The 112,191-nt window shown below is 43.6% G+C and overlaps 2 protein-coding genes and 1 pseudogene across 2 annotated transcripts; 2 read left to right on the top strand and 1 right to left on the bottom strand.

Annotated features, from left to right (window-relative positions):
• Window positions 1-3,931: 3,931 nt before the first annotated feature.
• Window positions 3,932-22,730, bottom strand: ANKRA2 (ankyrin repeat family A member 2). The gene is made up of 9 exons (XM_075591761.1): window positions 22,504-22,730; window positions 17,972-18,359; window positions 15,980-16,138; window positions 11,863-11,928; window positions 10,148-10,245; window positions 7,864-7,989; window positions 7,637-7,703; window positions 6,449-6,529; window positions 3,932-4,585 (listed from the first exon to the last, which is right to left on the bottom strand). The coding sequence occupies exons 2-9, from the start codon at window positions 18,255-18,257 to the stop codon at window positions 4,530-4,532; spliced, it is 939 nt and encodes a 312-aa protein (XP_075447876.1). The 5' UTR covers window positions 18,258-18,359; window positions 22,504-22,730; the 3' UTR covers window positions 3,932-4,529.
• Window positions 22,568-50,848, top strand: UTP15 (UTP15 small subunit processome component). Its single transcript, XM_075591748.1, has 13 exons — window positions 22,568-22,854; window positions 25,683-25,838; window positions 26,670-26,762; window positions 29,773-29,957; window positions 32,864-33,042; window positions 33,828-33,953; window positions 35,916-36,051; window positions 36,967-37,051; window positions 40,234-40,389; window positions 41,383-41,484; window positions 45,405-45,538; window positions 47,548-47,606; window positions 50,480-50,848. Exons 2-13 carry the CDS (start codon window positions 25,749-25,751, stop codon window positions 50,599-50,601), a joined length of 1,467 nt encoding a protein of 488 aa, XP_075447863.1. The 5' UTR covers window positions 22,568-22,854; window positions 25,683-25,748; the 3' UTR covers window positions 50,602-50,848.
• A 5,898-nt stretch (window positions 50,849-56,746) lies between these two features.
• On the top strand, window positions 56,747-56,922 carry LOC142473190 (U2 spliceosomal RNA; annotated as a pseudogene).
• The last annotated feature ends 55,269 nt before the right edge of the window (window positions 56,923-112,191 follow it).

Here is a 112,191-nt window from a genome sequence, read left to right as displayed (position 1 = left end):
GGGGTGGAATTTCTAGGACATATTAAGTACCAGAAAAACGATGTAAACAATTATGAGAAGCTGCTGATTGGTTCTGTTATTCAGGTGATAGGGGGAATATAATGTTCCTATATTGCAAATAGACACAAGGCTATGATAACAGTGGAAAATTATTCAATGTTCTTACTAATTAGTCCAAATAGAAAAAGTATTGCCTAATACTGAAGCAGTCATTTACTAATTAACAGCATTTTTGTTATATCTAGTGGCCTTTTCTGTGTGTTACCCCCCTTTCGAAGTGACTTGGAGATCAATGTGCAGTAATCTTCATATTTACAAAATATTTTACCAGGAAAAAAAAATACATTGAGAGTTAACGTCTAATTTCGAATATGTCCTGGGCACAAAATAAAGTTTACAAAATTACAAGTTATCGTTGCAAACATTGAGTACTCAATGTCGTTTTATATGATTCTGTTTCTTCAAGCAAGTTTATTTTACTTCATCTGTCTTTGAGACTGGTTGTCCCATTCATTTGTAGCACCGCTCTTATGGAACTTTGTTCTGTGGTCTTTGTCTGATAGTTACAAACATGTTTAAAGTAGGAAATAGACAAAATCTTGAAAGAACTTAGGAGGCGGATTCCAGAGACTGATAAATTGTTCCAGAAGTGGGATGTTCAGTAAGAGAAGTGCAACCTGATTCTTTATTGTACCTTGCAATAATAAGCAGGTTTCTGGCGGCGGATGTAAGGAGAGAAGTGCTGTGTACAGTAGGGGTGAGAAGCCTGTTCAGATAATTGGGTAACATGTCCAGAAAGTATTTGAAGGTGAAACAGGAAAAATGTACATTGCACCTCGACACAATGTACTATTCTTTACCAATAAAAAAGGTTCTGTAGTTCAGTAAGAAGAATGCTGGCTGCAGGTATATTTGAATGTGCTCCTTTGTGTCCAGATCAGCTGTCATGTACGGAACACTTAGATTGAAAAGGTTAAGGTGAAGACTTTACTGATGCTGTGTGTGCCACATCCAGCCCCAGTGGGAATTACTGTGTCCTCCAACAGGGTGGAGTAGACAAGAGGAAACCAGTAAGAACAATAAAGAGGTAGAGGGCAATATGCAAACTAGTGAAGAATAGAGAGAGGACATGAAAGGCAGGACAGGAACTGTAGATACGTATTCCCTTAGCTGCTAGAGGGGCCAGCAACACATTGCTTTTTGATGGCAGCGAAGGGGTTAATATTGTAGTTTACTCGCTCTGTATGTAAATAAGCTCCCCTCCCCCTACAGCGACACTGTGAATAACCCATTTGGCCCCATACTCCTCTGAGAAAAGTATCTCTGAGAGCAAGATTTGCTTCGCTTCAGATTTCTACATCGTAGATCACAGTTTGGGGGTCATTGGAGATTACTCTCAGGCTACACTCTTCTCCTCAGCTATCTTCCTCCCCCTCCATTTACCTCCTCCCCCTCCATTTTAATGTATTTGTAAATAACAATAGTTGTACATATTTTATTTCTAATTAATTAAATGTGAAGTTTTAATTTGTTCATATACACCTTATCATTGATTTATTACTATCATTACCTAATGTTCACACACTAACAGAGATATCTTTGGGACTCTCCCTCCTTTGCATACTGTATTGATGTCTCATATCCCCATTGTGTAGCACCTATTCTCACTTTTACTGGTTCTAGAGTCTGGAGCAGTCAATATTTCTATATCTCTCTTTGAAACGTAGCTCTAATGTTATCAACTTAGAAACGTTATACTGTTCCAAAACAGAAACATTAGAGCAGTCACAGTTGTCCCAGAGTTTTTCCCAATTCTTTTACCTTAATCCTCTTAGCTGCCCGACATACTGTACGTGCTGTGCAAAGCACTGCCACTCGATCACAGAAGGGGATGTATTCCCTGAATATACTATACTGGAGCAATATAATAGACTGAACCGTGCTCAAGCGGTGACTTGATGTGCTTTATTCAATCATAAGCTTTATTACATTTGTATTTATGTGTAATTTAAAGGTTTATTGAAAAGGTTCTATTATTATCTTTCACATTTTCCCTGCCACGCGGGCAAACCACATCAGTGTCAGTGAAAACGTTATCAGTCCATTTGTACGATGAAAAGGAAATGGATTTATATTCCTACCTTGGCCTTGGTGATAAATGAGATTCATAGGTTTAGAGGAGGGGTTATTGTTTTTTTTTTGTTTCTGCCTTATATATTCCTTAATATATTTTTTGATGTATATTTTTCAATATGTATTTAGAGATGAGATTTTAGTGACAATTCATATGGCAGGATTAATACAGCCCCTGATTCCTGTTTTTATATTCATATATTTCTTGTCCTTATATGTTATTACAAACAGGTATATGGGCTGAATGGTTGAAGTGTATTCTTTAAATATCTTAAATCCATGTTTTATATCCCTTTGACCTGGTTGTTGTTTTCAAAGTTACCTCTCTCCACCCTGTGACGCTCGGTACACACTCCCCCCTCTTTGATTAGCCAGATTGGAGATTGAATATTCAGCAGGTGGGAGTTACTGGGGGTGTGCCGAGTTACCATTGGTTAGAACGCGGGGTCCGATGGGTATTTTATGCCGATGTTTGTCTTGTGTTTATGTTCTCTTTGACAAAGCACGGTGTATCGTGCGAAACGCGTCAGAGTGGTTTTGGGGGCTGTTGGGTGTCAATAAAGTTAACACTTGAGTGTCATTACCCTGGTCTGTGTCCTTACCTGCGTGGGTGCTGCACCGCTTCGTTTTTTCTTGGAATCATTTGTACGATGAAAAGGAAATGCGATTTACTTCAAAGTGGGGCTGGGACATTGCAACTAAAAATAGTGAAATACCCCATGAGATATTAACCGTGATATTGTTATCAGCAAGTAATCCCCTTTTGTTAGAAATAACTGATTTATCCCCACTCATCATGAAATACTACAAATAGGAAAATCACCATAGAGGAGGAACACAAGAAACATTTATTTGTAACTTCATGCCCACTTGTAAACATGTATACCAGGTACACATTTTTGCATGTACACTATATACAAACTTTAGTAAAACGGTGATATTTACAGTTACTCATGTGACGCAACAAGAACTGGAAGCAACGAGAAATGTGAAAACGCCACCGATTCTGCTTTGCTGCATATTTACCTGTCTTGCTTAAAACTTGGTTACTATAGAAACAGGTCCATGCTACTGACAGTGCATGGCTATAGGTCACTCATTTGATTCACGTAATCCTAATGCTAGAACAAAATAAATATTGACAACCATTATTATTATTATTATTATTAACATTAAAATGTGACCTTAAAAAAATAAATATTCGCCCGGCATTGTAAGTGTGTGAAATAATCAAAACTCGTGAAATGAAGAGAATAATCATACGTGAATACCGGTATTACTTAAATATCAAGAGTGCAATGTGAAAATAACCAGTGGGGAAGAAAATATATAATATGAAATACGACCAGTTGCAGAAATACGAGGAGCGCAGGTAACCAGAAAAAAACTAAAAGCAAATATGGTGCAATACCATCTGATATAAGTGAAAAAAGTGGATCAACTCTCACGGAATGCACACTCACAATATAGAAGGGGTCATCGGGCAGCAAATCCCATAAGGACTTTTAACCAGTGTTTCTTTCAACCCGCAATACAATGCTCCTATATGTCAGTGCATAGGATGCAGTTTGGGGATCCCATGCAAAAAGAGAGAACAGCAGGATAGTGCAGATGGTAATGGTAATGTATTAAAAGCAAGTGAATACAAGCCAAATACAATCTCATATTTTAAACCATAAAAGAAACACTGGTTAAAAGTCCTTATGGGATTTGCTGCCCGATGACCCCTTCTATATTGTGAGTGTGCATTCCGTGAGAGTTGATCCACTGTTTACACTTATATCAGACGGTATTGCACCATATTTGCTCTTATTTTTTTCCCGGTTACCTGCGCTCCCCGTATTTCTGCAACTAACATTAAAATGTGACTTTAAAAGTAAGCAATTAGTTCGTTATAAAACAAGGGGGTGCACAGATGCAGCAAACTGTAGACCAAAAGTGTGTAATACTCCAGCTGTGCACTGGAGCCGTTTAAATATCTTAAACACATATACAATGGTCAGGTCTTATTGCACATGTGAGCACACTTAGATTATCAACTTGCTCCCATACTCTATCAATTAGGAGGGGGGATATAAGGCGGTCCATGTGGAATGTTTAGAAAGTAACCAATCAAATTGTGGGGCTTGTTCTTTGTCAGGCAATAGGCACCTCTAATGCACAGCAACAAATCAGAGAGCAGGGAGTGATAAGTGGTCTCATAAAATATATTTACAAAGTCTGAAGACCTACTCCAAACCCAGAGACCGCTTTGGAGAACACACACATGTAAAAAATATTAAAACGTCCTAAAACAGCAAATATCTTGACTGAGGTAAAACTCAAATACACAACCAACACATTATTGAATTATACAAACTATCCACATCTTCTGTTTTACTATATACAAGAGTCCATTATTCTTTGATACTTTGAAGAAGCTGCAACAGATGGGTTTCAATAACTTGCTGAACTGGAACAAAAACAGTGACAAAGTTTAGTCAACTGCCAAAATAAAGAGACAACAACACAATACAATGTAAGTGATGAAAGCAGCTTTATAACCCTGTAATCATGGGTAATCATTGTATATATGAGACCAAGTATGTGGTTACACTGAATACTGGTAATACTTGGTTATTGTTTATGCATTATACAATATTTTATTGTTCGGGCCAAATTATGCCTCATAAAAATATATCTGCCATTGGAATGAAAGCAAAGTAATTTTAATAATATTAATAATGATGCACTATATTTATTAGTTGCTGTAATTATCACAACATTATCTGCTCTAAATAGCTGCTCAAGAAGTGAGTCGAAACATGGTTTTCATGTTCATTAAGCAGAATACATGTCAGAGCTCACGCAAATGTATTATAGAATATATCTGTCTCCTGTTGTCTGAAATTAAAACACATAGATAAGGGCTGGCCAACTCCAGCCCTCAAGGGCCACCAACAGGTCAGGTTTTCAGGATATCCCTGCTTCAGCACAGGTGGCTCAGTCAAAGAGCCATCTGTGCTGCAGCTGGGATATCCTTTAAAACCTGCCCTTGAGGACTGGAGTTGGCCACCCCTGACGTAGATACCTTGTGGGCAGAGGGGGAATTTTTTACATTTATGGTGGTCATGTCCCAGAATAGCATCTTTTTGGTCATCTAAATATGCTTTGGTTCCCTGTCCCTCTGTCAGTTGTAGGTTTTCTCCGCAATTCTTGGAAGGATAAAGAAACAATTTGCAAAGATTTGTCAGCTTCTCCGCGCAGCTAGTAGTATTATTGCTCCCTATTGGACAAGAACCTTCTCTCTACCGCTGAAATGGTTAGATGAAGTAGTAAGAACAAGAGATGGATATTATGGGAAACCTCACCTATGGAATCAGAAATAATATTACTAAATGTTATTCAATGTGAATGCCTTTTTAACAATACATCAACAATTGGAACTTAGGAGTAATTCTCAATGTTTATACTTTGTGTGTCTATGTGAATGTATCCACTTTAGTTTTGATTATACTTCTGCATCTTCTCACTGTATATTGAATGGTATAGGGGACTAAAGTCCACCATACCCTAACTTAATATTTGTATACTGTAGCTGGCATAACATACATCGATCTAGGAGATCTGAAAGGTTATTAATTAAAAATTACTCTTTGTTTTCATTCCTTGCTGTCTCTTGTCCACTCTTCCCCTACCTTACCCTCTCCCCAATCATGCCCTACTCCTCTTTGCACTCTCCTCTCCTCCTTACTGTGTCTGCTCCTCTCTGTTCACACTACGCACTCCTCTCCTACTCACCTGTCTCCTCTCCTTGCTGTCTGTCTCTTTCCTACTCACCTTGCTGTCTCTCCTACCCTCTCTTTGTACTCAATCCTGCCCAATTTGCACACTGCTCTCCATTCCTTCCTCAACATCCATCTGTCTCATCATCTCCTTGCTGTCTTTCTCTGTCTCCTCCTCTCCCTGCTGTCTCTCTATCTTCTCCCCTCCCACCCGTTCCTCTCCTTAAGGAGGCATTAGTTGTTACTTAGCAGCCCTGTAACAGCTGAACCTTTTCACGAAAACATACCTACGCTAGAGATGAAGATATATATTTCTTTCTTTCTTCTATACCATATGAAATTGCTTTGTTATTATGTTTTGGCAGTAGCTATATTTTCTGATTGCCACGAAACTTGAAAAAGAATATAATAAAACAGCAGCAGACAGGAGGAGGTGATGTTGTGATTTATTACAGTGTGATTATAAGTGTTTCAGCAAATATGTCTTGTTATATACACATAAGGATAGTAAATACACATTAAACTGGAACAGAAATGTTTTCAGAACTCACCACTTCTGTGGCCAAGGGCTATGGACAAGTCCATGGAGTTGTATCCAGAGTCTGTCTCAATGGTTGGATCTGCACCATTGTCTGTCAAACACAGCAGTAAGAACAAGGCATTATAGGTGAAGTCCCACAAAGATCCACACTGTGATATGTTTAATAGGCCAATCTGAAGGATTGACGACTTTAGATAAAACATTTACGAAATAAAAATCATTGATGACAGGTTACCCTTACCTCTGACTTTCTACACCCTTAACCAACTGCTCAGATGGGAGGGGAGGATATACAGAGGTAGCTGTTCTTGCATCTGCTGGCACACTCCTTCGAGTAAAGTAGAAAAATGAAGGAAAGGAGGAGCACACAGGAGACTTGATTTGAGTTTTGAAAAACTTCAATAAAGGTGTTCACAGCATCAGAGCTTTAGTACAGATAACGTTTCAGGACTAATGTGTCCCTTCCTCAGACCCAACACGTGTCTCCTGTGTGCTCCTCCTTTCCTTCATTTTTGTGCCATTATCAGGTCCAGCCTTGAGACGCTGGGACCATTGGGAGGTAAGCACCAGAAGCAGAATTATACTTGCATGTCTTTATTAACAGTGGTGTGCCATTTATTTCTATGATTGCTCTTCGAGTAAAGTAGCACGGTAGCCCCACCCAACTTCCCGCACATGACTGATTCAAAATAATGGCCACTTCTCCCGCTAGTGCATTGTCTATGTCCTACTGCAATGCGACGGTGGGAGTCATAACGTTGGCTACATCTGTATCTTACCCTTGTGATGGAGGAAACAAGATTGACAAATCATCTCATTTGCACCATTCAGAGATCTGATTGTAAATTAAAAAATATGCAGGTTTCCATATTAGTAAAAAAGCAACAAGCACCCATCTTAACATATTTATATCACTAGTACAATGTGCTACTATGACAATACACATACAAGATGTTTCTGCAGTGCTATCCTCCTCAATTAGTATCATACGTTAAAAAAAAACAGAACGGACCTGTGTACCGGTGACATTTAAAACAAGTCCCCAATTCTGCTGCTTATATACACGAAAGTCTTTATTTAGCAGCATGAGATAACAATTGTACCTTCCCAACCTTCTGAGTGCCTTGTGCCATTCGCAGAACAGCATAAGAACCGGGGTCTTGTATTCCTAGAGCTCTAATAACGTGTTGTTTCTCACCTAAAAGGATTTTGACACATTTCACATGGTTTCCATGCACAGCATAAAGCAGGGGTGTCCCTCCATTCTGAAAACAGCAGAACATATACATATCTGTTAATAAATGATTACTGGTCAAGGTTTAACTCATTTACTGCTGGATGGCTCTATAAAGAACTGTACTGCAAGACCACCCAGCAGCAAATGTATTACCACATTCCAGCGACGAGCTTTAGTAGTGACCTCACCCAATCATATTCATTGACGTCAACTCCACACTCCACAAGCATTTTCACTATATCCGTGTATCCTTTGCTACACGCCAGCGATAGGGCACTTTCTCGACCTTTTCCCAGGACCTCAGGATCCGCACCCTTGGAGAAAAAGACATTTATTCTAGTTAAATAAAACTGCACTCCAAATCCAGTTGCATTTTGGGAATGAATATAGTTTAAAAAAACAACAACAAATCACCTTACAAGCTAAGCAGTGTAGTGGAAACAAGCAGAGGCAACTTTACACTTCAAGTGTAACACACGACAACAGGGGTGGCCAACTCCAGCCATCAAGGGTCAAAGGGTAAGGTTTTAAGGATATCCCTGCTTCAACACAGCTGTCTTAATCAGTGGTTCAGTCTTTGAGAGCTACCTGTGCTGAAGCAGGGATATTCTTAAAACCTGACCTGCTGGTGGCCCTTGAGGACAACAGTTGGCCACCCTTGCACTAAATGAAAGAAGAAAGACCTGTGAAGTGATGGGTGAATTCAATCCTAACCAGCAGGGGGATTTAGAGGAGGGCTGCAATACATCTAGGAGACACTAGGGTGGGAAGCAGAAAAGCTCATTCACATAGTAGATGAGGTTGAAAAAAGACACATACATGTCCATTGAGTTCAAACTATGCTAAATTTAGCGACAGATACTTATCCTATATTTGTATTTACAGTATTTTGATCCAGAGGACGGCAAACAAAAAAACATTGAAATATCACCTAATGATATCTCATAAGGGGAAAAATAAATTAATTCCCATGTTTACTTATTTGGTATATCTCTGTACACCTTTCCTTTCTAAAAAAAATATGTTAAACCTTTTTTTCAACATATCTATTATATCTGCCATCACAGTCTGCATGGGAATTGAATTCCACATTTTAACTGCCTTTACTGTAAAGAACACTTTCCTTTGTTGCTTGTGAAATTTCCTTTCCTCCAACCTTAAGGGATGACCCTGTGTTACATTTACATGTATCTGTATTAAACCTCATCTGCCATTTACCTGTCCAATTTTCTTGTTTACCCAAGTCCTTTTGCATACTGTAAAAATATACTGCTCTGATTTCACTACCTTACATAATTTAGGCTAATCAGCAAAGATGGAGACTTTACGCTCTATGCCAAGTGAAAAAGCAGGGGTCTCAGTTTTGATCCTCGAGGTAGTCTACTTACAACTTTGAGCCCAACCTGAAAAGGTTAATTTTATTACAATTCCTTGTTGTCTATCGTTCAACCAGTTTTCAATCCATATGCAAATATTTATACCCAGACCAATTTCCTTTATTTTGTACACTAAAAAAAATTTTTGGAAAATCTAAATAGACAACATTAACTGAATTGCCGTGGTTTAAATCCCTACTTATCTCCTCAAAAACAAACTAATAAGATTAGTTTGGCACGACCTATCCTTCATAAATCCATGCTGACTATTCCCCATCATTAATACGCTACAATAAACATCAGGAATTGTATGGGAAGAGTGCAAAACAAGTGTCAGCTTTCTTGGAGGGCAAGTTTGATTGTTATGGCAAAAAGGGCACGTGTATCTGGCATGGCACACAGATCAGGGGCTTGATCTCGTATGTAAAATGATAAAGGTGTAGAAGTGGATCAGTTTGATCAGTATTTCGCGGTACCGTGGGGTGCTGTGGGAGGATCAAAAGTGCCACAGAATTTTCCCATTCTCCAAGAGCAAGGAGAAAGCAGGACAGTTTACTCCATCCTAATTGTCTGCATTATTCCAATCAGGGGAAGGTGTAAGGAACATGTGCCTGAGTAGGGCAAGCAGAGAAGGAAGCAGCATGGACATGAGAGGTGAGTGTGCGTGTGTCTCTCCTTGGCCACAGAATATTATGAATAGGGGTTCCTTGAATGAAAAAGGTTTAAAACCACCAAGTTAAAGGAAGTCTTGAACTCAAGACCAGACCAGTGAGAGAACTATTTGCAACTCACAAATGTTACAAATAAAAAGGTTATTCAAGCCCCCCTCTCCCCACACCAGCAGAGCTAGTTTCTTATTGCTCTACTGAGATTTGTAGACCTCTATCACAAGAGGGGTACATTTCCAAAATGAATGGGATGCACAGGAAGAAACAAGACCAACGCAACGCACAAAACAGAGGAACACAGAGACACTTTGGTCCAGATTTTCTAAACCGCGTTAATCCTTAGCACAACGATGGCAAAAGAATGGAAAGATGTACTACTTTTTAGTCATTCTTGCATTTGCACTGACAACAATGTGTGTGCTGCTTACATTTTGAAGGAGAAACTCTACCACAGCTATCTGCCCGTGAGCTGCGGCCCACAACAGAGGCGTAAAACCTTCGTCATCGGTGAGGTTAATCACGCTTTCTGTTTAAAAAAAAAGCAAATTATTTGTATGGCAATGTAAAAAAACAATTTTTAAAAATGGAACTTTAGGTCAAGGACTTTGGCAACATTTGCTAACCACCTATTATTTTTCCATTTTGCTGGAACTATGCCATATAAAGAATATGTGACTCTCTATAGAGAGGTGATTGTTCTGGTTAGCACAGTGCCATTTTCCAAAATGGTCTCAGTTGCATCAATAGCAATAAGTAGGAATTGCAGCTTCCTACAGTACATGATTTATAGGTTAACATGAATATATCCCAAAACTACTTAATTTTAAATGATCAAGTTACAAGTGAAGGCGTGTGTTTTGCTATACAAATTCAAAATAAGTAGATATTAAAGCAGCAATACTACATTCCCATTTTTTTTAAATTATTTTTATACGTAAAGCATGTGACAATGCATCATTGTACATTCTTACTTACGCTGGCAATCACTTGGTGCTCCTGTTATAAAATCGGTTTAAATCCTGATTGTGTGCCTAACTAAATGGCTGCCTTTCAGTTCCAATCAATCCTTCAGTTAGTCTAACTCAGCAGCTAGAATGAATTATTATATTACTGAGGTACCATTACCTATAGTTACAGTTTACAGCTCAAACTGCTGGGAACTTTGGTAACACTATCCCAAACAGGAAAGTGTTACAAAGATCTTGCACTGCTGGGTAGGTGGGCTAAAACCTGCTATAGAAATCAAAGAAAAATGGCATGATGCAGAATTTAAAAAAAGTCAGTATTATCTAATACTACAGAACAGATTTTTTTTTTAAAACATACAAGATTTCATGTTTGAAACTTTAATGATATTAAAGTATTTCATGCTCAAAATCCACCACTGACACATCTACACCGACACATCTATGTAACTATGTATGTTACATAGTAGATGAGGTTGAAAAAAGATGTATGTCCATGAAGTTCAACCTGTTAAATTTAGACGACAGATACTTTATCCTATATTTGTACTTACAGTATATTCATGCAGAGGAAGGCAAACAAAAAACCCCAGTGAAACATCATCTAATGAGATCTCATAAGGGGAAAATGTAATTCCTTTCTGACTACAAATATTGGCAATCAGATAATTCCCTGGATCAACATCCTTCCCATGTTTTATTATGTGGTATATCTGCGTGTGTGTGTGTGCTGCTTTAAAAAATACATGAAGTTGCTGCAACCTTAGTACTGCAGTAACATTTTTCGTTTCAATGAAAGTAGTACAGGTAAAATACATTTTAGAAAGCATACCTGTGCCAAAATATCGTACTTAATTTGACTGAAGCTTTGATTACATAATTGGGTCCCTAAAAATGTAACACCTTCAGTGCTGGAGTGACCTGTAATGCAACGGGTCCCAAGTTGGTTCAGCGCTGAAGGCGTTAACATTGCCATGCATTTGTGAGAAACACTGCGATAAATAAGATGTAGAAATCTAAATGTATGGAATTTCAGAAGTGCAGTAGTCTGCATTTGTAATATTCACTTTAGTCTCAAAAGTGTGTGCTAATCAAAGAGTGCTAATCAACTACTGTGGTTTAGTGAATTATACCTGGAATCTGCTGTAAAGGTTTTGGGAAAAGACACTCTCTCTTACCTTGTTCCAGGCGGCTAGCCAAATAAACCATTTCCCCTTGAGCTGCCAGCTGGTGAACAGACAGTGCTGTGATAGGAGAATACTCATCAATTTACTGAGCCGTACTCCAAGACACTTTTTGAGAAAATAAAAGCAAGATCAAAGCATTCCTAAAAACATCACATATTCAGGTTGTCTTCCATACCTTCATTAGAAAGAAAATGTATATTTAAGTTACAAAAAAAAAAAAGTGAGTGTAGTCACAACAGCTCCATTTCCTACTGCTTATTTTATGTCAACTGTGAACCACTTTAAAAAAGGCCTCAAATCCTAGAAATTTGTGTTATCCTCCAGTTTCTGTCTGAGGTTCTACTGAAGAGCTGCTGAGTGTCTATATCTGACACAAATAAGAGAAATGTGTATATATTATTAATAATAATAATTATTATTGTATCTGACATAAATAAGAGAAATGTGTGTATATATTCTTACTTTCACTAAGGAACTTGTGCACTCACAATTTTCTTCCATAATTGTTAAGGGGATTTATTTCCGGCTTTTGCCAGTTTTTAGCTGCACTGAATCACAGTTATTGCTTAATGCTATATGCACAGCATTATGCTTCATTCATGTAACCTTTTAGGCACTTTCACATATTTCCCCAAGTTCAGTCCACAGGACAATAAGAAATACTATACATTCACTGTAGGTACCTGCTGAAATGGCGTTTACCTTGACAGGGTTAGCCGGCTTGAATCATTTTTTTAATCAAAAGTTGCAACTAAATGACTCCTTTGCTATTAGACTTAGGATCAAAATGTAGAATTTCACTAATACATTGCCAGCCAATTTGGGAGACACGCTGGGTTTGTGTACTCGTTATCCTCCAGTTTCTACAGCATAAAATGAAAGCAAAGAATCACTGTAAAAGCAAAAAAAAATCTTCTTAAGCAGCTGTATCATCAAAAAAATGTGTATTACGACTGTGGGTTGACTAGCACTGCCTGACAGTCCGACATGTAGCAGAATATTGGTTCACAAACATTGGCAGGGTCGTAGATGAAGCTGAAACCTAGTGAGCGTTTCAGTGATCCTATAATCACAGGCACTCACAGTGTCACTTACAGCATTCTATTATTAGCGACCAGACAGGGGCTCCCATACAGAACTCTTATTAAAGCAGCAATACTACATCCCCTCCCCCCCATTTTTTTCCTTCTTATTATTTATATATAAAGCATGTGACAATGTATAATTCTACATTCTTACCTCACCTGGCAATCGTTTGGTGCTCCTGTTATAAATCTGTCAAAATAATGATTGTGTGGATTGTGTGACTAACATAATGGCTGCTTCAGTCAGTGTAACCCATCAGCTACAATGTATCCTTATATTACTAAGGTAACATTATCTATTGTTAGAGTTTGCAGCTCAAATTGCTAGGAACATTGGCAACAAATGATCCCAAACAGGAAAGTGTTACAAATCTCTTGCACTGCTAAACCTGCTGTAGAAATCAAAAGGATGCTTTAAAACTCATTAAAATGGCATTAAGAGTTGAATAATAATAATTTAAAACATGCAGTAAGTATTATCTAATACTACAGAACTGATTTAAAAAATAAATAAATAAAAACACACAACATACGATGTTACGTCTCGCTGCTTTAAAGAGACAGTCCCTCCCAGGACCAACGTGTACTGATGCCATTGACATTTTCTACGATGGATACATCTGCCTGCATTACCCAAGTCTGATGCTCGTCATAAGTATTAAAACATTTTAAATCCTTCTTCGCCCCCTGCCCCCCCCCCCCCATCCTCATTATTTGCATTGGCTCTCTAAAAAGGGCAGGGCGGGCTACGGTTAGAGAACACCCTTCATTGACAAACGCTTCCCAATCCATATTTTTAAATAAGCCCCCCCTCCCCCCCAAAAAGACAAATCACAGCAGCCAATATTTTTTGTTATTACCATGGTTAGATTTATTTAGGGAAGCTAATGACACTCGTACATTCTTTGTAGAATTTGGTTTCTGGTGGGCTACGTGGGCTTGCCACTTGAAAGTCCACGTGAAGCTTGCACTACCACCGATTAGCTGCTGCAATATGTGATTGCAGCGATTTGCAAGTGAGACAGTAAATCCGCGTCTCACAACTGCGGCTTCAAAATGACAGAGGTTGAGAAAATTCTCATTGAAAAGTGACAGCAAAGGGAATATTGCTAATATCTTAGAAGGGTCACGGTTTGTTTCTTTTTACCCTCTATACGTGTTCATTTTGTTCTCCTCGCAGACTGTCGTTTTGAAAAGACCTTGTGCATATATTGGAGGTTCCTAGACATGGCAGGAGTTTCACTACTGCCAGACTAACCCACAATGATGATCACCACAGTTAATGCAGCAGTTACCTGAATCGGAGGGTCCCCTGAAGCTGATCTGTGGTTCTCCGACCTCCGGGGAACCCCCTGCTCCGAAGATATTTGTAGTTTTGTGCGCCGGTGGGTGTCTGACAGAAAATAACTACAAGTATGGCTGCGGGGGTCATCGATAGGAGGTCGCGGAGTCATCTCCAGATGACATTACAGCTCACCATTGGCCACCGCCACAAGCTCTGGCCCTGCAGCTATTTTGTGTCGGGGAGAGAAAAGATTCTTGGCCGGTATCGCAAGAACCGAGGCGTCCCAGGAAGTCGGGGGACCACTGACCAGCTCCGTTGGACTGCTGCTTTTAGCTATGACGGGGGAAAATGGAAACAGAAACCTACTCAAACAGGAGTTCTTTGTTTCATCAGAAAAGAAGTTACAAGCAGGAAATAATAGATGCAAATGTTACCACTTGGACTCAATGCCACACCCTGCACCTCCTCCTCCCCCTCCCCCCCCCCCCACGGTCAGATTTTCATGATATCCCAGCTTCAGTTGAACAAGTGACCACCAGGGGTCACTAAAAGCCCTATAAATTGCACTCAGAAGTTACAGTGTACAGATATGTACATTGTAGGAGATGGCAAATGTATAATTAATAGGACCAAAAGAGGGTCCACTGACCCTAAGACAACAGACTCAAAATGCAAATAAAACCAAAAATAATAAAATTTTAATAAATCTAATTATAGCAAAAAGACAAACCAACATATATAGGGAACATATATACACAGGATATTAAAATCCTCAGTAGAAGAGACGGCTATAGTATGGGGATGAGCTGGTATACATATACACTGCTCATATAGGAAACAATACCCTGTATGGATATAAGGTATATGGTGAAATAACAGTGTGTGTTTAAATAGTTGTTATAATTAGCAACACAAAAAAGTTGCTAGATAGGTATAATCACCATCAGAATAGGGCAAAATAAGACACATATCAAGATGATAGGTGAGCGACTAGTCACTATGTTTATGTATCCCAGCTTCAGCACAGGTGGCTCAATCAGTACCTGCTTCAGCACAGGTGGTTTACTCAGTTCCCACTTCAGCACAGGTGACGCAATCAGAGGCTCAGTCTGAAGCTGGGATATCCTGAAAACCTGACCTGTTGGGGGGGCTTTGACAGGAGTCGAGCACCCCTGACTTACAGCATTTTGAATACAAACAGAAGGGTGCGATCACTGCAGACGCCGTTTAGCACCCCCATCAGCATGATCATAGTTAAATGAATAACCTGCTGAAGCCTTTCCACCATACTATTCCCAGCCTAGAAAATATTTGAAGCAGCCATTATTTGAATTGTAGAGAGGAAAATGAAATGACTTCATTGTATGCCATACAGGGGTTTCAGCAAACCTTTCCTCAAACACCAAATTACAATGGGATATCACAATCCTATGCAAACGCGGTGACATTCTGCGCTGTAATGTGATAGCTTGTGTTATCCGCGGGTACATTGAAGTCTGCTGCATCTGCCCATTATGAACATACCTTCTGGTGTTTGCAATGATTCTTTCCTTTTAACCTTATGCTGTGTCACTTTGGAGATAATTGCTTTTTAATAGTAGGCTCCTGACTACTTGAAATGGCTGCAGCTGCAGGACCGGCACATTGAACCCCTTTGGCGCCCATGACCGTGCAGGGGTTAATATGCAGGAGCCGATGCAGAAACATTGAAGAGTGATTAAGGAAGAGAAGTGCTTACAATTCACCAGCAGAGGGGTTGTGGATACCTCGTTCCCCCTGTGTTTGTTTGTCAGTGTGGTGGACTGTTTGATAGGAGAGAAATGCTTGGTTGTTGATGGTGTGTAGACGTGTCTGACTTGGATTCCAGGAGACGGGGAGGTGTGGATACTGCATTCAGCTGGATGGAAGGAGAGCAGACCAAAGAGATGCTTAAAAAATGGCAAAGAAACATCAGTTCAGTTTCACACGTGTCACTGGGTTATGAACAGGTTCAATTCATTGGTAATTTATGGGTGCGCAAACTGGGGGACGCGAGATTTTTCAGAGGCGGGGGGCGGGGGTGGTTGCAGAGGCCCCGCGCTCTTCCCCAGGGCATTTCAATTAAATGCTAGGGGATCGCGTGAGATCTCTGTAACTTCACTTACCTTGTCTCCGGCGACACGTTGCCATGGCAACATGACGTCACGTGACCCCACTGTGTCATTTGACGCCGGAGACATGGTAATGAAGGGGATGCAAGTACGGGGGCAGTGCAGACAGGGGGGCAAGTTTGTGCACCCCTGACTTATGGAATGACACGATTTATTGCTGCAGCTCTGTTACGATTTACAAAAGTATAGTGTTGAAAACAAATCGCAAATGCTTAGAAGCCATTACAACATTGTGGGGAGTTGCCATGCAATGATAGTACCCTGACCGGCACTATTGGAGTTTAAAGAATAACCTCTTTAGAATGAAGTACAATCAATCCTGTGCAAACAAGAAGAAAAAAGCCAGTTCAGTGAATACATATCAAGACTGCATAGCAAATATTTGGCTTAGTGAAAACAACTAATGTAGACAAAATATGTAGCACATAAACTTTCTAAATAGAAGCAAACTACACACAGCGAAACTTGTCCCATACCCTTCAATTGTATAACTTTGTACAGTACTGTATTAAATATCAAGGATATCTAAAACTGTATTTGTTTTACTCTGTCATGATTACTTCTAGTCCTTGGATGCATGTACAAAAAAGGCAAAAATACCCAATGCTACATGCAATATGCAATATGACAAAAAATACATAGTTAAATACTTCAATGTTTGTCTTCTCATAAGTACGGGTCATTTAGTTAAACCCTTTGGCTAAAGCATTATAAGCCTGCAGCCACTTCATGGCATGACTACTATGCAGGTACTAACACTACTTTTATTCACAGGTACAGTAATGTTAGGACCTGCATATCTAGTCTTGTCTTTTTGTCAATATATATATATATATATATATATATATATATATATATATATATATATATATATATATATATATATAATAAAAAAAGAAAAAACACACTGCGCAATCCTATACAATTTAAACTCAATAAATACAATTAAACCACATATATCGGAAGGTAATAACCCTTACAATCTGACTTTCCCTATTCCAACCTGCTGCCTTTTAGGTCCACAGCTCCACAATAGCTGCAAATATGTAGATACCACAAGAATGACCTAGTGCAAAGAGAGAAAAGAGAAGAAAACATAGGGTAGTATGTAATGGTAATTGACACCTTAGCTAGCTAAGTAGCTAGCGCTACTGAAGCCAGAGCCGCCATCTTGGATAATGTTCTCGTGTTAACGGAGGAAGGGAGCAACATTGATTAAGAAAACCCTAGGGAGCGATTCATGTTTACCTGTGAGACGGAGGACAGGCCATTGGAATCCTGTAGCAGTTATATATAGTTGTCTGGATTAAGACGTCTCGTGAGGAGTGGGAGATCGTTATCCGGTCCAGATCCCAGGGTGGATAAAAGGCCCTTTATAAACTACTATTCTGTGAGTGCATATCTTACCAATTAAGGTGTCAATTACCATTACATACTACCCTATGTTTTCTTCTCTTTTCCCTCTTTGCGCCTAGGTCATTCTTGTGAGATATATATACACACACACAACAAATATATATATATATATATATATATATACACACACACACACACACACACACACACACAACAAAACACACCTTTAAATAAGACGGACGCCACTTCCAAGTCAGAGTTCACTTGGTCTTGAATATTTTTGCTGTCTTCCTCATTCAGGGACTTGACAAACCGAGAGCAAACGTTCATGTCAAATCTGTTTGGTAAGATGAATTTCATTCCCATTGCCACGCTCTGAGCTGGGCCTTCCTCGGGATTCGTGTCCATCACGTGCTCCACTTTGATATCAGGCATGCTGGCCAGGCAAAAACTGACACACTGCTCCCCTGCCAGCTCTGCGGGGCTTGCCAAACTTTTCAGAGTAGCCATGGTAGAGCTGCTGGTACTTACAGCATTTCGTCTCTGTGGGCAGCTCCTTTTAATTCTGCATTTAAGTATTTAAGAAACCACAAGACTTTACTTGGGCAGAACCTGAAAAGAAATAAATCTGTGGTTAGGGGAAAAGGAAGGAGGTTTTTATCAATGTATTTAACTCCTTGGCTGCCAGAAGGGCCAGCAACGTATTGCAGAGCAAAACGGATAACATCAATACATTTCTAACATGGTTATTGCCAGGGCCCAACATTCTAGGCAAAAACCCACTTGCCCCCCCCCCCCCAAAGTCAGTCGCGTCACTTGACGCCGCATGGCTATTTTAACTGGAGCTGCAGGGGGAAAAGATGAATTTGCAGAAGAAGACGGAGAAGACCGGGAGACGTCACCGCAGGTAAGCAGTCGACAGCGGCCAAAATGCAGTCACCCATGGGGACCGCATTTGTCGACCCCTGGTTATTGCAGAGAAATGTGTTGTTGGTCTTTCTGGCAGCCAATGTGTTAAACATCAGTGTTACTTTGACTATTAAGTAGCAAAAAGTACAGTGATACCCAAGCACTAGCCAACTTTCTTACGAGCACTTATTGCTGGACAGGTCTGTGCCAGTCTGCAGTCACTGCACTGATCCAGTAACTCTGCAGCATGGCATACTGGGAGTTGTAGTTCTGCTCTTGCCATAATACATAACAAATGGGGCACAAAACCCCAAATGTTTTAAGATTATAAGATATCCATGCCTTATTTTAATCTCTCTTTCCCATACCTATACCCGCAGAGCGCTCTAGTGGGTAATCTGGTTAAAGCGTATTATCCCATGCTGCATAGAGGTCATTACACTCTGCTCATATTACTTGACCTCTCTGCAGCATTTGATCCTGTGGACCAGTAGAGAGAATTGATAAAATGCTCCAATACCTAGCTTGTATTAAAAGGTAGTGAGTCGCATAGGTAGGTGTATACAATATACAGGTGAGTAGGTCCACAGCCAAATATAACCAGAGTTCTCTGAAAACTGAGAGTGAATGAGATGAACCCACCACTCACAATTTCATTGGGAATAATAAGGCAGTAAGGCAATAATAAAGGTTAAAACTCACGAACACCTCCTTGTAGGGAAGACGTGCTGCTGAAGTCATCCAGATTAAGGTAAGAAGAGTAGAGCACAGCCAAAAAACGGGAGTCAGGAGAGGATCCAAAATACAAAAATCTTTAATGGAGTAAATGCAAACACCAGGTGTTTTCCTATGTTGCATTTACTCCATTAAAGATTTTTGTATTTTGGATAGTGTGGACCACCCTCTTCTCCTTCACATTCTCCATACTCTTGGTATTCGTAACAAAGCTCTATCCTGGATCTCCTCTTACCTCTCCCATCGTTCTTTCAGTGTCTCATCTGCTAACACCACCTAGGGGTCACACTCGACTCCTCTCTCACATTCTTCTCTTACATTCAAAACGTATCTGAAACCTGTCACTTTTTCTTCCGCAATATTACAAAGATACGCCCTTTCCTCTGTTGCTCGACTTCTAAAACTCTGACACAGGCCCTCATTGTCTCCTGTCTCGATTACTGTAACCTCCTGCCTCTCAGCTGTCTCCCCCACCATCTATCCTAAACGCTGCTGCCAGAATCACTCTACTCTTTCCTAGATCTGTCTCAGCGTCTCCCCTGCTGAAATCACTCTCCTGGCTTCCTATCAAATCCTGCATCTCACACTCAATTCCCCTTCTCACTTTTAAAGCTTTACACTCTTCTGACCCTCCTTACATCTCAGCCCTAATTTCTCGCTAGGCACCATCCCGTCTTTTGCATTCTGCTCAAGGATGTCTTCTCTCTACCCCCTTTGTATCTAAAGCCCTCTCCCACCTTAAACCTTTCTCACTGAATGCCCCGCACCTCTGGAATGCCCTTCCCCTCAATACCCGACTAGCACCCTCGCTATCCACCTTTAAAACCCACTTGCTTAAAGAAGCATATGAGTACCACTGTGGATAATACTAGACACATGATACATAAAGCTGGGCCCATTTCAGACGCATTTAACAGAACACCCTCCTATTGTCTCTGTACGTTCTTCCTACCTTCCAATTAGATTGTAAGCTCTTCGGATCAGGGACTCCTTTTCCTAAATGTTACTTGTATGTCTGAAGCACTTCTTCCCATTGTGTTATTTATATTATTTGTTATTTATATGATTGTCGTGTGTATTACTACTGTGAAGTGCTATGTACATTAATGGTGCTATATAAATAAAGATATACATACTTTCTTTTTTTTTTCTTCTATCCCAATTAAACATGTCATTGTTCAGTCTAAAGTCAGTTATACTTATATTAGAGAAATAGAGCAGTGAAGGTATATTGTACAGGGACATTTAAAAATCGCTTAAATTATGGAGTAGATATGGACTGCTCAGGCCCAGATACACATAAGGGTACTAAGCTTTATTATGCCTTTACTCTCACTCACGTGCTCCCTCAAGTTATTACCATTGTCTGGATATCACTTTATGTGCATTATCTATGGCCACTTAAAGCAAACATTGCTTTAATATAAAATGCTTTAAACTAGAGTTGAGCAAAATACAGATATTAGAGTACCATTGTGATGATTCATTTTTTTTTTAACGATAAGTCAATATTGAATTGCTTTATTATGACGGCATTATTAGAAGTCAGCCATGGGAGTCAATGACATTTTAAGGACAGCCAGTGACTCTGGGTGAGATGCAGCCGCTTCTAAGGCTGCGGTTCTAATACTGGCAACGGTGACAGTACTTGAAGTCCGTCGCGGGTGCCCACTACACAAGCGACACAGCGATCAAAATCGCTGTAGTCCAGAGAATTTGAGATTTACAGCAGCGGAAGCGTGACGTCAGTGGCACGTGAGCGGTTCAGCCAATACAGGCGAACCGCTCACAGCCACGCCTCTGACAACCCCGTTGCCCTCCCGCACCAGAGTGCAGGAATCGCTATAGTGACGGCTGACGTCAGCGGTTGCGTCGCTATAGCCAGTACTATAAGCGCAGCCTAAGAAGACACAGCTGCCAGTGTAAACGGAATAGCAGAACCCGTCCCCACACGTGGAGAATCGCAGCACCTGTCCTTTCCCGGTGTTTCTGCCTAACCCCACTGCAACCGCATCCCTACTGTTACAGGATATGGGAAAGTACGGGTGTCTTACTGTTACGTGTGTATATCTTTATATATCTAGCACCCATGGTGTATACGCAGCGCTTTATAAAGAGACGAAACAATGCAATACAGGGAATACTAATACAATAAGTGCAACAAACAGACAATATGACAGGAAATCCCTACCTCGAAGAGCTTATAATCTAGATATCTTGTTATTTACTTACATACACATTCCGTTTGTAATAAATGTTAAAGTTAAATACCTTGCAAATTATTATTATTATTTTTTACAAAGTTTTCACATGAATTCAAGCAATGTTTTCCTAATGATGTCTTTTTCCTATTGAACAGATATTTATCAAGCTAAAAAGGGCTATCAAAATGAATTTCTTAATATAGTTGTCAAGTGAAATGTTTTCCTTATTGACCAAATCTACTTTATACACATTTCTTTGCAGACAATATTCACAATACAGTGTTTGTTTTTGGATTTAATTGCATTGGGCGACAACTGCGATTGCCCAGGAATGACAGATGGCCTATGTACAATAGAATACAGTACTTTGTACTAATGACAGTCACATGTTTAATCACTTTAAACCATTAGAATGGAATATCTTCCTTAAGCAAAGCCAAGCATATTATTGTAATGGGGTCTGTGTCGGCCCCTAATATAAGCACAAAGTACACACAGCACCTGTAGAGAATATATATATATATATATATATATATATATATATATATATATATACACATATACACACACCAGGTGCTGTGTACTTGCTTATATTATGGGCAGATACAGACCCCCATTACAATAAACATGCTTGGCTTTGCTTAAGGAAGCGCGCGTGTGTGTGTGTGTGTGTGTATGTATGTATGTATTTATGTATATATATATATATATATATATATATATATATATATATATATATATATACATACACACATACTATATAGTATAAATATAAAAACAACAATAGACAGTATATGTGTGTGTGTGTGTACACACGTACGTACACACACACACACACACACACAATAGAGATAGATATATACACACACAATATCTCCACCTCTTTATTCTTTCCATTTGTTACTCACCTCAGCTGCCTCCCTATTGTTATGTTATTACAGGGACGTCACATCCGGTCTAGATGTCACGCGGATGTACCAGCCCCCGGAACACGTGCACCTGGGCCCGGGACACTTCTCTGGTACCAGCCGCAGGTGTGACCGGCCCCGCTGCGGACGTTACCGCCTCTCCCTCGGCTCCACACACCAGCTATCCTGACAACCTGGGGCGCCGGGCGATGACGCATGATGGGAACGACACTCGCCGGAAGCGCGTCACGGAGCAAGATGGCGGCCTGCAGCAGTGACTCCGGCAACGTGACTCCCCGCGAGTGAGCAACGGAGTACACAACCCTCATTGTGCGGGGTGTGTACACCCAGGTATATAACAGGTATATGTGGGGTCTGGATGGATACACATGTATGTATGTATGTATGTATGTATGTATGTATGGATGTATGTATGGATGTATGTATGGATGTATGTATGGGATCTGGATGGATACACATGGTCTACATGGATATCACATGTATGTGTGGGGTGTATATACACATGTACAGACACCAAAATTATACATTGTAAGCTCATCTGGACAGAAACTGTGTCTGTAACAATCCTATGTGCTGTGTACCACGCACTATACTATAACGCAGCGGTGCGCAAACGGGGGGCGAGAGACTGGGGCGCACGGTTTACAGAGGCCACGCAGTTTACAGAGGCCGCGCGCGCTTCCCGAAGGCACTTAAATTGCAGCTGCAAGGCCTCTGTAAACCTTTACTTACCTTGGCTCCATACGTGTCGCTATTGCAACGCGGCATCAAATGATGCTATGGCAACGTGACGTCATGACGCCGGGGTGAGGGGGCCGCGGGGGTGAGCTGACCGCCGCAGGGGAGCGCAGGGAAAAAAGTTTGCGCCTCCTGCTACAACTATTAAGCGCTTTGAGTCCCATTGGGAGAAAAGTGCTATATGAAATAGTTATTATATCACGCATGTGCAGGGCACGTATATAACATCGGTATATAATACGTGTGTGCGGGGCACAGATACCACACGTAGCAGTTTGACTAATACACTGCAAAATGTTCAGATATGTCACAGGCATGGTTAAGATTGACATGCTGATGTTGCGGTTTTTACTGCTCATGATTTTTTTGTGATTCTGTAGTTTGAGAACTCGGCCGGTATTTACTCCAATCTTGATTATTGTAAACTAGTCTCTGCCTCACAGCTTTTTCTTGTACAAGTGGTTTTTAAACATTTTGTTGTTTGAATAATCTAATTTTCTTCAGCTAGATTCACTTCTTTCCTGCATATTACCACCTGCTGGTTTTCTATTAATGTATTAATTACACACACAAACTTTGCGCACGCTCTCTATGTGGGCGCTCTTTGTTTTTGCGCTTTCTCTTTTCGTATCTGTGCACGCAGTCTCTCTTTGTATCTGCGCTTGCGCTGTCACTCTCTTTGTCTCTGTGCTCTCTCTTTGTATCTGCGCTGTCTCTCTCTTTGTATCTGCGCTGTCTCTCTCTTTGTATCTGCGCTGTCTCTCTCTTTGTATCTGCGCTGTCTCTCTCTTTGTATCTGCGCTGCCTCTCTCTTTGTATCTGCGCTGCCTCTCTCTTTGTATCTGCGCTCTCTTTGTATCTGCGTTCTTTGGTTTCAGTGCATTTCTACCCTGTCTCACTACTGCTTTTTCTTGCCTCAGATCATTTTTTATTTACTATCCCCAGCCTCTGCGCAGACTATATATCTGTAAAGCAGCCTTTCGTTCATAAACTCTCACTACTGCAAACCTCTGTTTCAGCTTGTTCTTTGTATTCAGATAAACTGAGTGTGTGTGGTAATATTCTTTCTTATTTATGTAGTACATGGAAACCTGATTCAGGGTATTTCACTCGCATAGTTCTCCTTGTTTTTATTCGCATCTTCTTGTCACCTTAAATACATCAGGGATCCCAACCTCTCAGTGAAGCATTTTTATAGTGTTGAATCTTGGCTACACAGTTCTGCACAAACACACTTACCCAGCTGGCGTCTTGTCCAGGCTAACTACTTACATTTACCCCTACTTGTTCTGTTAGGCTGCGGTCACAGCCTGTGCGCACGGCGCGGCGTGCACTGTGCGTGTAAGCACCGCCCCTCAACGGGGCTGGGCCCAGTACGCACCGTCACACAGAAGGTGCAGCCGCGCCGTGCTGCAGGGTTTTTCCCAACTCAATCAAATTGAGTTTACTCCTAGCGACGGAGGCGTGGCCACGCCCCCACCGGCGGTTCACCCAATGAGGGCGAACCAGCCGCGTGACGTAATGGCCACGCCCCGCAAATCTCTGACCACGCCCCCTCCCGTCGCAAGATTCTCCTCTCCCTCAGAGACCGCAGATCGCGGTTAGCGCTGTGACACGCACCGCCCCCCCGCCGGGCGCGCGTGTCACAGACATTACTGGGACCGCAGCCTTAGTCTCTTGAAATATCTTAAAGGGGCAATTCCTCCTCATTGGACATTGTATTACATCTGGGTATTTTTTTTTTTTTTTTTACCCAAATCTGATACCTGTGAGCATTTTGATTCATATTTTTTAACGATTAATTTGTAAACATGGTGAGCTGACACTTTTGGAGGGTGGTGTTATCTCCTCTACCTTTTGTCTGTCCGTGTGTGTTCAGCAAGAGTTTGCATTGGCCAATTCCCCTCCCTCCCTGTTCTTTTATTGTTAATGGTTCTGTGACAGGGTGGGGATAAGGGTAAAGCTTGATTGACAACTGACTCCACCGCCCCCATTCCAGAGACCCAATTTGAAGTAATTTGTCATTAATTTCCAAAGAAACAAAAGTAGCCAAATATTGGCTTTTGGCACGGTTACATTTGTTTATGTATGCCAGTTACATTGTTATTCTTTACAAAAGGTTATCATTTGACTGGCAAAGTGGGATTACCCATTTTATATTCTAAGATACTTGGATCGGGGATTCCTTTCTCCAAATAGCTATTCCTATCTTCTGTTTAGCTATCCCACTATTCGAATTCTCTGTATCCTAATGTCTCTCTTTACAAAACATTGTGTGTCCACAATGCTGCATATCTCTGTGTATACATAGCCATATGAATATTGTATAGCAAGTACTATGTAAAGTGTTTTTTTCTGAGGGTTGTGAGAAAATAGGATGCGCTGTAAGTTTGCACACCTCCCCTGTGTGTATATTTCAGCTGAACTCCAGCGTATCGAGGAACTGAACTTGGCAGCTTTCGGAGACATCTCTTAAACCAAAGAAAATGGCAGGGTACAAGCCCGTAGCTATTCCTGCCTTCCCCAAGCTTTCCGAGAAAATAACACCAGATACACTGTACTGGAAGCGTTACAAGGTAATACAAAGCAATCCTACTGTTTGTTTCATGAAATACAGGCAGCTTTTTGCAAATTAGCTTCAATTTTCAGTCCATAAAATGAGTAAGACTGAGCTCATGGTTGTGGCTCGGACGCCCGCTCCTGCAGCCCCAGCTATGTGTGCGCTAGCTGCAGGAGATCAGTCGTGACGTTCGGGGGCGTGGTGAAAGCATCACGGACGCGTCACGGAGCATGTTTGCCCTCATTGGTTGAACCAGCTCACGTGACGCTGACGTCACGCCACTGCAGCCTGAAATGTCAATTTCAGTTGTGGCGGCAAAATGTAGCAGCGTCGACACGCACAGCGCCAAGGGCACTTGAGGAACTACCATAGGGAATCAAGTAAGAGTCCCGGAAGTGCGCGCTTACGTAGCGACGCCGCCACCATGAGCTCGGCCTAAGAAAGCAAAAAGTTGATGCCCCCTACTGCAACTTTTCAGAACAGCGTTGTAATTATAACCCGTGGGCTCGATTTACTGAAGTCTCCCGGGTTCAAAACTGCGACTAAATCCGTACAAGAAGCAGCACTATGTAAAGATATAGATCAGGACATCCCTTTGGGAGCCATGTTAATTCTTTGCTTTTGGTTTTCAGCAAGATACTTCAGTAACTTGATTCCATTATGTTTTCTGTTCATACTTTTTCTGTGAACTTGACTGCACATCTGTAAATCATGAAAACTATTCATACAAATATATGCAGGCACAATGCTTTCATTATTTAGGATGTTTACACGTTTCGGGGGGTGGGGGGTTCGGTGGAATTCCTGGGTGGTTGAATCTGACGTCATGCTCCATTTTGTTCTTTAGACTCCTGTGCAGATTAAGGAATTTGGTGCAGTAACTAAAATCGATTTCTCACCTGTTCAGCCTTGTAACTATGCAGTCACAGCTTCTACAAGGGTAAGTAAAAGACCAAACCATCTTGTGTTAACATGAGCTGCACATAGTCGATTAGGTTTAGTGAGAACAATTTCACCAGCATGAGCTGTTAAGAAGGGGGACTGATGGAGGAAATTACCATAGAGATGTGCAAATGTATTGAAATGTGTATTTGGGAAGACTGTTTAGGCTACCCCTGCATCAACTATCATTGCTTCACAGCACAACTCCAGTGGAACACCTGGCATCCACTATCACTGGTGAACCCACATTCACCCAGCTCACAGTCCATATCCCTGGTATATACAGGGACTGTGATTAAAGTACCTGGATATTGTTTAATTTTCCCTTTTCAATCATAACTGAGGGACTAAACTCCCCTTAAGTCATTACCCAATCTTACCTCTTGGGGATAGATGACAGACCTAGTAGTATACAGAAGACTCTATTTTCAGTTCACTTCATTAGAAACCAGAGTCAATATATATACTCTTGCCTCTGGTATTCTTTATAATTGCTAGTTATGTGGCTGTTATTCTTGTATACCTTGAGTGTATGTATGTGTACCACATGTGGATACTAATAACCTTATTCGGAGTGACAGGCTAAACTTGGCACACACCCGTTGCGCATGCTCTTTGGTACACAGAGGGTTAACTTAGGCAATCAAACTATCTTGGCTGTGCTATTTAAATCCCGACTGCTCCGATGGGAGGCCCCCTTCTTAGCCTTGACAAAGCGTTTTCACGCGAAACGCGTGCTTCGGCAATACGTGCATGCACAGCTGATCACGTGAACCGCACTTACTGACTCTCACGGAGAGAGGCTGCGGCGCCCTTCTCCTGCACTATACAGACTCCATGCAGTGACTATATTATATATTATATAAAAATCCTATTTTTGCTAGCCACTGGCGGCTCTATGGTACTATTACCAATTGCTAAATATTTTTCTGGGCTAATGATTTTTGCCCAGCTGTACAGATAACAGCACTTGATAACACTCTATTAAGGGCATTGTTCCCCCTTACATAAGAATTTTATACTACTCCAATCAGTGCTTGTTTGGTATCTAAACTACAGACCAAAGGTATTCACTTACCTGCCACCATGGCGTTTTACTACACCTTGGTCTCTGATCTCAATTCATGAGCAGTAGAGTCCATTTACTCCTTATGGTGCCTTATCCCAGCGGTGCGCAAACTTGGGGGCGGGAGATTTGTCTGGAGGAGCGCGGGCAGTTGCAGAGGCCCCGCGCTCGTCCCCAAGGCATTTAAATTTCAATGCTGGGGGATCGCGTGGAGTTCAGGCGCTTTGTGACGCGCCGTGTATTCTCGCCACCCAGGGTGAGCATGTAGGAGAAAAGCAACAACAAAGAAACAATCTAAGTGCAGACAATTCAGTTGAATGTGAATTATTGTGGTGAATAACTTGGCTCTTATGTGCAGCCTACTCACAAGATAGTAGTAGTGTATGGGCAACAACAGGTAACTTGGATCTGTGAAATCTTCTGTATATAGGCAAAGATGCACTCCCACTCTGAAGTCAAATCGGTTATGGCATGAAAGGATAAAGAAAAATATCCATGGTGCAGATCAATGGTACAAATTAAATGCTTTATAATGATGCTAAAAATTGCACACTAACAATGTAAAAATGATGAAACAGCATGTATCGCTCAAGGTGAATATGGTTAAGTTTGGATCGTGCCGAAGCTCTCCCCACTGTCTCCGTTGTGTGACCTGTCTGCACCGGGCCGTCTACTGTCTGGATCGCGCTGCAGCTTTTGGAGCTCCGCTCCGTCGCTGTCTCCGATGCGTCGCGTCACTTCTGTTGCAACGCAGCATCAAATTAAGCCACGGGCTCGTGAAGTCACGCGCATCGAATGACGCCACGGGTCACGTGACGTCACATGACCCCGCAGCATCATTTTACTCAGGTCTCAGGTAGGTAGGGAGGAGGGGGGGTGAGGCGGCACGAGCATCCAGGCAGGGAAGACTGGGGCGCAACAGCAAAAGGTTACGCTCCCCTGCTTTATCCTAACCCACTACGACTGGAGTATTCACATTGATAGAGCCACGGGCTCCTTGATGGTTATATCCAGTGTTCTATTTTAGCCACTGTGCCATTTGTATCACATATTGAGCTACATTGTTGCTGTCTCCTTCACTAGTGTCAGGAGTTCATAATTATGACACCTTCATTGTGCAGTTAGTGTATGCACTTATCTGTTTACACGCATTTGTACTGCAATCTATCTACTGATTTTAAGTTTTTTTTATCAAGGTAGCACACCTGGATTCTCTACCTACAGGACAGGTGCTCAGAGGGTTACACTTATCACTGACATTCTCCACAGTCCTTGGGTATACTCCATACTGTGGCCATTGTTTTACTTCCCCCTCCTGCTTCCCTTCTATGATACCCCTATCCACAAGGGGATCATCAGGGTTAGTTGGTTCATACAGTTTTATACCCTATCCCATACTATACAGATCCGGGGTCTCCCTTGTGATATTCCTCTGGGGATCTTTTGTGCGTCTGTTATTTTAATGCCCTATATTTTATTATTCACGTCCTAATAAATAGTAATAATATCACAAATCATCCAGCAGGGAGGACGAGTGCTCTAATTGGGTTCCTGTCTCTCATTCAGTTTATCATTGAAATGTGTATTGCAATTTTTTGGGGGGTGAATCTCAAATTCAGCATTTTTGCTCAATTATCACAAAAGGTTGGTTCTCAAAAACTTTGCGAGATTGTTACAAAAATGTCTGTACTGTATGTAATGGGTCGTGTGAGCTACACATTGACTTTCGATGCTTGGCACACTTCACCCAGTCTGAACTTTAGCGGAAACTATGCACAACATCTCTACGTATGAGCTCATTCTCTGACGTGTGCAGAAACCATAATTTAATTTGTACGTTGCCTGTTTATTCCTGTCTCCCAAATGCATAACCGTACATTTATCTGTATTATAGCTGCATCACTTCTGCATCACTTTCCAATGTGACATGTTCTTTTCTCAGATTCACATCTATGGACAGTACTCTCAGGAGCCTATAAAAACCTTCTCCCGCTTTAAGGACACTGCTTACTGTGGAACCTATCGAGATGATGGGAGGCTGCTCGCTGCTGGCTGTGAAGATAGCATTGTTCAGCTCTTTGATATCAGCGGAAAAGCGGCACTGAGACAGTTTCAAGGTCATAGCAAGTAAGGATGAACTGAAGATCCTGACATGTATACAACATTAGATTCTATCTTTTTATTTTAGAAGTAGAGTCCATGGGGGTCACAGCATTTGTTTGTTCAATAAAGCAATCTTCCCACCCCCACCTCCCACCCTCTTCTCATTGCCAAGACGCATGTTTGCTCCAGTTTTCCTCCACCTAAGTTCTTATAGCCACAAGTTTTCATAGTATTCGTCCACTGAAGCGGCATTAAGATCCGGTTTATTCAACTCCTGCTCCACATGCTTGGTAACGGATGCAGCGTGTGAAAAGGCACTGGCATCATTGTCTGTATTTAGAAGTATTAGGGAGTCCTGTTCCAATCTTCTTATAATAACCAGCGTAAGCCAATCTATTTTTAGGCCGTGCGTATAGTGCCCGCGACGCGTGACGTCACCCGTCGCTGCCAGCGAAAGTTGTATTTCGCTTTGCGGCGGTGTTGCGGGTGACCAGGGCATTGATTTGGTTCAGGGGCAGTCACATGAGGCGACAGCCCCTGAAAAATCAAATATTCCCGGCTTGCAAAAATCGCGTCGCCCCGTTGCTTTGTCGCCGTCGCGCTTACTATAAGCGCACGCGGTGGCGGCGACAATGCATTTGTTTTCGGGCGACGTCGTCGGCACTGTAAGCGCGGCCTTACAGTTTGTGGAAAAAGGTTCACAGTGGGCCACAAGCTGCCTATCATTGGAAGCACACTTCCCAGGTCTTCGCATCTCTCAAGCACTGCCTTTTGAGAAAACATGTACTGTTGGTGTATGAAGCTCAACCAAGATTGCAGTGTACTCCAATATTGTCATCCCTGCTTTACTCTGTGCATCCTATACACTCTTCAATTTATATTTGTGCCAACCCAAACAATTCCATCGCCCCATGCTTGGCCACATCCTGGGCATCTTAAAGGCTGTCGTGTAAGAAACCATGACGTTCTCTCATGGCAACCTATCCAATATGAAATCATTCCCAAGAAGTCCTGTTTTCTGGCCTGAGCGGCTCATCAGATTAGAAGGCTGCAACATTTGAAAACCAACTTGCCACACAGCCTGTTTGATTATGGTAAAAGAACGCAGCAATGACACTAATGAGGACACCCGAACAGTACACTTCGAAGCTTACCAACTGGGGGGAGTGGGAAGGGCTGTTGACTGAGATACGTAATGTTGCTGCAGACTTTTGAAATGTGCACAGTGACGCCGGAGACTCGGAGAGAAGAATAAAGAATTAACCACCACACTTTCAGAGATTGGTTTATATGCACATGAGGGAACACAGATGCAGGAAACGGACATGCACATAAAAATAATCATTATCGACTATAACTGATGAGCAGCGAAGAATTACATTTATTTTAAAGCAGTTCAAGTGGTTTAATTTTGTGGCTATATGAATTAATAATTATTTTTCTGTGTAAAGGACAGTTGCACTATGGATTTTTTTTTGTTCTTGTATGGTACACTTGCAGCTTTTGTATCCATACCTGGTGGAGGCACCAAAATACTTACAAGTGCTAACTGTCTGTATATAAGCTTTCCTACCTTAAAAGTGTGTGTCAGTGTGTGTCAGTGTGTGTCAGTGTGTGTCAGTGTGTGTCAGTGTGTGTCAGTGTGTGTCAGTGTGTGTCAGTGTGTGTCAGTGTGTGTCAGTGTGTGTCAGTGTGTCAGTGTGTCTATGGATTTTTTTTTGTTCTTGTATGGTACACTTGCAGCTTTTGTATCCATACCTGGTGGAGGCACCAAAATACTTACAAGTGCTAACTGTCTGTATATAAGCTTTCCTACCTTAAAAGTGTGTGTCAGTGTGTGTCAGTGTGTGTCAGTGTGTGTCAGTGTGTGTCAGTGTGTGTCAGTGTGTGTCAGTGTGTCTATGGATTTTTTTTTGTTCTTGTATGGTACACTTGCAGCTTTTGTATCCATACCTGGTGGAGGCACCAAAATACTTACAAGTGCTAACTGTCTGTATATAAGCTTTCCTACCTTAAAAGTGTGTGTCAGTGTGTGTCAGTGTGTGTCAGTGTGTGTCAGTGTGTGTCAGTGTGTGTCAGTGTGTGTCAGTGTGTCTATGGATTTTTTTTTGTTCTTGTATGGTACACTTGCAGCTTTTGTATCCATACCTGGTGGAGGCACCAAAATACTTACAAGTGCTAACTGTCTGTATATAAGCTTTCCTACCTTAAAAGTGTGTGTGTGTGTGTGTGTGTGTGTGTGTCAGTGTGTGTGTCAGTGTGTGTGTCAGTGTGTGTGTCAGTGTGTGTATCAGTGTGTGTGTCAGTGTGTGTGTCAGTGTGTGTGTCAGTGTGTGTGTCAGTGTGTGTGTCAGTGTGTGTGTCAGTGTGTGTGTCAGTGTGTGTGTCAGTGTGTGTGTCAGTGTGTGTGTCAGTGTGTCTGTCAGTGTGTCTGTCAGTGTGTCTGTCAGTGTGTCTGTCAGTGTGTCTGTCAGTGTGTCTGTCAGTGTGTCTGTCAGTGTGTCTGTCAGTGTGTCTGTCAGTGTGTCTGTCAGTGTGTCTGTCAGTGTGTCTGTCAGTGTGTCTGTCAGTGTGTCTGTCAGTGTGTCTGTCAGTGTGTCTGTCAGTGTGTCTGTCAGTGTGTCTGTCAGTGTGTCTGTCAGTGTGTCTGTCAGTGTGTCTGTCAGTGTGTCTGTCAGTGTGTCTGTCAGTGTGTCTGTCAGTGTGTCTGTCAGTGTGTCTGTCAGTGTGTCTGTCAGTCTGTCTGTCAGTCTGTCTGTCAGTCTGTCTGTCAGTCTGTCTGTCAGTCTGTCTGTCTGTCTGTCTGTCTGTCTGTCTGTCTGTCTGTCTGTCTGTCTGTCTGTCTGTCTGTCTGTCTGTCTGTCTGTCTGTCTGTCTGTCTGTCTGTCTGTCTGTCTGTCTCTCCCTGACTGTTTTCTATCCCTTTTCAGAGCAGTGCATTTTGTGGACTTCACTTCCGATAAGTATCGGATAGTCTCTGGTTCTGATGACTGTACATCCAAGGTATGGGACATTCCAAACGGCACTGAAATTGTGGCCTACAAAGAACATACAGACTACGTGAGGTGCGGCTGCACCAGCAAACTGAATGATAATCTGTTTGTAACAGGTATGTTCGCTCGTGTGAAATGACGGAATTGCTGAGCTTGCCAAACTGTACAAATTGCTGGCTAACACAGCTAGTGTTTTTACTTTTGCCACACTATGTATTTACCAGAGTGCCATTAAAGGAGGGGGAGTAAGAATTCAAGAGCAACACAACAACACCAACACGCCTTCCTAGCCTCGACGCTGCTGGAAACACTGCAGTTTTCCATCAATAACCTTTTATTATTTTATAGTTCATGTTAGGAAGAGCGGCTTAGTTGGCAAATATATTAAACACTGGGCTAAACCTGAACAGCCAAATACCAGTACGTAGTCTATGCATATTGTATGTATGTAAATAGAAGTATTTAATTTATTATCGATTGTAGTGGAGGTGCAAGACAGGAATTTTATAGCGATAAATTACAAATAAAAAAAATAACACAATAGGAATAAGTGCTTCAGACAAAATATTAAAAGGAGCCCTTGCCTGAAGAGCTTACTATCTATGTTGTACTATTAATATTAACCATTGCCATCTATTATGATCTGAATTAACCCTACGTTTCGTTATTTCCCTCTGCCTGGCTGTGTAGATTCAGGGAGTTTTAGTGGGAGGGTCATTCCGAACCCATCTTCTTTTATGATAAATTCGAGAAATAAAAAACCAGAGTGAGAAATATTGATTGTAGCTTGAAACACGCTCGGGGAAAATCAAAAATGTGTTAATGTGTCGCTTTCATGACTGTTTTCCTCATGCACGGTTTCTATTTTCAAGTGGCAAACTAATTTGTGTGCAATTTCCAGGTTCGTATGATCATACCGTGAAAGTATTCGATGCGCGGACAGAGAAGAGCGTCCTGAGCATGGAGCACGGACAGCCGGTGGAGAGTGTGCTTCTGTTCCCTTCCGGAGGGCTTCTCGTGTCTGCAGGTGGGAAGCAGTAGCCACGATGGAACACAATGTAACCTATTATGTTGATAGTTGAGCTGTTGTAGTACAGGCGTGGCCCACTCCAGTCTTCAATAAGGTGACCACATGTCCCGTTTTTAGCGCTTTGTCCCGACTTTTTGGGGGTGCTACCCCGATTTTTCAATCCCGTTGGCCGCGCATGCGCGATCGGCGGTTGCAGAAAAAGTTAAGCATGCATCAGGGGTGGCCAACTTCAGTCTTCAAGGCCTCCAACAAGTGAAGTTTTCAAAATTGCGTAGTGTTGCTTGCAGTTTAAAGTAGGTCCTGCTTGGGAGGTTTTTTTCTAACTGGAAAATTGAAATTAAAACCAGAGACATAACATAAAACACAGACAAAGCTCAGTTTTTAGCACATCTAGTGAGACTCATACACGGTACAGTGCCTAAATATATATGGATAAATATCTAATAAGTAAATGGTCTTTTAGTTTGACATTTTTGGCCAAAATTGTTGTAAGCCCCTGAGCCAACGCCAAGGCAGACCACATATCAGGGGTCCCTAACGCTAATATAAATTCTTAATAACCTGTTTAATAACAGGAAGAATGATTTATAGTAAATCTGTCAATATTAGCTGCAAAGCATTTAAATGGTTATGGGCTCACTCCATAGCATCTTCCACTCAGGGGAACTTGCCTGCTTGCAGTTTGGCTGTGACATCTCTACTACAGAGTGCTTTTCCTGGTAATGTACAGGTTAATAAAAGCTTCAGTCAGACAGAACTTTGCAGCTAATATTGACAGATTTACTATAAATCATTCTTCCTGTTATTAAACAGGTTATTAAGAATTTATATTAGCGTTAGGGACCCCTGATATGTGGTCTGCCTTGGCGTTGGCTCAGGGGCTTACAACAATTTTGGCCAAAAATGTCAAACTAAAAGACCATTTACTTATTAGATATTTATCCATATATATTTAGGCACTGTACCGTGTATGAGTCTCACTAGATGTGCTAAAAACTGAGCTTTGTCTGTGTTTTATGTTATGTCTCTGGTTTTAATGCATATTGCCATGCTCAGTAGCACTCCTCTGACACTCATATGCTTATATATATGTTGTGGGTATTTTGGGGGTTTAATAGGAGCTTGTTAGGTGTCCAGTATGTTTTGTAAAATTGAAATGCTATACCTAATAGATTTTTTTGCTACCATTCATACACTCTCCCCTCCCCCCCCCCTCCTGCCTCCATTATTATTTTTTTTCCCCCTTTCTCACTTTCACTCGTTCCTCCCTCTTGTCCCCTCCCTCGCCCCCTCTTCCCTCATTGTCTCTCTCCATGACGCATGCACACACACCTTTCTAGTACACATTCTTTCCTCCTCTGCTTGGCCCCGCCCCCAGGCTCCTTACACCTCCTCTTGATTGGCTGCATTAGCCAGCAGTTGCCAATCAGGATGGAGGAAACTGTCCAGCTCACTCCCTGCTCGGGGAAATCCCTGTGCAGTGTTAAAAATCTGCCACCCCCCAAATTCTACCGTGGCCTAATGGTTGAACCGGCCCTGTTTGGGAAGGTTTCACCCCCCCCCCCCCCCCCCCATTACTAGTTTACCGGTTTACTTGTACTTCCCTCAAAAAAGCAATTTGCCTGCCATTTTTGGACTGTCCAGCAGAGAGATGCAGATGACCTAAAGATCAATGTATCGGTCTGGTGTTAGTATGAAGTGTAATTGAGTATTTGGAGCCAGATGATAGGATTAGGTTTAGAACCGCTCTGAATAAAGATGCTGGGTTAGTTGCACTGAATATTATTAGCACAGCTGTTACTGAAATAATGTTGGTACTGAAAATGTGTTAACTAAGATTTATCACCTCTTCAATGTAAATCATGTTTAACTTTTTTGTAAAAAAAAAACCTGCAACATAAGCAGGTAATCTATAATGTTTAATCGCTGACTTTTCATTCCTTTCCCCCCATATATTAGGAGGTCGGTACGTTAAAGTCTGGGACATGCTAAAAGGAGGCCAGTTGCTGGTATCATTAAGAAATCATCACAAAACGGTCACCAGTCTGTGTCTAAGCAGCTCTGGTCAAAGGCTGCTGTCGGGGTCATTAGACAGGTGCGTCCAGCTGTTTCATGTCTGACCTTGAGCGTTCTCCTGTGAGGGAAATGCAAGAAACGGTTCAGATTTCCGGCAAATGGGTGTTTTTATAATAAAATAGGAATTGTAAAGACATACCCATAGGGACTTGAAGGCAGAGCAAGTACTAGTTTTGCATTTGGTTCAGAAACCTGTGCATTGACCTCACTGTCGTTCCTTGCTCAGCAATATAGGGGCCTTTTAACTTGAATGACCGTGACAGGATGGGTTGTTTTCCGTGGAAGTATCAGATGTTGCCGTGTGTGTGTATTTCATTAATGGAGCTCCTTGTCAGAACGCTGGGAGGGAACAATCCATTTCAAGTAGCAATACGGTTTTCACTTTTTTAAAAACCTTTGATTACAGGGTTGAAGCCGCTGGTCTTCGGAGCTGAACTGTGTTAATTTCAGCTTTGGGGACCCGATGCTTCCAGTGAGGCATACTTCCGTAGTAGTGCCTGCAGTCAGGAACTGTACGTCTAACGTATTGGCGGCATTTAAATGTGCTCCGTCACGCGGTCCAATAGGAGACTGTTGCGTCATTCGGCGCGGCTTCCAATTGGCCTGCGTGACGGGGACATTTAAACTGAAGAGATACCAATATCCCCTACAAAGGTAAGTATCTCTGGAAGCGGGGGTTTCCCCAGAGCTGAAATAAGTACCGTTCAGCCACGGAGACCCCCTACTTCAACCTTGCTGCTTTAATGGAATGCTTTCAAAAGTAGACCAAACACACTAAACATTTGGGTTCCAGCAAGTCTATGAAGCAGGCCACATGCCTTCACTTGATGACTCCTTTGCATTTAGTGTGTGATATCTAAAGTGTAGGTTTCCTGCTGTGCTGCTGAAATGCCGAATATCACATTTAACTTGTGTGTGTATATCTTTTTAACAGGCACGTGAAGGTGTACAGCACAATGAACTATAAAGTAGTTCACAGTTTTGACTATGCAGCCTCCATTCTAAGCCTGGCATTAGCGGTAAGTATAATAAACTTTAATAGGGTTTTGCGAGCCTGACCAGAAGAACAACTCCCCAAACCAGCACTCTTAGGAAGGTGTTAGAACCTTTTTGTTTGATTGTGAAATTTCAGCAGAACTTCAGTGGCTTTGGGGTGACTGATGGGTCCCCATTTGCTTTGTTTTCCCGAACCATTTCATGCTCAACTCCAATGTATTTTAGAGACAATGCATTAGGGACACGGACAAAGCTGCTGGTGCTGCTAAATCTACGCAGTTCATGCAGAGGGGGAAGGTGTCTGTAGTTCCCCATATAAATTACCGGAGATGGACAGTGACCGGTATATGTTCAAATTAAAGCTATTGTTCTTATGATTCAGCGTGTGTATGTATATACAATAGTTTTTTTTTAACTTTTTGCACTTAACTACCCTGAAAAGTTTAGTTAATAGCGATTCCGGCCAAAATGCAACACCCATTGGTTACAATTACAAAATGCATAGCAAAAATATGTATTGCCACTGTTGCTATTAACTTTTTATTTCTAACTATAAATATGAATGGCTGCTTGTTGAGTCATATGTAAAAGCAGTAAACCAGCATTTTGTTGTTACCCCCCCCCCCCTTGACATTAGTGACATGTATGTGGAAGCTGGTAGAGAAGTATTTTAATTGGTACTCTATAGGTGCAGCTTTAATCTTCTCTCCAATGATTTTTCCCAGCCTTGTTTCTTCTTAAGCTTCTCCAAAAAAGGCCAGGGGAGCGTGTCTCGTAGTCATAAAAAATAAATGAAAACATCACATAGTACAGTAATGTTAAAATACAGTGATTTTGTGTGCGAGGCTCAAACATGACTACTCACATGAAGGTAGCCAAAATCAAGCAGCCATCCAACTTAGGGGGTGGATGTACCCTGTGAATATGCAGCAGCCACCAACCTCCAAGGAAGAAAAGGAAAAAGACCATATAGTGTAGACAGTATTATATTCTGACAATAGGTATACAAATGAAGGCTTACACTCTGTATGATCAAGATAGGCGAAAAATGGATAGCGGGTAACAGGTACACAGGGAGTCGCGATCTCCTGGGTTCCTCGTTGTCCTCCGCTTCACCGGAACACTGTATCCACGCCGGGGCTCCCGTCACGTCACTTCCGGTGCGTCGAGAGAACCGCCGGACCTGATGGTAGGAGTGGATTCTCGGTGTTCCTCCTCTTAGGTATTGCTGGACTGAAACACTCTACGCGTTTTGCCGTTGTATGCTTGCGGCTTTGTCAGGAGTGTCAATTGGCTGCTAAATCCTACTTTAAATACCCTAAGGCCCTCCCCTATACTCACATCCTATTGGCTAATGAATACATCATTATAATTGTAAGTGAAGTGGGCAGGATAGAGTGGGCAGGTGTATCACACTTAGATTGCCCCTAAGACCTCCCTTATTTTAACATATTATAAGGTACAACATATGAGGTGGGCGGAAATAGAATGGACAAATGAGCACATATTAATAAAATTGCCCCACTGGGCATAAACAATTGTAAAACAAATTAAAACATATTGTAACATATTAAAAAATATTGAGCATATGACATAAGTTTAACTAAATAACATTCTAACTTTATTAACGGCGATTGATGTTTATCTCGGGAAAAAAGTCAGGAAAAACATAATTAGTATTCATAGAATATTACATAATACCAGAAATAACCGAAATGTTCTTATAATTCTAAGCAATTATTTAATACAAAATAGAATACAGTAATACCCCGCATTAACGTACGCAATGGGACCGGAGCATGTATGTAAAGTGAAAATGTACTTAAAGTGAAGCACTACCTTTTTCCACTTATTGATGCATGTACTGTACTGCAATCGTCATATACGTGCATAACTGATGTAAATAAAGCATGTGTAACAGGCTCTATAGTCTCCCTGCTTGGGCACAGCTTCGGTATAGGTAGGGAGCCGGTATTGCTGTTCAGGACGTGCTGACAGGCGCATGCGTGAGCTGCCGTTTGCCTATTGGGCGATATGTACTTACTCGCGAGTGTACTTAAAGTGAGTGTCCTTAAAGTGGGGTATGCCTCTATAAGGTGATTTCAAAGGAAGACTCCTAATTCTATATCAACATTTAATCCCCTAGGGGCCAAAGTTTTCATAGTGAAAATTCAGTATGTCTCCCTTTTGGTTAATAGAATATTTCGGTCCCCTCCCCTCCAATGAGGTAATACATGTTCCAAAACCGTGAATGTAAATCCTGTGGTATAGCTTTGATGGTAATTTATAAAATGTTCAGATTAGAAGATGGGTGGTTACCCCTCTTCTTATATTGCCCAAGTGTTCTAAAATTCTAACTCTTACATCTCTTGATGTTTTGCCAATGTATTGAAGTCCACACGGACAGGTAATCATGTAAATAACATGATCAGTTTTGCAGGTAACATGTTGTTTGATGGAATTGGTTACCAAAAATTAAAGGTTTTTTTGGGTGTACGGTATGCAAAGCCTGGAAATTTAAAACAACTGATAAATTTACATTTGTTTCACATGTAACAAAAGAACAATAGTCCATCAAACAACATGTTCAAGAAAATGATGCTCCTCAGATTGGGCAGTGGGCATTGATGGCGTGGTACATGACGGCTGTGTTTAGCGGCAGTGAAGGATCCTGCAAGACGTGTGTTCTTAGCTATGTGTTCTTGGCTGGTATTGAGTCAATGCGCCTCATAGAACCTGTTAAGTGAAGATGCAGACAGTCAATAAAAGGGTGGCAGCTCATTAGATGTAAGAAAATAAGCATCTAGTCACACAGGCCTCGTCCCTATTACTTATCCTTGGTGAAACCTTTTGGTGAACTAGAATACAATCGGGGGAAGTTGAAACTATCCATGTGGTCACGAGAGAGGGTTGGATCATTACAATTTTTTTTTTTTAAGATGCATTTTTTTACACTTTTAGGAATAAGTCCTTAACAAGCCCCATTCATACGAGTTGTTTTTAATGAGCAACACTAACGATTACATTTGAACCCACTAGCTTTGATGTAGGAAAACTGATTTGGGACCCACTGTCCGCATCTCCTGTGAGACCTTGGACAAATAACTTGCGTTCCGTGGTGAGAGCTGTTTGCGCAGATGATGCATTCAGCTATAACAATACAAACTTAGTATAGTTTGTGACATCTACCCTATATCTATTTTAGCCTGATGACGAGATGATTGTGGTCGGCATGACCAATGGCGTGCTGAACATTAAGCATCGGAAACACGAAGAGAAGAAGCTGATTCAGCCTGCTCCAAGGAAGAAACATCCACGATCCAGAGTGTTTGTGAGAGGCAAAGACTATATGCCAAAGCAGGTATGGGAATGAAAAGGAAGGACAGTAAAGTTGTCTTCTGGGTTGGTGCTCTTGTCGGATCAGCAACTACCTCAATCTTTATAGTTAATACTATCATACCGAGGGAGGAGCTGCTGCTGTATAATTAAGACATTGGAGTGGGGGGGGGGGGGGGGAGGAGGACCATTTTCCCAAATCCAGAGCTAGATCCATGGGTCTTTGAATGTGTCACTTCATTGATTTGTGCAATACGTAATTGCTTTCATGCACTCCTTGATTGGAAAAGTGGACAATTGCAGGTATAAAAAAATAAATGATATATAATTCATCTTGACCAAGTCGGGGATATATATATATAGCAGCAACATTTTTTCCAGAAGTGCAAAGATCTTGCTTTCTAGACACTTCGATATATTATATATATATATTTATATATATATATAATATATCTTAGAAAGCAATGGTTCCACTTGCGATAGTGCAGAGTAAATGAGTACTTCAGTATTAGGTGATACCTTGTGTATTAAGACTAACAATAGATATTACAAGACAAGCTTTCGAGAGTTCTCTCTCTTCCTCAGGTCAGCGATACTGATTTGCAAAGATTTCATAAGCTTAACACAGATCTTGTTTTAACACTTCACACAAACCAGATCCTGTTTTTCTGTTTTTACATCTGTGCTAAACTCCTGGAATCAGTGTAAATCAGTATTGCTGACCTGAGGAAAAGAGGAGAACTCTCGAAAGCTTGTCTTATAATATCTAATACTGATATACTCATCTACCAGTATAAGGTGAGCACAGACTTTTATATAGGGGGGATTTGATACCAGTTTTACTGTCATTTACCTGTGCCAAGGACACTAACATACTGCTTTATGCTAAGGACTCTTTATACCGGAGTTGTTTACTGTGGTATTACTTCTTGGAAATGCAGCAGATCTGCAAAGGAGATAGCTTTGCTTGCTTGTTTTCTATACTTCTGTCAACCATTGTACTGTTGTACAATTGTAGGATGATCTCCTGGTCAGTAAACCGGTACGGGAGCACTTGAAGAAATATGACAAGCTACTGAAGGGTTTCCAGGTGTCAAAGGCTCTTGATGCTGTGATGGAGGTAAGTGTTTATATGGAGGATCCAATATTGTGATTGTAAACCCATTTTGCTCTAGGGACATACTATGAGGATGAGTCCCTTCCTGCCTTGTGACATTTAAGGCAGGGGTGTGCAAACTTTTCCCCGTGCACACCCCTGTCTGCTCTACTCTGCGCTTAACACAACACCCTCCGCCCTGCTTCACCCCGGTGTCAAATGATGCGCGGGGTCATGTGAAGTCACGAGTCCCACCGGCATCATTTATTTATTTATAAAATATTTTACCAGGAAGTAATACATTGAGTTACCGCTCGTTTTCAAGTATGTCCTGGGCATAGGAGTCAAAGTGACAAATAGTACATGGTTACAAATACAGTTACATAAGTGAACAGGGTATACATTATATACAAGACATTGCATGCACAGTTAAAGATAATATATATTATAGGCGCATGTAACAGTTACAGACCAGATTAAAATGTGAGACAGCCTTAGTTTTGAAAGAACTTAAACTGGTGGTGGATGTGAGAGTCTCTGGTAGGTTGTTCCAGTTTTGGGGTGCACGGTAAGAGAAGGAGGAATGTCCGGATACTTTGTTGAGCCTTGGGACCATGAACAGTCTTTTGGAGTCAGATCTCAGATGATAGGTGCTGCATGTGGTAGGGGTGAGGAGCTTGTTCAGATAGCTGCGTAGCTTGCCCAGAAAGTATTTGAAGGCAAGACAGGAAAGGTGAACTTTGTGCCTAAACTCAAGTGATGACCAATCTAGTTCTTTGAGCATTTCACAGTGATGTGTGTTGTAGTTGCATTGGAGAACAAAACGGCATATTGAATTGTAGAGGGTGTCAAGTTTGCTAAGGTGGGTTTGAGGTGCCGAGCCATATACTATGTCTCCATAGTCAATAATTGGCATTAGCATCTGCTGTGCAATACGCTTTCTGACCAGCAGGCTTAGGGAGGATTTGTTCCTGTAAAGTACACCTAGTTTGGCATAGGTTTTGGATGCCAGGGTATCAATGTGCATCCCGAATGTTAAATGGGAGTCAAACCATATGCCCAGGTATTTAAAACTAGTGACAGGAGTTAGGGTGGTGTTAGCGTTGGTTCTGATCTGGAGCTCAGTCACTGGAATCTTTAAAAATTTAATCTTGGTCCCGAATTTCATTGTTACAGTCTTGTCAGTGTTTAAAAACAGTTTGTTTTGGGAAATCCAGTTTTCGAGTCTCAAAAAGTCAGACTGAAGTATGTGTTGAAGGTCGGAGAGGCTATGGCTGTGCATATAGGATTGGATCATCTGCATACATGTGTATTGAAGCTTCTTTACAAGCTGTGGGAAGATCATTGATGAACACTGAGAAGAGTAGGGGCCCCAAAACAGAGCCATGCGGGACACCACAGGTGATATCCAAGGGGTTGGAGTTAGAGCCTGAGATGGACACATGTTGGGATCTACCTGATAGGTAGGAATGAAACCAGTTTAAAGCATGCTTCCCTATTCCAGAGCTCTGGAGTTTGTTAAGCAGGATAGCATGATCAACAGTATCAAAAGCCTTTGCAAAATCTAGGAAAATTGCAAAAGTAAGTTGTCCCAGTTCCATTCCACACTGGATTTCATTGCAAACTTTTAGCAGGGTAGTTACGGTGGAGTGTTTGGGGCGAAAGCCAGATTGGAATTGGCTAGGGATATTTGTCTTGGTATAGTAATCGCTTAATTGGGAGTGAACACATTTTCCATGACTTTGGATAGTATTGGGAGAAGTGAGATTGGCCTGTAGTTTGAGACCGTGTTTCTGTCCCCACTTTTGAAGATTGGGACAACTCTGACAGTTTTCCAGGTCTTAGAGATATGGTCTACAGACAGGATAGAGTTGACTATGGAAGCAATTAATTTGGCAATGGCTGGGGCACCAAGTCTGAGGAACTTAGACTGTAGTAAGTCAGGTCCACATTGGCTTCTCAGGTTTAATTTGAGGAGCGCTTGTGTAATCTCCTCTTCGGATACTGGGCCAAATTGAAAATTGTAGGCAGTGTTGGGAGGGGGTGGGACTATAGGGGTACTCCCAGGATGAGATTCCTGTGTGTGGTTCGGGATGCGTTTCGCTAATAAGTTAGTAGCACACCCCACAAAGTAATCATTGAATGCATTTGAAATGTCAGTGGGGTTTGTCAGAGCAATATCCCCCTTAGTGATATTACTTGGTTGCTTATGGTTAGGAGGCTGGAATATATTTTTGATAATCTTCCAGAAGTTAGCTGGGTTTGATGTATTTTGGTGGAGATTGTCAGAGTAATATTGTGCTTTTGCATGCCTTGTTTGCCTTGTGCACATATTCCGCAGGCATCTGTAGTGATTGAGATCCTTGGTAGTGCCAGTTACTTTGTAGCTTTTCCACAAGGCATCCCTTTACAAGGGAAGGGAAGGCAAGTGTATTATAGATGCCTTGCGCCGTCCCCCGGCATTTAATTTAAATGCCTTGGGGGAGAGCGCGGGACCTCTATAACTGTTACGTCCCCGCCCCCCAGTTTGTGCACCGCCGGTTTAACTGCGGGGGGTGCGGGGTTTACAGAGGCCCCGCGCGCTTCCCAAAGGCACTTAAATTAAGTGCCGGGGAAGCGGCGAAGGCCTCTGTAAACCTCACTTACCGTGGTTCAGCCGACATCTGGCCGTGGTTCAGCCATGGCAACGCGGTGTCAAATGAAGCCGCGGGGTCGTGTGACATCGTGTTGCTATGGCAACGTGATGTCATGACGGCGGGAACCAAGGTAGGGAGGAGGACGGGGGCGCGTGGAGAGGAGGACAGCCGACAGGGTGGACCAGGGGAAAAATATTGCGCTCCCCTGGTTTAAGGTATAGTTGGTTCAATATAGGTGTCGTTGTTTGGGATTATCTGGATTTTGTAGTCTCGGTGCAAGAAGACAATATATGATGCTGCTTTGAGGCCGTTATATGTATATTTTTATAGCAGTCACCAGATACGCAGCATTTCCATTAAAAACATTTTTTTGTTTTAATTCTTTACAACCATTCTAATACAGGTAATATAATACAAATAGGATTAAGTGCATGACGGAGTGAATGTAACATTGGGAGAGAGGAGTCCCTGCCCAAAGAGTTTACAATCTAATATGGGGAGAGAAATAGTAGAAGTAAATTTGGAGTGCGTTGGTTAGTCTGTATACGAGCATGCTGCTGTTTAGCGAGTAGTGATCATTCAGGACTGTTTAAACGTTTTTGTTGAACGGGTGAAATTTCAGATGGGTTTTGAAGTTGGAGAGAGAAAATGCTTGGTGGGCATTGAGATGGAGGGTGTAGTGATAACTGGGCCGGTAGGGAGAAGACATGCCTGAGCGGAGCCTACAGAGGTGAGGAAGGGTATAGCGGGGCATTAAAGCTGGGATCTAAGGAGGCGCAGAGGTGTGGAAAGCCTTGAAAGTGAGAATAATATTTTCCCGTAAATGCACAGTTATTAGGAAGCCAGCGTTTTCAGGAGGAGAGAAGCAGTGGAAGTAAAAGATTCTCAGTTGTTTTTACAATTCTCCTATTCCACGGGTGCTCAAGTGTAATCCTTGAGGGACCAGGCCAGGTCCACAAGATTTCTCTAATATGTACTAAACCAATCAGCCTAGTCCAGATCATCACAAACAATATATGTAGTGCCATCAAAACCTGACCTGTGTATGGCCTTCGATGATTGAATTGAAGCATCCCTGCCCTACTCAATATGGTGAGAATCGAGATGATGCATTAATTGAATGGAAGGTGATGCATCGTTAACTGCTTTAGGTATCGAGCTTCTCACTACATGGACCAAGGCCGCTGTGTCTGGGTGTCTTCTTGTTTTGCAACACAGCCCGAAAGGCCAATGTAACCGTTTGCTGATGTTGGTATGCAGACTTCTTTCTTTTCTGTGAGGTGTCAATCTAATAATAATTTGTTTTAGCTCCACATAAGGATGCATAAACCTGAAATCACCGTGGCCGTGATGCATGAAATAAACCGCAGAGGAACTCTTAAAAACGCCCTAGCAGGGCGAGATGAAAAGCAGCTGAGTTTCCTACTGAGCTTTCTCATAAGGTATTTATTTGTACAGATCTTTCTGTACTATTCATTTTATTCACTAATTCATGGCCCTTGTCACTAATGGCTTCTATATAGTGCAGTGATTCCCAACCTTTTTTGTTTGGAGGAACCCTTGAAGTATTTCGAAAAATCTCGGGGAACCCCTATCTGTCTGACACATATTAGGCTGCGTTTATAGTGCTGGCAACGTCGCGTCAAAACAAATCTATTGACGCCGTCGCATGCGCTTATAGTTGGAGCTACAGGACGGCACAGCAGCTTGGTCGCGATCGCTGGAAGTCACTTCAATTTGATTTTTCTAGCAACCGCAGCCTGACGTCAGCGTCGCCGGCACTATAAGCGCGGCCTTAGGTTAATTTCACCCCTCACGAGCCCCCTCTATTTCCCACCGTCTACCCATGTATTTCTCTCTCCTCTGTCGCACCCACTCTCCTCCCCCCCGCCTCGCATGTATTTATCTCCCCTGCGTCTCACTCTTACTCCCTCTTTTCCTCACTCACTTCCCCCCCCTCTCCTCTTACTCGCTCCTGCCTTCCGTCAATTACCCCACTATCACTCAATCCCCCCCCCAAAATACATACCAAAAAACCTCACTCCTCTAAATACATGTAACCCCACCCCGCAATACATAATAAAAAATACCCCGCCCCCGCCAATACATTTTTAAAAGACCCCCAATACATATTTTTTATTTTTTTTTTAATCGGGACCCATGGGTAAAAAATCACCATCATATCACCCTCACCCCCCCCCCCATCTCCCTCACACCCCCCCCCCCCGCATCTCCCTCAGATCACCCCCACCCTGCATGTCCCTCACATCACCCCCCGCCCTGCATGTTCCATCTCCCTCACATCACCCCCCCCCTGCATGTCCCATTTCCATCACATCCCCCCCCCCCTGCATGTCCCATCTCCCTCACATCACCCCCCCCCCTGCATGTCCCATTTCCATCACATCCCCCCCCCCCCTGCATGTCCCATCTCCCTCACATCACCTCCCCCCCCCCCCCCCCCTGCATGTCCCGTCTCCCCCTCTTCCCCACCTCAAGCGGTTGCGGACGGGCAGGTTGCTGGCAGTAGGCGGTGTGCAGGTTGCGGGCGGCGGCACTCACATGCGTACACGCGCGCACGCCCTAGAGAGCGGCTGTGTGCGGGCTCGGTGGGGGGGAGTGGAAGAGCCGGGCGGCACGCGCACGCGCATGTGTACACACGCGCGCGCCCTAGAGAGCGGCTGTGTGCGGTCTGGGGGGAAGTGGAGGAGCCGGGGAGAGCCAGGAAACCGCTGGGGCAGCCAGGCAGAACCCCTGGGGCTGCTCCGCGGAGCCCCTGGGGCTGCTCCGCGGAGCCCCTGGGACTGCTCCGCGGAGCCCCTGGGACTGCTCTGCGGAGCCCCGGTTGGGAATCACTGATATAGTGAATAAACCATGATGTGTGTGTTCACCTGCGTTTAAATCTGGTTTTACGCCCCCCCCCCCCCCCCCCCCCCCAAATTGTCTGTGGCATGCGCTTCTTTTTTTGGGGTGACAACTCCTTATTCATCCATGTGAATTTTCTGTTTATTGCATTATTATGTATTGATGTGCTGTTTGGAATTGTTTTTAAACTGTAAGAGATGTAACAGTTATACAAATGTAGGCCTTAAACCTGTCGTCTAAATACCTGTATGAAAAGGCAACACATTTCTAGAAATGTTTACATGACAAAAACATGAAGATCTGGTTGATAAAACGTGTGTGTGTGTGTGTGTGTGTGTGTGTGTGTGTGTGTGTGTGTGTGTGTGTGTGTGTGTGTGTGTGTGTGTGTGTGTGTGTGTGTGTGTGTGTGTGTGTGTGTGTGTGTGTGTGTGTGTGTGTGTGTATTTTATATATATATATATATATATATATATATATAAAATATATCACACACACACACACTATATTATATATATTTATTTATTTTGGTGTAACAGACAACCTGCATAGCCATTTATTAAATACCCAATGTTTTTCTTCCCAACAGACACGTGGTTGAACCTCGGTTTGCCCCCATCCTGGTAAATGTAGCCGAACAAATTATTGGTAAGTCTTGATCAGTCCAATCCTTTAGGAAGTCGGAAACAAAAAAAAAACCTTGTGTAACTCTCTGTACATTGAAAAGAATCTCTTGCTCTAGTTAACACTCTCGTTTCCACATTGGCCGGCAGCACATTGCCAAGCCAAATGGTTACAAGCGGGGAGATTCTCTGAGGTCCGCTGTGGGGCCACGCACCCGATCCGACGTTTACTGCCCTTGACTTGAATAGCCGTTAACCTGCAAGGGACCTTATTGAATCTCCCCAACAGTGTCAGTCTTACGTGTAAAAACTTGTGGCTTGAAATGCACTTCACTTCATCTGCTTACATTATTAACATGTAAATTTAATATGGACAGTGGGCAATTAAACCCATGATTTCTCAAAATACCACATGAAGGAGCTATGGTTTAGTTTCTGCAGTCTTCAATGCACCAGTGTCTGCGTGGGTTTGATTCCAGCATCTGCCACTTGCTCGTATTGGTAGCAAATTACTGTCTCTGTGTCTGTGTATTCATCTGTAATTGTACCTTCCTTCCTCTCTCCTGGGGATGTTGTCATGCAGGCCACAGAGTCGTTATCACGCTTGATGTCTGTCTAGTTGCATGGGGCATTGGAATTAAAAGCTGCCTTTTGAAAGTCTAGTGAGTTCCATAGAGGCACAAGTGAAATAATGGGAATTCTAGACCTGTATACAGTGGCGAGAAAAAGTTTATGAACTCCTTAGGATTTTCACATATTCAAACCTAAAATGTTATTAGATCTTAATCTAAGTCCTAATAATAGATGAAGATAACCTGATCAAACAAATGACAGAAAAACATGATACTTTTTTTTAACATTTTTGTATCCACAAATGATTTACCAATCAACATCCATGTGTGAAAAAGTATGTGAACCTTTAGATTCAGTACCTGGTGACAACCCCTTGAGCAGCAATGACTTTAACCAAGTGTTTCCTGTAACTTCTGATCAGTCTCAACGGTTTTGAGGAATTTTGGCCCATTCCTCCTGACAGAACTGCTTCAACTCAGTGACATTTGAGGGCTTCCTTTTCATGGGCGGCTCGCTTCAGGTCCTGCCACAACATTTCAATGGGGTTTAGGTTCGGACTTTTTAAGTAGGCCATTCTAAAATGCAGAATTTCTTCTTCTGCTGCTATTCTTTTGTGGATCTGCTTGTATGTTTAGGATCCTTGTCTTGCTGCATGACCCACTTTCGCTTCAGCTCACAAACAGGTGGCCTGGCAGTCTTCTCTAGAATCTTCTGATACGATGCAGAATTCATGGTTGTGTCAATGATGGCAAGTCGTCCAGGTCCTGAAACGGCAAAGCAGCCCCAAACCATCACACTCACACCATCATGCTTGACGGTTGGGATGAGGTTCTTCCGTTTTAAACGCAGTGTTAGATTTTTTTTTTTTTTTTTGCCAAACAGCGTTTTTCATTGAGGCCATAAAGTTCTACCTTTACTCGTCTGTCCAGAGAACATTGTTACAGAAGTCTTGTGGATCATCTATGTGCTCTTTCGCAAATTTCACACAGGCAGCTATGATCTTTTTAGAGAGCAGTGGTTTTCTCCTGGCTATTCCATGAACAGCAGTGTTGTTCAGTCTTTTTCTGATAGTTGAGTCATGAACACTCACATTAGCCAAGGCGAGAGTTGCCTGCAGATCCTTGGATATTACTCTAGGGAACTTTGTGACTTCCTGGATGATTTTCCGGTATGTTCTTGGAGAGATTTTGGTGAACGACCACCGTTCCCAAGTAGCGGGACTGCGGTCTTCAGTGGAATGGTGGAGCCCCAAATCCTTATAAATCGTTTTGTAACCTTTCTAGACTGAGCATCAATAACGGCTTTTCTGAGGTCCTCACAGATTTCTTTTGATCGTGGCATGACGTGTTTCCACACACATGTATAGTGAAGACCAAACTCAGTTTCTGATCTTTATATAGGGTGGGGCCACCCTTCACACCTGAAGAAATAACTAATTATTTAAACACCGGATTCTAATTATCCCCTTCATTTTAACTGATAAAACCAGGGTTTCACGTACTTTTGCACATACTACCCTGACTCTTGCTTATTGTTTGCAATTCATACATCTTGTTTCAAAATACCCGGAATTGGTTAATATAAAATCTATTGGATATTTAAGTAAAGACTGGTTTTGATTTTAAAAAGGCCATCATGGAAAAAAAATGGAATTTTCATCCATCCCGAGGTTGCTCTTCACAATGCTTTGCATAGGGCCATGGGAAGCAGAGCTCTGCATCCCGAGGTCGCTCTTCACACTGCCTTGCATAGGGCTATGGGAAGCAGAGCTCTGCATCCCGAGGTCGCTCTTCACACTGCCTTGCATAGGGCTATGGGAAGCAGAGCTCTGCATCCCGAGGTCGCTCTTCACACTGCCTTGCATAGGCTATGGAAGCAGAGCTCTGCATCCCGAGGTCGCTCTACACACTGCCTTGCATAGGGCTATGGGAAGCAGAGCTCTGCATCCTGAGGTCGCTCTTCTCACTGCCTTGCATAGGGCTATGGGAAGCAGAGTGGGGGATTCACAGCACTGCTTCAGATGAGGTTCTTTGGAGCCTCGGTCTTTCCTGTGCTTGTCCCTGCTGTGGTGGATAAGCTGCCTCCCGCGTGGAATCCGTGCATGCAAGTAAAACATTTTGAGCCCTGGATATGAAGACTACGTACACACACGTTCACACACGTACACACACGCACACACACGTAACCAATGTTTAAGCTATTGGTACAAGTTGTTTCTACAGGAGACTGCACTTATAAATAAAATGTTTTAATGTATTTACTATGATAAACCACCAGCACAACAAGAAACATGTAAACTTTTTTTTTTTTTCTTCTTCTTCTTAGATATCTACAGTCCTGTTCTTGGTCAGTCTTCTATTATCGATAAACAATTTATAAAGCTCCAAGATCTCATAGAAAAAGAAATTGGTTACCAGGAAGAACTTTTAGAAGTGTGTTGGGGATGATGGACACTCTCTTTGCAACAATGACAATGAAAAAAGAAACTGTATTTGAGACCAAACCCATGAATGTTCTTCAAGACCCTGAGCAGAAAAACAGGATGCCCGTATCACACACTGCATGAGCTGGGGACTCAAGCACATTTCCAATGGACTTCTACAGACCCTTTTATTCCTCTTTTTAATGCCTTTACTTGGAAGTGCGTCATCAGTAGATACTTGTAACCAAAAAAAATAAACTATTTTGTTTAAATCCCGTTTTCTAGTAACATATTTAAAAATCTGCCTTCAGTTTGAAAAGGCCTCCAAAATAGCATATTTTGGTGAACTTTTAAAGAATGTTACAAACACGTGTTGGTGGTTTTCATTGTTTAATGTAAAATAGTTTCCGAACTGTTGAATGACCTTGTTCATGTGTAATATGAAATAAATGCACATCCTATTCGCTTGCCAACCCACAGGTAAAGAAATGTACCCTGTCTGTGCCCTTTTGTTTTTGAGTCCCGAAGCAGTCATTGTGGAGAATAATGAACGGTTTCCAGGGATACATTTCAATGGTTAGCCACTTTAATGCCAGTGGCAAACAACACTTCAAATTAATGCAGTGCTGCCCTCTGGTACTCCAGGAGTTACTCAATCTAACGTTATAACAGTGAATGTAATATATTCCAGCTTTAATAAAGTGAAAGCAAGCTCCCAAGTATCACCTTGGCTATTATTTTGATGAATGAGTTGTTTCGTAAATGGATATGTTTACTAGCATTTAAATGTAGGCTGAAAATTCTTAGTGTGAAGAACATATTAACACACCACAGAGTGTAGTGGCTAATGTGTAACCGAGCAGTGATGGCGGCAGCGTTTGCAAGGTTTTGGTGACCAGACCTACAACTTTTAGACAATGTGTTTGCGCCTCTACTTCAAAGAGCTCGCAATGAGTTAACCCTCGGCTATGTAACACGTCTGCTACCATTTTCTTAACTGGGGGTTTTTTTTTTTTTTTATATCGGTGCAAATAAGTTACTGCAAAAAAAAAAAACCCACTTAAAATAGAATGAAGTATACAATACATGCTGCTATTGTGTTCATAATGGTGAAGTTGAGAAACAAAGTTATGCAGCAATGTTGAAGTTGTGCTAATTAGTGCTTATTTATGTTGTTTATGCGGAGCCTGTGGTGGACATTGTGGGCAAGGAGAGGCCACTCCAGTGCTCCAAGGCCACCATCAGTTCAGCTTTTAAGGATATTACTGCTTCAGCACAGGTGGTTCAGTCAATGATTGAGCCACTGATTTGATCCACCTGCACTGAAGCAGGGATATCCTTAACCTGACCTGTTGGTGGCCCTTGAGGACTGAAGTTGGCCACCCCTGGTGCAGTCTATTCAGAAAACATTGGTCTAGTGTCCATGTATAATTTCTTCGTTCAGTTACATTAATAAGCTGTTTGCAAAGTAGTTGTGCTTTTAAATCTGAAAGGGGAGCTGGTTGGTCATCCTTAAAAGTAGAAATGTTACTTGTAAACCTTTTTTGGAGATTTTAACTTTTTTTTTTTAATCACCTTTTAGTTGAAAACTTTGCGTTGGCGGTGATTATTACATTCAGGGTGCACATCATTTCCACTTTACCTCCATCTTTAATTCTCTGCCCGTCTTCGTCACAAGACTAAGCAGAGGGGACAGCACGGTCACACCACAGAGAAGTGAGGGGCTTCGTTCTTTTAGCTTGGTGTTTACAAACGAACTCGTGAAGAATATTTACTGATGGCATCAATCACCTACACTAATCCCCTGAAAGATGTCGCAGCTAATAAATCATTTTTGGTTTTATGAGAAAACCGCTCCTATAAACTTAAAGTAAAACCAGACACGTGTGTGTAGTATTTCACAATGGTATATGATCAAGATTGCAGAGGGTGTACACACAAAGAAAAGGTATACACACACGGCCTGATGCATCTGTAAACATGTAGGTATTTGGAATGCAGCACATATATGAACTCTTTCTTTGCACAGTAAACAAAAGCAGATTACAAGAAGCCATCTTCAAAGCCAGTGTGCTGCTGATATTTGACAGATAACGTGTTTTCTACTCCACTTCCAGTGAGGTGTTCCCCAAAAACTTGCGTCCAAAATATCGTTCTCTCTTCACTTCAACTGGGTCACATTTTATTGTAAAGTTGTCTGTTTTGGATAAAGGAACTGTTTTTGGAAGTCCTCCATAATTAATCTGCAGAGACTGCTTTTAACCCTTGGGTTGCCCTTATGATGGGCCCTGTATGCCAGGGCCCCTTCTGACCAAACATCATGTGTGTTTTTTTTTTGTTTTTTTTGCTGGTTTCCTATGGAGTGACGGTATCTGTACACAAATGAAGCCCTCTCCAGTTTTGTTCAGGTCTTCAGATTTCTATATTGGTCTATTATATATAGGGTTTCTATTTTGATATTTCTGTTGGAGATGGTTTTTAATACTGTGTACTTTTTTCTGTGGACGTTTGTGTGAGATTTGTATTTTAACAAGGGCATGCTGATATTGTATTCCCTTCTTTAGAGCACGCCATCTGATGTAATACATTGTGTGTGCCAATTTTGCTCCAAAGTTGACTTCGTATATAGACGCTATAGAGTCTGGATCATTGGGATGCAGTTTTATTGATGCTGATCTTATTGCCTCTAGGTGGCAGCTGGCTACCATCACAATAGCACTGCATGATTTCATCTGATAAAGTGATCTAGCCTTTTAGTAAACCAATAAATACAATATTCGTTTGTGGGTATGGTGCGCAGGTTTTTTTCTGATCTGATTCCATATAGTTTCTAAAAAAAAAAAGCTTCTGGTAAATGGGGAAAAAAACACGATCTAAGAAATAACGTGCTTTTCCAAGACACTTTCCAGGCCTATAATGTGTGTTCTGGTGTCTGCACGGGTCTTCTGGAATTGCACCACTTGCTACATTCAGTGTGGACTTGTTTCCGTAAATAATGCTACAACAAAGGGAGCATCACCCCCGAAATGATGGATTCTGGGTTAGGTTTTGTGGGATCGTGACCCTTCCTATTTTTTTTATGCTTCCCTGCCATCTGCTTCCAGGCGAGCTGCTGATGTGCAGGTTCTACACTTTAAGTGTAGATTAAATACACGGTTATTTCTCCTGCTGGTGGAATATGTTCTGATATTCTGTGTTATCGCTGCTGATTTAATCTTATGGAAATGTTGTGATATTCTGCGTTATAACGCGATTGTGTTATCGGTAAGTAAAATAAAGCGGGCTACGGCTGTATACAAGATCATTTGCCAACACCCCTGTAAATACTGTGGAAATTAAAGGTAATGTATTTTCATTGGGTGAAATTACTAACGAGGTCCAGTATAGATCTGGTGCCACGTCTAACCTCAACATACATGTGTTTCACATTCCCAATTCTATACCATTTAAAGGAAGAGAGGCAAATAAACTATGACATTAAAGCAGAAATATTCACCTCCCCCACCCAAAGAACCTGCATATGTTACTGTACTTCTCTAGCACAGCTGCCCCTTGTTTACCGGGGAGACTTTGCAGATATTTGCTTTGACAGTTTCTATCATATGACCCAGAGGAAAACCCAGCGCGAGTCAATCAATAAACAGCACTTCACACTTCATAGTGTAGCAACATTCTGGTTATGCTTTAGCCTGCTGCACATTGCTGGTAAATGGAAGCGGAGAGTCTGAAGATTAGAATGGTGCTGCCCTGGGAGAGTCTTGATTCATCATAGTTTAAAAAGTCGGTTTTGTTTCAAAAGATGCAAAAAGGAAGAGAGAAAAAAAAAAAACACCTGTGCAGGACAGATTGCTGCTTTAAAAGAGCAGTCACCGCCTCACCCCCCAAAAAATGACCCCTTTTTGAATGTGCAAACAAATTCAGTAGTACACAAGTACAGGTCTCCTCTAGGACAGAGATAAAACAAGTCTTCCCACTGTTCCTGGCTGTCACATTAAATGGAGAACTTCATTATGAACTGCAGGCAGAGAGGAGAGAAGGAACAGAGCTGAGGCCGTCTGACTGCAGAGGGTGAGGGCGGGGTTAGTGACAGAGGGTGGGGGCGGGGTTAGTGACAGCGGAGCCTGTTAGTGAGAGCAGGAAGTGAGGTGCCTGCTGCCAGGGCCCAAGATGGCTTCACCCCTCCTCACCCCAGCCATGCTCCACAGCGAAAGGTAGGACACCCCCCCCCCTGCAGCTGCTCCTCAGAGCTAGTGGCAGTGTCTGCGCAGGTCAGTGCCTGCAGGTCAGTGTCAGTGTCTCTGCAGGTCAGTGTCTCTGCAGGTCAGTGTCTCTGCAGGTCAGTGTCTCTGCAGGTCAGTGTCTCTGCAGGTCAGTGTCTGTGTCTCTGCAGGTCAGTGTCAGTGGGTTGGGGGGGGGGTGATATGATGATGATCTGTGGGAGGGGGGGGGGAGAGAAGATATGATGAGGGGGGCTGGGGGAAAATATGATGATGATGATGATGATTTTACCCGTGTGGCGCAAACCAGTTTTCTTGGGAGCAGTTCGGCCCTTCTCACTTTACAAGTTGTGCAGGCCTGGTCTATGTTGTGTTTGCTGCACAAGCAGGATTCTCCTCGCCTGAAACTGTTTACCCCGCACTTTGGACCTGTATTATTACCCTTTTGAATGTGAGCACCATGTTATGTCACTTAAAGCAGCAGTCCAAGCTGCGTTTTTTCTCTCTCCCCCTTTAATATGTGCATCAATGCAATCCACACACTGATAAGTAATTAGCTGAGTTGCTGATTGATCCGTTCACCTGTCATCGATCAGTGAAGATTTGGCTATGGGGTTCACTAAATCAGCGGTGTGCAAACTGGGGGGCGCGGCTCACTAACCCGGCTTCCGTGTCCACTCGTTTCCATGACAATGTGATGTCACATGACCCGCGTCGTCATTTGACGCCAGTTGCCATGGAGACGCGGCGTCAAATGACGCTGTGGGTCACGTGACATCACATGACCCCGAGGCGTCATTTGACGCTGCAGTGGGGGCGCATCGCAGGAAGTTTGCGCACCCCTGCACAGTGACTGCAGAGGAGTATTGGCTCGGTATCTATGACTTTGTAAATGGTTGCTATAGAAACAAACAAAAAAAGGCTTGTTACATTATAATTCATTAAAAATGTAATTCAGAGTTGTTTAAAGAAAATGCTATAAGTATTTTTTCATAGTACAGAACTGATTTATTTAAAAAAACAACAAAAACACGTAGAATATTGCTTGGTTTGCAGCACAAAAACAGATTTCCAACCTTACATTGTATTCCTACTGTACATTTTTTATTTCAATGTGAAAGACTTAAAGCCTGCAGTGTAACAAGAAAACTATTAATGTTTATTCTCACATTCCCCACTCCAACATTCAGAACAGAGCTGTGTCCATTGCAGGTGACAATGGGGCGTACTAGAAAAAACTGTCTTCTCAAATAAGGTTGAAATAAGGTGCTATGAAGTTTACTAATATCACCACGGGCTAGAACCACAAAGCATTACCTAAAACAGGAACAAACATTATTTTCCCCGAGGTTAACCCATATCCGCTAAAATATATGTGAAAACCACTCCATTCCACATTTCATTAGCATAGGCTTAACTTCGTTATTTTAGCATAATTGCGTTACCTTCCAATACTATGACTTGTGCCTCCGATTCAGACCCTGAAATGTGTGTAACTCAAGATGACGAGAGAAATTACACTATGGCCAGATGCACAAAGCTCATTTAACTCGGAGCTCATGTTATCAAAATCAGTAATGGACGTTATGTTCCCTGAGGTTTAATACAAATCAGAGCTAATCCACAGAGCTAATTCTATGCAAAAACTATGGGTGTTTGTTCTCTCATTAGAATAAACTTTAACGCCATGTTAAGTTAGCACTGCCTTGCGTTAGCTTTACATGATTCACCCTACACCTGTCTTACCTAAAGGTTGTGTTATCGAGAAATTTAAATATACTTTGCATATATCCCAAGTTTCTCAGGTGTCTCTCCATGTGTTGTTTCACGGGATATATGTAACACTTGGGACTCAAGTAATTGTCTCTCTTTAACCATTATAGCCAACGCAAGGCCTGTTACGGCTGAATATAGCACTGATGAGACCCTAAAGGTCAAAACAGCGGTCTAGCCATCGCTTCTCGGCCTTTTGGCTAAGATCAAGTGTATGGTCTGTCCTTCCAAGGATGGACCTTGTACAAATACACTTGATTCAATGGTCAATTTGGCCAGGAAGCGGAACTAGTAAGCCCGGGCTTTTTTAGTTTGCTGCACCCCAGGGATGGTAAACCTGGTGGGTCACAGCACCTTCGGGTTTGATGATGCCTGCATCACTAGAGCACCATGTACCTGCACAACTCTATAGCACGGACCCTTATTATTTCCACACTGAGCATCTCCCTGGCCATCTGGCTGGAGCACGCACAGATTTTTTTTAAATCCCCCCCCTGGCCTCTGGGTCAGGTCTTACTTTGAGCACTTTTTGCACTGCTTTGCACAGAGCACAGAAGCACTCAGCACTATGAATTTTGTTTGTTTTTTCACATTTGATTATTAGTCACCTGTCTTTTTTCGGAGAGAGTTAAGACTATGTGCCGGTCTGTAATCGCCCCTATCTCTTCGGAGAGAAAGGATTACGTGGGGCTCGCCCTGAGTGGACTCAAACCCACCTGCCTGGCCTTCTGGATGAAGAGGGAAAGAGGAAGAGGAGACGAAGTTGGGATACTGGGCTTCGGCTGAAGACCCACTGGAACTCGGACCCTTTTGCCTGGCCTTCTGGACAAGAAGGGAACGAGCAAGAGGAGCCTGATTCTTCGGATGAAGACTCCATGTAACACGCCAGACATCTTCTGGGCCCTTGTGGCTGAAGACACACTGGATAGATCAAGGACTGGACCGATCTTCGGAGAGGACTGTCAAAAGTAGGGAGCACCTGGTACCTTCTATGGACCATGAGGCACTTTTTTTTGGAGTGATCACTATCACCGCGCGGGCTTACAAAAAAAAAAAAAACTTGACTACTCGTATCGTCAAAGCTCGCTAACGCAGTGTTAACTTAATGCCTCGTTACATCAATAACAGAGCTTTGGGCCTATGTTGGTTAAATCATACCTAGCTACAGTATGGTGGTATACCCATGCTGTCCCTGTACCAGCCCAGTGACGGCCTGGATGTGAGTAACTCAAAGTGACCTAACTAAGAAAAAGAAATGCACAACATATTTTAATACATTTGCTCATCTCTATATTTGACTTGGTTTTTTTTTGTTTTGTTTTATTGTAGAAAATATTTTGTGGGTTTAACCAATTTTAATGCTTAGTCAGCATTTTGAATATATATAATTTATTTATTCCAATATTTCCCCAATATGCCAAGAGTTATTTTTAAGTAGTTATACAGTGCCTGATTAAAAATAATTTTTTTTTAAAATGTCTAACTTGGGACCTTATTTTAGACAGAGCCGTGTGAAATATGCAATTGAAAAGGCGTTTCTAATATACTGTAGATCCATTTTTGTGTGTGCAAGTATTTTGATAAAATAGTGGTTGTCTGGGTTGCATATAACAAAGTAGAGGTACTCTGTACCTTGTAGGACCATCACACTTTGACCCACATATCAATTTATTAATAAATAAAAGAAATGTAACCAAAGATCTGATACTGATTCCTGGAAATGGATTCTTTTGGGTTGTATGATCTTTCCTCTGAGCCTAAATGCGTCAGCGGACAGCAGCTAGAAGCTGTGACACGCGCAGTGACTTACTGTAAGCAGGCTCATTGCTGTGCTCGGTGCAAGACCACGTCACTTCCACGCTAGTAGCAGGAGATTGCCCATCTGCATTCTTGCACTTGTCCTTAAACAATCAAAGGAAATTCAACTCAAGACAACAACATCATGCACAGACATTAACTAAAAAAAGCAAGGAAATACTGTGTTGGGGCTTTAACAACATTCCTGGCTGCACGGATATTTCCTCAGTTCTTAATGAAAATAAGCTGCTCCTCATGAAGATAAACCGAATCCCTTTTCATGTACAAACACCTTCTGAGCATTGCAGGAGTTAATCATTAAATATGCACTTAAAAACACACATTGGAGTTGCAATAAAATAATATCCCGTATCCATAAAACCTTTCCTAGCTTTTGTTTAATCATAATGTAAGTGAAGAGTATTACACAGATGCCTTGTCCTTCACATGTAGCTGCTTGAGTCATTATGGTATCATAAATATTTTCATAAAGGGAAAGAAGTGAATTGGCAATTTGCCTCCAGATACAAACATCCTATGTATGTATTGTAATGTATGTATGTATGTCTTTATTTATATAGCGCCATTAATGTACATAGCGCGTCACAGCAGTAATACACATGAAAATCATAAATAACAAATAATACAGATTCCTCATAGGTCCGGTGACCTCTTTCTTCACAGCGCTGCGACGTCATCATTGATCGGCAATCTCGCGAGACCACTGGGCAGGCTCAAGTCCGGTGGCAGCGATGATGTCACATCCGGTTGAACCGGAAGTTCGTCACCCCGCTGCGCACTGGACAAGGCCGCACCCGGCGCCTCATCCAGGTAGACCACAGCAGTAACCGGAGCAAAGTAAGAAAGGGGCGGCTCACACATCGGAAGGTAGGAGACGTCCTTTGGTTCATTCGCAGGTAGATCTTGAGCAGCACCGACGTCATCCTGGATCGCGGAGCTCCTCAGATGGACGCACCTGGAAACCGGAACCACTCTCCGCACAGCAAGTAAAGCTGGATTCTTCTCCTTAGGTCGATCACAGCTGGGCTCTTTCTTCTCCGCAATGGGTGGGGACACCTCCACCAGGACGTGATGCCAGGGCGAGTCACTCGCCCGGGCGACCATACTTATGGGGCGGACCGGCTCCTTGGTCACCCAGGGACTTACACCCGACACCCCTGGGGCAGTCCACTAACCCTCTGATTCGGCAGCAACCATGGATCCCAGTCCTGGGACCATCGACAGAAGGGTGCACAGGGCCACAGCAGGGTTAGTAGAAATAAGTGGCACCGGACCACTTGGGCATCCGGGCGCGATGAGCAGGGCATATGGGCCCACATCATCCGTGACAGGGAAGCTTGTCAGAGCCGCACCGGTTGGTGTGGAGGCTCTGGGCGTAGAGAAGTTAGCTCCACAGATACTGGGCTGGCAGGCGGCAAATAGAAAGTGCCACAGTGCTGGCACCGCGTGATTAGGCTGACAGCACCTCCGGGTAGGCGACAATGCGGGCAGATGCACCGCAGGTGAATCTGGCCATGGATCCGCACGACCAGGTAGCCGCCTCAGAGGGTATAGTTGGTGATTTTCAAATCGTCGGTAGCTTCACTGGTAGCCCTTGAGGTAGGTATAACAGAGGCTGTATATTCGTTCCTCACTGTTACTCAGCTCCGTGATAAATGAGGCAAAGTGCAACACTTGAGAACTCCTCCCAGCACAAGACAGGCTCTGGTTGGTGGATAGTAGTTAGTCCCTCCACTTGGTGGAATTAGAGGCGCGGCTTTTTGGTTTGAAGGAGGGCCTGACTCCGGATGAGCCACTCATCTTGAGGGTTGGTGCCCAAGCTTGGAGCCGAAAGGATGCAACTTGTTTTGCAAAAATGTTGCAAACTAGAGACTGCAATGCGGTCCCGTGCTCTGGGGGGAGCGCCATTTTGGAAGCAGGGGAACAGGCAACCACGCGGTGGCTGCCATTTTAGAACAGTCCATGCCACAGATTTTGATGTTAAAGTCCATAGCACAGTCCAGAACACAATTCTCTGGTTTTGAGGCAGAGATGGGGTTCACGCTCCCAGGATAATTTTCCAACTGGAAGCCCCCATAATATAATCTTGAATTTGAGAGAAGGGTGGGGGTCACGCTCCCAGAGATAACTGATCCTGGGGCGACTCCCCCACAGCACAGTGCGTTGTGCTATTTTAAGTAACGGGTACCCAGGGTTCTTCAACCTTGATAGCAAGTTCCCTGGCCCCAGCTTCCAACCTTTCTTAGCAGGCTGAATGTAAATAGAGTTACAGCTCTCCCCGGAAACATCCCATCGGGGGGTCTCCTCTATATTGAGTAGAAACGTGGGGGTCACACTCCCAGAGATAACTGATCCTGGTGTGCCTCCCCCACAGCACAGTACGTCATGCCTGTTTATGAACTGGGTCACCAGGTCCTTCTTCTGGCATTTCCCTGGCCCCAACCTTTCAACAGGAGAGATCTTGAAGGTTTCCCCCTCCCTGGTGTCGCTTCAGGGAGAAAAGTCCTCCTTCTGGGATAGGATATGGGTGCCCAAGGGTCTCTGGGGTAGCATCAGTCCCTTTCTGCACCATTTCTCTGGTGCATCCACTGTACTGCTTGATGTTAAAGTCCCCTTTTAAATGCTGCTGCATTGTATTGCTGTAAAAGGATTTTAGTGTGAGAGCTACGATATGGGCACTGCCACTCTGACGTTATCCTGAATGGTATCATGAGAAGAATGAGCACTGAGAAATTCATGTTTTCTTTTCCTAATATTATCTGTGGTTGATAATGTCACAATGCTGCCAAAACGCCTGATACTGTAGTCGGATTTCATGCTCAAGTTTTTAGTTATTCATAGCACACATGTAAATATTTCAGTCTCATGTAATACCGTATTGACACGTATTTTTAAAATTAAAAAAAAATCCATACTCCCCTTATAATTGGGTCTCTCACATTTTGGTGCATGTCCTGCCCTGGAGAGGGGGGAGAGATACAGGAGAGGGGGGAGAGATACAGGAGAGGGGGGAGAGATACAGGAGAGGGGGTGGAGATACAGGAGAGGGGGTGGAGATACAGGAGAGAGGGGGAGAGATACAGGAGAGAGGGGGAGAGATACAGGAGAGAGGGGGAGAGATACAGGAGAGGGGGGAGAGATACAGGAGAGGGGGAGAGATACAGGAGAGGGGGGAGAGATACAGGAGAGGGGGGAGAGATACAGGAGAGGGGGGAGAGATACAGGAGAGGGGGGAGAGATACAGGAGAGGGGGGAGAGATACAGGAGAGGGGGAGAGATACAGGAGAGGGGAGAGATACAGGAGAGGGGGGAGAGATACAGGAGAGGGGGAGAGATACAGGAGAGGGGGGAGAGATACAGGAGAGGGGGGAGAGATACAGGAGAGGGGGGAGAGATACAGGAGAGGGGGGGGAGATACAGGAGAGGGGGGGGAGATACAGGAGATGGGGGAGAGATACAGGAGAGGGGGGAGAGATACAGGAGAGGGGAGATGTTGAAGCTACAGCTACAACAACATAAAATACAGCTTACGTTCAGCAAAAAGGAGGAACAAAAGGACATTTGCCTAAGGCCTCGGACATGGAGTGGGGGGGGGGAGATACAGGAGAGGGGGGGAGAGATACAGGAGAGGGGGGGAGAGATACAGGAGAGGGGGGGAGAGATACAGGAGAGGGGGGAGAGATACAGGAGAGGGGGGAGAGATACAGGAGAGGGGGGAGAGATACAGGAGAGGGGGGAGAGATACAGGAGAGGGGGGAGAGATACAGGAGAGGGGGGAGAGATACAGGAGAGGGGGTGGAGATACAGGAGAGAGGGGGAGAGATACAGGAGAGAGGGGGAGAGATACAGGAGAGGGGTGAGAGATACAGGAGAGGGGGGAGAGATACAGGAGAGGGGGGAGAGATACAGGAGAGGGGGTGGAGATACAAGAGAGGGTAGAGATACAGGAGAGGGGGTAGAGATACAAGAGAGGGGGGAGATATACAGGAGAGGGGGAGATATACAGGAGAGGGGGAGATATACAGGAGAGGGGGAGAGATACAGGAGAGGGGGAGAGATACAGGAGAGGGGGCAAAGATACAGGAGAGAGGGGGAGAGATACAGGAGAGGGTGGGAGAGATACAGGAGAAGGGGGGAGAGATACAGGAGTGGGGGAGGGAGATACAGGAGAGGGGGGGAGAGATACAGGAGAGGGGGGGAGAGATACAGGAGAGGGGGAGAGATACAGGAGAGGGGGGAGAGATACAGGAGAGGGGGAGAGATACAGGAGAGGGGGAGAGATACAGGAGAGGGGGGAGAGATACAGGAGAGGGGGGAGAGATACAGGAGAGGGGGGAGAGATACAGGAGAGGGGGGAGAGATACAGGAGAGGGGGGAGAGATACAGGAGAGGGGGAGAGATACAGGAGAGGGGAGAGATACAGGAGATGGGGGAGAGATACAGGAGAGGGGGGAGAGATACAGGAGAGGGGGGAGAGATACAGGAGAGGGGGGAGAGATACAGGAGATGGGGGAGAGATACAGGAGAGGGGGGGGAGATACAGGAGATGGGGGAGAGATACAGGAGAGGGGGGAGAGATACAGGAGAGGGGAGATGTAAGAGATGCGGGCAGATGTTGAAGCTACAGCTACAACAACATAAAATACAGCTTACGTTCAGCAAAAAGGAGGAACAAAAGGACATTTGCCTAAGGCCTCGGACATGTTTGGCGCTTGCTTGCGGAAGCGTGCTGACGCGCGCTCCCGCTCAGCACTGAGCCCCTACAGCCGCAATTAGAGCGGCTTTAGTAGGGGCTCACCTGCGCTTCCGCGCGCTTGCGGATGCGCAGGTCTTAGGGGAATTTAAAATTCCCCCGCTTGCCGGCGAGACAGGCCGGTCACGTGAGCGGTTCGCCCAATGAGGGAGAACCAGCTCCGTGACGTCACTGGCCCGCCCCCGGCCTGCTGAGAGCCCGTGCGGTAAGCAACCGCAAGGCCAGGGAAAGCACCCGCTTTCCCTGAGCCTCAGCGCACCTCAGCACGCCAGCGGTAAGCGTGTCCGAGGCCTAACTCCTATCTGGAGCGCTAACTACAGATGTGGCGCGATAGAAGTTCCCCCTGTGCAGCACTTGGAGTGAGTGGATGTCGGCCGAAGTGCAGCCATGATCGCGGCCAAGTTCTCTCATGGCCCAGCGCGGAGGGAATTTCCCATAAGGATTAATGCAGTGAGGGTCCCTGCTTCTGAATGTGACTCCCGCAGCGTAATCATTCCAGGCTCTGCAGAGCTGTGCAGAGAGAAGCGGTCCCTCTCTCTGTCTCCCCGCACAGCTCTTACAGCAGAGAGATCAGAGAGAAGCTGTCCCTCTCTCTGTCTCCCCGCACAGCTCTTACAGCAGAGAGATCAGAGAGAAGCTGTCCTTCTCTCTGTGTCTCCACGCACAGCTCTTACAGCAGAGATCAGAGAGAAGCTGTCCCTTTCTCTCTGTCTCCCCGCACAGCTCTTACAGCAGAGAGATCAGAGAGAAGCTGTCCCTCTCTCTGTGTCTCCCCGCACAGCTCTTACAGCAGAGATCAGAGAGAAGCTGTCCCTTTCTCTCTGTCTCCCCGCACAGCTCTTACAGCAGAGAGATCAGAGAGAAGCTGTCCTTCTCTCTGTGTCTCCACGCACAGCTCTTACAGCAGAGAGATCAGAGAGAAGCTGTCCCTTTCTCTGTGTCTCCCCGCACAGCTCTTACAGCAGAGATCAGAGAGAAGCAGTCCCTCTCTCTTTGTCTCCCCGCACAGCTCTTACAGCAGAGAGATCAGAGAGAAGCTGTCCCTCTCTCTGTGTCTCCCCACACAGCTCTTACAGCAGAGAGATCAGAGAGAAGCTGTCCCTTTCTCTCTGTCTCCCCGCACAGCTCTTACAGCAGAGAGATCAGAGAGAAGCTGTCCTTCTCTCTGTGTCTCCCCGCACAGCTCTTACAGCAGAGATCAGAGAGAAGCTGTCCCTTTCTCTCTGTCTCCCCGCACAGCTCTTACAGCAGAGAGATCAGAGAGAAGCTGTCCTTCTCTCTGTGTCTCCACGCACAGCTCTTACAGCAGAGATCAGAGAGAAGCTGTCCCTTTCTCTCTGTCTCCCCGCACAGCTCTTACAGCAGAGAGATCAGAGAGAAGCTGTCCCTCTCTCTGTGTCTCCCCGCACAGCTCTTACAGCAGAGAGATCAGAGAGAAGCTGTCCCTCTCTCTGTGTCTCCCCGCACAGCTCTTACAGCAGAGAGATCAGAGAGAAGCTGTCCCTCTCTCTGTGTCTCCCCACACAGCTCTTACAGCAGAGAGATCAGAGAGAAGCTGTCCCTTTCTCTCTGTCTCCCCGCACAGCTCTTACAGCAGAGAGATCAGAGAGAAGCTGTCCTTCTCTCTGTGTCTCCCCGCACAGCTCTTACAGCAGAGATCAGAGAGAAGCTGTCCCTTTCTCTCTGTCTCCCCGCACAGCTCTTACAGCAGAGAGATCAGAGAGAAGCTGTCCCTCTCTCTGTGTCTCCCCGCACAGCTCTTACAGCAGAGATCAGAGAGAAGCTGTCCCTCTCTCTGTGTCTCCCCACACAGCTCTTACAGCAGAGAGATCAGAGAGAAGCTGTCCCTTTCTCTCTGTCTCCCCGCACAGCTCTTACAGCAGAGAGATCAGAGAGAAGCTGTCCTTCTCTCTGTGTCTCCCCGCACAGCTCTTACAGCAGAGATCAGAGAGAAGCTGTCCCTTTCTCTCTGTCTCCCCGCACAGCTCTTACAGCAGAGAGATCAGAGAGAAGCTGTCCCTCTCTCTGTGTCTCCCCGCACAGCTCTTACAGCAGAGATCAGAGAGAAGCTGTCCCTCTCTCTGTGTCTCCCCACACAGCTCTTACAGCAGATCACGCTATTTTTATGTTTCATTTATGGGATTGAAGCAGGGGGTCTCCGGAGCTGAACAGCATTCATGTCATGTCCGGGGTACAGGCTTCCGTATTGGGTGCAGCTATTGGGTGCCGCAAGTTTAAATCTCCTGCAAGTTACTGCCCACGTGACCGGGACATTTAAACAGCCCCAGATACCAGCACCCGATACGAAGGCCTGTACCTTGGAAAGCAAGGAGTCCCCGGGCCTGAAATTAATGCGGTTCATCTCCGGAGACCCCCTGCTTCAATCCCATAAACGAAAAATGAAAATAGCACGATCTATTGTAAGAGCTGCGCAGGGAGACACAGAGAGAGGGGCCGCTTGTCTCTGATCTCACTGCGCAGCTCTTACAAACTGGTGATGGCCCAGTAAGATTAATGCAGCAGGAGTCCCATTCAGAAGTAGGGACCCCGCTGTGTTAATCCCTTCAGGGCCACCATTTTACTAGGCTTTCGGGCACAGGGAAGCCGAGATCGGCCCACAGTCAGGCTCCGTTCAGCTGCAGTTTCCTCGCACCCAAAACAAACTCATGTAACGGATTTTCTGACCTGGCCTGACCCAACCGATCTCACATTGGCCCCTGTGGTCTAACCAGTCCCCGTTACAGTGTGATGTCTGGTGGTGCACCTGTTGGCAACAGGATTCCTGAGTCTCCCGCATGATGGTGTGTGGGGATTGCCCGTCCAGACAGGCAGCTGAGGTAGTGTGCATGAGTCCTACCTATATCCAGTGCAGCGCCTCCACCTCATCAGGATCCCGGCGTCCGCTTGGGGATGATTCTGATGAGGAACTCCTCTCAGGTGCCATCCTCGGTAGAGTAATCCCAGACTCACACACGAGGGTATTTTTGAACCAGGCCATTCTTTATTGCATGGTGATGTGGGCCAGCTGCCCCTCACAGCAGACAGCTTAGCCGCTCATAGTCATTAGTGCTTCCCTTTGAAAGGTTCCTCCTTTTCTAATGGAGTTGCTTCCACCTCTCCCCTAAGGAAGATTCGCCAGCTTCTCTCTGTCTGCTCTAAGCTGCACACAGTCACAGCTCTTGCATCAGCCTCTGCAACATTGTTGCAGACCTCCACATGACTCTCCTGAACAGAGTCAAAACACCAACTGACTGAACTAACTTTAGACAGTGCTGTGTCTTATATCACCTAGGAACAGGCACATCTCTGATGTCACTAACCGTGGACACACAGCATGTTGTCACTTCCTATGGGACATATGACACCTCACCAGGGTGTGAGGGCAAACCTCCATGATAACTACTGGCAATCCTGCATATTTACCAGGTTTACTGCTAGCATGAGAAAGAGATATGTACACCAATTATACACATGGCTACACTTCAATAGCAGTGCTTAGTCCAGATACAGGAGATACAGAAGCAGGTGGGATACAGGAGAGGGGGAGAGATACATGAGGGAGGGGTGACATACAGGAGAGGGGGAGAGATACATGAGGGAGGGGGTGACATACAGGAGAGGGGGAGAGATACATGAGGGAGGGGGTGACATACAGGATAGGGGGAGAGATAAAGGGAAAATTAGAGTAGCATATCAGACATTTTGAAATAAAAAAAGTGAATATGCAATCCTCCCAAAAACCGGATTATTTCCAGCTGTTTCTGAAATTAGGGGGTCGCCTTATTTTCGGGGTCACGCTATAAATCGGGCAAATACGGTACTTAATAATTGTGGTAATAATTTTTTTTTAAAAACTTGTGTTCTCAAGATACAGTAGCTCTCATGTTCCCTGAAAGAGGTACTTTTGGCTGTGAATTAGGTTATTGGAGGAGAAATTACTAGTTTCTACATGAATGTAGAGATGCGGCATTCATACAAAATATAAAGAATTCCTCTTGTTTATTGCTCCATGATTATCTGAACAGGCATATAACAAACTTTTATTCCCACCCTGGACCTTCATCAGGATAGGAAGGTCCCACCTGGGACAGGAACATTGCATTTATGCAGCGCCGCAGACAGATTCCCCGGGGGCCAGGAATAATTACCCCCCGCGTCGGCAGTATTGCGTGCCCCCCAATTTCACACCTCACAAGCCCCCTCTATTCCCCCCCTCTTCATCTCACTCACACCCTCTCACTCTTTCCCCCTCCTGCATCGCATGTATTTATCTCACTCACTCCCTCACCTCCTCTCTCTCGCCCCCAACTTCCGTCAATCCCCCCCCCACAAAATACATACCAAAAATCACCACCCCCAATACATAATATAAAGACCCCACCCACAATACATAATAAAAAGACACCCACTCCCCCCAATACATATAAAAAGACCCCACTCTCCCCCAATATACAGTATATAAAAAGACCCTCACTGCCCCCAGTACATATAAAAAGACCCCCACCCCCCAATTCATATAAAAATAACCCCCCAAATACATATAAAAAAAGACTTACCTTGGGGACGGTCAGGCGGGGCCCGACTTACTCCCGGCGCACTGACGTCACAGAGGCCCTTCGCGCGTCGCAAGTGTTTGAAGCTTGGCCTCAGACACAGAGTAAGGAAGAAGCCTGCAGCTGATGGGGGCCCGGCCGTGACTAACAGCCGGGTCTGGCCAGAAGTCATGGCCAACTTGCAGCGCCAGCTGCCGGGTCCCTCGCAGACACCTATCCCAGCTGCCTCCCCCCCTGTCAGCGGCCCTGCATACAGTGGTGTGAAAAAGAAAGTACACCCTCTTTGAATTCTATGGTTTTACATATCAAGGACATAATAACAATCATCTGTTCCTTAGCAGGTCTTAAAATTAGGTAAATACGACCTCAGATGAACAACAACACATGACATAAAGCACAGGAGCACGCCTATGAGCGCCACTGTGTAACCAGAGGAGGACTTACATCTCTCCACAGTCGATATCCACTGCCTGTTTATATCCACCATCCTGTGAGTAGGGCTTCGGTTTTACTCCACCGGATTGACGGTCTCTCTGTCACTCGCATATCTCCAATTTTATATTGTTTTATTTTGTATTAAATTAGCTTTTATTCTCAGCCTTGCTATTGTATGTCCTATGTTTATTTTGTCTGTTTTGTATCGTTATGTAGGTGTGTTAGTCATTATTTTTGATCAATTGATCCTGTGCTGGCTATGTTGCACTATATTTTTCTTTATTTCATTTCATATTACGCAACACACGGAGAAAGTCGCATCTGATCATCCGACGGTCTAGGAATTGAAGGGTTGCTCCTTTGGACGTTTCTCCTCACGTTTTCGACTTCCAGGAAAATCACTACATTGGACTCATAAGGCGCAGGTATTTCTTTTGTTTTTATGTTCCACTCTGATTTGTACAAATCAGTTTCCACCAGGCAGCCTAGCCCACCACTAGGGGGTTAATCCCTATAGAGGGGTTACCATTCACTCACTTTCATTAGTGCTATTTATACACCGTCTTTTCCCCTTTTGTGGTTTGTTCAGATGCAACTTTGCAAACCTAAGCCGTGCTGCCATGTTTTTTTTAGAGAGAAGAGGCTTTCTCCTGGCAACCCTTCCAAACAAACCATACTTGTTCAGTCTTTTTCTAATTGTACTGTCATGGACTTTAACATTTAACATGCTAACTGAGATGTGGGTGTGTAGCGCACAGCATCCAAACGAGAGCAGGTCTGGCGAAAACTTTCTTTATTAGCAAGGCATAAAATAGAGGGACGCTTAAGGGCTGCGTCCCTCTATTTTATGCCTTGCTAATAAAGAAAGTTTTCGCCAGACCTGCTCTCGTTTGGATGCTGTGCGCTACACACCCACATCTCTGGAATTTACTATATACAGCGGCACGCATTGGAAGGGAGACTCTGGAGGTGAACAAGACAGTGAGTACTCATAAGGGGCTATCCCAATGAGGTGAAGGAGGGTGTCCTAGGACAACTTCCCCAACCTTCAGGGCTTTCTGGTGCCCCCCCCCCCATTATTATGGACTGAGTATATAACTAAATGATACCTTAATACCCAGTGTTCTCCCTCCCTTCAGAAGCACACACACAGCACTTTGAGCACCATTGCTCTATCCTAACATGCTAACTGAGGCCTGTAGAGTCTGAGATGTAACTCTTGTTTTTTTTGCAATTTCTCTGAGCATTGCACAGTCTGACCTTGGGGTGAATTTGCTGGGACATCCACTCCTGTGAAGATTGGCAATTGTCTTGAATGTTTTCCACTTTTGAATAATCTTTCTCACTGAAGAATGATGGACTTTAAATTGTTTCGAAATGGCCTTATACAACTTCCCAGATTGATGGCCAGCAACAATTGCTTCTCTAAGATCATTGCTGATGTCTTTCCTCCTTGGCATTGTGTTAACACACACCTGAATGCTCCAGACCAGCAAACTGCTAAAACTTCAGCTTTTATAGAGGTGGTCACACTTGCTGATGATCAATTAATCAAGGGCATTTGATTAGCAGCACCTGTCTGCTACTTAGCATCTTAATTCCTCTGGAAGCAGTAAGGGTGTACTTAGTTTTTCACACACAGCTTCTCCATTTTGGCTTTATTTTTGTTAAATAAATCATGACATGGTGTAATATGTCATGTGTTGTTGTTCATCTGAGGTTGCATTTACCTAATTTTAAGACCTGCTACGGAACAGATGATTGTTATTATGTCCTGATATGTAAAACCATTGAATTCAAAGAGGGTGTACTTTCTTTTTCACACAACTGTATATGACTGTTCAGATAATCATTGTACAATAAATTATTGTCATTCTGATGTTCTGTGTGCCTGCTGCATCTCTTGGGTCTTGCAAACATGTGGGTTTCCCCACAGGAAGTTCTCTCTATAGCATAGGACACCAGGACTATTTAATGTAACCATGTATGTCATCATAACTTTGTGCCCAGGACCTACTTGAAAACAAGAGGTAACTCTCAGTGAATTACATCTTGGTAAAACATTTTTATAAATAAGGACTATATATACCTTTGGTGTTGTCACTAGGAATGCTGCTCCGTTAAAATCACAAGAGGGTAAACATAGATTTCTTTTATTTCATATGAACCACGTATTACATATTTGATTATTTCTTGCAAAGGACAACAAGATAGTAACTGTATCTTATTTGATAAATAAGTTCTAAGAGAAAACTGTGATATAAGACCCGCATGTCTATTTTGAGGTTGAAGAACATGTAAAGGCAAGAGTCCTGCCAGTGAGTGCCAGAATGAGGTAGCAGAACCGATCCAGTAAAATGGCCCTGTATCTATTATGAGTCAAAGATTAATTGATATAATCCATCAATGTGGACCAAGGATGCATCAAGCCCAGAGTGGGTGTAATGTGGAAGAAGCTCAACTGAGCAATTAAGGGAGACGAGAGCTGCAACAGATAAAGTGTGGAAGTTGGGGTGGACGTAATAGGATCAATATGTAATACATTTGTATTGAACTTTTCTGGAGGTGCAGATTGTGTAGAATGTATAGCCTAGTAGTGCTATTAAGTGTAGGGTGGGCAGTGTATGCAGAAGGATGGGACACGGGGACAGGAAATATATTTAACAACTTAAGTCCAAGCTGAACTGAGTGAACTCTTTTCAGACCTGAGCTGCTGGCGCTATCACAGGAAACGAAATTACTAAGTGCTAGAGCAGATGGTCAAAGAGACTGGAGATTTTCAAGAAAGTTAGATAAGAACCTTGATGTATAGTTTAACAATTGCAATGTTTTTTAATCACACCCCTCATATGAAGGTAATTGGAGTATGTTGTATCAATAATGAGATGTGCTGTATTCAATTCCGGGTAATATTTCCTGCTTGCAGCACTTCATTCATAAACAAAGATAGTTCTGCACCCTTAACAAAGAAGCGGTAATATTGAATTGCAGAATTATTGTGCCGTTTCTTATTGTTTGCTCTTGGGAAGTCTGACACGTCCATGTAAGTGGAGAACTCTAGCAATAAACGCATTATGAAACAAGGCTTTGAGACTGAACAGTAATCTGTGGCACAGCTATTATGTTAGCCGTACAAATCGCATTTCCTATAGACTTCCCACAAATGACATTAGAGCAGCATGTTATGTTTAATGTTAATTTGGGGGACGTATTAAACATGCTTCACTGCATAGTAATACCAATTTGCTGTATATAGTTCTATCCCAAGGCTCCTTCTCCTTATAAAAGAAATAATAATAGCTAACTAGAAGACTGAGCCTGCTAGGTGTGCCACAGTAATTACCTGTCTGTGCTCTTCTCTCACCCGTAGTAGTAAAACACAGGCAAACAAGAGAACAGTTCCTCATGATACCGATTTCTACATGGGAAGTAGTGTGACTGATATCAGTAGTGGAGACACTAGTGAGATACACAACAGACCTTGTTTTTGCATATAATGAGAGAGAGACTAGTCGTTTTTAGGAGATATTTAATATTAAAAGTGCAGCTTGTTCTTTTTGTCTTTTTTTTTTAATTTTTATTTTTTTTATACATTTCAGACTTTATCAGAATGAACAGTTTAAAGGGCAGCGAAGAGGATTTCAGTACAATTTGGGAATCCTGAACATCGTAAATTGCAGAGCAGCATATTAGAACATTTTCAGGATGCTTCTATAGTGATGCATTGTCTTCTCGGTATGCACAGAATGTCTTCACAGAACATAAACATTCACAATCAGTGCAGCTGCCGAGCCCTCAGATAATTGGCACAGGAGAATTGGGTTGGCTTATCAGTCAGTGCAGGAGGGACATGCCCCAAATAGAGCATCACCTCAAAGGAGCACTTCTTCCTACTCGTTATGTTTTTTGAGGCCAATATTTTTTTTTTACAGGGTGGGAATAATCCGGTATCTCCCTGAGCCAAACACCACTACTTTCGGCCCTGCGGACACCCTCACTTACCAGTAAAGTTTCTGGGTTTAAATCTCGCTCAGAGGAAACAAAGTGGCTGCCAAATTTCAGACCAATAGGAAGCTGCAACATCATCGGTTGCGGCCTCGTATTGGATGGTCATTTAAATCCCCTTTAAAAAACAGGAAGTAACTTCACCAGTACGTATCTCAGGATCCCGGGGGCCCACAGAGCTAAAAAGAGTGAGGTGAGGTTCTGGTGGATTCGTGGGTTCCAATCCTGAATAAAACTCAGAGGTTAGTTAGGGCGGATTGCGCCTTTAACAAACATAACGCACAATATACCAATAGAATCAGGAGCCAAACAATGAATCTCCCGTCATTTGGTGAATGACCCTAAAATCATAAGATCCCACACTAAGTTCAATTAGTCCTGACATCAATTTTCTGGATTCCTGACCAAATCCTGATCCCACTGAATGCAAGTTCTTCCCTCTATGAGGGATCATACTCCAGTCAGCTGCCATTATCCTATCCCCCCAACAACTCACCTCTTCTTACATTGCCTAACTATCCTCAGCTAGACAGAGACTCCGTTCAGTAGTGAGATCAATTCAGTACATTTAGATGTTTTTTTAAGTGCAGCCTTTTTGTAGATTGTTTTATTTATTCCATGGAGTATATTTCAATGGCATTTTTAATTCTAATCTGTAAGCAGCTTCAATTACCAGATATATACATGGAGAGATTCTGCTCCCTTCCGCAACGTTTTCTGAACACATATTGCACGTGTCTTGCCATGAATCTGGCTTTGCACCATGACAGTGGAACCTACTGTTAACTTGCCTGATGCATCATTATTCTACAGTATGCTGTATCTCACTTCCACTATCTCACTGGCATGAGGAACGGAAGGACAAATCACAGATCAGCCAGGATGTACTGGCCAACACAAGAAAACTCATATCACAGGGATCTGTGGTAATTTGATTAAGTCGGTAGACCTGTTATCAAAGACACATAAAATAAAAAGTTTTCAGATAATGTCACTTGAACAGTAGTTATCCTCAGCTCATGTGTATAGACTAGAGGAATGAATTGGTAGATTGTTAAAAATACAGTTGAGTAATGGTTTCGCTCTGACCAATAATTGTTCAATTCGCCACTTCAGAAGTGACCGTGAAGGTTAAGCTATAATGTTATTCTAACACTGTGTCTGTTAATGTATATAGTTCATCTGACCGTTTATAAGACAAGGTCATTGCCCCCCACCACCTTCCATGTCAAGACGTCTCTATTTTAAGTCAAAACAATATAACTATTTGACGATGTTGACACACTGCAGCGCAGATAACTGATAACTAAGCCCTGTCTGCACATCGGTAGGGTGTGTCCTCTTTGTTATCCGTAGGTTAAGTGGTTCATGGCATTGCATTCCCTTTATTCGGGGAGACTGTGCGTGTTCGGCCAGCTGGCCCTTTAACGTGCCTCTTTACAAACTTGTTTTCTTTTCAAAGAACAATTGTCGTTCTGTGATATTTTGAAACCATGGAAGGATATCACTGAAGGAAATGTCATCCTGCCATTGTACTTACAACAGCAATGTTCACCGCTCAGCAGTTAAAGCCCTTCTGAAGTGCAGTCATATTCAAAGAGCAGGCACATTTTCCATGCTAGATTCTTTATACTGTTACTTTTGTAGTAACCAACAGAAAGTCAGGAAAGGGACAGTTTATCATTTTTTTTTTCAAACCAGTTATCAGACTACCTAAGAAATATTTGATCACCCTGAAAGTAACAACAATGAATATATGTTCTGCTTTTACCGCAGCCCACTGAATTCATGCCCATCAGCTAATTACGTTTTGGTGTTTCAATAGCGATGGCATCGTAATTACTTTCCAAACAGAGAACAAAACAAAAAACAGCATTTATCTGTAGATTTGAGGACTGACAAACATGCTTATCACTGAAAGACATTAAATGCATATAGCAAAAGCCCTACAAAGAATTTGTTTGCAACTGAAATGTTATAAGTTTACAAAATAATAGAAAAATACTTACATTTGTCCAGTTGTTTTGTAAAGATACTTTTAGGCCCATATTTGCCAAACAGTGCTACACCACAAAACACCACGTGTCTTATGGCAACGTTTGCACTTAGTAAATATGGGTCTTAATCTATTTAACATACCACTGTCCTTAGTTTCCTTTTGATCTGGGAGCAGGGTCGGTGCAAAGGTATTTCAGAACCCTAGGTAAACCTTTAGCCCTATACCTCACTCCCCACCCCCCCCACACTGCACCCCAGAACTTTCAGATTTTTTAAATGTTTTTATAGCCCAATTCTCTCACCTCTGCTTCTCTTCTTCCTCTCTCAGCCCCCGTCTGCTCCTCACTCACCCCGTTCTTCTCCTCGCTCATCTCCTCCTCTCACCCCCCACCTTCTCGCTCACCCCTCGCCTTCTACTCTCATCCCCCACCTTCTCGCTCACCACCCACCTTCTCCTCGCTCACACCCCCTTCTCCTTTCTCACCCCCTGCCTTCTCTCTCACCCCCCGCCTTCTCCTCTTCCTCTCACCCCCACAATATTTGCCAGTGTTCACAAGTATTTGCAAATCTTCACAAGTATTCACCAATATTCTTCAATGTTCATCAATTCTCACTTATTTTTTCATGAAAGTTGGTGTCAAAATGTTCTTTAAGTAACAAATTAATGGTTGGTGGTTTTTTTTGGCAAAGTTACATGTATTTGAATGTTCAAAATTCGCCAAGTTCACAAAATTAAGCAAAGGATTTGCTCATTTGTGGAACGAAGGTTAGAAAAAGCAAGGGATTCCTAAATTATAGACATGTAAGCCTGACATCAATAGTGGGGAAGCTACTTGAAGGTTTATTAAGGAACAATATTTACGTATACCTTGTGGATCATAAAATGATAGGTACTAGCCCTATTAGTTTCTTTGAGGAACTTAGTAGGAATATATATCGCGGCAATGCAATTGATCTATTTAGATTTTGCTAAGTATTTAAAGAAATTCAGTGTGCGCTGTCCCTTTTTCCTCCCTTAGTTATTTCTGGGTTAATTTGATCCTCCTTGCTGCTCCCAATCTCCCGTGATCAGCAGGGCAATTCCAGGCACAAAAAACAAAAATGGGGCGCAAAGAGAGAAACAAAAAAACAAATAAGTAACACAATATATTTTATATGTCAAATATGGAACATATAACACTCACGTAAAGAAGTGGATCAAAATGATTCTGACATCCGCATATTCACAGAGGGTCGGGCGCCGTTACAAAATCCCGCAATCAGAAAGTCCCCAGATCTTGAAGAGAAAAGTCCAGCTGAAAAGATGGTATTAGTAGCTGGATTCAACTTTTCGTCTGCGTCCTCGTGTTGTGCTTGGATTGCAGCTTACGAGTGTCCGTCGTCACGTTACTGCGTCTGACATCACCACAACCCGTTTCGTGTCTGATTGACGCTTCATCAGGGGGTTTGTCATATGATCCCCAGCTATTGTTTAAATACCTAGGCTGGATAGTATCTCAGCCAATAAGGATCAATAACGGATAATTAACTATCAGCCTTCCAATCAGCGTACCTAATTATATCACTATCTATTGATCATAAAACCATAAAATAAATTGACAGTACATGACAAAACCTGAAACATACAAAAAACGTAAAACGACTAAAAAAACACACATATTAGTAATATGTATAAAAATCGTTTGAAACAATTTATATGCTGTACTATCAATGAACAATAAAATACCTTTAATAATGATAAAAATTGTCGTTCATTAAATGTTAGACCCAAACTAACACATTATAACCATATCTCAGTGAGTCATTATTTTTAACCAACAACAGTATTGGATATATGGAACAAGATATGTAGCAAAGCGCTTGAATGCCTATACAATGAACATCAGTCAGCAGCTGTTGTGGTTTTACTGCGCGCAAGCAGAGAAGGAGTCGCTTGAATTTTGAAGCAGCAGAGGGCAGGTCTGACATCCTGGGTCTGCACCGCGAAGTGATATACAAGCGGGAACCAACCAGAGGAGGTGTGCTTGTAGCCGGGGAAGGAGTTCCTGTGGGACATATACCCTTTGTCCCATCCGGTCTACAGTGTATCAAGTAACTCTTTGGTTTACTGGGAGCAGTGGAAGAAGCACCATTCCATCTGAGGACTCTTTGCTCTGGATCCATGCTGCAGTTGGCGATTGAGTATATCTCATACATGTTTTCTTCTTGTTTTTTTTTCCAGATATCTTTGTGGGACTGGTGATCCTTATATTCAGGCTGCAAAACTCCGGAGGAGTCTGTTTCGTGGACTGTTTTTTTTTCTATTAAATTTATAGCAATTTTATTTTATTTTTATTGTGTTTTATTGTTTTCTATTTTGATGTGTATATTTTTTATCACATTAGTGTTTTATATGAGGCTGCAGATAGATTATTAGCACACACTCCAGTTTATCCATTGGTCAGTTTAGCTATCCATAGCCAGTCTTTCTGTTATTTGTTCCAGACATGCAATAGACGCTACTCCATTTTTTGCAGACAGCACTCAGGTTAAGATTTGTAGAATATATATTGTAGAAAAGAGAGAGAGAGAGAGAGAGAGAGAGACGATCCTCGTGTGATATCAAAGTATAAAGGTTTAATAAAATAGAACGTAGACAAATTCAAACTCACAATCTTGCCAAAGTATAAAAGCGTGGTATGAGCTGATCTCATGCGCCAACGTTGGAGGAGAAAAACGCCGTCTGCCAGCTACGTTGTATGATGTAATCTCCTGGAACTCACTGCTGGTGTCACTGTGTTAGAATCCTCCAGCAACAAGAGTTTGCAGAGTATTGGTTCCTGGTGTAGCACATTCCTAGTGCCCAGGGGCAGTCCCAACAGGTACTCGGCTCAAACACCTCCTGCGTATGCCAAATGGCTCTCAATCAGCCACTGTAGTTGAATCACATCACGTGACCCTACGCGTTTCTTCCGTGACCAGATTTCATCAGGGGATGGACTTGGTTGTTAATTACCAACTATTTATAGTATCAAAGTCAAATGTGAACAGTTTTAAATTAATTGTTAAGTTAAGGCATCTGTGTATAATCATATTATGTACTTGTAATAACTACCATATGCAATGATAACACGTGTCCCTACAATGTGTACTCATTTGCATATCATTTCCCAGAATCCCTTGCACCAAAGAGGTCTAGACGGTCCCTACCCGACAGAGTGTGGAAGCAAACCCTGGGTAAGCCTTTAATGTGGCTCCCAGAACCTATTAAGATAAGATTTCCCCTGTATGCCTCTGTTTTAGTGAGTATAGCTCTGATCTGGGTTTTGTGTTGTGCTTTCTGACTCCAGCTGGAATAAATACTCTTTATTGAACAGGTTTGTCCTGTCTGGTGCATTAATCCCAGTATTGAAATCTGGTCTCCTGTTGTAATCCCACTCTCCAGGGGGAGAGTGCCAAATTGCCAAGGAATTTTATGATTATTATACCAGATTGTATAATGTAAGGAATAACACCATACCTAACCGCACCCAGGAGACAAAAACTAGACTGTATTTAAGGAAATGCGATCTACCTACCCTCTCACAAGAAGAATTGGCCGTTCTGAAACAATACATATAGAAATAGGAGAGGTAATCAAATCACTTAACACAGGAAAAGCCCCAGGACCTGATGGTCTAACGAAAATATATTACAAGAAATATGCTAATCTCCTCATTCGTATATTGCTACCTTTGTTTAACCCTTTCTCAAAAGGAAAAGCCATTCCAGATTGGATGGATAAAGCAAACATAACGGTCATTTATAAAGAGGGCAAAGACCCCCACTAGATGCAGTAGTTATAGGCCAATCTCTCTGTTGAATTCTGGCCTAAAGATGTACAGTAAAAACCTCGCCAGGTGCCTTAATCTGATCCTTCCTAGATTCCTTAATTGGGACCAGGTCAATTTTATTAATGAATGTCCAGTCTCAGACAACAAGAGGAAAATCATTGATATAATTAATCATGTCCACAAAGAAAAATGAAAAGTCCTTCTAAGCCTGGAGGCTGAGAAGGCGTTTGACTGGCAGTTTCTGAAGGGTACAATGGAAGAGTTTGGTTTAATGGTTAATTCCCTCACAGGGGTGTTAGCACAGTAAGCCAATCCTTCAGATACCCTAAATTGCCCATAGGATGAGTAGATCCAATAACTATCACAAATGGTACTAGCTAGGGATGCCGTTTGTTACCACTTCTATGCCCTCTCCTATCAAACCTTTGGCCTGTATGACCATAAGAAATCCTGATGTTGAGGACACACACACACAAACTATTCATAAAGAAGTGATAGGGACGCTAATGTATAGTGTCACTTAAACAGTGATTCCCTGTGGCATAATCCTAAAACATTTAAGCAGTGGGATATACAATCAAAGACTTTCTGTTTTGCAGCCGGAGATAAGAGAAGGTCCCAATCCCCCTTGTGCAAAGTCCAAAAGGAAGAAAAATCGCTGGTGCATAAACTGAAATCTGAGAACAGTATATAAAATTATATTGAGACCAAGATCTTCAAAACCAGAACATTTGAATACATTTTTTTTAATTAAAATAAACATAATAAAATACATGTATCAGGCACCTGAACAGTAGTGCAATTTTTTGACCATATAGTACTTGCCAAACACCTTCTAGACCTAGAATTTTAAATACAGATTATTCCAGAGAGGAAACGATTTTTGAAAGAACAGAATATGTGTTTTTGTAATCCTGTCTGGTTTCCACAGTTTCAGTCCAAGTCCTGAATATGAGGTCTATTAATCGCAGACTTAGGGGTCTATGCAGTAAGCAGCGGAAAGGCAATTCTCGCCACTTTCCCGCCAAAAATGCCTATCCCTATTCAGTAAGGGGCTGAGAAAGTGGCGAGAATAAAAAAAAACGCCAGTTTGGTTGGCGGTTTTTTTTCCGCCGGTGGCGAGGCGAGAAGGCACTTTCCGCCTAAAATTGAAAAATTTTCCGCCACGCTGTATTCTAGTAGTGGCGAGTAGCTTAGCGGAGCTATTCGCCACTCTAGAATGGCGTTTTTCTGGCGAATCAGCCACGCAAGAAAAAGTTGGCAAGTTGATGGTGAGAGGCTGCTGATGAGTGGCGGATCGGCACTTAGAAAATATTCGGGCCTTTTTCCTGGCTGTGATTGATGCCGGGGGTCTCCGGAGCTGATACCATTAATACCAGCACCGGACCCCCCCGGCATGCATCCGAGGCAGGAAAAATGCATTTAAAGGCCACTTCATTACCTTAGCGGCTAACCGCTAAGGCAATGAAGGGGTTAAACAGCCGTGCCAGGTAGCGGGGGTGGGTGAAGGGGGTATTTGGCCCTTGTTGTTTGTTTAGGGCTTGCGGGGGGGTTGCGGGTGCGCTTAACCCCCTCACGACCGTAGCAGTTAATACCGCTACGGTCATGAAGGGGTTAAGGCCTCCCGCTACCCACCTGCAAGCCCAAAACAACCACCGTTGGGGCTAATACCCCCTTCACCCACCCCCGCTACCTACAATAAAAAAAAACCACACACAACAGCCCCACACTAACTAAAGAAATACATATATATATAAATAAATATATATATATATATATATATATATATATATATATATATATATGACACCAACAACACCTATACCTCCCTAACATACAGTATAGTAATGGGCACAATGACTATTATCCACAAATGGATAATAGTGCATGTGTCCATTTAAAATACATACAGAATAATAAAGACATTAAATACATGTAGCACTCACCCATGTCTGGCTGCCACGATGAAGGCCATTCTCATCTTCATACTGCTAATGCCCCATCCGCTTCTGCAAAACAGACACAAGAATGAAAACATCCAATGTAATGTCCCCTAACCCCTTAATCACCATAGCGGTTATTAACAGCTACAGTCATTAAGGGGTTAACCCACTCTCACCCACCACTCGGGAGGCCTACATAGCCTCCCACTCTAACCCCCCACCCCGTGAGGCCTAACCACCCTCACCCACTACCCACAAGGGAGGCCTATCCACATACCCTTGGGGCCAATACCCCCTCCCCCCACCCCAACACATACAGTACAATAATGTGCCAAATAACTATTATCCACATAGGGATAATACATTATTTGGCCATTATTAAACACATTAACTAGCATAGTAAAATAAAGAAAATTCTACTAATCTCTTCAATAAGAAGGCCCCGTCGCCAGCATCATCCTTGTGGTCCGTTGCCAAAATAATACATAGCCAATACATTGCAATCACATTCACATATCAATGAACCCCTTCATCACCTTATCGGGTACTAACCGCAAAGGTAATTAAGGGGTTAAGCCATCCTGGCAATGCCAATACCACTGATCAATAACATCCTCAATGAAATCAAAAGCAATTTCCTAAACAAATCTAATGTAATCATGCAATCTAAAGCATCAAATGCTAATCCAAAGCCTCAAATGCCACTTAAAACATTGCATTTACAGTGTATACATGCTGCATTAAATGTAAGCTACATGTAGACGCTGCAAATCAATGTTAACAATACAATATTCCAAATAAAATAGCATTACATCAAAAGAACTAGACAATGTAATCCAATAAAGTCATCATCAATCAATTAACATACATTAATTACATCCCCAAACAATTAAAATAGCATCCATACCAATTACACAATTAACTATAGCAACCGTTACAGAGAACAGTTTACCATCATACAAAATAGGACACCAAAAATTACAATATACTAAAGCAAGCCTCACCATGACCTAAAGTACAGCATAGAAGCCCAAAAATTACATCTATCTAATTATAAAATACATTTAACACACATCTATGCATAGCAGCATAGCCAATATCATTTACAATAGTGCAAAGCAAGCTATTAAAACACTATCATTTCTTACCCTGTATGTATATATCTCTCTAGACATACATACATACATACATACATACATACATACAGTGGCAAGAAATGATGTACAATAAAATAAATATACACATGAAAAAAGGGGAAAAAAACACAGTTACATTAAATATATTTCTTTAATTCACTTACCATTACTTGACCCACTCACCGACTCCCGTTGATCAGCTTACTCACGAACCAATCCACGAACAGGAACCCATAAAATAATAAACCAGAGAATAATAAATAATACCGCTATGGTAATGAAGCAGCATTTATGTATTTAAATAATATTGTGCCCTGCTTCCCCAGTTATAGGCCCCGGTTTGGGGCATCGGTTACAGTGTCGACACCATGGTTATTGCGGGTACGTAGCGTATGGGACGCTATAAACATGGCGGCGACACTGCCCACCCGATCACACATACCGGGGCCTGTAACTCGGGAACCAGGGGGTCCCTGGTCCACAAAGCTATGCGGTTCAGCTCAACGGACCCCCCACTCATTATTAAAATAATATTCATGCTGCTTCGCTACCATAGCAGATAGCCGCAAAGGTAAGGAACGAGTCTTTATTGATATGTGTGTTTTATTCATAGTGTAGATGTGCAGAGGGTCTCCGGAGCTGAACCGCTTTGGTTTTAGGTCCGGGGACCCCCTGCTTCCCGAGATATAGGCCCCTTTATGGGGTGCCGGTATCCCTCTGCTTTTTTTACATTCCGCGGTCACGTGATCGGGACCTTTAAATGCAGAGGGATACCGGCACCCCCTAAAGGGGCCTGTATCTCAGGAAGCAGGGGGTCCCCGGACCTGAAACCAATGCGGTTCAGCTCCGGAGACCCCCTGCACATGTACACTATGAATAAAAATGATTTTAAAAATAATTTTTTATGTGCCGATGTTTGCGCCGAGAGAGCAGCGGATCTCTCTCTGCTGCAAACACATCTCGGCATATACGGGACGGCTTATCGGCAGTTTCTCGCCAGGCAGCCGTCCCGTCACCGGTTACTAGCCATTTTATCAAATGGTGGTGGCTAATTCATTCGCCAGGGATTCGCCCCTTACAGCATACAGCGAGTTTAACATGCCAAAAACATGGCTAATTGCTAAACTGGCTAATGCATTTTTTCGCTGCTTACTGCATGAGGCCCTTAGTTCCATGTTAGGTATTGTGAATTTCCAGATGTGTAGCTGATGATCAGACGCAGCCTCAGCAATTCAGGTAGGGAAAAAAATACTACAGGTGCTGCACAAGTTCAGAGCTCTCACTCTCTCACTCTACACGTTTCACCTGTCATAGGCTTCCTCAGGAGTATTGATATATATTTTTCCCTACCTCAATTGCTGAGGCCGCGTCCGATCAACAGCTGGACACTCCTCTGATGAGCTACAGGAGCAGAGGAGACCGGAGAAAGCTGGGCTGTAACAGCCACGAGGTCTAGAAGGTGTTTTGGCCAGTACTATGTGGTCAATATAATTTTATGTACTGTTCACAGACTTCAGTTTATGTGCCAGAGATTTTTCTTTCTTTCATACAATCTATATTCAGACAATGTAATTTTAACATTATCTTCTCCGCTTACATCCTTCCCTAATCTGTATTCTAAAATAGAGGAATTTTCAGTTCTTTCAGGATACAAAATTAATCATGAGGTCACACGTCCTCAATATCTCAATCCCAGCCCAAGAGTTGCAATTATTACAATTTAATTTCAAATATAAGAGGAAAGATTCACACCTCAAGTACCTGGGTGTCAATTTGGCCAGAAATTACCAGACCCTTTATAATGTGAACTATCCCAACCATTTTAATACAAATAAAAAGGGACCTTACAACTTGGAAGGAGCATCACATTTTGTGGATGGGCCATATCTGGTAAGTTAAAATGAATATTCTCCCTTGTATACTATATTATTTGAAAACTATTCCAGTCCCGGTGTTGCTCAAAACCCTTAAACACTTACAAAAGCTTTTTTTCAATGTATTTGTGCAGACAGGAGACTCAGGGTTGCAAGGTCGGTTATGACGGCTGCAGGCGGGCTGGCGGTTCCAGACTTGAGACGCTACTATTTAGCATCACATATTCGTCCGATCCTGTCCTAGCACCTAGCACAGAGGTATAAAAAGAAGATGGGTGGACATTAAGTCCTCATTCTCATTCCGCTTTAGCCTTCGCCCATTGTTAAGGGAATAAAAAAACGCCCCACGCTTGACAATATTAACCATTCACCTGTCATAGTGTTCACGCTAAAAAAAGTGAAGGAGCATCCACTTTAAATACACTTTGATAAAGCTCTTCTGAGCGGAACATGTCAGTGTGATTCACCATTTGTGATTAAATAGTTTTTAGTTCACCCTCTTCTACTGGATTGTTTTTGAGGTGCGACGCTCTTTGGCTTCCTGCCAACTTTCTTCCACTTTAAATACACATTGCTCACTACTCCCTCCTGAATGCCATCTATATTCAGAAACCAAGAGTTCCTCCTTGGGATGAACAAGGGTTATTTATCTAATTGGAGAGAAAATATATGATGTGGGAGAGATCCTGGTAAAGGGGAAAATCCCAGACTCTGAGCTACTCTGTGGCAACGTTTCACTTCCCTCCTTGGAACCTTTTACATTTTCACAAGTTATTCCTTTCATCACTTGCCTATCACCATCAGGGGTATCCCTCGGGCCCATTTTTAAAAAAAAATCAGTAGAAACAGAAAATATTATAAGGGTCTGATTTCCGCTCTGTAAAATGAGTTAATACTGACGAAGGCCAACTAACCCACGTGTATACAGAATGACCAAGTAGGAGGTTGAACTCAACATGGAGATCTCACATAATAACTGGGAGGACATATGGGACACGGCATCTAAGACCTCCATATATGTGTGACCACTAAAGAGAATATCTAAAAAATTATTTTCCACTAGTACTTAGCCCCAGCGAAATGAAGTTGGATGTTTTCATGCCTCCAAGATCTTTGCTGGAGAGGCTGGGGACAGAGGGGCGACATGGCACATACTTGGCGGTCTTGCCCAAAGATAGTAATGATTTAGAGAAAGATGGTAAAACAACCAGGAAGTAACCGGCTGCACCTTCCCAGGTAAGTATCTAGGGAACAAACAGGAAAACAGATAAGTGCGCACAAGAATTCTAACTTAATAAAAGTGTATAGGTGATAATAATTAAATCAAATACACCCAAAAACGTGATATAAAGTGCATCAAATAATTGAGTGTTACCAATGTAGATGAGCGTCTGCTGCTGTGTAAAGGGTAGCCCAAGACCCTAGAATCTACGAACAACAAAACAAAAAAAGCGCACAACACTCATCGTGAAAAAGTAATAAACTGTGTTTATAAATAGGGTAATTCAAGGTTAAGCGTACATCAAGATAAACTTAATCAGGCATATAGAGCCACACCATGGCAGTTACCAGCAGCTGCAACCAGGAACTGTCGGGATCTCGCTCCCCCTTCCGCACACTCAGGCCAGATGAGATAGAAGACACAATACCGGACTATTGATATCTCTGCCACAGTCTCGACGTCCCGTACGTGACGTCAGTGCGCCCGATGGACTCAGGGGAGTAGTTGTCTCAATCTTCACATGCAGCGTGTATGCTCCTTACTGCAGACCTCACTGGGCATCCGCATGAATCAACAGCATAGCGGCGTGGTCTCACGGTCCCATGTATGATGTCAGTGTGCCCGATGAGGCCCGCGGGGTATTCAAATCTGCTCTGTGCAGCAGCGTATGCCTGTCCCGCTTCAGACCTCACTGCAAAACCACATAGGCTGGTGACGTCACGGCGCATGCGCCGAAGGGTAAAAAAATCAACTCAGTAGTTAGAAAAAAACTGAGAAGCTTCACAGGCTAAAATAAACCTTTAAACTCAAATTTAAAAAGAGTATAGGTTGAATGGTATCTCTCCAACGCGTTTCGTAGCTCAAAGAGCCACTTCAGGGAATCAAGGAGACCGCGTGCTTTCCATTTACATAACAAAAGGGAGCCATGGTGTCTGTTCTTCTAAGACACTCATTGAGAAAAAAAGGTTATATAACCCATCTATCCCCACCCAATCGCAGATAGGGTCCCCTAAGGTGTTCTGGGGTCTGGCTATATGTCTCTGTGTGGTGCATACCTGAGTCTCCCGCGATGGCCTGAGTCTCCCGCGATGACATGGGGGACAACAGGAACAGGTTACTGGGGTGAATGCCTTCGTTCTCGTTCAATGGTGCAGTGCCGCCATCTGTAGTAAGCCCCAGGAATGCGGAGTGGAATCCCTACCACAGAGATTCCCCACAGGGATGAGAGGTTCCAGTCTCACACAAGGTTCTCTTTAAAGCAGCAATCTCTTTATTCTCTTGGGCAGCAGCAGCAGCAGCCGACAGGTACAGTTGATGCACAGTCCACTAACTGTTCTCCTTTGTGATGGTCCCTGCCGCCACTCTGGACCAAAGGGCATCCAGGGTTGGGCTAGCTCTTCCCTCACCCCCTAAGCAGGGTGAGAGGTATTTGGCCCACCTCACTATATGCTATCAGCTCTACTCATGAGCTGCTCACTCCTCTCCTCCCTAACACTAAGGGCCTTATTCAGAAAGCCTCGATAAGGCCCTTATCGAGCACTTATCGCCCAAAATGGGTACTCGTATTAAGATAGCCTCGATAAGTGCTCGATAACGGCCTGTAACGACGCAAAATTTTATCTCCATCCGAAATTCGCTGACTGAGCAGCGATCAGCCCCTTATCGACCATTTTCGGATGGTTGATAAACTCGCGCGAATCAGAGACCTGCGAGTCGGGTGTCGCGGCATATCGCAGCCCATCGCAGCCCTAAAAGTCGATTTTCTCCCCAAATCCAATAGACCACAAAATTGTTGGTCAATTGGTGGGGAGATGGGTCGATGAGCTGCGGTATGTCGGGACTTAGAAAAAATCAGGCCCCTTTCCTGCCTCGGATTGATGCCGGGGGTCTCCGGAGCTGATAGCCATTAATAGCAGCTCCGGACCCCCCCAGCATGCATCCGAGGCAGGAAACATGCATGTACAGCAACTTCATTACCTTAGCGGCTAACCGCTAAGGCAATGAAGGGGTTAAACACCCGTGCCAGGCTTACTGTAAGAAACATACAGTACAATACAATACTGTGGCTAGCGGGGGTGGGTGAAGGGGGAATTTGGCCCTTAGTGGCTGTTTAGGCATTGCGGAGAGGGTTGCGGGGGGAGTTAACCCCTTCATTACCTTAGCGGTTAATACCGCTAAGGTAATAAAGGGGTTAACCCAACCGCTACCCACCCACAAGGTCTAAACACCCATCCTTAGGGCTAATACCCCCTTCACCCACCCGTGAGGCCTAAGCACCCACCCCGGACTGACTATACCCACCCTATACCCATTGAGTAGTGTAGTGGTACATCATACCCATATAATAATAATATGGGCATGATAAGCCTCTACAGCACTCAATGGGCACCCAAATAAAAATATAGTAATACACAAGACACACAATAATAAAAGCTAACTAAACTACCAAAAAAACACACGTCACTAAATAGAAACAGCAGCCAGCTAATCCAATCAATACAATCAATAGCAACATCAACAATGAATTAAATAAACCGTTAACCAATGTAATCAATTAATTCGGAAACCAACTCAAAATGAATAGTAACACTAACAAAAGTAAACAATGAATTACTCCAACATTAATGAATGTAACCATTAAAAGACAAATAAATAAATTAAAACAATCTCTGAAGTAACCATAAAACACATTAGCTAACATAATATAACATTAAGTACAAGCGAACACCAATCGCAAACCTTTTATTACATTAAGCTTGAAAAAACAATCAATCACATCCACATAATACATGAAATGCAAAAAAAACAACAGCAATAGCAAGTGAGAAATGCCCCCCAAATATTGGCATAATAATGTATTAATCTGTACCCTAAAGAGGTACAGATTAATATATTATCAGTCAATGTGCCTCCCCCAAAAAATAAAAAAACACATCCAAAGAATAAACCTGTAAAAAGAGACATTTACAAACATTGAATATCTTACTTACCATTAAAAGCGGTGGCCCTCCGACTCCCGGGGTAACAGGAAGCTCACGTACCTTGAAGGCCTCCAACAGCATCCGATGACATCCGCCATGAAGATCCGCCATGAGGTACCCCAATCTTCTTTTTTCTTTCTTTACTCACCATCTTCTATCTTCATCTGTAACCATTTCTTGTTCTTCTTTATCTTCTTTCTTCATCTGTCAATCCAAAAAACCCCATGTTAAATCCCAGCCGATGCTGTCTCGTCGTCTTCTTGGGCTGAAATGAGGCGTCACGGCCTTAAATAGGGCTTGTGACGTCACATTTAGCCTCAAAATGGTTAACAGCCACCTGATTGGCTGTTAAAACCATGTTCCGACTTTAATTTTTTTTTTTTCATGACGTCACTTAAAGGGAAGGATGCCAGCCAATCAGAATGACTGTGCTTCATTTACCTTTAACATGACGTCAGTAAATCCAAGATGGCCGCTGTGTCACAAGGTATTTCAGCCAATCAGCGTGTGGAATTGGTTCACACGATCTGATTGGCTGAAATAGCATGTGACGCCGGCTTCGTGACGCCTCTTAAAGGTAAATGAAGCACAGCCATTCTGATTGGCTGGCATCATTCCCTTTAAGTGACGTCATGTAAAAAAAAAAAAAATTAAAGTCGGAACATGGTTTTAACAGCCAATCAGGTGGCTGTTAACCATTTTGAGGCTAAATGTGACGTCACAAGCCCTATTTAAGGCCGTGACGCCTCATTTCAGCCCAAGAAGACGACGAGACAGCATCGGCTGGGATTTAACATGGGGTTTTTTGGATTGACAGATGAAGAAAGAAGATAAAGAAGAACAAGAAATGGTTACAGATGAAGATAGAAGACAGTAAGTAAAGAAAGAAAAAAGAAGATTGGGGTACCTGAGCCGGATCTTCATGGCGGATGTCATCGGATGCTGTTGGAGGCCTTCAATGTACGTGAGCTTCCTGTTACCCCGGGAGTCGGAGGGCCACCGCTTCTAATGGTAAGTAAGATATTCAATGTTTGTAAATGTCTCTTTTTACAGGTTTATTCTTTGGATGTGTTTTTTTATTTTTTGGGGGAGGCACATTGACTGATAGTATATTAATCTGTACCTCTTTAGGGTACAGATTAATACATTATTATGCCAATATTTGGGGGGCATTTCTCGCTTGTTATTGCAGTTTCTTATGTGGATGTGATTGTTTGTTTATGCTTAATGTAATAAAAGGTTTGCGATTGGTGTTCGCTTGTACTTAATGTTATATTATGTTAGCTAATGTGTTTTATGGTTACTTCAGAGATTGTTTTAATTTATTTCTTTGTCTTTTAATGGTTACATTAATTAATGTTGGAGTAATTCATTATTTTGATTGGTTAGTGTTACTATTAATTTTGAGTTGGTTTAGGAATTAATTGGTTTGATTGGGTAATGGTTTAATTAATTAATTGTTGATGTTGTAATTGCTTCTATTGATTGGATTAGCTGGCTACTGTTTATATTTAGTGAAGTGTGTTTTTTTGGGAGTTTATTTACGTTTTATTACTGTGTGTCTTGTGTATTACTGTATTGTGATTAGGGTGCCCATTGAGTGCTGTAGAGGCTTATCATGCCCATATTATTATTATATGGGTATGATGTACCACTATACTACTCAATGGGCATAGGGTGGGTATAGTCAGTCTGGGGTGGGTGCTTAGGCCTCCCGGGTCAGGGTGGGTTAACCCCTTAATGATTATAGCGGTTAGGAACCGCTAAGGTGATTAAGGGGTTAGGGGCCATTAGAATGTATTCATTTTGTATCTATGCTTTCTGGCAACGGAGGACAGAGGGACCTGCTGTTGTGGTAAGTATAACTTTATTTATTTATTTTATTTATGTATGCTAATGCAGTGTTTAATAATGGGCAAATAATCTATTATCCATATCTGGATAATAGTTATTTTGCCCATTACTGTACTGTATGGGTTTGGGCGAGGGTGGGTGGCGTGTATTGATGTGTTTTTAAATATTTATTAATATACATTTCTTTAATAGTGTAGAGGTGCAGGGGGTCTCCGGAGCTGAACCACGTTGGTTTTATGTCCGGGGACCCCCTGCTTCCCGAGATACAGGCCCCTTTATGGGGTGCCGGTATCCCTCTGCATTGAAATGTCCCGCGTCACGTGACCGGGACATTTCCTTGCATAGGAGATACCAGCACCCCATAAAGAGGCCCGTATCTCGGGAAGCAGGGGGTCCCCGGACATAAGACCAACGTGGCTCAGCTCCGGAGACCCCCTGCACCTCTACACTATTAAAGAAATATATATTTAAATAAATAATTTTCGGGCGACATTTCAGCTGGGAGAGGCGGCTCTCTCAGAGCCGCTCTCTCTGCAGCAGAAATTAATCGTTGGTTTAGGCCTTTTCAGAGGCTCGATGCTGTCGCTGACAGCAACTCGCCCGTTTTGGGCATTTTGCTATCACTGGTAATCGAGCCTTTCTGAATACCGTGATAGCAACGCCCAAAAAACAGTCATTTTAAATTCCCTAGCGATTTTTTTTATGAACCTTCTCTGAATAAGGCCCTAACACTCTATCTCCAACTCTGACACACTGACTGACCAGACTAAATAGGAAATGCACTGCTCTTTATGATCTCAGCAGGCACCGCCCTTGTGTCTCTTGATTGGACACAGGGTCAGGTGACCTACCTCCACCATTCAGGGCAAGTGCTTGAAGTGGGGGAAACCCATGATAACTCCTGGCAACCTGCCCTTATACCAGGAGGAGGATATAACTATAGCCCCATTTCTTACCAGGGCTACAGTTAGTACCTAGGAGCACACAAGCGCAATATCATTTGTGATATCCCTTTTATGCTGAATATTGTGTGAACATCTGAGGTAGCCAAGAAGATATCTCAACAAGAGACCATGGGGCCCCTACCGAGTATATTAGATTATATCAATTACAGACATTTTGATAAACAGAAAAATAAGGCACATATTTACTACGCGGTACTAATCCACAAAAAAACAACACCTTCTAGCGCTTAGTGATTAGCAGGAGATAGGAACATATCAAAGTTACCATTAGCATATCTTGTAGGGTTGATTGTGTTTTCCATTTAGACCTATGCTATACGGCCAGTCTCCTCGTGCCTGCGGGGAACCTGTCTGACAGCAGAAAAAGTTGATGACTTTCTAGTTTCTCATTTTTGTTTTCCCCACAGCTGTAATGCTCTCAAAGATAAAACCAGCCAAACCAGTCTTCTAAATGACTGCACAGTATTCAGCATTTGGCTTACCAAGGAGTGCGTACCCATACTGAGTTTCAGTAGCTTGGAAAAATCCCAAATATAACAAAATCATCAAATGTTTTCCCCACTGCGAAGCATACGCGGTGGCACATTTTAATCATTACATTTTATTTTATCCTACCAGATTTTTGTTAACTCTTGAGTTCTGCAGGTGTTTATTTGCCGAAAAATAATCATTGATGGATTATATTATGAGAATCAAATTATTTCAGTCCCTATGTTGCTATTGCTGTCACATGTAACCTAACATTGGAAAGCCATGAGACCACAGGTTTCTAATTATGTTGCAATACATTAAACCAAGTGAGAATTTAATTAGAGAGACCTTGCCCCATACTAAAATAGTGACGGACGGTGTATGAAAGGCCACCTGGACAATTGAGTGACACATTATTATGTCTAAAATGTACATTTGATATTTTAAAGTTACATTTGCTTATCAGTGATGAAGCAAAAACGTATCTACCTTTAAGCAAATTGCCTTTAGTAATTTCTAATTACTATTACCATTTTTTAAAATGAACTCCATAAAGAAAATATTATCGAAATGGATATAAAGTCCATATACAATTATGGCATATGAAATTGGTTTTAGGTTGAGTAGTAAAGGTTAAATATTCTTTGTATTAGAATTCTACACTATAGAGTGTCTTGACTTCTCACATTTACATTTTCGTTCCTATCCTTTCATTTAGAGATTGATTCATCTATACTATGGGTTGGCAAACTCAAGTCCTCAAGGACCACCACCAGGTCAGGTTTTTGAGGATATCCCTGCTTCAGCGCAGGTGGCACAATCAGTGGCTCAGTCAATTGACATTGACTGAGCCACCTGTGCAGAAGCAGTGATATCCTGAAAACCTGACCTGTTGAGGACTAGAGTTGGCCACCTCTGATCTATATCCTCCTACTATTTCATTTCTTCTGCCTGTCCTATTATACTGCTTGGTATTATCTAAAGGATTTATTACTTAATACTACTTTATAGATACTGGACATTTAACAAAATCATGAAGGAAGTGCTTATGGAAGCTCATTTCAGATGAAGACTAAGGCTGTGCTTATAGTGCCTTGCGACGGCAACATTCCAAAACAAATGCATTGTCGCCATCGCAAGCGCTTATAGTAAGCGCGATGGAGCGACCAAAAATTTGGTAGCCGGTCAAATTTGATTTTTCAGAGGCTCTCGCCTCTGAACCAATCAATGGCCAGGTCGCTAGCGACGTCGCTGCAAAGCTAAATTCAACTTTCGCGGGTGGCGACGGGTGACATCATCCGTCACGTCGCCGTCGCGTGCACTTTACGCGCAGCCTAATTGAATGATTACCAACCAACTCTCCTCCACTTATGAATTGATTTATTACATATCTTTTCATGAGAAAGTGGCGATCCAAGCGGGCAATTTGTTTTGTGAATTTTCCTTTTTTTTTTTTACATACAAATTGAAACAGAGGTTCTCCTGAGCTAAACCTCGTTAATTTGAGGTCTGGGGTCCCCTAGCTTCCAGAGATACTTACCTCTGTAGTAAATGTCAGTAGCCGCTTCGCTCGGCTAGCAGGGATCACGTAATGGTCGCTTTCAAAACTCCCGTGCCTTGCGGGCCAATAGAAAGCCGTGACGTCATCCGTGCGGCTTCCTATTGGCCCGCGTGATGTGGGAGCTGTAAACTTGCAGGAGATACCGGCACCCCCTGCGGAGGTAAGTATCTCTGGAAGCAGGGGGTCCCCGGACCTTACTTTAATGGGGATCAGCTCTGTATTAATTCTGTGATAAAAAATAAATAAAAACAAAATCGCTAAAAAAATTGCCTGCTTGAATTGCTCCTTTAAAGGTTACAGTTTCTTCATTAGTGTTGTGGTTAAATCATTCAACTCTAATCTTTCAATGTTTAAGTGACGTGATGATCAGTGTGCACCTGCTCTCACTTTGTTTCACAGATGCTTTGTATTTACTGACATCATCACTGGGTTATTTATCGCCCCTGTGTCTTTGCTGAATATATTTCTTTATTATGCTTCAACATCTTTTCATGTTTTGGGAGGGCAGAAGGAAAACTGGAAAAGGTGTTTTATAAACAAGCCATGTTATACACAAGAATGTCTATTTTGCCTGGTTTCTAAACCACGTGTCAGACTTACCCCACCTCAGTGTGACTTAAAGCAGCATGTGCCTGCAAGGCACTGTGGGCTCAACTCTACTAGCTGATACAAACAGGCTGACACACAGGGGTGTATCCAGTGGTGTTAATGAATGGAAAAAAACCCTAACCAAAAACAAGAACCTTATCAATGTATGTGTATATCACGTACGGCACACACCTGTAGGCCTGTGACCTGCATATGGGACAAGGGTCAATACACAGAGCTAGCTAGAAGATCCATTTTTCTCCATGCATGGACCCTCAAATTAATAATACCTCCCCTCAATCCGTCCCAATACACGAACAGCACACTTGTGAGCATTTGACATATATGCAACAGCCAGGGGCGTAACTCCATTTTTTGCCCCCCCTTCCCCCTGCAAAAATCTTGAAAGGGCCCCCTACACAAACCCCACAAAATAGATGTAGTTGCCACCGGGGTCCCCATGTCAGCGAGTGTTTGCGAACACCCCCACTCACACACCTTGCTCTCAGCCCCCCCTCTCATCCCTCTCATCCTCACACTCACTCCCCTGACTGTCCCCCTCTGCCCCCCATGTCTCACTCCCGCTCCCCTCTGTCCCCCACCTCTCTGGCCACTCATTCACTCTCCCCCCTCGTCTCTCCCTCACACAACCCCATTCATCACTCAATTCCCCATCAGACACACAGTCTTAGTCCCCCTCCCCCCCCCCCCACACACACACAGTAATTTCCCCCTCCTCCCCCCATACACACACACAATTCCCCCCAGGGCTCCCCCCCACACACACTCAACCCACAATTACACACTGAAACTTCATCACAACACACACCCACACAATCACAACACACACACAGGCACAACACACATACACTCAATCACAACACACACAAACTCAATCCCAACACACAGTCACACACTCTCAATCACAACACACAATCATAACACACACAATCATAACACACATTCAAGCACAACATACAGTCACAAACTTTTCACTGGGCGGGTAGTACTATGCATACACACACTTATTCCCCCACGTCCCCTCACACACACTCAATTCCGCAATCACACACACATACAATCCCTCTCCTACAAACACACACACTAAATCGCCCTCGCCCACACACAAAATTCCACCTCCCACACTCAATTCCTCCCCCCCCACACACACACACACTCAATTCCCCCCAGGACTCTCACTCCCCACACAAACACACACACACACACACACACACACACACACACACACACACACACACACACACACTCAACCAACCCTGCCAGCCCCCCATACATTCAATCACAACACACACTCAATCACAACCCAAACCCACACACTCAATCCCAACGCACATACATACAATCACACACAATCATAACAATCACACACAGTGTCAGATTTCCCATTAGGCCCGGGCCTAAGGCGCCAAAATTTAGGGGAGGCAAAAATGTGCACCCCCTCTCTGGCGTATTGGACCTAATGGGAAGGACTTACTTACCTGCGCCAGCCACCTCCATTCTGCTAGCCCTGCGTCTCCTTCAAAATCGAGCATCAAATGACGCCACAACCAACGTCACATGATGTCTTGTTGCCATGGCAAATGGCGTCATGATGTCGTGTTACCATGGTAACGAGATGCCATGCGGCGGCACGTTGTTGACGTCTGCGGTGTCATTTGACACTGGATTCTATGGGACAACTAGGGCACCAGGCACAGGCGGCAGACATAGGCAAGTGCCCATTTCTAAATCCGCCACTCTTCACATACTCTTTCACCTGGGGGGGGGAGTAGTACTAAGCATGGTCCGGTACCCCGTGAGCAACTGCAAACTGGTATGGGGAAACAGGCAGAGGGAGGAGGGATTGTCTGTGAAGTCCCCACTCCCACAGCAAGAAGAGAGCAAAGAGAGCAGCAGCCATTACGGAACTTGAGCTCAACTCTAGCACCAGCCGGCAGCGCCCCCCTGCGCTCCGGCCCCCCTCCCCCCCCCCCCCCACATTGCGAGGTTTAGCGGAACAGTAGTTACGCGACTGGTTAATACACACAGCAGCTTCCTTACCTTTTTCCTTCGCAAGGTACTTCAAATTAGCTAATATTTACCTTTGCTCCATTACAATATATATTTATCCCGCTGGCACCATCAAAGGAATTATTAAAGGTACATACGGAGCCTCTGGTCTCTGTTTATTAATAAATAGATAAACAGACGACAATCTCAGAATACACTTAATAATCACTTACTGGGATGGGGAAACAAAATAAATTGTCCATAGAACGAAAGATGAAGAAATAGTCTCTGGCTCACAATCCTTTTGGCTAGGGCGCAACTTGCCTGCCCGATATTTCTGCCAAATGTAGAGAGTTCGTTCTGGTTCATTGGGATTCGTTCTGGGATCCCCAGCGCTAACGAATTCCTGAAGTAGGGGTAAATCCTTGGTTATGATGTTTTAACCCCTTGCGTTCCGGAACCGCTGCCGCTGCAGTTGGACGAAATCTTGAAGAACGCTTGGATAAATCAGGAATCACACTAGGACTGGCCGGCAGGCATCTTTATAGGGTTAAGGATCCTATACCTAACATACACACCCAAACCCTTCCGTGGGAACACTTTTTTCCCCTATCCCAGACTTGCCAGTAGTTCGTAGCATGGGCAGAGGTGGCTTCCTTGTTTGCACGGAGCATGTGCTAACCTCACACCTGAGCTCCTTAGCATATCAGGTCCACCCCCTTACCTGGCGACAGCAAGTCTGGGATCTGGCCACATGGTGTGAACAGCCCATATGTTGGACCGGTTCCTGGTACTTCACAATTTCCTGGCTGTCTTAACACCTAGGGCCTCTAAGGCTTTTCAACTTCAGACTTCTCCTAGACACTCAGGCATTCACTTCGCAGGGGGCCCTTTGAAGTGCGGAGATGAAAGACCCTCAGCTCATTTACGCTTAACATATATGCATGTTAATACATTCATTGCTGGGCACAGGAAAAGCTTCCTGCCGGTACCTATTAAAACATAACTAAAATACAGTTTATCTATATATATACTTTCTGTATGTGTGGGGGACACCAAACAATATGTATGGGCTTAGTACATCCTTAGCTAGCGGCACTCCAAAAATTAGAGTGATAGCTTTCTCCTTGTGTCTGAAATACAATTGGCCCAATTTGCATACATTGCTATTACTGCAGCTATGGACTGAGCTGCAAAATGGGGGCAATAAAGATGGTGTTGGGGAAAACAGATAAGTGTGGTGCACATACAGTTAACCCCTTCAGTCCCAATGCGAGTTAGGGTTAATCAGCCGGGGATAATGCCTTTATTAATGGCCGGATTAACCCCCTCATCGCCACAATACTAAATTCCCTTAATTGAGAACATCATAAGCCCACCTTTCTGTGTTTTCAACCCACCCCTTTAATGAATCAGCCCCATGGCTGAGAAAAAAAAACAAAAACACTTTCTTGTGATGTTCAAACTTTGCCGCAATATATAAAAGGCTGGAACAACCTACCAGAGACTCTCACATCCACTACCAGTTTAAGTTCTTTCAAATCTAAGGCTGTCTCACATTTTAATCTGGTCTGTAACTGTTTCATACGCCCATAATATATATTTTCTTTAACTGTGCATGCAATGTCTTGTATATAATGTATACCCTGTTTATTTATGTAACTGTATTTGTAACCATGTATTATTAGTCTTAACTCTGTGCCCAGGACATACTTGAAAACGAGGGGTAACTCTCAATGTATTACTTCCTGGTAAAATATTTTATAAGTAAATAAATAAAATAACTTTGTTTCCATAATACTTAGACAAACGCTATCTTCACTGTTGCATCTAAGTACTTAAGATACATACCTGAATATAAAATATGACTACCTAACATCTATTTTAGCAGCAGAAACAGATATCAGAGATTATGCATAGAAAACCCTGTTTTTTGGTAGCATTTGATTTGTGTAATCACAACGGTTACAGATATCTATTTGATATTCTTGCAAAGTGCGGTCAGGCCCAGGATATTCATATATTCAACTACCAAATTTTGGATCTGTAGTTTTAGCCACGCCCCCTGATGCACTGCAGAATCCCCCAAAGAATGCCTTTCAATGTACATTTAAAAGGGTCCTGTTTATTCTCGTGTCAGGAAAGCCATATTTCAATCCCCTCCCATTTACAAAACCAGTTGTTCATCTCTAGAAACCTTCAGTTCTATAAACCAGAGGCCTGGCCAGGGGTTTAATAGGCCATAAAACAATTCTTGTACTTTTAATACAATTTGTAACCAGCCTTAACCTCTTGTGTGCCAGATTGATTAAAATACTTCATAATTTCTGCCATATTCATTACAATGTAAACTGCAATAAATTAGCTAATATTTACCTTTGCTCCATTACAATATATATTTATCCCGCTGGCACCATCAAAGGAATTATTAAAGGTACATACGGAGCCTCTGGTCTCTGTTTATTAAGAAAACGGTGCACTTAACACACAAAAATCTGTTGTAGAAAAATGTGTCCGAAAACGTAAATGACTCCCTACAAAACATGCAACAGTTCAATCAGAGCCCAAAGTATTACTTATCAAAGTTTAGCTTTAATATACAAAAAGTACAGTGCATACATTACAGAAAAGGTTACAAGAACATACATTAATAATAAATGCTGACAGTTTCTTAAAATGAAAAGATAAAAATAAACAGAAATCCCTTATACTTTACCTTGTGTAATAGGTTCTTCCCAGAGAGGTCACTGAAGTAGGAAATATGAGAATTCATGTGTCTGATCCCAAAACACACCTCTGTTGCATTCTAATTCATAATTCAAATGTATGACTTTATATACTTGTCACGATAGACTAGTACTTATGAACAATTTTTGATATTTTTGGGATTCTTGATTGAGCATAACAAGGCGGGCAAAATAAATTGTCATTTATTTCTTTTCAGATAAACAGACAACCTCAGAATACACTTAATAATCACTTACTGGGATGGGGAAACAAAATAAATTGTCCATAGAACGAAAAATGAAGAAATAGTCTCTGGCTCACAATCCTTTTGACTAGGGCGCAACTTGCCTGCCCGATATTTCTGCCAAATGTAGAGAGTGACTCTTGACTGAGCACTGAGTTTGATACCACTGCACTAGAGTTTTCTTTCAATTCGTCTGGTGTCTTGGACTCTGCACTCTGCACTCTGTCTACCATATAGTTCTTTGGGTCTCATTGGCCTTTTTCAGGCACTCTATACTCTAGTTCAAGGTGCTTCAACTTGCTGCCTAGGGGCCAGTTTCCATTTGGCCCTTAAGCCGCCTGCTGCTGCTCCCCTGACAGTGTTATATTGATGCACTAACATAGGTTTTTTTGTTCACAAAATTTTTATTGAGCATACAACAGATCAGCTTTTTTAGATTGTGCAATAATACGATAATGATATTGTAAAACCGATTACATTTGAACACTCAATATTTTTTTTGGGGGGGTGGGGGGGGGGAATAGGCCCAATCCTTAACAGTGAAATAAACCTGCATCCAACTTTATATCTAAAAACCCTGGTTTTCTTTACCCTAGTCGGTAGGTTGGGAACAGTTCCACTTATTGAAATTATGTCGGATTGAGGAAGGGAACTAAAAGAGAGATGGAAAAAACAGGGAAAAAGTGGGACAGAAAGGGAAGGAAGGGGGGAACAGAGGGCGGGTGGTGGGTTGCACCTCCCCCCGTCCACCAGAGCCGATTATATATATATTTTTCCTTTTACCTTTCAGTCGGGTCTCAACCAACCACCAGCAATACCTTTTATCCGTATAGTAGCTATCTCTTTCCAGTATTTTATTATCTGATTCGACTGATCTAAGACGAGGACCTTTGTTGGCACAACCATGGTTACCATGTCTTATAGTATTCTTCTGTGGATTGTTTCAGGAAAGCAGTTAACTTCTCCATTAACATAACCTCATTGATCCTTTTAACCACTGTTTGTCTAGATGGAGCGGCTATTTTTTTCCATGATGCGGCAATGGCGCATCTGGCTGTGGTCAATATGAAGGAAATCAACATCTTCATTGGCCTCCTGTCAATATCCACTGGTTTTCCTAGTAAGTAAACCACCGGGTCTATAGGTATAGACAGATCCGTCGTCTCTTTAATGAGAATCTGGATCATGGCCCAATATTTTTTAATTTATGGGCATAGCCACCAGATGTGAGCCATATCGCCCCTTTCTCCACATCCTCTCCAACATAGATCTGTCCCCAGAGGGTAGATTTGCTTCAGTCGGGCTGGAGTGAGGTACCAATAGAACAGTATTTTATAAATGTTTTCTTTAATTGTGGTGCAGATAGAGGTTTTTGCGGCGGATTCCCATATCACCTCCCACTCCTCTCCGTCAATCTCTACATTCAAATCTGCCGCCCACTTGGTCGTATAGCTGTGATCCGGTCTTTCCAACGCGGCTTCCAACTCGGCATATATTTTTGTTATCAAATCTTTTTGGGAGTTGGTTTTCCAACAAAGTGCTTCAAATGTAGTGAGAGGGGGGAATTCTAATTTTGGTGAGATCGTATATAAAAAATGTCTAACCTGTAAGTATTTAAACATATTCAGGTCAGGTACCTCGTATTTGGTTCTAAGTTCCTGGAAGCTCAGTAACTTGCCTTTACTTAATAGATCCGCAATCGCTCCGATTCCTTTTTTCTTTAAATTGGTCAAATTGTTTGAGTTCACAACCTGGTGAGAAGTTAGGATTATCAAAAAGTGGGGTGAGCTGAGACATAGTAGACGTAAACTTGAATTTGTTCTTAGCTTTAGCCCACACCTCCCAGGTATGCTTCATTGCACCCAGTTCAAACCTTCTTGTTTCCATATCCTTCTTTTCGGGGGCCCATAGGCGTGACGGCAGAGAGGGCATTTTTGCAATGTGGGTCTCTATAGCCAAGCAACAATTTTCAGTTGGTTATGCGTTCCATACCATCACTTGTCTTAAGCACTAACATAGCTTTTGAAGCTTGCTTTAGAGATAATGTATGATTCAATTATTAAAGTTCAATTAACATTGTACATTTTTCAAGTCATGTTAAGTGCAATTAAAATTATAGAGAGATAGTATGTCCGACATTTGGGGCCTGTTTTCTCTGCTTATCCTCTTCTCTCAGCAACACTGCCAAGCCTCTTGTATGGCCCTCCTACTAATCGTGTTTTTAACGATTTCCTTGGAAAACTAGTTGAAGAGCACAGGTTTGGGGCTTCCTGCCCTCTGAAGGACATTTAGTCCACTCACTTCTCCTAGGGTTGCCAGGTGGCTTCCCCAAAAATACTGGACACAATGGTGACAGGAGCAATGCGCTCGAGAAAAGTCGATGTGGAGGTATGTTATCTATAAAAGATCTGACCGTTACTTAATTTTGACCAATTTGCACCATTTCACATTCTATTTCGTTAAATATTTTTTTGACCAAATTGAATTTGAAATGGTGCAAATTGGTTCATATTTGGAGTGAGATTATGAAAAATTGCTGGTCAGATTATTTATAAATAACATACCTGCAGTCATACAGGCCTATGGGGAGCAATAGTGATCTTAATGCTCCTCTCCCCCAAATTCCAAGACTGTTGCACCCCTCTTCATCCTCCCTCCCCTCTTCTTCTCTCACCCTCCTGCCATTCTCCCCTACCCCTCCTTTCCCCCTTGTTATTCTCACCCCCCACAGGACAGCCAGAGAAAGCAAACACATACAACAGGACAGACCCAATACACACCGGACAGACAGACACAGAGCCTCACTTCTCTCCTCCATTCTGTTTCCTCCTCCCCTCGGCCTGACCTTCAGGCTCCTGACACTGTCTCTTGATTGGCTGCATTACCCAGCAGCAGACAACCAGGATGGTGGAAGCTTCCCTGCCCCATAGCAACAGCCTTGCTCTCTTCCTGCTCGGGGAAATCCAAACCGATCAGGCCACTATGTCTAGAGAGATACCGGACACATACATGTCAAGTATTACCTCTAATTTTTTACTGGACAGTGTCCAAATACAAGGTAGTCCGGTTCAATACCGGACACCTGGCAACCCTAACTGCTCCCTTGCGACCTTCTGGTTTCCAATTATGTCATGAATATGTTACCCAAGGGAAGCTCTGGAAACTTCAAACATCAGTGCACCCTTCATGCATTTGTCTGACCTGCTGCCTGCCACAAGTCCAGGCGGAAAGTGCAGCAGTCTCAGACCAAGGCCATGTCCCCAAATATAATGGAATAATCCCTGCAATCACAGTCACACCCAGGGCCGCACACAGATTTCCCAGGGCAAGAGTTATGACTGGGTTCCCCCCACCCCCGTGTCGGCAGTCTTGCGAGACCCCTCTTTTCCCCCCTCTTCCCATGTATTTCTCTCCCCTCCATCTCACTCCCTCACCCCCTCACACACTCCCGCCCTTCCATCAATTACCCCACTCTCACTCAATCCCTCCACCCCACCTCATGCATTTCTCTCTGTCTCTCTCTTACTCCCTCACTCACTTCCCCTCTTCTCTGAAGTAAAAACTACACCCACATTTGGGACTATACACCAAAGCGTTGTATGCATAAGTATACACAAATGTACAACTGAGAAATTGAGGTTAGGTCTGTTTCTTGCAACTGCAAAAAAAATACTGTATTTAGAAGATAATCTTGCTCTTGCATTATATTTTCAGCTGTAGATTACAAAATAACATTTTCAAATCTATACCTTGCGAGATAGAAACTATTATAATGTCATACTAATTAAGATCACATACATAGTCATAATGATGTCACGTAATCAAATTTTTTTTTTTTTTACACTTTTTCAATAAAATGTATGTTGTATACATTGTGTGGTCTTTTGTTACATGTAATACTTTGACTCATTTTACATGCTTCTTTTATACAGTACATTCTTCTACGTATCTTTTTTTGTTGTTGCATTTGGTGACAAAACCCTACACACAGTCTTCTTGAGTTTGTTTTAAAAGTTCAAGTACCAATGGTTTTAGGATTTAAAGAAGAGGAAGTCAATCGAAGGCATGAAAAAATATTTCAAATGTTTATGTCACAAAGAACTTTTGGTATGTCTATTTTGAGAAAAAATGTTAATTGCATTGCTGAAATGTAGCACTGCTTGGTTTCCCCTGAGGTTTATCGAGATAGGATAACTGTACAATGCACAGTACCGCAGAACTGTCATTTTGAAAGGCAAATATTATTGGTAACTGTGCTGGACTGACACAGGAAACTGCGTATGGGCTTAAAAAAATATGACGCAGGTAGCAGAATCCTCTAATAAAGTTTGTTCCTCTGTTCATTTGTTCGTTATTTAGCATGCCGACTTGATTCTCTCAGAATTCAGGTATCCTTGGAATGATGACTTTGTAATGCCTTTTTTATTATCTTACAGCTTTTGGTGGAAAATCAAACAATGCTAATAAAACTTGGCAGTAAAAAGAGAGCAAAAGCTAGATTAAGGAAACAAGTTGAACTGTTGCACTGCTGATTCCAGATTTCCTTACAGTAGTTGATTACGATGCTAATGACCTGAAATGCTTACCATGGTGCGATGGTTGTGTTACACAATATTTAAAAAAGAAACACAACCCAAGATTAATACAAATTTACATTAACATACTGCATACAGTACAACAATGCATGCATTCTACTAAAATGTGTTTATTTTTTAATTAGTAATAATAATAATAGCATGTCCTTGTATAGCAGTGATAGTTTTACGTAGTGCTTTACAGAGACATTTTGCAGGCACAGGTACCTGCCCTGTGGAGCTTACAATCTATGTTTCTGGTGCCTGGGGCACAGGGAGATAAAGTGACTTGCCCAAGGTCACAAGGAGCCGACACCGGGAATTGAACCAGGCTTAACTCTAAGTGCCAGTCAGTGTCGTTACTCACTGAGCCACTCCCTCTCCAATTAGTCTTATGTTATTAAAAAAGTGATTTTATTGTGGTCCACCCTAGATGTAGTGCGCACATCAAACTCTCAAAGTTTATGCATCAGTTACGTTTTGTACCACATACAGTGTGCATTCAACGAAAGGACCAGTGATGATTGATAATAGCTATCGTTTATGAGGGACTTTTGATGTGATCCATTAAACTTCCTGCAAAATAATAAAATTGTATCTCGCTTACAACAACTATTCACAGTTATGTGATCACATACCAATTGCACCTGTGTAAATGAAATGGAGTAACTGATATGCCTCAGTCAGGGGGGATCTTGCTCGGACTCTATATTTTGTATACTATTGGAGTAGATTCGAACCTTTTTTCTAAATACTGTAGCTTTGTACTGTAGTTATTTCTTCCTTGTGTAGTTAACATGATTTAATTTATGTTAGAAATAAAAGGCACTGCTGGAGAAACTGAGCCTGGAAGGCAAATGAAATAATTGTCAAGGCACAAAGAATGGTGAAGGTGTATCAATGCAAAGACCTTTACACATGACACCAATTTTTGCTCCGACTCCACCAAAAGTTGTTGATTAAGTTTCGTACCTATCCCTATCAGATTGTTGGTCAAAGAGTTTTACACCACCATAATGAAAAATTGTGCTCAGAGACAATGAATTAAATATTTTGCATTATTATGTGTGTGTAGCCAGGTTCCCTTTGGGTGCGGGCCCCCCCTCCGTGTACTCACGGCCATTCGGATGGGAGGCATGTGAGAGAGCCGTGCGTCATTGCAGGGCATCGCCAATTGCCAGGAGAAGTTGCGCATGCGCAAAAAGAAGAGCGCGAACCCTAGCCTATCAGGGAGGGCTTTTAGAGGGGACTACAAGTCCCTGAGCCTTTGCGCGCCCCACGAGGAATGAGGAGCCAATAGGGTTGGAGTATCTCCCTGCACAGGGGGATTGATACTTTTCGCGGGCTCTGAACACGTTAGTCAGTCGGCGCCTGGAGCAGCTAGGGGACGGAGGTAGGGTGCAGGAATCAGTACCTCTCTGTACTAGGCCAGCAGCCCCCTAGGCCCCAGATAGCTCTGAGCCACGAGTAGTTGAGTATTGTAGGGACAGGCCCCAGTCAGGGACATTGCCCCATTATTATAACGAGTCAGTAGAAGTACAGCGGATGCTACCGTTCCCCCAGAGGTTTGGGTACAGACCTCAGTTGGTGTTGCAGAACCTCTCCGAGTGGGATTGGCCATAGGATGGTTCCGGTGTTCTTCGGTCATCGGATCCTTTGTGAAGTCCGTTGCAGGTCCGAGCACTGGAGTGCTCGGCAGGTAACTCTGATCGACAAGTGCACCAACGATTCTATCTATCATTGTTCGGGACACGTGGCTGCGCAGTCACCCATATCTGCCCCTAAAGGGGAGTGAACATATTGTGTGGGGTTTGGACACGGGGTGGGAATCACCCGGTGTAGGTGGGAGAGTCATACGAGCCACGTTACTCAGTGTCTCCTCTAGAGAGGGACGCCTGTTCATTGGGTATAATATATGCCATGCAGTAAAGTTGGTTATGTTTTGCCACTGTTGGTTGCTGTGATTGTTTTTCCTGTGAGGGCCTCCTCCCACTCTGTTGGGATTCCTCCCAGATGGAGGCGTTGCACCACGAGATCGAGACATATGCATGCTCCCCAGGCTCCCGCAGCCGAGGCTTAGGCTCCTGAGAGCCACACAGGTCACACAGCACGGTAGTAGCGTCAGTATTCATAGGGAATACCAGTGACTGGCAGACTATAGCATCCATCTCAAGTACCCCTGTCAGTACTTCTCGGCCACCCCGCGTGACCTTTTCTCCAAGTGCATTCGAGGGAGCCCCTAGCTGGGCCCCGAGGTCCTCACCGCCGTTCCCTGCCCCTAATGAATCCTCGACCACTGCCCAGGCCCCCCCTGCTGGCCCACTAGGGGCTGACAGTGGCTCCATCCCTGCCGGAGTTCCGTCTCTGTCTCAAATCATGGAAGCAGTGACTATCGCCTCTCAACCTCAGCATTGCCGGAAATTAAAGCTCTTTTCCGGGAAACGGCCGATATATTAGCTGAATGGTCGTGTTCCGAGGCCGTTAAGCGGCAGCGACTGGTGGAAAGACTCAGACCCCCAGCAACGAATTTGGTCCGCACGCATCGGGAAGTGGAAGGGGACGTGACGGCTTTGGAGTTAGTAGAAATGCTCGCTCAGTCCTTTGAGTGTGAAGACAACGAAGATGAGTTGATGGCCCAATTCAAAGCTCTTCGGCAAGGGGAAGGAGAGGATTTGTCCGAGTTCGCCCTCAGGGTCCAGCTGTCGGTAGGACAACTCCTGACCAAAAAGATTGTGGTGGCGGCGGAAGTGGATCAACATTGGTACAAGCAACTACTGAAAGGTTCACTGCCACTGGACACTACTGCTAAATTGATGCGAGGTGCCCCCGTTCCTACCACCCCACCCAACTACATGGAGTTAATGCGGTATATCAGGAGACATGAAGTCCAACTGTGTTTTCACACCGTAAGAAAGGCAAGGACAGCCGCAAGGAGGATACCAAGGAAGCATCAGTACCTAAAGAAAAGGGTACCAAGAAAGATGTAGAGGTGGCTGAAGTGTCTCGAGCGCCCCCTGGTTCCTCCGGCCGAGCAGAACCCCGTCCGGAAGTACGCTGTTACAACTGTGGGGAAGAGGGACATATCGCAAGGTTCTGCTCCCATCCGCAAAAGCCCCCTAGGGTTGCCAAGTCCTACACAGTACGGGCACTGCCAGCTCTTACTTCCTTCCCGGCACTACCCGCGGGACACGACCACGACTCAAGGGAGGTTGTCGCAACCGAGCATACACAACCAGGCGGTTACTGCCGGGTGGGGCCCACCGCCATAATCAGAATTGTTGTGGAGGGGATCTACTCTTCGCGTTGATGGATACAGGGTCACAAGTGACCATTATCTATCGGCCGTTCTATGATCAGCACCTCAGCCACCTGCCCTTGCAGTCTGCCGACAAGATGACTTTGTGGGGCCTGAGCAAAGATGATTACCCCATTGACGGAATAGTGGCGGTCAAGCTCGACATCCTCCAGCTGAACACCAACAAGTCGCATCCCATGCTGGTGGAAGCCCTGGTCTGCCCAGAGGCTTGAGAACACCCCAGTGCCCCCATCATACTGGGCACAAATGCAGATATAGTGAGGTCGGTGATTCGCTCCTTCCTGCAAGAAGCCGGTGAGCTAACTTTGGCATCCATGGACATGGACCCTGGGCTACGGGAAGAGTGTTATCGAGTTGCATATGAGGAAGAGTGTGGCGATATTTCTAATTTAGAGCCAGGGTTTCTGAAGATTCCGCCATGAGGAGTACTGTGTGTGTCGGCCCTAGTCGCGTACCCCCAACGGTATGGACAGGACAGATATTTTTCGCTGGAGACCCTTCCCGAGTCTGAACTCCATTGGGGATACCGGATGATACCTGAAGTGCGAAAGTGGTCATCTAAAGTCCCCAGGAAGGTTAAGGTGAATATCCAAAACGTGTCGCTTCATACGGTGTCACTGGAACAAGGACAAAGGCTGGGTAGAGTGTACCTGGTGGATCCTGTAGACGACACCGCAACCATCTATGCCGTCTGTGGGGGAAAGGAGACTGAGGACCTACCCTTTGACTTCGGAGAGTCCCCCCTAGGCGAGGAATGGAAGGAGAGGCTACGTGATCAGTTGAGAGAGAGGCGGGGAGTGTTTTCTACGAACGAGATGGATGTGGGATGTAGTAGAAGCGCTCAGCACACCATCCGCCTGAATGACGAGACTCCGTTTAGAGAAAGGTATCGGCGTATAGCACCTCGAGATGTAGACGATGTACGAGGGGCATTGCATGAAATGAAAGCCTCAGGCATAGTGACCGAATCTCGAAGCCCTTACGCCTCGCTGATTGTAGTGGTCCGTAAGAAGAATGGGTCCGTGCGCTTGTGCGTGGACTATAGAACTCTGAATAAGCGTACGGTGCCTGACCAATATACGCTACCACGCATAGAAGAAATCCCAGGTGCACTGTCCGGGAGCCAGTGGTTTAGCGTGTTGGACCTGCGATCGGGATTTTACCAGGTCCCCATGAGCCCAGCTGATCAGGAAAAGACGGCCTTCGTCTGTCCGTTGGGCTTCTATCAGTTCACCCGAATGCCCCAAGGTATTTGTGGTGCGCCCGCTACTTTCCAACGGCTTATGGAGAAGACGATTGGCGACATGTGTCCTCGTGAGTGTCTGGTATACTTAGACGACATAATTGTGTTCGGGGCCACTCTTGAAGAGCACGAGACGCGGTTGATGAAGGTACTGGATCGATTGGGTCAGGAAGGATTGAAACTCTCTCTAGACAAGTGTCGTTTCTGTCGGACCTCGGTCACTTACGTAGGCCATATCGTATCGGCAGATGGAGTGGCCACAGACCCGGCCAAGGTAGAATTGGTGGTAAATTGGCCGAGACCCGAGAATGTAATGGAACTGAAGTCCTTTCTCGGGTTCTGCGGGTACTATCGGCGGTTTGTAGAGGGATATTCAAAGCGAGCAGTCGCGCTGAACCACTTGCTGAAAGTATATCCCGAAGAACCCAAACAGCGGAAGACTACTCCAAGAACACCCTTCGGGGACCGATGGACACCCGCCTGTGAAGAAGCGTTTAACGGGCTTAAAAAGAGTTTAACGGAAGCTCCGGTTCTGGCTTATGCTTACCCTGAGAAGCCTTACATCCTGCACGTAGATGCCAGCTTTAACGGATTAGGAGCGGTCCTACATCAGAAATACCCTACTGGGCTGCGACCGGTGGCCTATGCAAGTAGAAGTCTGACCCCCAGTGAAAAGAATTACCCTGTCCACAAGTTGGAGTTTCTTGCTCTCAAATGGGCTATATCAGAAAAGCTACATGACTTTCTCTACGGGGTTACCTTCGAAGTCAGAACTGATAACAACCCGCTGACTTATGTACAAACAACCGCCAAATTAGATGCGACCGGTCAGCGATGGATGGCCACCCTCGCCACGTACCGTTTTTCTCTAAGATACAAACCTGGACCCCTCAATATAGGGGCCGATGCTCTCACTAGAAGGTCGGGATTATGTGAGATCTCAGAGGACGGACCGTGGGAAGAGATCCCGGGACCAGGGATGAGAGCCATGCGTTCTACTGCGGCTATTGTAAATGATCGAGTGGCATTCTCAGAGCTAAGAGTCGTGGATTCTTTAGGGTGTCAACCACAAGGCCTTCCAAAGGCTTACTGTCATCCTGACGGCATGGGTCTAACTCAAAACGTTATCCTCACTTGGCCGGAATTGGTAAAAGCACAGAAATGTGATCCTGCGGCTACGGCTGTTTGAGAAGCGCTGCACCACAATGATCCCTCCTTAGTGAAACGAGCTCCTCCCAATGAGGTAGGCATCCTCATGCGAGAATGGGACAAATTCGAGATTGATAACGGGTTACTCTACCGGGTTGTTCAATTCCACAACCATCCTGATCGTCGACAACTCTTCCTACCCCGGCGATTGCAAGGCTTAGTTTTAAGATCACTACATGATGATCATGGACATTTGGGGGTGGATAAGACTCTGGGTTTAGTGCGAGACTGGTTTTTCTGGCCAAGAATGAGGGAATCCATTGAACAACACTGCCGAAAATGTTTGCGATGTATTCCTAGGAAGACCCTACCCACTCATGCAGCCCCAATGGGTATAGGGAATGTCCTAGTAGTGACAGATCATTACATGCGGTACGCGCAGGCTTTTCCCACCAAAGATCAGAAAGCTACCACTGTGGCTAAAGTGCTGTGGGAGAAGTATTTCGTGCATTATGGCCTGCCCAACCAGATGCATTCCGATCAGGGACGAGACTTTGAGAGCAAGTTGATCAAAGAATTGTTGGCTCTGTTGAACATTCAGAAATCAAGGACTACCCCCTATCATCCTGAGGGAGATGCCCTCCCAGAAAGATTTAACCGGACATTGCTAGATATGCTGGGCACATTGACGGATTCCCAAAAAGGGGAATGGAGCAAGCATGTGGAGCTTTTGGTACATGCCTACAATTGCACTCGGCACGAATCCACCGGCTACACCCCATACTTTATGATGTTTGGACGAGAAGCCAGATTGCCGATTGACATTCGCATGCGGGTATCTACTGATGGGGTACCAAATATGGCTCACTATAAATATGTACAAAGGCTTCAGGACAGTCTACACCAGGCTTATCAGTTAGCAGAAAGAGCTACCGCCAGACTGAACGCCAGTAACAAAAAGAGGTACGATCACAAAGTACGGTACAGAGCCCTTCAACCAGGAGACGCCGTTTTGTTACGCAACTTAGGGGTCCCCAGCAAACACAAATTAGCTGATCGCTGGAGAGAGGGACTCTTCCACGTAGAATCCCAAATGCCGGGTCTTCCTGTCTATCGCATACGTGACGCGAATGGCAAGATCAAGGTCACCGGAATCATCTGTTACCTATCCCACAACTGGGAGAAGGTGAGGCCGAAACAGTAGTAGATGACAGTGAGCCTGAAGAGTCTACCAGGAATTCAGAGACCACAGAGGAAATAACTCAGGATCCTTTGGAGGGAACATCCAACAGAGATTGGTGGGCACCTCCTGAAGGAGCAACAGGAAATGGGCCTGTGGTTCAAACACCCTCTTCAGAGAGTTCTTCAAGTACACCATCGTTAGATCCCAACTCCCCGAGCTTCGTGCCGCAAAGAGACAATGTTCAGTTAGAAAGAGACTTTTTCCCAACTGGGTCCCCTGTTACCAGAGAGTCTATGTCTCAGGCCTACGAGGATATCTCGCAAGAGGAAGAAGTTGAGACTGAAACTCGCAAAAGTCAGCGAGTAAGACGCCCTCCCACTAGAGTGGCCTATGATTCATTAGGGGCACCTCACTATGAGTCTCAGCAGCCAGCTAAAGCCAAGCTAGCCTCCATTATAAATATGTTTGTTGAAATGTACAATCTCGTGTAGAGCCATCGTTAAGTTGTACTCGAGAACTGCATTTTTATTATATAATATGGTTATGTATGTTTGGTTCAAGCGGGGACGTTGATGTTTTCACCAGGGGGAGGATGTAGCCAGTTTCCCTTTGGGTGCGGGCCCCCCCTCCGTGTACTCACGGCCGTTCGGATGGGAGGCATGTGAGAGAGCCGTGCGTCATTGCAGGGCATCGCCAATCGCCAGGAGAAGTTGCGCATGCGCAAAAAGAAGAGCGCAAACCCTAGCCTATCAGGGAGGGCTCTTAGAGGGGACTACAAGTCCCATGAGCCTTTGCGCGCCTCACGAGGAATGAGGAGCCAATAGGGTTAGAGTATCTCCCTGCACAGGGGGATTGATACTTTTCGCGGGCTCTGAACACGTTAGTCAGTCGGCGCCTGGAGCAGCTAGGGGACGGAGGTAGGGTGCAGGAGTCAGTGACTCTCTGCACTAGGCCAGCAGCCCCCTAGGCCCCAGATAGCTCTGAGCCACGAGTAGTTGAGTATTGTAGGGACAGGCCCCAGTCAGAGACATTGCCCCATTATTATAACGAGTCAGTAGAAGTACAGCGGATGCTACCGTTCCCCCAGAGGTTTGGGTACAGACCTCGGTTGGCGTTGCAGAACCTCTCCGCGTGGGATTGGCCATAGGATGGTTCCGGTGTTCTTCGGTCATCGGATCCTTTGTGAAGTCCATTGCAGGTCCGAGCACTGGAGTGCTCGGCAGGTAACTCTGATCGACAAGTGCACCAACGATTCTATCTATCATTGTTCGGGACACGTGGCTGCGCAGTCGCCCATATCTGCCCCTAAAGGGGAGTGAACATATAGTGTGGGGTTTGGACACGGGGTGGGAATCACCCGGTGTAGGTGGGAGAGTCATACGAGCCACGTTACTCAGTGTCTCCTCTAGAGAGGGACGCCTGTTCATTGGGTATAATATATGCCATGCAGTAAAGTTGGTTATGTTTTGCCACTGTTGGTTGCTGTGATTGTTTTTCCTGTGAGGGCCTCCTCCCACTCTGTTGGGATTCCTCCCAGGTGGAGGCGTTGCACCACGTGATGGAGACATATGCATGCTCCCCAGGCTCCCGCAGCGGAGGCTTAGGCTCCTGAGAGCCACACAGGTCACACAGCATGGTAGTAGCGTCAGTATTCATAGGGAATACCCGTTACATGTGCATTGGGAAATACCTTCTATTGTCATTCCCCAAATCATAAGCTGGACAAAGAGCCGCTGAAACCTAATGCCTATTCACAGTGATTTACATATGGTTACACACTTCTGATATTATAAACCGGGACTTTAGTGTTAGTATGAGTGCTGGTAGTATATACAGATACATTCAGAGTTCCAATTCATCCTCAATCATGTTGTAGCCAGAGAGATACAAACATGTGCTTAAGGATACTTATAAATTGAATCAAAACAAGTTGTAAGTCTCATAAGAGCATAGGGGGGCCCCACGCGCCTGACCCATGCGTAGGGTTGCCAGGTGTCCCGTTTTTTCAATCGGATGTATTACAATTTTTGTGGTGGCGGAGGGCAGCGCACGCGCGAGGGCAGGCAGTGCAGAGAGTAGTACTGAGATGGTGGCCGGGCAGGAGCACTCGAGTGTGTCTCTCTGTGTGCAGCCTGTCCCTGATTGTAGGAGCGGAAAGCCAATCAGAGGACAGCTGGGGCGGAGCCCACACCCCGGCGGCCCAGAGACGTCTGTGTGACTGTCCTTCCTGGCAATAAGGTAAGGTGACAGGATAGGGGAGGGGGGTAAGGTGACAGGATGGGGGGCAGGGTGAGATGGTGACAGGATGGGGGGCAGTGTGAGATGGTGACAGGATGGGGGGCAGGGGGAGATGGTGAGAGGATGGGGGGCAGGGTGAGAGGATGGGGGTGCAGGGTGAGATGGTGACCGGATGGGGGGCAGGGTGACATGGTGACAGGATGGGGGGGGGGGCAGGGAGGGAATGAGATGATGATCGGGGCCAGCCTGGGGAGATGAGATCATGATGATGGGGGATATTTTAAATGTATTGGGGAGGTTGGGGTATATTTTAAATGTATTGGGGAGGTGGGGGTGTATTTTAAATGTATTGGGGAGGTGGGGGTATATTTTAAATGTATTGGGGAGGTGGGGGTATATTTTAAATGTATTGGGGAGGTGGGGGTATATTTTAAATGTATTGGGGAGGTTGGGGTATATTTTAAATGTATTGGGGAGGTGGGGTATATTTTAAATGTATTGGGGAGGTTGGGGTATATTTTAAATGTATTGGGGAGGTGGGGTATATTTTAAATGTATTGGGGAGGTGGGGGTATATTTTAAATGTATTGGGGAGGTGGGGGTATATTTTAAATGTATTGAGGAGGTGGGGGTATATTTTAAATGTATTGGGGAGGTGGGGGTATATTTTAAATGTATTGGGGAGGTGGGGTATATTTTAAATGTATTTGGGGGAGGTGAGGGTATTTTTTAAATGTATTTGGGGGAGGTGAGGGTATTTTTGAAATGTATTTGGGGGAGGTGATGGTATTTTTGAAATGTATTTGGGGGAGGTGAGGGTATTTTTGAAATGTATTCGGGGGAGGTGAGGGTATTTTTTATATGCATTTGTAGGGCGTGGGGGTATTTTTTTTAATATGTGTTCGGGGGTTGTCCAGTATTTTTGGACAAGCCACCTGGTAACCCTAACCATGCGTGCCCACCAATGCTAAA

Source organism: Ascaphus truei, chromosome 1, assembly GCF_040206685.1.
Source record: "Ascaphus truei isolate aAscTru1 chromosome 1, aAscTru1.hap1, whole genome shotgun sequence".
NCBI lineage: Eukaryota > Metazoa > Chordata > Amphibia > Anura > Ascaphidae > Ascaphus > Ascaphus truei.
Note: the sequence above shows the minus strand (reverse complement) of the source record. Positions and strands in the feature narration are given on the sequence as shown.

Bases quoted from the DNA above. Each gene is read 5' to 3' on its own strand.
- ANKRA2 (XM_075591761.1), bottom strand. From the start codon at position 18,257: ATGGCTACTCTGAAAAGTTTGGCAAGCCCCGCAGAGCTGGCAGGGGAG. The intron at 11,929-15,979 runs GTAAGCACTTCT...CTCCTATCACAG, and splicing joins AACCCCTCTGCTGGTGAATT to CACTGTCTGTTCACCAGCTG. The intron at 4,586-6,448 runs GTGAGTTCTGAA...TTTTTGTTCCAG, and splicing joins AGCCCTTGGCCACAGAAGTG to TTCAGCAAGTTATTGAAACC.
- UTP15 (XM_075591748.1), top strand. From the start codon at position 25,749: ATGGCAGGGTACAAGCCCGTAGCTATTCCTGCCTTCCCCAAGCTTTCC. The intron at 25,839-26,669 runs GTAATACAAAGC...TTTGTTCTTTAG, and splicing joins TGTACTGGAAGCGTTACAAG to ACTCCTGTGCAGATTAAGGA. The intron at 40,390-41,382 runs GTATGGGAATGA...GTACAATTGTAG, and splicing joins AAGACTATATGCCAAAGCAG to GATGATCTCCTGGTCAGTAA.